The sequence below is a fragment of the Pelophylax lessonae genome (assembly GCF_965119305.1).
Source record: "Pelophylax lessonae genome assembly, chromosome: 9".
Taxonomy (NCBI): domain Eukaryota; kingdom Metazoa; phylum Chordata; class Amphibia; order Anura; family Ranidae; genus Pelophylax; species Pelophylax lessonae.
This window is the reverse complement of record NC_138776.1, coordinates 251,424,526-251,568,704: the sequence shown is the minus strand read 5'-3', so window position 1 is coordinate 251,568,704 and position 144,179 is coordinate 251,424,526. Positions and strand designations below refer to the sequence as shown.

Here is a 144,179-nt window from a genome sequence, read left to right as displayed (position 1 = left end):
ACAATCCTATAGTGAATACAGAGCCAACGTCAGCATCATGAAGGGTTTGGCTTGAAGAAAACGTGCCAACCCTACCGGTGCTCCCGTCTCCTCCAACAGTCCAGAAACATAAGGAATGGCTTTTAATCCAAGTACCCCTAGCAGGAGGGAGGGATGTATATATATATATATATATATATATACACATATATATACACACCTCTTCGATTGTAAGCTCTAACGAGCAGTGCCCTCTGATCCCTACTGTATTAAAATGTATTGCATTTGAACTGTCTACCCTCAAGTTGTAAAGCGCTGCGTAAAACGGTCGGCGCTATATAAATCCTTTATAACAATAATAATAATATATACGTTATATATAGTCCATGCATTAAAATGAAAGCGACTTGTTTTTTTCAGCAAACCCCCCCTGCGGTAGCCATATTACTGCTGCATCCTTTATAAATCCCAATCACCATCATACAACGCCCCACCATAAATCACACGCTCACCCGTCTCCTCTACACGGTTCATAAACTAACATCTATTATAGGAAAGACAGCATGTTACCTCCACAATGTGCTGCCTCCACTTATAAACACTAGAGGAGAAATGTGACAACTAGAGATGTCTCCCATGTGGACTACAAGAAAATGGTCGCCACCCTCACACAGCAAGCGTCATTATATAACACAGCTCCCAAATCAACTTTGTACAGAGAATATAGGAAATGGCTGTATCGCTATTGTTAGTCAGGACTGTTTTAATCAAGAAATATAAAGCTGATAAAGAGGAATAACGCATTGAGGCTACAATAAAATGGCAACTGCCCCTCCTGCACTGAGGACATTTTATTTAGTCTTAATATCTGCTATAGTTTCAATATTTTTCTAACAATAAAATTACATTTTAGCATTATGAAGGTCCATATTGGTTGCCCTTAGAAATCTTTCTAGTTTATTGTAGAACCTTAAAATGAATATTTGGACTACAGAAAAATGGCTGACACCTCTCCTGTACCGAGGACACTTCCTCATCTCAGAAGCAGAGAAGCTACCACTAGAGGTAGCTGTAGGTCAATAAGCAGTAAGGTTGGGTTCACACTAGCTGCGACTGCAGCTTGCAGCTCTCTGTTCTCTGTTTCAGGTGCGAATCGAGTCTGAATTCAGACCTGAAATGGAGCCAAAGACGCACAGGACCCTTTTTCAGTGTGGACCGCGGCCGCCCTGGAGCTGTGTGAACTGGCTCCCACTGAGAGTCGGTCACACTCTCCTGTCATGCTAATTGGATGCAGGGAAACTCGCATCCAATTTGCATAAGTGTGAACCCATCCCTAAGAGCCGGTTCACACTAATCCGACTCAAAGTCGCCCCGACTTTGGGCGACTTTGAAGTCGCCCGTGCAGCAAGAATTCATCGCGGCTTGCAAACGACTTCTAATAATAGAAGTCAATGCAAGTCTTTCCGACTTCACCCCAAAATAGTGCAGGAACCTTTTTCTAAGTCGGAGCGACTTGAGTCCCTCTGATTAGAATGGTTCTATTGCACAGCATGGAGGGCTACTTGTCAGACGACCAAGTTGCCTGACAAGTCGGATTAGTGTGAACCGGCTCTAAGGGTTTCTACAGGGGAATATACACTATATTGCCAAAAATATTGGGACACCTGCCTTACCTACACGCACATGAACTTTAATGGCATCCCAGTCTTAGTCCGTAGGGTTCAATATTGAGTTGGCCCTCCCTTTGCAGCTATAACAGCTTCAACTCATCTGAGAAGGCTGTCCACAAGGTTTAGGAGTGTGTCTATGTGAATGTGTGACCATTCTTCCAGAATAGCATTTGTGAGGTCAGGCACTGATGTTGGACAAGAAGGCCTGGCTCACAGTGTCTGCTTTAAATACGTGTACTTTGTGCACTGGTGCGCAGTCATGTTGGAACAGGAAGGAGCCAACCCCAAACTGTTCCCACAAAAATGGGAGCATGAAATTGTCCAAAATGTCTTTGCATGCTGATGCCTTAAGAGTTCCCTTCACTGGAACTAAAGGGCCAAGCCCAACCCCTGAGAAACAACCCCACAGTATAATCCCCCTCCAACAAATAATTTGGGCCAGTGCACAAAGCAAGGTCCATAAAGACATGGATGAGCGAGTTTGGGGTGTAGGCCTGCACCCGATAGAAAACCTTTGGGATGAATTTGAGCGGAGGCTGTGAGCTGACCTTCTCGTCCAACATCAGTGCCTGACCTCACAAATGCGCTTCTGGAAGAATGGTCAAACATTCCCATAGACACTCCTAAACCTTGTGGACAGCCTTCCCAGAAGAGTTGAAGCTGTTATAGCTGCAAAGGGTGGGCCAACTCAATATAAAACCCTATAGACCAAGACTGGGATGCCATTAAAGTGTATGCGTAAAGGCAGGCGTCCCAATACTTTTGACAATAAAGTTTATTTCTCTATGTGGCTACCTAGGCTCAGGATTGGCAAGACCAAATACATTTCAGCATATGGCGAGGGACTATCCGCACTTTTGGTGTGCCTGGCAGTTGAGTTTACCTCTCAACAGTCTCTGGTTCCACTGGTTTGTCCTAGGCTTTTAACAAAATCCTCGGGTCCTGCTTTTTTGCAAGCTGTCCTGACTGTGACCACCATAAAATATTAAAGATGAGGTTCAGTCTGTAAAATAAAAAAGAAAATTAAAACGGAGTTCCGGTGTTCTAAAATTTTATCGGACCCATGAAAATTCCGGACCTCGTCACTTCCGGCTGGTGCGAGCCCCGGTGCGCATGCGCACAAGGTCCGAGGAAATTCTAAGACTTAGAGAACAGCTGATTGAGAGGAGGAGGGGCTGAGGTGGGACGCACACACCGCCGCGGGAAAATTGCTGTCACGGGCGAACCATATGTGCTAGAGACCCCAAAATTGTATCGCAGGTAGCCAAGACGCTTCCCTACAGGTGTTAAAATTTTGGGGTCTCGGGGATGAAAGGGTGCGGAGCAGTGGTCCCCGGTTCTCGGGGTCACTGCTCCGCGCCCTTTCATCCCCGAGACCCACGGGGTCACTACTCCGCGCCCTTTCATCCCCGGGACCCCAAATTTCTATCAGCTATAGGGGAGCGTTTTGGCTACCTGCGATATAATTTTGGGGTCTCTAGCAGCTTTGGTTCGCCCGTGACAGCAATTTTCCCGCGGCGGTGTGTGCATCCCTCCTCAGCCCCTCCTCCTCTCAATCAGCTGTTCGCCAAGTCTTAGAATTTCCTCGGACCTTGTGCGCATGCGCACCAGGGCTCGCACCAGCCGGAAGTGACGAGGTCCGATTTTTTCACGGGTCCGACAAAATTTTACAACACCGGCCACAGAATCGTTTTTTTTATCAATACTTCCCAAACTGTCACCCCCCCCTTCATACATCAACTAATCTGTTTTTTTACAGTATAGTAATCGATTGGCAATTATAAAATCTTACTTTATAAAATGTGTCCTGAGCGCCGCCATCTTTGTCTGGGTTCCCCCGAAGCCGCTGTGTGTAAATGGATGCCCTGCTTCCTGGTTCGAGATGGAGGGGGGCCGGGGAATGCAGCGCGAAATCTCGCGCATGCCCAGTACTAGGCGATCGGCAATAGTATAGGGATGCCTATCATCGCGTTATTTCCTGTTTGCAAATAACGCGATGAGAGGAGCGGCCGGCCGCCTACGTCACTGCCCATTGCATCCTGGGAGTGTGAGTAAGAGCTCCCAGGACGCATTGCGGGACAGGAAGTGACGGCGCGGGCCGCGGCCGCAGAGGGAGGAAGTGGAAGGGAAGGGGAGTATATTTTCTTCAATAATAAGGTAAGAAAAAAAAAGAAATAAATCGTAACTACCCATTTGTTTTTCTGGTAACAAATAGCAAGCGGATGGCCCCAAAATCGATTAGGTTGATTTTGTGGCTGGAACTCCGCTTTAAAATCAGCACTCAGCAGCTACAAATCCTGTGTCCTGCACAGGGTTGTCAATCGTATGTAAAAATAGGCAGGCATTAGCAATAGAAGTCCTAGTCTCCAATTTTCTCCAGCAGTCTCCAGTACTCCCCCTATGGTGTAACCAGTTTTAGGCTTCATTCATATGGGCACTCTATTAGTTAATTGGGTTATTGAAGGAACCTTGCACTTTTTTGCATGTTTCGCACTACCGATGAACAGTAAAGACTGTTAACTTTCCTTCAAGAGCACGACTGGAAGGGAGAAGTTCATGACTTGGCTGTATTCCGAAGGCTGGTGTTCCGCAGAGTGACTACATCTCTCAGCATGTCCTGTCGGGTTCTCGTTCTTTATCCTGTTGACCCTCTGTGCTCTCGTGACCCAAACCTCTGCCTTTTATACAAGGTGTGTCTAAGGCCCCGTTCACACTGGGGCGATCCGACTTCCCGGGGTAGCGCGCCACGACCTCGGAGCGGCCGGCACGGACTTCATAACATTGAAGTCTATGACGGTCGCTCCGGGTCGCACCAAAGAAGCTCCGGACCCTTTTTCTAAGTCGGGGCGACTTGTGTCGCTCCTATTAGAACGGGTCCGCAGCTTCCCTATGGAAGGCGATCTACGGCAACCTGTGAGGCGACCAGGTCGCCTCACAGGTCGCCCTAGTGTGAACGGGGACTAAAAAGTTTGATGAATGGTATCGGAAAACAAACAAAACAGAAGATACAAACAAATGATCTTCATTGGCCTTTAAAACAATCGCCATCCTCCACAACATGCTTTTTGCAACGTTCGTAAAGCTTCTGGAAACTGTCAGCAATGGCTTCTGTAGGAATTGATCACAGTACCAATGTCATGCATTCTTGGATTGCCGCCATGACGCTCTTCAGATAGGGAAACAGAAAGAAGTCCGCCATGTGCATGAGCACACATCTGGCCCATTCCATTCCATCGATTGCCGCTTGGATTCCAGATGGAACTGGTAGTATCAGATTTCATCCCCTGTGATGATGGTTCGCAGAAAGGGTGGATCCTGGTTACGCAGGGTAATGAAATCTCCAGAGGTTTCCATCAGACTTTCATTCTGTTCACAGTGGCGGAGCTAGACTTTTAAAACAGGGGTGGCAAAGGGGTGGCAAGGTATTATTTTGGGGGGTCAATATACAAAGTGTTCAATTACACTAAAAATAAGTTATTTTCCACAAAATGTATATAGATTAAATTAAAGTTGTGCATTGAATACCCCCATTCAATGCAGAGTTACCACAGCGTGCCCCCATTCAATGCAAAGTTACCACAGCATGCCCCCATTCAATGCAGAGTTACCACAGCATGCCCCCATTCAATGCAGAGTTACCACAGCATGCCCCCCTTCAATGCAGTGACCAGCGTGCCGTGCCCCCTTCAATGCAATGACCAGCGTGCCGTGCCCCCTTCAATGCAATGACCAGCGTGCTGTGCCCCCATCAATGCAGTGACCAGCGTGCCGTGCCCCCATCAATGCAGTGACCAGCGTGCCGTGCCCCCTTCAATGCAATGACCAGCGTGCTGTGCCCCCATCAATGCAGTGACCAGCGTGCCGTGCCCCCATCAATGCAGTGACCAGCGTGCCGTGCCCCCCATCAATGCAGTGACCAGCGTGCCGTGCCCCCTTTAATGCAGTGACCAGCGTGCCGTGCCCCCATCAATGCAGTGACCAGCGTGCCGTGCCCCCATCAATGCAATGACCAGCGTGCCGTGCCCCCATCAATGCAGTGACCAGCGTGCCGTGCCCCCATCAATGCAGTGACCAGCGTGCCGTGCCCCCCATCAATGCAGTGACCAGCGTGCCGTGCCCCCTTTAATGCAGTGACCAGCATGCCGTGCCCCCATCAATGCAGTGACCAGCGTGCCATGCCCCCATCAATGCAGAGAGACTTACCTGCAGCCGCCGCTTCTCCTCAGTCCCCTGGCGTCTCCTCGAGTCCTCCCGCCTCCTCCTCGGCGGCTCGACCAATGGCATGCGTTCGCCTTTCGGCCAATCAGAAGCGGGTCTCAGACCGGCTTCCTGATTGGCCAGGAGGAGGATCCGTGTGACAATAGCGAATTTTCATTCGCTATTGTCACACAATGGGTGGGCTCGGGGCGCACTGCTCTGCGCCCCGGGTCCACCCTCTTCTGAAGCCTCTGGCTCTAATCAGGTGACAAAAAAAAAATCCCATTGAACTCCATGCGTCCGGCGCCCTGCATGCAGATTAGGGGGCCGGAAGCATGGATAGGGGGGGCAGCGCCCCTGCGCCCCCAACACACCGGCCGCCACTGTCAAACAGTGTAATGTTTTCAGCGGGGTGAGAACAGGGGTGGCAAGGGCTTCGTCTGGGGTGGCAATTGCCACCCCAGCTAGCCCTCTGGTTCCGCCACTGTCTGTTCGTCTGTCAGCTTGTGCGGCACAAACTGGGAAGAGATCTCCCGCTTACCCAAATCTTTGCAGACAATGATGCGCACCATGTCCTTGTTAATGTCCAATTCCTCCACCATCAATCGTGGAGTCAGTCGCCAAACTCGTGCCAGCATTTGACGCACTCTACCGTGTCTGATGTTCTGCTTGTCGACAGCTGACCCGAACCTGGCTCACCCTCAGTCATTTCCTTCCCATCGCAAAAGCTTTTGAACCAGTTGTAAACACATTTTCTGCTCACGGCTTCCAACCCATTACACCAACATTTCATGCGTCTCCGTCACCATTTTCCCCAATTTGTACCAGAACTTGATGTTCACTAATGGCTCCATTACACTGTGACCCTACCTCTCACACTGACTACGTTCGACTGCCCGCAACAGGTTTACCCTGACAGTCATGTGCACTCCACGCTAAGTGATGCTTCTCGACGTGCCTCTGGATAGCCATGTGCATGCGAGCACACCTGGCCCATGTTACCGTTGAGATATCGAACCATTCACCGAACTTTTCAGACACACCTCGTATATCACAGGACAGGAGGCTTGACCCCAAAAGCCCGTGATTGTGAGCAGGAAAGCGAAGCAGAGCTAGTCTGGCTAACACTGTAGGCAACCTGCCTAATTCTGTTACTGGAAGTGAGGTACCAGAGTTCATTGTGACAAAGTCCATAGATGGTGGCATCCTGGGGCTCTCGGTATAGAAGGAAGAAGAGTTGGTCTCTCTTGGAAATGGGAACATTAGCAGCACATCTTCAAACCAGAGTGTACAGGAATTCAGGGCCTCAGGGTCTCCCAGACCTCAGCTTTCCCCCAATTTATATCACAGGTAGGCATGCCAAAGCCCTAAAAAAGCCAACGCACCGGGAGCATTGAACCTAACTCCCTGTGGGTAGAGTTATGGGACAGCCCCTAACAGAGAAACTCAGCTTTATATCTACATGCAGTGTCAGTTTATCTCCAAGTTGGGAGACTACCTTAATGTTAGATTGTGCACATGACCAAAGTTCCTGCCTGGTCCTGTGCATTAGTGAGCACACCTTCAGCAAAAGTACCCTTAGCCCATGGGCACGGTAGGTCTCGACCACAACATGATGTAGTTGGACCTTTGTCAGTAAACCCAGTCATCCTACTGATGAGAACAGTTATGTAAAGTCTTGTGTATAAATTTACTTTGTATTATCACTTTATCCTTCTCCTACACAGACACAGGACACTTCGATGTGTGACTGGTATACAGTGGTGATCGAAAGTTTGGGCACACCAGGTAAAAATTTGTATTAATGTGCATAAAGAAGCCAAGGAAAGATGGAAAAATCTCCAAAAGGCATCAAATTACAGATTAGACATTCTTATAATATATCAACAAAAGTTAGATTTTATTTCCATCATTTACACTTTCAAAATTACAGAAAGCAAAAAAATGGTGTCTGCAAAAGTTTGGGCACCCTGCAGAGTTCATATCTTGTACTGCCCCCTTTGGCAAGTATCACAGCTTGTAAACACTTTTTGTAGCCAGCCAAGAGTCTTTCAATTCTTGTTTGAGATATCTTTGCCCATTCTTCCTTACAAAAGTCTTCCAGTTCTTTGAGATTTCTGGGCTGTCTGTCACGCACTGCTCTTTTAAAAGGTCTATCCATAGATTTTCAATTATGTTGAGGTCAGGAGATTGTGAAGGCCATGGCAAAACCTTCAGTTTACGCCTCTTGATGTAATCCCCCATGGATTTCGAGGTGTGTTTAGGATCATTATCCATTTGTAGAAGCCATCCTCTCTTTAACCAGCTTTTTCACAGATGGCATCAAGTTACCATCCAAAATTTGCTGAAATTTTATTGAATCCATTTTTCCTTCTACTCGTGAGATGTTCCCTGTGCCACTGGCTGCAATACAACCCCAAAGCATGATTGATCCACCCCCATGCTTAACAGCTGGACATCAATCATGGAAATAAAATCTAACTTTGGTTGACATATTATAAGAATGTCTAATCTGTAATTTCATGACTTTTAGAGATTTTTCCATCTTTCCTTGGCTTCTTTATGCACATTAATACAAATTTTTACCTGGGGTGCCCAAACTTTCGATCACCACTATACATAGGAAGTCATTGTACACTCTATTTATAAATTTGACTTTCGCCAGGGCAGAACACGTCATTTCACAACTTCTGCAATGCCATACTTGAGAACAGTAAGGGATCTGATGTTGCTGATCTTCTGGAAATCTTCTTGGTTATTATGCTGTCCCTTTGCCTTCCAAACTCTCGCTGAACCAGTACGCAGATTGGGAGTTTCAACTTCACTCAATTTCTGTTGGCTGATTGCTTCTCCCAGGTCTTTGACTCAGACAGCATCGAAACTAAAGTATCAATATCAGAGCCATAACTAGAACCTTCAGGGCCCAGGTGGAAGAAACAATGAAGGCCCCCCCCCCTTTTTTAATAAATGTATAAAACAGTAAAACTTTTGCTTCTGATTTCATCTTACCGTAATTGTTAACAGAGGTACTTTTAGGATAGGACATGGTCAGCCTAAGGAACAATGCTGGAATTACTGATGGCGGCAGGGCGGGAGTAGAGGAGCTGTTTAACACCTACTTCCCTGCTCCAGTCTTGAGACCCTTTCTATTGGTCCAGGGGCTTTTGCCACTGGTCCCGTGACCCTTTCCTCTGGTTTCTGGGCCCTTCCCTCTGAGCCTGGGGCTCTTCCCACTAACTCTGGGGCCCTTTATTATGGTCCCGCAGCGGGACCCTTTTACGTATTCTTTAGTGGGCTCCCTTCCCACGGTCTTGGGGCCCACACACGGTGGTGGAACTCCAGGGCCTTTGCGACCCTGGTAGTTTCCCCACTGATCAATATGAGAACCAGATTTTTGACATTTTCAGAAGGTAGCTTATTTTTCTCTCATGATGTTCTTCCCGTACAATAGCCAGGGCAAGTCTACACAAATGGTCCTTAATCCTTAGACAGCATTGAAACCAGAGGATTAATATGAGAACCATATGGTCAGGGCAAGACTACACAGTAGGTCCTTAATCCTTGGTCAGGGCATTGGTAAGGCACTCAAGAAGAGTCGAAAATCTCACCTGGGAGCCTGACCTCTCACCCAAATAATTAAAGTATATCATTCTGTAATGTAGATAGATAAATCACAAAAACATCTGCTCTCTCAAAATGTTTTATTTATTTACAGTTTAATGTAGCCAGTCACAGAGTTCATGAAAAACATGAAAAACCACATTGGATTCCTCCCATCTTCCTCCGTCACATCATGCTATTGGCTTCCAGTCGTTGTGTTCAGTCTTGTGGTAATTGAGGCAGCCCCTCCATGGGAAAGACTTTGCGCAATCTGAACATTCGAACACGGTCTCATCGCTAAGGTTGCTCTGGTGCCTCTGTAAAGTTTGCTTGTTCACAAAACATCTCCCGCAGGCTGAACACACATAAGGCGCCTCAGCCGCATGGAATCTTTGATGACTAAATAGGTCCAACTTGCGACTGAAACACTGCTCGCATTCAGAGCAGACATACAGCTTGAATTCTACCTCCGGATGCGTCTTCCAGTGCGATCGGAGGCATGATTTGTCCGCAAAGCTCTTGCCACACTCAGAGCATGCGAATGGCCGCTCCCCCGTGTGACTTCTCTGATGTCGGAGAAGAGAATACTTAGATACAAAGCATTTCCTGCACACCAAACAGGAAAAACGCTTCCTGTGTTGACGCAGGTGGACCGAAAGGTTACGCTTCTCTCCAAAGCATTTCCCACACGTGTGGCAAGTGTATGGCTTCTCCCCCGAGTGAACTAGTTGATGTTTAATGAGATTGGACTCCATTGAAAAACTCCTACCGCATTCCGAACAGGAAAAGACCTTCTTCCCGGTGTGCACCCTCTGATGCCGAAGAAGGTAGGATTCCTCTGTAAATATGTCCCCACATTCTGCACAAGATAACGTGTCCCCCGTGTGAACTTTCTGATGGCTGAGAAGATAGGACTGATCACTGAAACACAGGCCACACTGGGAGCAGGACAATGGCTTCCCCTCTTTGTGACTCATTTCGTGCACCATCAGCTTTGCTTTCTCGTTGAAACATCTTCCACATTCAGGACAAGGGTACTTCTTCTGCATTGTGTGACTTCTCACGTGTGAGATGAGCTCTGCTCTCTTGGTAAAACATTGGCTGCACTCGGTACAGGGAAATGTTTTGACTCCTTTGTGACATCCATCTGCAGGAAAGAAGAATCAGAGAAAAATAAGAAGAGTTAAATATAGAGCTCAGGGTTCCTACTTGGCATGGCAAGAGTACATGGCTCTCCCTGGAGAGATTTAGATTACATTAGCCGCCTGCCTTTCTCCCGGGGTAACAAACGAGCGCGAGTGCCCGGCGGACATCGGGCACACGTGCGGGGGGGTCCAAACGGGAGCGCGCGCGTGCTCCCTAGAGCCTCACAGGCTAGTGACGTAGACCTACGTCACTTTGCCTGTGAGGGACTGACCGCCGCAGTATATGTACTTGCAGCGGTCGTCAAGTGGTTATTTAGACATCTTCCTGACTGCCCAGATGCTAACATAGAGGACAAAGGAGGTGGTACACAGGCTGCCAAATGCAACCCATCCAAGTAAATGGACCCACGCTGCGACCACATGTAATGCATGCCATTGTGGTGCTGTGGGCCTTCTATTTGTAAAACAGGAATGCAGGAGGCAATATATTGCCTCCTAACCCCCCCCCCCCCCCAATTCAATATGGGGCTGTTGAAGTGACTGTACAAGAAGACTCTGGGACTCTTTTCTGGATTTAGTGTTTATTACTCACCTGTGCTGATCTCTGGAGGGGTTTCCCCTTCTTTAAACCTTCCATATCCTTCTTTCTCCTCCTCAGCTTTGATGTCTCTATGAGTTTTTCTGGTGTCTGTGAATAAAGATATGAGTGAGGCCCCCTGTACTGAGATGTATGAGAGACCCCAGAGAGTGTGTGTTGTAACCCCCAGCTCTGCTGATCCCCAAATCAGAAGTAATCCCCAGCTCTGCTGATCCCCCACTCAGTAGTAATCCCCAGCTCTGCTGATCCCCCACTCAGTAGTAACTCCCAGCTTTGCTGATACTCTGTTTTGACCCTCCTGGCCACGTCTTTTGGTTGGTAAGACACAGTGACATATTGTGAGGAGGAGAGCCGGAGTCTAATAGAGGTGTATGGCTCCTGACTCCCCAATGAGGCACATACTGTCTCCCCATTACTGTCTACTGGAGGTACTGACTCACCTGTGCTGATCTCTGGAGGAATTTCCTCCTGCTTACATGGCTCACCACCTTTCACATATGGCCCTTCTTCCTTCACTCCTGGATTAATCATAAATTTACCCTGAACAACATATAAGATACAAACAGTGTGATATCAATAAAAAAGCTTGAAGTAGATATATTTTTATTTCAATTAAGCAGCACAAATTATCTGCTTTAGTACATGAGACCTTCATTTCTATGTACCTGACCATACAGGATCTCCTGATGTTCCTGCGTGTGGCAATTGTATGGCTTCTTCCCCGAGTGAACTAGTTGATGTTTAATGAGATTGGACTCCATTGAAAAACTCCTCTCGCATTCCGAACAGGAAAAGACCTTCTTCCCGGTGTGCACCCTCTGATGCCGAAGAAGGTAGGATTCCTCTGTAAATATGTCCCCACATTCTGCACAAGATAACGTGTCCCCCGTGTGAATTTTCTGATGGCTGAGAAGATAGGACTGATCACTGAAACACAGGCCACACTGGGAGCAGGACAATGGCTTCCTCTCTTTGTGACTCATTTTGTGCACCATCAGCTTTGCTTTCTCGTTGAAACATCTTCCACATTCAGGACAAGGGTACTTCTTCTGCATTGTGTGACTTCTCACGTGTGAGATGAGCTCTGCTCTCTTGGTAAAACTTTGGCTGCACTCGGTACAGGGAAATGTTTTGACCCCTTTGTGACATCCATCTGCAGGAAAGAAGAATCAGAGAAAAATAAGAAGAGTTAAATCTAGAGTTTAGGGTTCCTACTTGGCATGGCAAAAGTACATGGCTCTCCCTGGAGAGATTTATACTATCTAAGGTCTCATTTACAGTTGTGGTTGGAAGGGGTGGAAAAAATAGTTGGTTGAGCCAAGGTTTTAAATCTTCCTGACTTTATGTCAAGGTAGACTCATGCACTGCTACAGGCGAACTATACAGTAAGTGTGTGCAATGGAACTACAGCAACCACCAAACAAGTATACTCAAACACTAATCTGACTAAATGACCCTGAGAAAGTAACGTAACCAGTGACGCAACACATCGGGCGGAGTCGGTGAAACCAGAAGTGTGGTAAAAAATTCTTGCCGTTTACCATAGAGACACACTGCTGAGTGATTTTATGTCATGTGAGTGCAATATTGGTCTAAATAAACGGCTAAACATTTTGCTTGTTGTGCTACGAGTGTATCCCTCCACTGCGAGTGGGGGCAGCAAGGTCTGGGCCCCTAAAGGGACTTAGAACAAGAAGTGGGTACTAACAGCCGGGAAGTGGAGCTGCAGGGATTTCATACCGAAGTGCATTTGACCTATATTTTCATAGGTCAACAATTGAGGTGAGCGAGCTTTACACCTAGTGGTGGAATGGTGGTGCATTGAGTACTTAGCACTGAAACACATCACTTCTTATTTGATCATTGGTAAAGATTTGTTCACTAAAAGTCATGAAGTTTGTTATGGACATTTGATTTCTGCCTAGAGAGGTTTGTTTAATTGGGTGGAGAGGAGCACATAGCACGTGTATCAGTGGTGGGATTCAGCCGGTTCGCACCGGTTCCATAGAACCGGTTGCTAACTTTCTGCAAGTTCGCAGAACCGGCTGAATCCCCCTGCGCCAATTGAATGTCCCGCGCTCGGGCAGACGTGGCGGCCAGGGGGCGGAGCAGTGCGCCCCGACCCGTCCATTCTGTGACAATAGCGAATGAGAATTCGCTATTGTCACACGGATCCTCCTCCTGGCCAATCAGGGAGCGGGTCCTCCCGCTTCCTGATTGGCCGAAAGGCAAACACCGTGCCATTGGAAGAGGAGGAGGCGCCGCGGGAAGACTGAGCACTCGGAGACGCTGGGACTGAAGAGAAGCTGCGACTGCGAGACCGTCCGTGATGAGGTAAGTGCATGGGTCTCGCGGGGGGAATCGCTGGCACTCTGCAATTGGGGGCAATGCTGTGGCTGGCACTCTGCAATTTGGGGCAATGCTGTGGCTGGCACTCTGCAATTTGGGGCAATGCTGTGGCTGGCACTCTGCAATTTGGGGCAATGCTGTGGCTGGCACTCTGCAATGATTGGGGGGGATTTTGATTTGAAGGAGCCACGTACCACTTCAGTACACGTTTCTTATTTAGACATCTTCCTGACTGCCCAGATGCTAACATAGAGGACGAAGGAGGTGGTACACAGGCTGCCAAATGCAACCCATCCAAGTAAATTGACACACGCTGTGACCACATGTAATGCATGCCATTGTGGTGCTGTGGGCCTTCAAGTGGTAAAACAGGAATGCAGGAGGCAATATATTGCCTCTTAACCCCCCCCCCCCCATTCAAAATGGGAAAATGGGGCTGTTGAAGTGACTGTACAAGAAGACTCTGGGACTCTTTTCTGGATTTAGTGTTTATTACTCACCTGTGCTGATCTCTGGAGGGGTTTCCTCTTCTTTAAACCTCCCATATCCTTCTTTCTCCTCCTCAGCTTTGATGTCTCTATGAGTGGTTCTTGTGTCTGTGAATAAAGATATGAGTGAGGCCCCCTGTACTGAGATGTATGAGAGACCCCAGAGAGTGTGTGTTGTAACCCCCAGCTCTGCTGATCCCCAACCCAGTAGCAATCCCCAGCTCTGCTGATCCCCCACTCAGTAGTAATCCCCAGCTCTGCTGATCCCCCACTCAGTAGTAATCCCCAGCTCTGCTGATCCCCCACTCAGTAGTAATCCCCAGCTCTTCTGATCCCCCACTCAGTAGTAATCCCCAGCTCTGCTGATCCCCCACTCAGTAGTAACTCCCAGCTTTGCTGATACTCTGTTTTGACCCTCCTGGCCACGTCTCTTGGCTGGTAAGACACAATGACATATTGTGAGGAGGAGAGCCGGAGTCTAATAGAGGTGGATGCCTCCTGACTCCCCAATGAGGCACATACTGTCTCCCCATTACTGTCTACTGGAGGTACTGACTCACCTGTGCTGATCTCTGGAGGGGTTTCCTCTTCTTTAAACCTCCCATATCCTTCTTTCTCCTCCTCAGCTTTGATGTCTCCATGAGTGGTTCTGGTGTCTGTGAATAAAGATATGAGTGAAGCCCCCTGTACTGAGATGCATGAGAGACCCCAGAGAGTGTGTGTTGTAACCCCCAGCTCTGCTGATCCCCAACTCAGTAGTAATCCCCAGTTCTGCTGATCCCCCACTCAGAAGAAACTCCCAGCTTTGCTGATACTCTGTTTTGATCCTCTTGGCCACGTCTCTTGGCTGGTAAGACACAATGACATATTGTGAGGAGGAGAGACGGAGTCTAATAGAGGTGGATGGCTCCTGACTCCCCAATGAGGCACATACTGTCTCCCCTTTACTGTCTACTGGAGGTACTGACTCACCTGTGCTGATCTCTGGAGGAATTTCCTCCTGCTTACATGGCTCACCACCTTTCACATATGGCCCTTCTTCCTTCACTCCTGGATTAATCATAAATTTACCCTGAACAACATATAAGATACAAACAGTGTGATATCAATAAAAAAGCTTGAAGTAGATATATTTTTATATCAATTAAGCAGCACAAATCATCTGCTTTAGTACATGAGACCTTCATTTCTATGTACCTGACCATACAGGATCTCTGGAGGATCTTCCTCATCCTTACACGGATCATCACCCATCACATAGGGTTCTTCTGGTTCCTCCTTCACTTCAACTTTTAGATTAATTGGATTTGTATTCTAACAGATACAAAACAAGAAATTACAGTTATTGCCATAGACCAACTAAGCCTTTGTTTATTGAGTCTTTGTAGAATATTTGGTTCCATCTACCTGATCCTCCTGAGGGATCTCCTGATGTTCCTGCGTGGAGTTCCAGGAATATAGAGGATAGGGAAATCTCTCTGGATTTTTTCGGTTATTGGATCCATCTGTGAACCACACATATAGGTAAGCAAGAGTAATAATTATATTTTTTATGTTTTTAAAAGCAGTCTATATAAATAAACAGCCTGTGTCCTCCAAGCAACCCATGGTGGTATTCCCTACCAAATATATTACTCACCTGTGCTGATCTCCATAGGAACCTCCTCCTTTTGAATCCTCACATGTTCTTCTTCCTCCTCCTCAGCTTTAATGGTTCTGGTGTCTCCGGGGTCTGTGAATAAAGATGAGAGTGAAGCCCCCTGTACTGAGATGTATGAGAGACCCCAGAGAGTGTGTTCATAACCCCCCAACTCTGCTGATCCCCCCGCTCAGTAGTAACCTCCAGTTCTGCTGATCCCCCTGTACTGAGATGTATGAGAGACTCCCCAGAGAGTGGGTTTGGGGGGAGACTGGTCACGTCTCTTGGCTGGTAACACAATGACATGATGTGAGGAGGAGAGCCGGAGTCTAATAGAGGCTGATGGCTCCTGACTCCCCCACTGGGCACATACTGTCTCCCCGATACTGTCTATACTCGCATGATTTCAAACCCGCATTTCAGTGGGGGCGATTTGAAAGACATCTGTGTGGGTTCATGCACAGATGTTTATTAGAGATGGCCTTGCGGTTCGCCCGGCGGTCGGTTCGAGGCAAATTTTGCTTGTTCGCTACCCGCCAAATTTGCAAACACATGGCGTCGTTCGCGACGGCCATATTAGTTTACATTGGGGAGAACTTAGACCCATGGCACAGCCGTCAGGTGGAACGGGACAGCCAATTGAAACATTCCTGCACATGGACAGTCCCCCTACCCTATAAATAGACCTGACCTGGTGGCCATTTCACATTCCGCTTTCTGCCAGTGTAGGGAGAGGTCTGCCGTGCTCATCAGGGGGAGTTTGCTAGACACAAATAGCGCTGTGAAGATCCACAAAAGTCCTTTTCAGGGCTGGTATTTCGGTATAGGAATTCTACAGTCTCTTTTCAGGTTAGGGAGAGGTATCCAGTCGGTGCTTTAGGGGCAGTTAGAGATCGGCTGCAGTGATACAAATCGCTATGTTAATGTCCACAAAAGTCCTTTTCAGGGTTGGTATATCGGTATAGGTCCAGTCTCTCTTCAGTATAGGGACAGGTTATCCAGTCTGTGTTGTAGGGGCAGTTAGAGATCGTCATCTGCAGTGACACAAATCACTCTGTTAATGTCCACAAAAGTCATTTAAAGTGCTCCAATGTCGTTATAGGGTCTATTACAGTCTCTTTAGTATAGGGAGAGGTATCCAGTGGTTGCTGTAGGGGCAGTTAGAGATTGTGACACAAATTGCTCTGTTAATGTCCACAAAAGACATTTAAGGGCTGCAAATTTTTTGGTATTGCTGTGCAGTGCACTAAAAAAGGGGGGGGGGGGGGTAATCCACGGTATAATATACTTTGTAGAAAGCATATTATAGTGGATTAGTAGTATTATTGTGCACTGTGCAGCATTGTGACAGGTGTGGTGGTGAGACTGAGCGTTTCTGCAGCAACACTACACACAGTGACAAAAGCACTTATAATGTATTATAACTGGTGTGATAGACCAATTGCCCCCCCCAATACCACATATTGAAGTGGGGTGGGTGTTATCTGAGTATACTTTTACAAGTATATTTGTGTCATGCAACAATATTGCTTCGTTTGCTGAGTGAAGTCTGGTACACACAGCGCCAAACTCACTGGCCAATTTTTGGAACTGGTGTGATACACCAATGGCCCCCCCAATACCACATATTGAAGTGGGGTGTTATTTAACAGTATAATTTTCTAAGATTGTATTTTAGTCCTGCAAAAATTTGGCCTCTTGCTGTGTAAACACACACAGTGACAACAGTTACTGGGCAATTATTTGTAGAACTGGCGGACTGACGGACTGGCAGATAGGGAGGAGAGGCAGGCAGAACTTGCATTGCACAAGAGGTACAAAGCAGACTGCATATGTATCAGGAGTGAGCCATCAACCATGTACAGTCACATCTGGTGCTCCCAGGACGCCGGCACATGGCTCCACAGTGTGGGCTTTTTTTAATGTGTCCGTTGCTGACACCAGTGTTGCCATCTGCAGCCTTTGCAGTCAACGCATAAGTCGCGGTAAGCCCAACACTCACCTAGGGACAACCGCCTTAAGAAGGCACCTATAATTCACCATCACCAAGCCCAGTGGGAGCAACACCATCAGAACCCACAAAGCCACACTCCAGGCTCTCACCGTCCAGCCTCTTCTCCTTCTCCTGTCTCCTCACAGTTGTCCAACACTCCACCTTCCATGATGCCGTTGTCACGTTGTTCTGGAAAAAGGCAGGCTTCTGTGGCTCAAATGTTGGAGCGTAAAAAAAGGTGTCCGACTACATCGGGTTAACGGCCGATGTGGACGCTCTGAGGAGTGATGAACCCATGGACTACTGGGTGGGCAGGCTTGACCTCTGGCCAGAGCTTGCACAATTTGCAATGGAACTGTTGGCTTGCCCCCCAGTCCAGTGTCCTGACCAAAAGGACCTTCAGCGCAGCAGGGGGGATCATGGCCGATAAGCGCACTCGCCTAGCTCATGAAAGTGTAGACTACCTCACATTTATAAAAATGAATGAGGCATGGATCTCTGAGGAATTCAACACATGTGACCAGTAGACTATGTTTCATTCAATTCCTCATCACAGACCACAAATATCTGCCAGACCGCCATCAACCCACAACAATTCCTGGTCCTTATCTTCGCTAAATACAGCGGCATAAAAGGCATTTCATGTCCATTGAATGGCTAATTTTTGCAGCCTATACAGGCCGACACTTACTTCTGTATACTGTGAATGCCTATTGTACCTCTAGCCATCAAATACTAAGTTCTTTGCTGTCAGTTCAACCCATCTGAGCTAATTTTTGGAGCCTATACAGGTCGCCACTTACTTGTGTATACTGTGAACGCCTACTGCACCTCTAGCCATCATATACTACGTTCTTTGCTGTCAGTTCAAACCATGTGAGCTAATTTTTGCCGCCTATACAGGCCAACACTTACTTCTGTATACTGTGAACGCCTACTGTACCTCTAGCTATCAAAAACTAAGTTCTTTGCTGTCAGTTTAACCCATGTGAGCTAATTTTTGCAGCCTATCCAGGCCGCCACTTACTTCTGTATACTGTGAACGCCTACTGTACCTCTAGCCATCATATACTACGTTCTTTGCTGTCAGTTCAACCCATATGAGCTAATTTTTGCAGCCTATACAGGCCGCCACTTACTTCTGTATCCTGTGAATGCCTACTGTACCTGTAGCCATCAAAAACGAAGTTCTTTGCTGTCAGTTCAACCCATGTGAGCTAATTTTTGCAGCCTATACAGGCCGTCACTTACTTCTGTATCCTGTGAACGCCTACTGTACCTCTAGCCATCAAAAACGAAGTTCTTTGCTGTCAGTTAAACCCATGTGGGCTAATTTTTGGGGCCTTTTATGGCCGACACTTACTTCTGTATCATGTGAACACCTAATGTACCTTCAGCCACAGAATACTATGTTCTTAGCTGTCTTGTAAACGCATGTGGGCTAATTTTTGGGGCCTGGAATGGCCGACACTTACTTCTGTTACCTGTGAATGCCTAATTTTTCAGACTGGAAATGAAAAACAATGGGTCTGTAAAGGTTACACCAAATTGTGGAATGGATGTGGACCCATTTTACAGATGTGTGAATGGACCCTATATGTATTAGACAATGTATTTACCGGCTGCTGTCAGTTCTGGCTGATTTATGAAAAAAATATATATATTTTTTGCTGTAAAAAAAAAAAAATTTAAAGGCAACTTTTTCAATTGCAATACTTCTGTTATGACATTGTCCATGTGCTGGGACTATTTGTGCACAGCTAGTACGTCTTTTGTGGCTGCAAATATGACCTAAAAAGGTTTTTAAAGTTCGCCTCCCACTAAATTCAATGGGGCCTGCCGGGAACTCGCGGTTCGCGGACTTTTGAGAAAATTTGCGGCTGGCTTCGCGAACCACCCCGGCCGATGTTCGTCCATCTCTAATGTTTATTACAATCGCCCCTGAAGTCGCCAAACGTAGTGCAGGAACTACTTTGAAAATTGGCGCGGCGCCGCAAAGTTGGCATCGCACTCATTGGGAAAGTGCCGTTGCAAGCAATAGGTTGCGATTTGGCATGCCAAATCGCGCCGATGTGAACGGGGGCTTACTGTTTATTACTCACCTGTGCTGATCTCTGGAGGATCTTCCTCATCCTTGCATGGATCATCACCCATCACATAGGGTTCTTCTGGTTCCTCCTTCACTTCAACTTTTAGATTAATTGGATTTGTATTCTAACAGATACAAAACAATAAAATTACAGTTATTGCCATTGACCAACTAAGCCTTTGTTTATTGAGTCTCTGTAGAATATTTGGTTCCATCTACCTGATCCTCCTGAGGGATCTCCTGATGTTTCTGTGTGGAGTCCCAGGAATACAGAGAATGGGGACATCTCTCTGGGGGATTTCTGTTATTGGATCCATCTGTGAACCACACATATAGGTAAGCAAGCGTAATAATTATATTTTTTAGGTTTTCAAAAGCAGTCTATATAAATAAACAGCCTGTGTCCTCCAAGCAACCCGTGGTGGTATTCCCTACCAAATATATTACTCACCTGTGCTGATCTCCATAGGAACTTCCTCCTTTTGAATCCTCACATGTTCTTCTTCCTCCTCCTCAGCTTTAACGGTTCTGGTGTCTCCGGGGTCTGTGAATAAAGATGAGAGTGAAGCCCCCTGTACTGAGATGTATGAGAGACCCCAGAGAGTGTGTTCATAACCCCCCAGCTCTGCTGATCCCCCCGCTCAGTATTAACCTCCAGTTCTGCTGATCCCCCTGTACTGAGATGTATGAGAGACCCCAGAGAGTGTGTGTGGGGGGAGACTGGTCACACACAATGACATGATGTGAGGAGGAGAGCCGGAGTCTAATAGAGGCTGATGGCTCCTGACTCCCCCACTGGGCACATACTGTCCCCCCATTACTGTCTACTGACAGAGGAGGGGGGGGGGGGAAATGATTGCAGTGCAATCTGGGACTCTTCTCTGGATTTAGGCCTCGCTCACATTGAACGCAGGTTTGTAATCATGCACAGATGTTTATTACAATCGCCCCCGAAGTCGCCAAAAGTAGTGCAGGAACTACTTTGAAAATCGCTGCAGCGCCGCAAAGTTGGCATCGCACTCATTGGGAAAGTGCCATTGCAAGCAATAGACTGCGATTTGGCATGCCAAACCGCGCCGATGTGAACGGGGGCTTAGTGTTTATTACTCACCTGTGCTGATCTCTGGAGGATCTTCCTCATCCTTGCACGGATCATCACCCGTCACATAGGGTTCTTCTGGTTCCTCCTTCACTTCAACTTTTATATTAATTGGATTTGTATTCTAACAGATACAAAACAAGAAATTACAGTTATGGCCATAGACCAACTAAGCCTTTGTTTATTGAGTCTTTGTAGAACATTTGTTTCCCATCTACCTGATCCTCCTGAGGGATCTCCTGATGTTCCTGTGTGGAGTTCCGGGAATACAGAGGACGGGGACATCTCTCTGGGGGATTTCTGGATCCATCTGTAGGAAACACACACACTGACTGAATACATTGCTTTATATCAGAGTATGTGTGTGTCTACAGGGCCGATCCTGGGCAGGTGCACTGATAAGGCTGCATTTGGTGGGCACTGGTAGGCTGCATTTGGTGAGCACTGGTAGGCTGCATTTGATGGGCACTGGTAAGGCTGCATTTGATGGGCACTGGTAAGGCTGCATTTGATGGGCACTGTTGAGGCTGCATCTGGGGGGCACTGTTGAGGCTGCATCTGGGGGGCACCAATAGGCTGCATTTGGTGGGCACCAATAGGCTGCATTTGGTGGGCACCAATAGGCTGCATTTGGTGGGCACCAATAGGCTGCATTTTGTGGGCACTGATAAGGCTGCATTTGATGTGCACTGGTAGGCTGCATTTTATGGGCACTGGTAGGCTGCATTTGATGGCCACTGATTAGGCTGCATTTGATGGCCACTGATTAGGCTGCATTTGATGGGCACTGATGAGGCTGCATCTGGGGGGCACTGGTGAGGCTGCATTCTAATGGGCACCAATAGGCTGCATTTGGTGGGCACGGGTAGGCTACATTTGATGGGCACTGATAAGGCTGCATTTGATGTGCACTGGTAGGCTGCATTTGGTTGGGACTAGTAGGCTGCATTTTATGGGCACTGGTAGGCTTCATTTGATGGGCACTGATGAGGCTGCATTTGATGGGCACTGGTGAGGCTGCATTTGGTGGGCACTGGTGAGGCTGCATTTGGTGGGCACTGGTGAGGCTGCATTGATCTCTTAAATAATATCCGCAGTCTCTGACCATCTCTTGTATCAGGTCCACAGTCTCTGGCCATCTCCCGTAGTATGTCTGCAGTCCCTTTCTAACAGACTCTCTAACAGAGGCCCTCTCTGTGTCCATTAGAGAGACTCCCCTCCAGGTTCCTTTAGCGTACTCTGCTTCTCTTCCTGTATTTTGTTTATTGTTAAGAGATCATGGGAGGATCCCAGGGTAGCGAAGACTCCTTAGGGAAGTATCTCTGTGTTTGAGCCGTTGCCATGGAAACTTGTAAAGGGGAGGGGTTAGTAAGATGACCACGCCCATGTGGGGGCGCCAGAAATATTTCTGCACCCAGGCTTCTGTGACCCTAGGATCGGCCCTGTGTATCTAGGTGAAGCCTCAGTATTATTCTCTCCTTTACAAGAAATGAAAGCCTCCTCTTACCCGGTGATGAGAGGGGCGGCCGCTTCTCCATCATGACGTTCTTGTACAAATCCTTGTAGGTAGTGAAAAGCTGGTTTGCACTGCTACAATACAGAAAAAAATGATTAAAATGAAATAAATATGATGCAAAGGGTAGCCTTCTAAAGCTTGTCCCTCAAAGAGAAGACCATGTCACGCTAACCAAATCAAATTCAAAAGCTGAAAGATGACAGTTGTAGAAGGACATTGTAAATTTGGTTGGTTGGGCTTGGACTGGACTTTGGATTTGCCATACACATTACAACCATCTGTTTGTACAATGTCTATTAGATCCAAGAGTTGATAATATTCCACCCTGGCTAATCGACTCAGCTTGATCCAATGCAATTGAAATAGAGTCTAAATTGATTAGAATGGAAGTTCTGGTTTGTTTGCGGGTTCGATAGTTTTGATCCAATTAACAAAAATTGAAGCATGTGTGGACACCAATCCAGAAGATCACAGGACCCAGAAGATTGCAGCTATCACTGTATTAGCACCAACTACTATGGTGATCGTCCGCTTCCCCTGTGGCCCATCAGGTACAAGATATGCTCAGGGCCGGCCTTTGGGGTGTGCGAGCTGTGCGGCTGCACAGGGCGCCATGGGGAACAGGGGCGCCGTGCGGCCATCACAGGTTGCACATGATCAGGCCACACAGCGGGAGGTAAGAGGGTTAACACAGGCTGCGGCCGCCGCTTACCCCCCCTGCTTCAACTCGGTCACCTATTGCTCCAGGGCTGAGCTGTGTATGTCTTACAGAGCTCAGCCTCCGATCCGCCGCCACTAACAGATCCCTCCTCTCCAGGGACACCAGAGGAGAGAGCGTCAGCTCCTCCTCCTCCCGCCCCTTCTCCTCCTCCCCCCGCCCCTTCTCCTCATGGTGAGCCTCCGTACTAAGGTAAGTCAGCTCTCTCCTGCATCAAATGTAATGGGGGCTCTGTGTGGGGGGTCTCTCATATAAGGGGGTCTCATGTAAGGGGGGGCTCTGTGTGGGGGGGGACTCTTATGTAAGGGGGGGCTCTGTGTGGGGGGTCTCTTATGTAAGGGGGGCTCTGTGTGGGGGGGGTCTCTTATGTAAGGGGGGGCTCTGTGTGGGGGGTCTCTTATGTAAAGGGGGGCTCTGTGTGGGGGGTCTCTTATGTAAAGGGGGGCTCTGTGTGGGGGGTCTCTGATGTAAGGGGGGCTCTGTGTGGGGGGTCTCTGATGTAAGGGGGGCTCTGTGTGGGGGAGGGTCTCTGATGTAAAGGGGGGTCTCTGATGTAAAGGAGGCTCTGATGTGGGGGTCTTTGATGTAAGGGGAGCTCTCTTTGGAGGGGCTCTGATGTAAGGGGGCTCTGTGGGGGTCTCTAATGTAAGGGGAGCTCTGTGGGGGGGGGGCTCTTATGTAAGGGGAGCTCTGTGTGGGGGGTCTCTGATGTAAAGGGGGCTCTGTGTGGGGGTCTCTGATGTACGGGGGGCTCTGTGTGGGGGGGTCTCTGATGTAAGGGGCGCGGTCTCTGATGTAAAGGGAGGTCTCTGATGTAAAGGAGGCTCTGATGTGGGGGGCTCTGTGGGGGGGTCTTTGATGTAAGGGGAGCTCTCTTTCGAAGGGCTCTGATGTAAGGGGGCTCTGTGGGGGGTCTCTAATGTAAGGGGAGCTCTGTGGGGGGGGCTCTGATGTAAGGGGAGCTCTGTGTGGGGGGGCTCTGATGTAAGGGGAGCTCTGTGTGGGGGGGGGGCTCTAATCTAAGGGGGGGCTTTGTGTGGGGGGGGGTGCTCTAATGTAAGGGGGGCTCCTTGAGGGTCTATGATGTAAGGGGGGCTCTGTGTGGGGGGGTCTCTGATATAAGGGGGGCTCTGTGTTGGGGGTCTATGATGTAAGGGGGGCTCTGATGTAAGGATGTCTTTGATGTAAGGGGGGGCTCTGTGGGGGGTCTTTGATGTAAGGAGGGCCTCTGTGGGGGGTTTCTGGTATAAGGGGGGCTCCGTGGGGGGGTCTCTGATGTAAGGGGGGTCTCTAATGTAAGGGGGGGCTAAGTTATTAGTGATCATAAAAAAGAAAAGTCAAATGAAGTGCAACAAAAGTGCAAGAAAATGTGCAGGGCGCTGGGGGGGTTGGCGCCACAGGATTAGCTCGCACAGTGCGCCTGAACACCTAAGGCCGGCCCTGGATCTGCTTACTTACATTGTATCAATCTGGACCCAGGTTTCACGAAAACTGATTGCCCGTCATCAGCAGCAGTACTCATGTCTCTCAAGTATCCACAGATATGATTGCGATATGAAGAACAAGGAATGAATGGCTACCTTTAGTCATGGGTGACTAGCATTACTTTTAACCAAAAACAAAACCTCTAAACAGACTAAACCCAATATTCCTTGACCATTACCTAATCCCTTCTACATTATACTTACCATATCCTGCACCACCAAAAACAGCTCAGCTACTTATACCGACCACATGACTACACCGCCCATCCAGTCCCTAGAGAGTGCCAGGACCCCCTTCTCTCATAATTCTCTTTATTGCCTTCTCCGAGCTCTCACTCTCCAGCTTAGCACCAAATCAGGAGGTCTCCTGGATTTAATACTCCCACCTTCTTATGGACTACAACAAAATGGCCCCCTCCTGCACTGAGGACACAAAAATAAATACTTAGAGTGACTTCAGTTTTTCTAAATGTTATCAAAAAGTTTTATCAAGGACTGCATGCTATTATTAAAAAGTAAAAATAACTTATATTTAGGCTTTCATATGGATATTCCCAGGGTGGACAGTTACCCACCCATAGTCAGCACTGCTATGTGTAAACAGAAAGTGACTGCAGCCATTTTCTTGTAGCCTGCCCATAGTGGACATTTTCTTGTAGCCCAGAAGTGATGGACATTGTCTTGTTGCTCAGAGGAGGAAGAAGGAGGAGCTTTTATAGGTCAGCTGCACTTCCTTGTGTTAGTCTGTAGCTGGAGTCCTGTGAGGAGGAGGTAATCATTTCTTTTTATTATAAGATTTTTACATATGAGCCTTTTTTTTTTTTTTTGTACTGGATTGAATTTAAAGGGGTTCTGGATAGGATTAAAAGACAAGTAATGCTGGTGATAATTGTGGGGTTGGAAGGTCTTTTCAATGTTCTGTAGCATAGAGCTCTCCCTAATGTGTCCTGTTCCTTTACCTAGAGCAGGGGCATCAAACTAAATTTTATCCTGGGCTGCATTAGCAGTATGGTAGACCTCAAAGGGCCGATTGTATCTGAGGTGCGCTATGTGCAGTGTTCAGGGGTGCGCTATGTGCAGAGTTTAGGGGTGTGCCTACGCACAGAGTGCAGAGTTCAAGGGTGCGCTGCATGCAGAGTTCAGGGGTGCGCTATGTACAGAGTGCAGAGTTCAGGGGTGCGCTATGTACAGAGTGCAGAGTTCAGGGGTGCGCTATGTACAGAGTGCAGAGTTCAGGGGTGCGCTATGTACAGAGTGCAGAGTTTGGGGGTGTGCCTACGTACAGAGTGCAGGGTCCAAGGGTGCGCTGTGTACAGAGTGCAGAGTTTAGGGTGCGCTACGTGCTTAATGCAGGGGTGTGCCTACGCACAGAGTTCAAGGGTGCGCTGCGTGCGGGGTTCAGGGGTGCGCTGCGTGCGGTTTCAGGGGTGCGCTGCGTGCGGGGTTCAGGGGTGTGCTGCGTGCAGGGTTCAGGGGTGCGCTGCGTGCGGGGTTCAGGGGTGCGCTGCGTGCGGGGTTCAGGGGTGCGCTATGTGCAGAGTTTAGGGGTGTGCCTACGCACAGAGTGCAGAGTTCAAGGGTGCGCTGCATGCAGAGTTCAGGGGTGCGCTATGTACAGAGTGCAGAGTTCAGGGGTGCGCTATGTGCAGAGTTCAGGGGTGCGCTATGTACAGAGTGCAGAGTTCAGGGGTGCGCTATGTACAGAGTGCAGAGTTTGGGGGTGTGCCTACGTACAGAGTGCAGGGTCCAAGGGTGCGCTGTGTACAGTGTGCAGAGTTTAGGGTGCGCCACGTGCTTGATGCAGGGGTGTGCCTACGCACAGAGTTCAAGGGTGCGCTGCGTGCCGAGTTCAGGGGTGCGCTGCGTGCGGGGTTCAGGGGTGCGCTGCGTGCGGGGTTCAGGGGTGCGCTGCGTGCGGGGTTCAGGGGTGCGCTGCGTGCAGGGTTCAGGGGTGCGCTGCGTGCAGGGTTCAGGGGTGCGCTATGTGCAGAGTTTAGGGGTGTGCCTACGCACAGAGTGCAGAGTTCAAGGGTGCGCTGCATGCAGAGTTCAGGGGTGCGCTACGTACAGAGTGCAGAGTTCAGGGTTGCACTACATGCAGATTGCAGAGCTCAAGGGTGCGCTATGTACAGAGTGCAGAGCTTCGGAGTACACGGGTTACAGAGTGTAGACTTCAAGAGTGCACTATGTAGAGCGTTCAGGGGTATATACACTTATATTTATATGTGTGTATGTGTATGTGTATGTGTGTATATATATATATATGCGGCAGGCGGTCCGGAAGTGGCTATAGAACTTTTATTGCTACAGGGCACAGGATCATGTATCAGGTGCTAGTGCGTGCCGCTGGCAGCTTGTACAATCACAGGGGATCCTGCGGACCCAATGTCTGCCGGCACCCACTGATCATTCGGTACACAGTACACTGTCAGTAAAGAAAGGCATGGATCCTGTGTTTCTGCAAAGCAGGAACACGGATCTATGCCTTTGCTTAGTAAAAGAACCTCTTCCACTACGCTGAAACATTAGCTAGACACAAATTTAAATACCTAAAGGCAAAACTTTTTTTTTATTTAGATAGAGTGGAGAGGGATTAGAACCCCTGTCAGTTTTTATTGCTGTCTGTACCCCCGTGAAGGAGACCCCCCCCCCCCTTCTCTATTTGTCCTGTTTACCATTATCATTGAAAGTGAAAGTAAGCCTCTCCACTGCCGCATAGAAAAGCACTGGATCTGGTGGAGGAGTTCTGTCCTCTTCTCTGCTGCCAACTGCTGAGACAAGGTGGGGACCAAGACAAGGAGGTGCTACAGGAGAAGTGCGAGGGCCACGTGAAATAGTCTGGCTGGAGGGCCGGATTCGGCCTACGGGCCTTGTGTTTGACATAGGTGCGTTAAGGGGTACCTTGTAAGAGCCTGCTTACTACCAGCCACAGCTGTCTGTAGAAAAACGAATTTAAGTGCATGCTTCGATTTTTTTTTTTTTTTTTTTTTTTTTTTCCCCAACATCAGTTTTTCAGGGTTTGGAGATCTTTCTGGCCTAACTAAACCTTACTGAGGTCTTCCAAAAAGTCAAGCTACTCGGTGAAGAGGCCTTATGCTGACCACATACAGTGTTTATCGGTATGATTGCTCAATGCAGTGTTTGTTTAGATTTTATTTAATTTTTTACCAATTTTTGAAACCTATTAATAGGTAAACATACATGAGGTTTTGTATTTCACATATTTGATTTTTTTTATCGCCAAATGCAATATCTTACCCTCTTGGTGCCGGCCGCATGCATATATGGTGGGTGGGCCGCAACGCGTACGTCCGCATATATGCGACCCTGGTAAAAACAACTTACCGCGCTGAGCACAGCACAGTAGCCGGCGGGGGTCGGTAAGCTCTTGATGCATACTTGCGTTTGGGACCTTTCTGATCACGTGACTGTGGTCACACGACCTGAATGCCCGCCTCCACCTTCTGGCTTTTAGCACTCCTAAAGGGCCGGGAGGCAGTTGGGGCGAAGGTGTTAACATTGAATCAAGAGCCTTTTATTTTTACATGATAGGATAGAACTGTGGAGTGGATCGATAGTGGCTTATTGGAGAAACCGGTCTACCATCTGTGCCTGATGTTTAATACACCGCTTGTATAGACCTTTGTAGAGAGGGTCTATATTATCTGGTAAGCGGCTGTGTGGTTGGGTGCTGGTGGTGGTTATTACACTGAAACAGAAGATCCCCACATTTCTTTCCACTGTGTCTTTATTTCTGGATATGGACTTTGTTCAATTTCAGCGCTGCACCATTTTGACATTGAATCAAGAGTTGCCTGTTTGCTAACTACCTTTTCTTCTTCCCATGTAAAGAGATGCTCCATGGAGGAGTGGGAGTATATAGAAGGACACAAGGATCTTTACAAGGACGTCATGATGGAGAAGCGGCCGCCCCTCACATCACCGGGTAACAGGAGACATTAATTTCTTGTATTGAGGATCCCCCTAGATCTCAGGTAGGGTTGGGCACCAGCTTGGTTGGAACTTGGGTTCAAGCCGAGTCCAAAAGCAAGCTGTCGCGCTCACCAAATCAACCCCCGAATCCCTGCCCTGGTAGATGCACGTAACAAAGGGGTGAGGACGTCATTGATATAATTTGGCCATATAAGGTCAATGATGTAATGAGCATTCCGACCCGGTTTGGCTGCAGAGTGGGGAATGCCCTAGTCGTGGCTTAGGTGCTGATTTGGCAGGAGTGACAGCTTGTTTCCCGGTTTGGACCGAATCTAAATTCGGATTAAACCTGTGCTCATCCCTAATTTTTGGTGACTGACCTGGCTCTTTGTCATCCGTGACATATTATCAGACTGGAAGTCAAGTATTGCAGTATATGTGAACTAAAAATTCATGCTTTTGTTATTGCAGTGTTTGCTAGAAAGGGTATATAGCAATGTGCAGAGGGTTCATCCACCCTGTGCAGAGGTTCTTGACTGCTGCAAATACTGTAGCTGCTGACTTTTAACCTCTTGACACCGACCGTTTCCTGGCCCTTAAGAGTTCCAAAAGCCGGGAGGTAAAGGCGGGCATTCAGGTCATGTAACCGCTGTGAATGGCTGTCACATGATCGTAAAGCTCCTGATCGCTAGAATGCATCTGGAGCTTTCTGGTACCCACTGGCTACTGTGCTGGGCGTGCATTTTGAGCACAGTAAGTTGTTTTACCAGGGCGGCATATAAGCGTGCAGCCGGCATCAAGGGGTTAATAAAAGAACACTTACTTGTCCAAGGATCCAGCGCAGTCCTCACCCAGGCCAGTTCTTCCCTGGTCTTTGGATCCCTGGTTCCAGAAGGTTAACTGTGGGCAGCCTCGTTGCAGCTTCACACTGCACAGCACTGCGCTTTGTGAATGGTCCCGCAACCCAGATCTTTGACGGGTCCCAGAAGGTTGCGGCCAGGGAGGGGGGAGAACTTCCGGTGGAATCACCTAGATCAGTGATGGCGAACCTCGGCGCCCCAGATGTTTTGGAACTACATTTCCCATGATGCTCATGCACTGTGCAGTGTAGTTGAGCATAATGGGAAATGTAGTTCCAAAACATCTGGGGGTGTCCAGGTTCACCATCACTGGCCTAGATCATCTGACTGGGGACTGAGAGTCAAAACCAGGTACCCTCACCCCAAAACAAAGTTCCAAAAGAAAGTGTGTGTGTGTGTGTGTGTGGGGGGGGGGGGGGTTGTGTTGGTGGTAAGGCATCAAGCCTAACTTCACCAATAGTGTAAAGTTTTGCTTTAGCACACCCCTTTAGCACCTGATGGATTATATAGACGTAGAAGCTTTTAGGATTTAAGCACAGATATATATTACTTCTATTGCATTGCAGGTCAGTGACCAGACCTGCAACTTGTAGCTCTCCCATAACTTGTGTCTATTTTCCCCATATTGGAACTATATCCACTGGAGCGTTTGCATTTTGCAGAGCAGAGTAGGGACTGGCCAGAGAGGGATTGCTTTGACGCAGTTGGCCAGCCTAAACATGTATTGCAATGCAAGTGAACTAAATATCCCTGTTTTTTATTGTAAGTTTGCTGGAAAGGGTGTATAGCAGTGTACCAAAAGTATCAATACTTGTACTCGCCGATAAAAAAAGGGTACTGGTCCAACCCTAGTTGAAAGACTGGGAACACTTTCTTACACTCTACACTGGGTCTTGCACTGATCAGGAGGTCAGAGAAGGTTTAGCACCATCCACGCATTAGAAGAACTGCTAAATGAACCATGGAGCCATGGTTTCTAGGGAAGGTTGTATGGGGGACAAATGTGGGAGCAGTGACTTTTAACCACTTAAGCCCCGGAAGATTTTACCCCCTTCCTGATCAGAGCCTATTTTGCGATTCGGCACTGCGTGACTTTAATGGACAATTGCGTGGTCGTGCGATGCTGTACCCAAATGAAATTGACGTCCTTTTTTTCCCACAAACCGAGCTTTCTTTTGGTGGTATTTGATCACCTGTGCGATTTTTTTTTTTTTTTTTTTGATCATGCGCTATAAACAAAAAAAGAGCGTCAATTTTGCAAAAATAACAATATTTTTCACATTTTTTATATGAAATTCCCCCCAAAAAAAATGTAAAAATCAAATTTTTTTTTACTTTTTCAGCCAATTTGTTTTATGCTACATATGTTTGGTAAAAAAAAATCGCAAAAAAAGTATTTTGATTGGTTTGCGCAAAAGTTATCGCGTTTACTAACAAAGGGAAAGATTTTTGTCATTTTTTTTTTTTAACGCGTAATGGCGGTGATCTGCAATTTTTTTTTTTTTGCGGTAATGCGACATTGCGGTGGACAGATCGGACCCTTGACTGACGTTTTTGACACTTTTGGGGTTACCAGTGACATTACTACAGTAATCAGTGCTATACATATGCACTGTTACTGTAAAATTACACTGGCAGTGAAGGGGTTAACTTTTTTTTGAGAGGGAGGGGTTATGTGTGTCCCTAGGGGCGTGATTCTAACTGTGATTGGCTGTGGCTTGAGGTGTAGGAGCAGTGATCAACGGTCCTACATAGTAGAACCGTATGATCACTGTTTCTACACAGGGGGGAATGACAGGTGGCTTGTTTACATCAGCCGCCTGCCTTTCTACCTCTGCACCGACGATCGCCGAGTGACCAACGGACATCGGGTCCGCCGGTCACACGCGCGGGGGGGTCCGGGAGCGCGTGGGAGCTCCCTAGACCCTCACAGGCTAGCGACGTAGTACTATGTCACTCTGCCTGTGAGGGGCTGACTGCCAACGTAAATAGTCGTGCGGCAGTCGGCAAGTGGTTAAAGGTGCTGCAATGGCAGTGATTTCTGGCAGTCTGTTGCAGCTTGTCCTCAGTTGTTGATGGTCTCCTGCAGCAGGTCTCCCTTTCTCAACTTCCCTACTCTGTTTCCCAACCAATCTCCTGTATGATGCCTACAGTCTCTGAACCACCTATTGCAGCATGTCCCCATTCCCTAGAACAGGGGTCTCCAAACTGCGGCCCATGGGCCAAATGTGGCCCTTTGCTTGCCTTTATCTGGCCGTTGGGGATTATTCCCTCCACTGAGAGAAGTTACTATTCCTACCACTGACACCAACAATGGAGTATTATTTATCCTATTGACACCAGAGACGGGGAACTAATTCTCCCCCTGACACCAATTATGGGGAACTATTCCTCCTACTGGCTCCAATTATGGGGCACTATTCCTCCTACTGACACCAATTATGGGGCACTATTCCTCCTACTGACACCAATTATGGGGCACTATTCCTCCTACTGACACCAATTATGGGGCACTATTCCTCCTACTGACACCAATTATGGGGCACTATTCCTCCTACTGACACCAATTATGGGGCACTATTCCTCCTACTGACACCAATTATGGGGCACTATTCCTCCTACTGACACCAATTATGGGGCACTATTCCTCCTACTGACACCAATTATGGGGCACTATTCCTCCTACTGACACCAATTATGGGGCACTATTCCTCCTACTGACACCAATTATGGGGCACTATTCCTCCTACTGACACCAATTATGGGGCACTATTCCTCCTACTGACACCAATTATGTAGTTTTTTTTTTTTTTTTTTCTACTGCCACTGACCACCAAGCCTTGGGCATTGTTTACTCCCACCGATGCCAGTGTATTTTATACTCTCACTGGCCTCAGTCCAGCCCCCCTAAAGCTTAAAGGGCAGTAAACTGTCCCTTTGTTTCAAACGTTTGGAGACCCCTGTTCTACAAAAAGTACATGTGAGGAGCTGGGCTCAGATCTTTTATTTGTCAATTAGAAGGTATTAGTTGGACTTGATGTCTTAATCTCAGTGGCTCTACTACAGAGCAGGGGCCCTCAAAGCTCAATGGCCTCCCCAGCTGTGCGATCCAAGACACAGCAACAAAAGAAGTACCATACCAGTTGTCCTAAGAGTCCATAATCATTTATTGCTGCTAAAAACATAACCGTAAGAATATTGAAAAAATCCAACGTGTTTCAGGGACCAACAATCCTCCTGCATCAAGGCTTGGATGAAAAGATTGCAAAGCTTCTTGTAGGTTTATCTACAAACTCCAGGAAAGTGTTTTTAAGGCCCTGCATGAGTATATCCAGCAGATGTCTTTTGTGACTATTATTGCTTCTTCTCTGACATAGAACCCTTTTTCCAGGAGTTTTAGATAGGACAAAGCTTCCTCTGGCATTCTATTTCATCCAAGCCCTTAACCACTTAAGCCCCGGAAGATTTTACCTCCTTTCTGACCAGGGGGTTTTTTGCGTTTTTTTTTTTTGACTGCCTGACTTTAACGGACAATTGCGCGGTCGTGCAACACTGTACCTAAACAAATTAAACAGAGCTTTCTTTTGGTGGTATTTGATCACCTGTGCAATTTTTTGATCATGCGCTATAAACAAAAAAAGAGCGTCAATTTTGCAAAAAATAACAATATTTTTCTCATTTTTTTTATATGAAATTCCCCCCCAAAAAAATGTAAAAATCAAAATTTTTTAACATTTCGGCCAATTTGTTTTATGCTACATATGTTTGGTAAAAAAAAATCGCAAAAAGCGTATTTTGATTGGTTTGCGCAAAAGTTATCGCGTTTACTAGCAAAGGGAAAGATTTTTGTTGTTTTTTTTAACGCGTAATGGCGGCGATCTGCGATTTTTTTTTTTGTTTTTTTTGCAGGTCTGCGACATTGCGGCGGACAGATCGGACCCTTGACTGACATTTTTGACACTTTTGGGGTTACCAGTGACCTTACTGCAGTAATCAGTGCTATACATATGCACTGTTACTGTAAAATGACACTGGTAGTGAAGGGGTTAACTGTATTGGAGAGGGAGGGGTTAAGTGTGTCCTAGGGGTCGTGCTTTTTACTGTGATTGGACATGGCTACTAGTGTAAAAACAGAGATCTATGGTCCTACATAGTAGAACCGTGTGATCTCCATTTTTACACAGGGGAGAATGACAGGCGGCTTGTTTACATTAGCCGCCTGCCTTTCTCCATTCCCGGCGAACGATCGCGAGTGACCGGCGGACATTGGGTCCTCCGGTCACACTTACTGACTTGTTAGGGAACGAGTCGGGGAAGCTCGCCCGCTATTGGCTCACAAGCGAGTGACAGGCTAGTGACGTACCGGTACGTCACTTTGCCTGGCCAGGGCTGACCGCCGCAGTATATGTACTTGCGGCTGTCGGCAAGTGGTTAAGAAGATGGAACAGTGGTTATATAAGTCAGCCTTTTTCAACCAGGGTGTCCAGGCACTTGTTAGGGAACGAGCCAGGGCGGGCGCGCGCTCGCCCGCTATTGGCTCACAAGCCAGTGACAGGCTAGTGACGTATATATACGTCACTTTGCCTTGCCGGGGCTGACCGCCGCAGTATATGTACTTGTGGCGGTCGGCAAGTGGTTAAAAGGGGGGAATGGTTGACCCCCGAAATGCATTGGTCACTTTTTATCTCTTTGTTGTCCCATTTTTATCAGCAATAAAAAACGAAGGACTCGTAAGACCGCCATCTGGTGCTTTTTTGTCAATTTCATTTGGATTTCCCAGTCTTTGACAACATTGCGTATGTCAGGGGCCACATTTGAGCCACCTGTCCTCTCAAGATATACATCCTGCGATATAAAGATAATGTATTCAGTCAGTGTGTGTGTTTCCTACAGATGGATCCAGTAACAGAAATCCCCCAGAGAGATCTCACCGTCCTCTGTATTCCCGGGACTCCACACAGGAACATCAGGAGATCCCTCAGGAGGATCAGGTAGATGGAACGGAAGAGTAATAATGATCTGTAGAAGAGTTTAAAAAAAGTGTTTCTGTGCCATTTATAGGTTTGTGTTATTCAGGATGAAAATGTTATTAAAGTTGAAGTGAAGGAGGAAGCAGAAGATCCATATGGGACGGGTGATGAGGAAGTTCCTCTAGAGATCAACAAAGGTAAGTCAATACATCCAACAGAGAGTAATGAGGAGACGGCATGTGTCCAATGGCGAAGTTAGGGGTCATGTTATCCCAGTATACTTCTGCTTTCCTGGCATCCTGTCATTCGTATGTTACCCAGCAGGATTCCCATCTTCATATGTAGATGCTGCACAGGGAGGTGTCAAAGAGGGGGAAGAAGGAAATTTGAAGATTAAGGAGGAGGAAATCCCTCAAGAGATCAGCACAAGTGAGTAACTTGGTACAATGCCACATATGGCACTTTTCCACTGCAAGTACCGGCTCGGCTCTACTCGGCCCTGCTTGGCCCGGTTTGCTTTTCCACTGCGGTGTTGGAACGGTTCAGTACGATACGGTATAGGTTTGCTTTCCCACTAAAGTAGTACTAAAGTTAAGTGGGTGGGATAACAACGGGGTGGGTGGGATTCTCTGACCAATCAGTGGCTAGTAGTGACTGCATGCAAAGGATTGTGGGATATGGTACCGGGTATGGTACCTCTTGTGGCACTTTTCCACTGCAAGCACCGGCTCGGCTCTACTTGGCCCTGCTTGGCCCGGTTTGCTTTTCCACTGCTGGTACCGCATGGTACGGTGATGGAACGGTTCGGTACGGTACGGTATAGATTTGCTTTTCCACTAAAGTAGTACTAAAGTTAAGTGGGTGGGATAACAATGGGGTGGGTGGGATTCTCTGACCAATCAGTGGCTAGTAATGACTACATGCAAAGAATTGTGGGATATGGTACCAGTTTGGTACCTGTTGGAACCACAATCGAGTAGGTACTGTTTTTTCAGAGCCGTACCGTTCGGTTCCATGCAGTGGAAAAGCGCCGCCGTACCGTACTGAACCGTTCCGACATTATACCATGCGGTACCAGCAGTGGAAAAGCACAAAAGCGTGCCGAACCGTTCGGTTCCATGCAGTAGAAAAGCGCCATTGGAACCACAATCGAGGTGGTACTGTTTTCGAGAGCCGTACCGTTCGGTTCCATGCAGTGGAAAAGCACCATTGGAACCACAATTGAGGTGGTACTGTTTTCGAGAGCCGTACCGTTCGGTTCCATGCAGTGGAAAAGCGCCGCCATACCGTACCGTACCGAACCGTTCTACACCGTACCATGCGGTACCAGCAGTGGAAAAGCACAAAAGCGAGCCGAACCGTTCGGTTCCATGGAGTGGAAAAGCGCCAATACAATCTGTGTTTTCATTGACTACAACTGGATAACCTAAGTTTCGAATAGATTTTACCAGCTTAGCGAGTTGTGAATTAAAACAAAAATTCATTATTAATTGTACAAATTAAACTAAAGATTCCTCTACAGATGGATCCAGTAACAGAAATCCCCCAGAGAGATGTCCCCGTCCTCTGTATTCCCGGGACTCCACACAGGAAGATCAGGAGATCCCTCAGGAGGATCAGGTAATTGGAACTGGTAGTAATAAAGCCCAACTCCAACCAGGACTCTTTTCTTTTTTGTTGGGATAGACAAGTGAAGGTTTTACCTGTTTCACTGCCAAATCATATGGACTTGACAGCAGGGGGTTTTACAAACACTCTCTATGGCTGCAGCCACCAGGAGTGTGTGTAAATCTGACAAGCCAACTTCTGGCTGTCAGATGAAAGCAGTCTGGTGGTGCCGGATTGCTTTCATACCCTTCGGTAATGGGCACCCCCCCCCCCCCACATGCTCGCCCTCGCCATGTTTCCCGGGCTCCATTTGCCCATCTGTGGGCCCTGGACAGGCATAGCGGGTGCCACCTGGTGAAGGAAAGGGAGCGGAGCTCTCCTCCCTTTTTTGTTGCTGACCCAGAAAAGACATGTAAAACATTATTTCCTTGTCCCCATGTCCGTTCCCTCCCCCCCGGCCGAAAAAGAATGTAATGCAGTACGATCCACATTATTTTTCATTCAGTGGAATACAAGGGTGGCATGCACGGTCTTTCAGAGCCTGGATATCTCATTTAAGAGAAACTCTCACCAAAAATCATCACAAAAGTAAAGTAAACATATATATTTTTTTTATTTTTTAACCACTTAAGCCCCGAAGATTTTACCCCCTTGCTGACCAGGCCCTATTTTGCGATTCGGCACTGCGTGACTTTAACGGACAATTGCGTGGTCGTGCGATGCTGTACCCCAATGACATTGACGTCCTTTTTTTTCCCACCAACAGAGCTTTCTTTTGGTGGTATTTGATCACCTGTGCGATTTTTTTTTTTTTGATCATGTGCTATAAACAAAAAAGAGCGACAATTTTGCAAAAAAACAATATTTTTCACGTTTTTTTATATGAAATTCCCGAAATAAAAATGTAGTAATCAAAATTTTTTAACATTTTAGGCCAATTTGTTTTCTGCTACATATTTTTGGTAAAAAAAAAAATTGCAAAAAGCGTATTTTGATTGGTTATTGCGTTTTACTAAGGGAAAGATTTTTGTCATTTTTATTGTTTTTTTTTTTAACGAGTAATGGCGGCGATCTGCGATTTTTTTTTTTTTTTTTTCTTTTTTTTGCGGGACTGCGACATTGTGGCAGACAGATCGGACCCTAGACTGACATTTTTGACGCTTTTGGGGGTACCAGTGACATTACTACAGTAATCAGTGCTATACATATGCACTGTTACTGTAAAAATTACACTGGCAGGGAAGGGGTTAACTTTATTGGAGAAGGAGGGGTTAAGTGTGTCCCTAGGGGCGTGCTTCTAACTGTGATTGGATGTGGCTTTTCATGTAACAGCAGAGATCTACAGTCCTACATAGCAGGACCGTATGATCTCTGCTGTTACACAAGGGAGAATGACAGGCGGCTTTGTTTACATTAGCTGCCTGCCTTTCTCCCGGTGTAACCGATGATCGCGAGTGAGCGGCGGACATCGGGTCCGCCGCTCACACGCGTGGGGGGGGTCGCGCTCGGTCCCTAGAGCCTCACAGGCTAGCGACATAGTACTACGTCACTTTGCCTGTGAGGGGCTGACTGCCGACGTAAATGGTCATTAGGCAGTCGGCAAGTGGTTAAATTGTAAAACATTTAAGAGACACCCAAGTATATAAACCACCCTCCCAAAACATTTTGATGTCCCCTAACCCCCACGTATACACGCGTATGAAGGTAAATGCATGCGTCAGGGGAGCCTATGCATGGAAATGTTGATTACAATACACATGTTGCATATCACTGCACACGCCAGAGTGAGAGCAATAATTCTAGCAACAGACGTCTGCCGTAACTCTAAACTGATGACTTATAGGTAGGGATGCACCGATCCGACTTTTTTGGTCCCGATCCTGATCTTTTGCTTTGTGAAATCGCCGATCCCGAATCCGATCCGGAAGTATTGTTTTGTGAGCTTATAACAAAATAATACTTCCGGATCAGTATTGGTATCGGCAGATACCTTATAACAATTGTGCATTCAAAATCTAAAATGTCATGGGTTTAGTCTTTAAGAGGTTAAACTTCCCTCCTCCGGCAGACAGAACGAAAAGATACATTGTAATCATTGTGTTTACTTAACTGGGAGAGTTGAAAGGCATTTGCAGGAGGCTCTTTTTTTTTTCTTTGACAGCTGTTCTCTGCTCCCTCACAAGCTATAAAGAGCAAAACCGGATCGGCCCGTGGATCTGTTAATTTTACCGATCCAGCTAGTTTGCCCAGATCGGATATCGGCCCCGATACGAATATCGGATCGGTGCATCCCTCCTTATAGGGGGCTTTTTAAAGTCTTGCCTATAGATAATATAGGGTACTGAAGTTGGTCACCATTTCATGGGCGCACGCAAATTTAGGGTTTGACATGTTGGGTATCTATTTACTCGGTGCAACCTCGTCTTTTATATTTTACTAAGCAACTAGGTAGTTTAATGTGTTTCTATGCCCTAATATTCACTTTAGTGTAGTTTTTACTGACATTTTGAATTTCCTAGACCTTTGCTGTAATATCTTGTGACATAAAAAAATTGGAACTACTGCTATTATTCTTATTATACGAATATTATTCACTAGGGCATCTGCTTTCAGAAAATATATCATGTTTTGGAGGTTTATGCAATATTCAGGCCTAAAATGAATTTCTAAAAATGTTTTCAAAAACGGCTCTGACAGTGAAATTTGTCATCCCATATTGCCCCAGCTTAGGAGATTTTTCTTATGCATTGTCAAAGTCAGAGACACAAGATGTCCTTAGGACAGAGGTGGTAGAACTCGTAACCTTTCACCAGTCTATCCAAACCAGTGGGCTGAATTTAGGTCTAACCATTGATGTCTAGGGTATAGTGAGTACCTTCACAAAAACAGAAGCGACTGGGGATGAACCAATACACCAAGGACAGTGTCTCTTAACTCATTGGTGGGGGGCAATGCCATCCATTCCTTTTAGCTTCACACTCAACGGTTTGGTTGGTCTTCTTGGATAGTGTGCTTGACAACAACCCCTGCAATGGCGCATCCTCCTGTATGACATCACCGGGACACTTAACCACTTAAGCCCCGGAAGATTTTACCCCCTTCCTGACCAGGGCCTATTTTGCGATTCGGCACTGCGTGACTTTAACAGACAATTGCGCGGTCCTGCAACGCTTTACCTAAACGAATTTGATGTCCTTTTTTTCCCACAAACAGAGCTTTCTTTTGGTGGTATTTGATCACCTGTGCGATTTTTTGATCATGCGCTATAAACAAAAAAAGAGCGTAAATTTTGCAAAAATAACAATATTTTTCACATTTTTTTATATGAAATTCCCCCAAAAAAAAATGTAAAAATCAAAATATTTTAACATTTTAGGCCAATTTTTGTTTTCTGCTACATATGTTTGGTAAAAAAAATTGATTGGTTTGCGCAAAAGTTATTGCGTTTACTAACTAAGGGAAAGATTTTTTTTTTTTGCGGGATTGCGGTGGACAGATCGGACCCTTGACTGACATTTTTGACACTTTTGGGGTTACCAGTGACATTACTACAGTAATCGGTGCTATACATATGCACTGTTACTGTAAAAAATGACACTGGCAGTGAAGGAGTTAACTTTATTGGAGAGGGAGGGGTTAAGTGTGTCCCTAGGGGCGTGTTTCTAACTGTGATTGGCTGTGGCTACTAGTGTAAGAACAGAGATCAACGATCCTACATAGTAGAACTGTTTGATCTCCATTCTTACACAGGGAAGAATGACCGGCAGCTTTTTAAACATTAGCCGCCTGCCTTTCTTTCGGTGTAACGGAAGATCGCGAGTGCCCAGCGGACATCGGGTTCACCGGGCACACGCGCGGGGGGGGGGGGGGTCCGTGATGGAGCGGGAGCGTGCCTGCTCCCTAGACCCTCACAGGCTAGTGACGTAGCCCTACGCCGCTTTGCCTGTGAGGGGCTGACTGCCGACGTAAATCGTCGTGCGGCGGTCGGCAAGCGGTTAAATTGTCCTTGGTAGCTGAACAGTGTTCCTTTAGCACTCAAGGAGCAAATCGAGAACTTTGATATTACAGGACCCACATTGGAATTTGGAGGAGGCTAAAAGTAGAAGACAGGACTATTTTTTTTTTTTAAAGAGGAGCTCCAGTATCCCCCCCAAAAATTTAATCCGGGCAACTACGAATAATGTAGCTGCTGACTTTTAATATAAGGACACTTACCTGTCCAGGGATCCAGCAATGTCCTCCCCCGAGCTGACCCTTCAATGGGCTTTGAGTCCAGGGTGCCGGCTTTGCTTTGTGAATGGTCCCGCAGTCTTTTGGGCCCTGTGATGTGAAGGTTGCAGACGAAGTGGGGGGGGAGTGAACTTCAGCTGTCATAACCAGGTACCTGCTTGCATCATCCCCCCCCCCCCCCCAAAAATAGTGCCAGTTGTTAAAGAGGAGGGGGTAAGGAGGCAAACAAGCGTAACGTTCCTCTTTTGGGTGAAGTTTTGCTTTAAGTTAAGAATACATATTTTTGAATATTTGAGAAATGCAACCAAACTGATAAGAGGCATGGAGGAGCTCAGCTATGAGGAAAGATTAGAGGAACTGAATTTATTCTCTCTTGAGAAGAGGAGATTAAGGAGGGATATGATCACCATGTATAAATATATAAGGGGTCCATATAGTGAACTTGGTGTTCACTTTAAGGTCATCACAGAGGACAAGGGGGCACTCTTTACTTCTGGAGGAAAAGAGATTTCATCTCCAAATACGGAAAGGTTTCTTCACCATAAGAGCTGTGAAAATGTGGAATAGCCTCCCTCCAGAGGTGGTTCTGGCCAACTCAGTAGATTGCTTTAAGAAAGGCCTGGATTCTTTCCTGGGTGTACATAATATAAATGGGTACTAATATTTATAGGTAAAGTTGATCCAGGGAATATCCGATTGCCTCTCGGGGGATCAGGAAGGAATTTTTTTCCCTGCTGTAGCAAATTGGATCATGCTTTGCTGGGGTTTTCGCCTTCCTCTGGATCAACTGCGGGTATAGGATTTTGTGTATACGGGATTGTATGGTTGAGTTTTCTTTACTGTTTTTTGTTTTTTAGCGGTTGGACCAGATGGACTTGTCTTATTCAACCTGACTTACTTTGTAGCTATGAATAGAATTTTAACCACTTTAATGGATAGCAGTCTTTCTCTTTTTCTTTTTCTCTTTCTTTCTTTCTTTCTCTTTTTCTCTTTTTCTCTCTTTCTCTTTTTCTCTTTCTCTGTTTCTCTTTTTCTCTTTCTCTTTTTCTCTTTCTCTGTTTCTCTTTTTCTCTCTCCTTTTCTCTTTTTCTCTCTTTCTCTTTTTCTCCTTCCTTTCTTCCTGTTCCTCTGGTTAGCTACTAGATCTTGTCTAGGAAGATGTAATATTTTTTTTCTTGTGTGATATTCAGGATGAAAAGCTGTTTAGTATTAAGGATGAAGCTACAGAGGAAGCAGAAGAGGTGTATGTGATGGGTGATGAGTCATGTAAGAAAGAAGAAACCCCTCCAGAGATCAGCACAGGTGAGTAATAAACAGTAAATCCAGAGAAGAGTCCCAGATTCTCCTTGTTCAGTCACTACAACAATCTCTTCTTCTCCCCCCTCCTCTGTCAGTAGACAGTAATGGGGGGCTTAGTATGTGCCCAGGGGGGGAATTAGGAGCAGGGCCAGGACACGCAGAGATGGGGGGGGGGGCGCCGGATGGATGGCTGCCCGGGCACAGTGATCTCATGCGAGAGAGTTGGGGGCGCTGTGTTCCCGCCTTGACTAAGCTTAGCATTCAAAGTGGAAAGCTAAATCTGGAGAGGATTTGTATTGGAAGAGGGGATTTTGGGGTGGGGGGTTCTACTGGAGGGGGGACTTGTTACTAGGTAAGGCGATTTGTGCTGGGAGGAGGATGGGAGGGAGTACACTGTTTTAGGACGCCTGCCTTTACACGCACATGAACTTAAATGGCATCCCAGTCTTAGTCCTTGGGCTCAATATTGAGTTGGCCCACCCTTTACAGCTATAACAGCTTCAACTCTTCTGGGAAGGCTGTCCACAAGGTTTAGGAGTGTGTCTATGGGAATGTTTGACCATTCTTCCAGAACCACATTTGTGAGGTCAGGCACTGAAGGTGTTCTATCGGGTTGAGGTCAGGACTTAAAGTTGGGAGCATGAAATGTCCAAAATGTCTTGGTATGCTGATGCCTTAAGAGTTCCCTTCACTGGAACAAAGGTGCCAAGCCCAACCCCTGAAGAACAACCCCACACCATAATCCCCCCCCTCCACCAAATGATTTGGACCAGTGCACAAAGCAAGGTCCATAAAGACATGGATGAGCGAGTTTGGGGTGGAGGCACTTGACTGGCCTGCACAAAGTCCTGACCTCAACCCGATAGAACACCTTTGGGATCAATTAGAGGGAAGACTGCAAGCCAGGTCTTCTCGTCCACATCAGTGCCTGGCCTCACAAATGCACTTCTGGAAGAATAGTCAGATGTTCGAATAGACACACTCCTAAACCTTGTGGACGGCCTTCCCAGAAGAGTTGAAGTTGTGATAGCTGCAGAGTGGGCCAACTCAATATTGAACCCTATGGACTAGGACGTCATTAAAGTTCATGTGCGCGTAAAGGCAGGCGTCCCAATACTTTTGACATAATAGTGTATTTGTGCTATAAGGCAACATTTGGGGCATGAGAAGATTTGTGCTAAGAAGGGGATGGCGGCGATTTGGGTCAGAGTGGGATTTTTGGGGGAGAGAGGGGTTGTGCTATGAGGGGCATTTGGGAGGGGGGAGGATCTGTGCTAGGAGGGGTGATTTTTTTTGGGGGGGGTGGATTTGTGCTAGGAGGGGGAGAGGATTTGAGTTAGGAGGGGGATGGGGAGGAGGGGAGACAAAAATTTGTGCCGAGAGGTGGATATGTACTCGAAAGAAGAGGACGTTTTTTGTGGGTAGAATTTTGGATTGCAAAGGGAATTTATGCTTAGGGTGGGGAGTCTGCAGATTAGTGCACGATTTTTTGGGGGAGGGATGGAGAGGATTTTTGCTCATAAGGGGGGATCCAGTTGGGCATCTTCGACCTGGAGCCTTGAGGACCTTATCCCAGCACTGGTAAGGAGCCACGAGCCTCTATTGGACTCCGGCTCTCCTCCTCACATCATGTCATTGTGTGTTACCAGCCAAGAGACGTGACCAGGAGGATCAGCAGAGCTGGGGGTTACTACTGAGCGGGGGATCAGCAGAGCTGGGGGTTACTACTGAGCAGGGGATCAGCAGAGGTGGGGGTTACGTGACCAGTCTCCCCCCACACACACTCTCTGTGGTCTCTCATACATCTCAGTACAGGGGGCTTCACTCTCATCTTTATTTACAGACCCGAGAGTCACCACTCTGAAAAACGTCAAAGCTGAGCAGGAGGAAGAAGGAGGACCTCGGAAGATTAAAGAGGAGGAAGAAGGACCTCGGAGGATTAAAGAGGAGGAGGAAGGAGGAGGACATGTGAGGATTAAGGAGGAGGAGGTTCCTATGGAAATCAGCACAGGTGAGGAAAGATTCTCATGCCCTACTCTACATATAATTCCAATCAAGATGCATTCCTTGTTTGTTGTACATACCTAGCCATTAACCAATTAAGCCCCGGAAGATTTTACCCCCATTCCGACCAGGGGGTATTTTGCGATTCGGCACTGCGTGATTTTAACGTACAATTGCGCGGTCGTGCGACGCTGTACCTAAACAAATTTGGCGTCCTTTTTTTCCCACAAATAGAGCTTTCTTTTGGTGGTATTTGATCACCTGTGCGATTTTTTGATCATGCGCTATAAACAAAAAAAGAGCGTCAATTTTGCAAAAATAGCAATATTTTTCACATTTTTTTATATGAAATTTCCCCAAAAAAAAAATGTAAAAATCAAAATTTTTTAACATTTTCGGCCAATTTGTTTTATGCTACCTATGTTTGGTAAAAAAAATCGCAAAAAGCGAATTTTGATTGGTTTGCGCAAAAGTTATCGCATTTACTAACAAAGGGAAAGATTTCTGTCATTTTTGGTGTTTTTTTTTTTTAACGAGTAATGGCGGCGATCTGCGATTTTTTTTTTTTTTTTTTTGCGGTACTGCGACATTGCGGCGGACAGATCGGACCTCTGACTGACATTTTTGACACTTTTGGGGGTACCAGTGACATTACTACAGTAATCAGTGCTATACATATGCACTGTTACTGTAAAAATGACACTGGCAGTGAAGGAGTTAACTTTATTGGAGAGGGAGGGGTTAAGTGTGTCCCTAGGGGCGTGTTTATAACTGTGATTGGCTGTGGCTACTAGTGTAAAAACAGAGATCAACGGTCCTACATAGTAGAACCGTGTGATCTCCATTCTTACACAGGGAAGAATGACAGGCGGCTTTGTTTACATTAGCCGCCTGCCTTTCTTCCGGTGTAACAGACGATCGCGAGTGCCCGGCGGACATCGGGTCCGCTGGGCACACGCGCGGGGGGATTCGTGACCGCGCCTCCAGTGGCGCACGCTCGCTCTACCTAGAGCCTCACAGGCTAGCGATGTAGCCCTACGCCGCTTTGCCTCTGAGGGGCTGACCGCCGCAGTAAATAGTCGTGCGGAGGTTGGCAAGCGGTTAAAGTGCTCCAAATGATTGAGTTTGGGTGTTTCCAGTGAGGGTTTTTCGGTAATAATACAGCATACGAATAAATATTAGACAATTGTGGCTTCCAGGGGTTTTGGAAAGACTATGTGGACAACAGGTGGATGAATTTAAATTGGGTACGTCTGCCCACGGTGCTGATGACATCAGTTAACCATTTCTCCCACCCTTCCTCTGTAAAGTTTGGAATCCACATAATAGTTGTAAACCCTTCCATATACCCGGTGTATTCACTGTCTTCAGGTGATACACAGAAATGAAAAAAATCCTCCTAGATAAGTTGTACCTGTTTATCTGCAGTCTTCTCTTTTCTACATCAGTTCAAAGTCCAGAATTTATACAGCTTGTCTGAACTATCCGAAAACAAAAAGGGGGGTTGAGAGCTGAAATTACACTCTTTAAAGCTCAGTGAGGAGAGCTGATTGGAGGGCAAGGGGCACGCCCCCCTCCACACAGCACACAGGAACAGAGCTGAGGCTCTCAATCATAGGCTGCATGCTTTTTTCTATTAGAGTCAAGGAAAACTTGTCAGAAGTGATTCATACTGATAGAAGAGCAACGAAACCGCAGACAGAATTCACACTTAGGGGTTGATTTACTAAAGGCAAATATTCTGTGCACTGCAAGTCAAGTCCACTTGCTCTACATCTGAAGGGAAAATGCAAGGAAAATAAAAAAACTGCATTTTTGCTTGCATAGGATTGGATTGTAAATCAGCAGGGCTTCCCCTTAGAAGTGGAGCAACTGCACTTGCTGTGTACTTGTAGTGCACAGTATATTTTGCCTTTAGTAAATCAACCTCTTAGTGCTCTGGATTGAGACCAGTACACACCATAGAACAGGGGTATCCAAACTACGGCCCCTCCAGCTGTTGCGGAACTACACGTCCCATGAGCCATTGTAAAACTCTGACATTCACAGAAATAACTAGGCATGATGGGAATTGTAGTTCCCGAACAGCTGGAGGGCCATAGTTTGGACACCCCTGCCATAGAAGGCTATGCTTTGTTCATATTTCATGGCTGAGGTTTACAACCACTTTAACCCAGAGTCCAGCTTATAGTGTAGCGTAGTAGGAGATTTGTCTTTTTCTTAACCACTTGCCGACCGCTGCAAGTACATATACTGCGGCGGTCAGCCCCGGCCAGGCAAAGTGACGTACTGGTACGTCACTAGCCTGTCACTGCCTTGTGAGCCAATAGGGGGCGAGCGCGCGCCCGCTGAGGCGCGTGCCCGCCCCGGCTCGTTCCCTAACAAGTCAGTGCGTGTGCGATCACTCGCGATCGTTCGCCGGGAAGGGAGAAAGGCAGGCGGCTAATGTAAACAAAGCCGCCTGTCATTCTCCCCTGTGTAAGAATGGAGATCATACGGTTCTACTATGGAGGACCGTTGATCTCTGTTTTTACAATATTAGCCATGTCCAATCACAGTTAGAAACACACCCCTAGGACACACTTAACCCCTCCCTCTCCAATACAGTTAACCCCTTCCCTGCCAGTGTCATTTTTACAGTAACAGTGCATATGTATAGCACTGATTACTGTAGTAATGTCACTGGTACCCCCAAAAGTGTCAGAAATGTCAGTCAAGGGTCCGATCTGTCCGCCGCAATGTCGCAGTCCCGCAAAAAAAATCGCAGATTGCCGCCATTACTCGTTAAAAAAAAAAACACCAAAAATGACAAAAATCTTTCCCTTTGTTAGTAAACGTGATAACTTTTGCGCAAACCAATCAAAATACGCTTTTTGCGATTTTTTTATTTATTTTTTTTTACCAAACATATGTAGCATAAAACAAATTGGCGGAAAATGTTAAAAAATTTTGATTTTTACATTTTTTTTTTTTGGGAATTTCATATAAAAAAATGTGAAAATATTGTTATTTTTGCAAAATTGACGCTCTTTTTTTGTTTATAGCGCATGATCAAAAAATCGCACAGGTGATCAAATACCACCAAAAGAAAGCTCTGTTTGTGGGAAAAAAAGAACGTCAAATTCATTTAGGTACAGCGTCGCACGACCGCGCAATTGTCCGTTAAAGTCACGCAGTAAAAAATCGCAAAAAAAACCCTGGTCAGGAAGGGGGTAAAATCTTCCGGAGCTTAAGTGGTTAAGAGCTTCGAAGGAAAGGAATGAACCATTGTCAAATAACTGTTAGATGCACACATCACCTCTGATGATCCACCAAGTGGAATCAGGATGTCCATAAAGTTCTTTAGGCTTAAGACTCTTCCATAGAGAAGTTCAAGGTGATATATGTGATTGTGAAGGCGATATAATAAATTCAGTTTTGATCCAGGCCCCAAGGATTCATCAAAGAGCTATTTAAGGTGGCAAGATGGATATCTTCATTGCTGCCATTAGGGAAGTCGAGGGACTGGAGTTGGTGGAATGTAACCCACCACAAAATAAGGTGATTTGGGAAACAATATGGTAAATTTATAGGTTGGGGGCAGCCAGACTTTCCTCTGTTTGAGTGGTCTTTACTGGGGACTTGGCTGGGAAATGCTCCAAATATATGAGGAGATAATGGATCTATACACTGAAACAAGTAATAGTAGAGGAATATTGGGGATTCCGGCTTAAAACCTACAAAAAACAACTGTTCAAACGCCTAGTACATTATCCACAGCACTTTATTAAAAGGTGAAAGATACAAATTTGACTCCCAAACCAAAATGGAATGGTAGCGTATCCTAAGTTCAGAAAACAGAAGTCCGGCCTCCAACCTCTTAAGGTCCAACAGGATGACAGAAAAGCTGACGAGTTTCGGAGGACCGGCCCCCTTCCTGAGAGCAAAGACAGTCTTTTCTCTGAGAAAGGGGGCCGGTCCCCCGAAACATATCAGCCAATTCTGTCATCCTGTCAACTAGATCAGTGGTCATCAACTCCGGTCCTCGGGGCCCACTAACAGGCCAGATTTTAAGTATTACCTTGGGGAGATGCAGACTAGAGTACTGCAATCACTGAGCAGCAAATTATATCACCTGGGATGTATTTCAGTTATCTTGCAAACCTGGCCTGTTAGTGGGCCCTGTAGGCCAGGGTTGAGGACCACTGAACTAGATGACAGAACCAGCTGAGGTGCTTCAAGGGACTGGTCCCATTCCTTAGAGCAAAGGAATCTCGCCCAAATTCCTTTAGGATATTCAAAGCTTTAAAAAAGCTCTGAACCATCAATGTACATCAAAACACCATCCACATAATCCAAAATTCACTCCTCCAGGGGGCCCCAGTGGGCACCATCAATGTATGAGTTCAATTTCATTTTTAAGAAATTGTCTGGAAATTAGTTTGCCAATCCCTATTACCCTCTGTTTCTCTTTCTCATTAGATGGACAATACAGAAGGTGCAACACCGATGGATGGTCTGCTACCTCTGCATGTGGGAAGACTGAAGATGATGATGTCACGTCTGATTCCTCTGTAGAAGGCTCAGCTACTCCAAAGGTCCCATCTAGACGGAGGGGTTGTTCTGTAGGTGGCTCGCATCCAGTTACCCATAATGCAGCTGGCAGAGAAGATGGATACTTTCCATGTTCTGAATGTAGTAAGACTTTTAGCAAGAGAGCAGAACTTCTCATCCACCAGAAGACTCACCTCATGGAGAAGAGGTATACCTGCCCAGAATGTGGGAAAACCTTCAACGAGAAAGCAAAACTCATGGTGCATCAAATCAACCACAAAATCGAAAAGCCAAATTCATGCTCCGAGTGCGGGAAATCTTTCCGTGACCAATCTGCCCTTCTGATTCATAAGAAGGTTCATGCAGAGCAGGTGTACGCATGTGCGGAGTGCGGCGGGACCTTCACAAAGGAATCCTACCTCCTTAGTCATCAGAGGGTGCACGTCGGTAAGAAGGTCTTCTCGTGTTCTGAATGTTGGAGGTGCTTCTCCCAGGAGTCCTACTTGCTCAAACATCAACAGACCCACTCCGGAGAGAAGCCATTTTCCTGTTCTGAATGTGGGAAAAGGTTTGCCGAGAAATGGAAATATATTGCCCACGTAAAGTACCACCAAGGGAAATCGTTTAAATGTTTAGAGTGCGGGAAAGAGTTCACACTGAAGAGGAGCCTTATTGACCATGAGAGAATTCACACGGGGGAACGTCCATTCATTTGCTCTGAGTGCGGGAGAGGTTTTAGACAGAAGGCAACTCTAAGGATACACTGGAAAACTCATCCAGGCGTAAACTTTAAGCCCTACCCATGTCCCAGTTGTGAACAATGCTTCGACCGTAAAACCGACCTTGTTAGTCACCAAAGATTTCACGTAGCGGAGAATCCTTATTCATGTACGGAGTGCGGGAGGTATTTTCCGAACAAGGGGAGTTTTGTGAGACACCAGTCTAACCAAACCAATGAGACGGCCTTCATATGTTCCGAATGTGGCAAGTCTTTTCCGTGGAGGGGCTGTCTCTTGTATCATAAGACCATACACAATGACTGGATGCCAACGTTGTAAAAGCACTAGGAGATGTTTGGATGTTCACTTTATGGCCAAAGGTGATCATTTTGACCAGGGATCTTCAAACTACGGCCCTCCAGTTGTTCAGGAACTACAATTCCCATCATGCCTAGTCATGTCTGTGACTGTCAGAGGTTTACAATGCCTCATGGGAGGTGTAGTTCTGCAACAGCTGGAGGGCCGTAGTTTGAGGATCCCTGATCTTGACCATTACATCGCCATCAGCTTGATAGTCACCCTATTCCAAAACCGTGGACTTTAACATGCTGATGTTAGATGAGAAGATCTGAATTCATCCCAATGGTTTTCCTGTAGAGGTCAAAGAAGCTCAAGTTCCTCTACACCAAACTTATCAAACCTTGTTTTTTATGGAGCTGGCAAGGACATGCTAGAACAAAAAAGGACCTTCCCCAAACTGTTGCCACAAGGTTGGAAGAGCACAGTTGTCTTTGTATGCTGTAGCATTACCAGTACCCTTCATGGGAAACCCCTAAACTCGACCATTTGGAGTCAATATACTTTTGTCCAGGGCTTTTTTTCTCACAAAATAGGTGCAGGTCCTTTCCAAGTCACCCGTTTTCTTGGACCCTACCCACCTCGAAGCACCATTCCATGGTTCTACCCCCTACCTACCTCCCAGTACTTAGAGAATACAGAACCAAGTATCATTTATGCCTCATTTCCACTGAGCGGAACGTTTCGGGTCAGTTCGGTACAGTACGCTAATAATGCCTTGTTTCCACTGAGCGGAACGGGTCGGTTCGGTACGGTACGCTAATAATGCTTCGTTTCCACTGAGCGGAACGGGTCGGTTTGGTACGGTACGCTAATAATGCCTCGTTTCCACTGAGCGGAACGGGTCGGTTCGGTACGGTACGCTAATAATGCCTCGTTTCCACTGAGCGGAACGGGTCGGTACGGTATGCTAATTTGAGTGTTTCCATTATGAAAGTGGCCCATACAACCGAACCAAACCGCACCATTCCTGGTCCTGCTTCAGATGTAGGGCCATAGGAAATTGTACGGTACGGTTAGGGCGGAGCTATTGGCGTCACACGATAGATTCCACTGATTGGCGGACAGGAAAACTTCAATGCTCACGTCAAATGAAAGAGCAAAACAAACACCTCATTTGGTGTAAACCCCGCATGGTCCCTGGTGGTCCGACTTGCAGTGGAAACGCTCACCTGAATAGAGCGGACCATTCTAACCCTTCCAAACTGTAACGACCCGAACCGTTCCACTCAGTGGAAACGAGGCATTAGTGGTGTAATGTAGGGCTGCAACTAACGATTAATTTGTCTGTCGACTAATCTATCGATTATTTTTACGATTAGTCGACTAATCTAACGATTATTAAAATTTTTTGTTTTTTTGCTTAATTTAGTGTTTTTTTGATTAGCTAATTAATCCTGTAATTAATACAGACCCCTCAGTAAGCCCCCCTCCCACTACAGACCCCTCAGTAAGCCCCCCTCCCAGTACAGACCCCCACAGTAAGCCCTCCCACCCAGTACAGACCACTTAGTAAGCCCCCTCCCAGTACAGACCCCTCAGTAAGCCCTCCCATCTAGTACAGACCACTTACTAAGCCCCCCCCCCTCCCAGTACAGACCCCTCAGTAAGCCCTCCCACCTAGTACAGACCCCTTAGTAAGCCCCCCCCCCAGTACAGACCCCTCAGTAAGCCCTCCCACCTAGTACAGTATGTACTGGGTGGGAGGGCTTACTGAGGGGTCTGCACTGGGAGGGGGGGCTTACTAAGGGGTCTGTACTAGGTGGGAGGGCTTACTGAGGGGTCTGTACTGGAAGGGGGGCTTACTAAGTGGTCTGTACTGTACAGACCACTTAGTAAGCCCCCCTCCCAGTACACTAGTACAGACCCCTCAGTAAGCCCTCCAACCTAGTACAGACCCCTTAGTAAGCCCCCCTCCCAGTACAGACACCCCAGTAAGCCCTCCCACCCAGTACAGACCCCTTAGTAAGCCCCCCTCCCAGTGCAGACCCCTCAGTAAGCCCTCCCACCTAGTACAGGGCTTACTGAGGGGTCTGCACTGGGAGGGGGGCTTACTAAGGGGTCTGTACTGGGTGGAAGGGCTTACTGAGGGGTCTGCACTGGGAGGGGGGGGCTTACTAAGTGGTCTGTACTGGGAGGGGGGGGGGCTTACTAAGTGGTATGTACTGGGTTGGAGGGCTTACTGAGGGGTCTGCACTGGAAGGGGGGTTTACTAAGTGGTCTGTACTGTACAGACCACTTAGTAAGCCCCCCTCCCAGTACACTAGTACAGACCCCTCAGTAAGCCCTCCAACCTAGTACAGACCCCTTAGTAAGCCCCCCTCCCAGTGCAGACCCCTCAGTAAGCCCTCCCACCTAGTACAGACCATTACAAGCCGGTGTAGCGCCGCAAATGTGACATGTCTAAGTAGCTGGGTGATCGGGGGAGGATGGCGAATGTGTGTTGCGGCAGAAGCTGTGGCAGTACAGGGAGTACAGGGGTGCTGGAGACGGTCAGCGCTCACCTCTCGTCTCCGACGGAGCCCGGCGGGGGAATTTCACCCGGCCGGCAATGCTTCAAGCGGCGCGGCGGCCGGCCGGGGGCGTGTGACGTCACGCGTTGACGCGTCGACGCATTTTCCGCACGTCGACGATTTTTTGTAGTCGACGAGTCGTGGCAGCCCTAGTGTAATGTAGTTTTATGGGAATATGGTAATGATAATAAGAAAAGCAGTAAAATAGATTCCCTGTAGGCAGCAACAACATAGCCTCTTGCCAGCAACAATAGATCTCTCTAACAACAATGGATCACCCACAACAAAATTTCCCCCCTAGCAACAATAGACTCCCGGCAGCAACAACAGATCTCTCCGCAGCCAGCAACAATAGATCCCTCCCTCAATAGTAGATCTCTCCCAGCAACAACTGACCTCCCCAGCAATATAAGACCCACCCCCAGCAACAGTAGGGGCCCCATCAGCAACCATAGACCTCCTCAGCAACAACAGACCCCCCTGCAGAAATAAATCGCCTCCAGCTGGAATAAATCCACTAGAAGACATCCAGAAGACAGCATTAAAAGACCCTGCAGCACACTCCAGCACCCCTTGCCATGGCATACAGTCAGTGCCAGAACTGCGTTCCCCCGCGTTCCCGCTGAAAAAAAAGCCCTGCTTTTGGCCATATAGTGTGGGTCATATTTTTTTTCTTTTTAATGTCTGCGCAAATTGGAGACGTCTTTTTTTTTTCCCCTTATATTTATTTTCTACTCAAGAAAAGCAGTAGGGTTAGGGTTGACATCAGACAAGTCACACCATCAAAGTATTGTAGGTAAATGTTAAAGAGCAGTAGAGTAATAAACAGGCGATGGAGAGTTCAACGCAAGAAGGCCATACAAGATTTAGTATTACCTCACTTCATGTGATGGTGATGTCATCCATGCTGGATGAGTTGAGTAGAGATGCTTACAGGTCTTAGATGGGCGCTGGGCTTCTCTGTATGTTCTAGTCTACAGAGTAGGGGGATGGAATGCCTGGGTCCCGGATCTTTGTCCTCCTAAAGTGGAACTTTACTCATACTTTACTCAAAAAAAAATGTTCTTTATCAAGGAACATACATTCCACATTAATAATTGTGCTTCCAAAATTAGTGTGTGCTGTAAATTGCCTCCAACATTGTAACAGTTTCTTCTTGCTGAAGGCTGCCATTTTGCTGAAGCCCAGAGCCCCTGAGCAGCGGTAAATCTTTAGGCTGTCAGAAGATCGGCCCTACATTTTCAGCACAGTGCCTAAAAATAGAGAGCAACTGAGCATGTGCAGAGCAGGGGGGAGACAGAGCATTACTGGATTTTAAACAGTATAGACATTTTATTTTACATAGCTATACCTGCATAAGGGGCCAGCCTGAATTGATCTAGAACTTAATCTGACTAATGTTCCACTTTAAGGGCACAATAAAGATTTGTCCGTATCCAGAAGTACCATGCAGCCATCACTAGGGTGTAGACATCCAGCCAAGAAGTGTCTACAGGAGATCAGCAGCAAAGATTGAAAAAGGTGAAAACTCCCATAGCCATTGTTTTTAGGATACACGGGGCTTTGTCATCTACTTAGGGTATAAATCTACGTTATCTCAGTAAATCGATGCTATGAAGGGTTTGCCTTAATTTTTGAAAACGTACACATTTGTATACAAGACCAAATAAAGCTTTGTATCCCATAAATCTCTTTTGTGTTTTCTTTGTCATTGAATTGTATCTGTAAGATGTCATTGCTGCAGACATTTTTTCCAGTTTTAGAGCCATGTTTCTTCCTTTTTTCAGTCGTGGTACCCTTTTAAAAGTATGCAAAATCCTGAGGCTCCCCAGTCTAAAATTGAGAAAAAAACATAAATGTTACTTATCATTGGGAAACCTGAGCCTGGGATGATCCACACAGCCACCGTGATTAAAAATGAACTTCACATCAGAAGCCCCCGTTCTCATCTGAGGTCCCCCCATCACATCAAAATCACCTCAGGTCCCCCTACATGTCAAAGTCTACCTATCACATCAACAACCCACCTATATATCAGAGGTCTCCCCCATCGCATCAGAGGCCCCCCACCACATCAGAGGCTCCCCTATCACATCAGAGGCCCCCTATCACATCAGAGGCCCCCCATCGCATCAGAGGCCCCCCATCGCATCAGAGGCCCGCTTATCACATCCGAGGTCCCCTATCACATCAGAGGTCCAACTATCACATCAGAAGTTCTCTCGTCACATCAAAGGTCCCCCCCCATCACATCAAAATCACTTCTTCACCTCAGGTTCCCCTACATGTCAAAGTCTCCCTATCACATCAACAGCCCACCTATACATTAGAGGTCTCCCCCCCCCCCCATTGCATCAGAGGTCTTCCCCCTATTGCATCAGAGGTCCCCCCCATCACATCAAAATCACCACTTCACCTCAGGTCCCCCTACATGTCAAAGTCTTCCTATCACATCAACAACCCACCCGACCTATCAGAGGTCTGCTTATCACATCAGAAGTTCTCTCATCACATCAAAGGTCCCCCCCCCCCATAACATCTGAGGTCCCCTCATCACATCAAAATCACTTCTTCACCTCAGGTCCCCCTACATGTTAAAGTCTCCCTATCACATCAACAACCCACCTATACATTAGAGGTCTCCCCCCATTGCATCAGAGGTCTCCCCCATCACATCAAAATCACCACTTCACCTCAGATCCTCCTACATGTCAAAGTCTCCCTATCACATCAACAACCCACCTATATATCAGAGATCCCCTATCACATCAAAGGTCCCCTCATTACAGCAGAGGTTCCTCCCCCCCCCCGTTTCATCAGAGGTCTCCCCATCCCATCAGAGGTCTCCCTTCCTTCACATCAGAGAACCCCCATCACATCAGAGATCTGCTTATCAGAAGCCCCCCATCACATCAGAGGTCCCCCTTCACATGAGAGGTTTCTCCATCACATCAGAGGTCCCCCCCCCATCACATCAGCGGGTCCCCCCCCATCACATCAGCGGGTCCCCCCCCATCACATCAGCGGGTCCCCACCCATCACATCAGAGACCCCCCCCCCCATCACATCAGCGGGTCCCCACCCATCACATCAGAGACCCCCCCCCATCACATCAGAGGTCCCCCTTCACATGAGAGGTTTCTCCATCACATCAGAGACCCCCCCCCATCACATCAGCGGGTCCCCACCCATCACATCAGAGACCCCCCCATCACATCAGCGGGTCCCCACCCATCACATCAGAGACCCCCCCCATCACATCAGAGGTCCCCCCCCCATCACATCAGTGGGTCCCCACCCATCACATCAGAGACCCCCCCCCCATCACATCAGCGGGTCCCCACCCATCACATCAGAGACCCCCCCCCATCACATCAGCGGGTCCCCACCCATCACATCAGAGACCCCCCCCCATCACATCAGAGGTCCCCCTTCACATGAGAGGTTTCTCCATCACATCAGAGGTCCCCCCCCACCCATCACATCAGAGACCCCCACCCATCACATCAGAGACCCCCACCCATCACATCAGAGACCCCCCCCCATCACATCAGCGGGTCCCCCCCATCACATCAGAGACCCCCCCATCACATCAGAGACCCCCCCATCACATCAGAGACCCCCCCCATCACATCAGCGGGTCCCCCCCATCACATCAGAGACCCCCCCATCACATCAGCGGGTCCCCACCCATCACATCAGAGACCCCCCCCATCACATCAGAGGTCCCCCTTCACATGAGAGGTTTCTCCATCACATCAGAGGTCCCCCCCCCATCACATCAGCGGGTCCCCACCCATCACATCAGAGACCCCCACCCATCACATCAGAGACCCCCCCCCCATCACATCAGAGACCCCCCCCCCATCACATCAGAGACCCCCCCCATCACATCAGCGGGTCCCCCCCATCACATCAGAGACCCCCCCATCACATCAGCGGGTCCCCACCCATCACATCAGAGACCCCCCCCATCACATCAGCGGGTCCCCACCCATCACATCAGAGACCCCCCCCCATCACATCAGAGGTCCCCCTTCACATGAGAGGTTTCTCCATCACATCAGAGGTCCCCCCCCCCCATCACATCAGCGGGTCCCCACCCATCACATCAGAGACCCCCCCCCCATCACATCAGCGGGTCCCCACCCATCACATCAGAGACCCCCCATCACATCAGCGGGTCCCCACCCATCACATCAGAGACCCCCCCCCCATCACATCAGCGAGTCCCCCCCATCACATCAGCGGGTCCCCACCCATCACATCAGCGGGTCCCCACCCATCACATCAGAGACCCCCCCCCCATCACATCAGAGACCCCCCCCTTCACATCAGAGACCCCCCCATCACATCAGAGACCCCCCCCCATCACATCAGCGGGTCCCCACCCATCACATCAGAGGTCCCCCTTCACATGAGAGGTTTCTCCATCACATCAGAGGTCCCCCCCCCATCACATCAGCGGGTCCCCACCCATCACATCAGAGACCCCCCAATCACATCAGCGGGTCCCCCCCATCACATCAGCGGGTCCCCACCCATCATATCAGAGACCCCCCCCCCATCACATCAGCGGATCCCCACCCATCACATCAGAGACCCCCCCCCCCATCACATCAGCGGGTCCCCACCCATCACATCAGAGACCCCCCCCCATCACATCAGAGGTCCCCCTTCACATGAGAGGTTTCTCCATCACATCAGAGGTCCCCCCCCCCATCACATCAGCGGGTCCCCACCCATCACATCAGAGACCCCCCCCCCATCACATCAGCGGGTCCCCACCCATCACATCAGAGACCCCCCCATCACATCAGCGAGTCCCCCCCATCACATCAGCGGGTCCCCACCCATCACATCAGAGACCCCCCCCCATCACATCAGCGAGTCCCCCCCATCACATCAGAGACCCCCCCCATCACATCAGAGACCCCCCCATCACATCAGAGACCCCCCCCCCATCACATCAGCGGGTCCCCCCCATCACATCAGAGACCCCCCCCCATCACATCAGAGACCCCCCCCATCACATCAGAGACCCCCCCCCATCACATCAGCGGGTCCCCCCCATCACATCAGAGACCCCCCCCCATCACATCAGAGACCCCCCCCATCACATCAGAGACCCCCCCCATCACATCAGCGGGTCCCCAATCACATCAAAGATCCCCATCTTATCAGAGGTTCCCTATCACATTAGAGGTCTCCCATCACATCAGAGGAAAAGATCCCGGTAATGTTCTCAGAAAAATGTGCCACATCCCTAATTAATGTAACTACAGAAGAACTTTCCCCTTAGCGTTTGGGACTTTGAAGTCACTAATGAAGTATGTTATAGTTTATAAAATGCTAATTTATTTAAACCTTCCGATAAAAACAAATCTAAACACAACAAGTGTCAGAAAAAGGCTTAAGCTGGATACACACTATCCATCTTTTGTGGTTAGATTTCCTTCAGATTTACCTTTTCTATGTAGTGCAAGAGCCTGCCAGATTGCATACAAATGGAAAGTGTTTAGGTTTGACCTCATATTATATGGTTTTGGTAAATCTAAAGGAAAAAGTCTTCAGAAAATCTTATAGTGTGTATGGCCCTTTAGGCATGAAGGTGTTAATAGTAGGAACATTATTATATTAGCCACAGGGCACAAGTCGTGTTTTTAAGGCTCTTCCGCTGTCCACCGCCGCACAGCTGCTTCGTTGTCGCTATGGTAACGCCCAGCGAATGCTGCTCTTCTCACGCTCTTGTCACTGATTCCCAATTCACCACTGTCACAGAGTCACCATTAGAGGGTAAAGAATGCAAAAAGGGCTGCGGCCATTTTGTCGTAGCCTGTTTTTTTTTTTTTTCCTCGCACATGCTTTTTACAAATCATTATTGATGTTTATTGATTTTTTTGATGATTATAAGTAAATATTTATGGAAAAGTGATACGAACATTTTGTTTGGCTTGCAGTAAGAACAAAGGAAGTGCTCTTTAATATACAAGGTGGTGTGGGAGGAGGGAGTGCGGCCATTTTCTTGTAGCCTAGGAGACCAGGTACAGGTAGCATGACATGTAGCTCACCTAAACTTTTAGTGTATCCCTCCCCAGGAATCCTGGATTGTTGTAATAGGAAGCTGCACAGTGTGGAGGTAAGGGATTGGATTAGCTATGTGTAAGGTGATGGATTGTACAGAGAAAGGGGGGGATCATCCCTTTAAGAGAATGATCATGTGACTTACATGGAGTATTACACAGGTAAGGCACTGAGTACATCTCAATAGCGCCATGCCAGCCTGGGCAAGAGGGCATCATATGGTAGTTTTTCATGGTGTGTGTGTATTTTCTATTATGAAATATATTATTATAATTTTTTTGTATCATGGAGAACTTTGTGCCCTGCATGAAAAGGGGGGAGGGGGGATACTTGGGCCCTGGGGGATACTTGGGCCCCTTTATATCAAAGGGGGCTTCCAATTTCCAAAAAAAGCTACACACCCCGCAGATCCCCCACATCCACTAGTACCCAACATCATGAGTAGAGATGGGTTCGGACGTGTTCGAGTGCCCACCAGGAAGCCAACACTGCACTCCGCTAATCACAGGTCCGAGACATTTCCCGATCTGTGCAGCTGTGGATCGGGAAATGTCTCGGTGCCCGTGATTAGCCATGTGCAATGTCGGCTTCCTGGCGAGAGCAGGCACATGGGAACTTGAACACGCCTGAGCCCGTCCCTAATCATGAGGACTAGATGCCCCTTGGTACGGTACCCTCCCTATGAAGGCATGTGGTTTGGGTTCGGGTTTGTTCGAGTGCCCACGTGCCCGATCCCATTAGGAAGCCGACACTGCGCTCCGCTAATCACAGGCACTGAGACCTTTCCTGATCTGTGCAGCTGCGGATCGGGAAATGTGCAATGTTGGCTTTCTGTCGGGATTGGGCACGTGGGCATTCGAACATGCCTGAACCCAAGCCACATGCCTTCATAGAGAGGGTACCGTACCAAGGGGCATCAAGTCCTCATGATTAGAGACGGGCTCAGGTGTGTTCGAGTTCCCATGTGCCCAATCTCGCCAGGAAGCTGACACTGTACTTTGCTAATCACAGGCACCGAGACATTTCCTGATCCACAGCTGCACAGATCGGGAAAGGTCTCAGTGCCTATGATTAGCGGAGTGCAGTGTCGGCTTCCTGGCGGGATCGGGCACGTGGGCACTCGAACACGGCCGAGCCCATCTCTAATCATGAGGAGTAGATGCCCCTTGGTACGGTACCCTCCCTATGAAGGTGTGTGGCTTGGGTTCGGGCGTGTTCGAGTGCCCATGTGCCCGATCGTGCCAGAAAGCCGACACTGCACTCCGCTAATCATAGGCACCGAGACCTTTCCCGATCTGTGCAGCTGCGGATCAGGACATTTCTCGGTGCCTGTGATTAGCAAAGTGCAGTGTCGGCTTACTGGCGGGATCGGGCACGTGGGAACTCGAACACGCCTGAGCCCGTCTCTAATCATGAGGACTTGATGCCACTTGGTACGGTACCCTCCCTATGAAGGCATGTGGCTTGGGTTCGGGCGTGTTCGATTGCCCACATGCCCGATCTCGCCAGGAAGCCGACACTGCACTCTGCTAATCACAGGCTCTGAGACATTTCTCGATCTGCGCAGCTGCGGGTCGGGAAATGTCTCGGTGCCTGTGATAAGCAAAGTGCAGTGTGGGCTTCCTGGCGAGATCGGGGCACGTGGGAACTCAAACACGCCCCGAGCCCATCTCTAATCATGAGGACTAGATGCTCCTTGGTACGGTACCCTCCCTTGAAGGCATGTGGCTTGGGTTCGGGCGTGTTTGAGTGCCCGCCAGGAAGCCAACACTGCACTCTGCTAATCAGAGGCACTGAGACTTTTCCCAATCTGTGCAGCTGCGGATCGGGAAATGTCTCGGTGCCTGTGATTAGCGGTGTGCAGTGTTGGCTTCTTGGCGGGATCAGGCACGGGGGCACTCGAACACGCCCAAGCCCAACAGTAATCATGAGGACTAGATGCCCCTTGGTATGGTACCATCCCTATGAAGGCGTGTGGCTTGGGTTCAAACGTGTTTGAGTTCCCACACGCCTGATCCCGACAGGAAGCCGACACTGCACTCCGCTAATCACAGGCACTGAGACATTTCCCGATCTGTGCAGCTGTGGATCGGGAAATGTCTCGGTGCCTGTGATTAGCAAAGTGCAGTGTCGGCTTCCTGGCGGGATCGGACACGTGGGAACTCAAACACACCCGAGCCCGTCTCTAATCATGAGGAATAGCTTCCCCTTGGTACCGTACCCTCCCTATGAAGACATGTGACATGGTATTGTTAAGGAAGCAGGAACCCCAGTCTTACTGTCCTTCCCTTTCCTCATTTGCTAGGCTGCATGCTCAGATAAGGGTCTGGTATAGATTTTGAGGGGCCCCAGACAACATAAAAAGGGAGTAGGGTCCTTTTCAAAATCCATGCCAGACCCGAGTGTGCAGCCTGGTTGGCAAGGAGGGGGCGGGCCAGGGTGCATGTCATACCAGGCAACACGTATTCAACATTGGAAGGGCTGTAACATTCCCTGGACCCAGAGAAAAGGAAAAGACAAGGTGAGTATAATGAGTTCTGTTGTACTTCTGTTTGTGCTTTCTGGCCGGTAACCTTTGACTTAAAGTTTGCAGTGCTGGCACATCTTGAGGTCCCTTGCTCCCTTCTGCAGGCAGCTTGGTGTTCTAGAAATCCCTATGAACTTCCATGGGGCTAAATACTTATTGTGTTTGGATATAGATGAGAGAAGAGGGGTGGCAGGGCAGCACAGACAAGGGTAGAGCCGATCCCTGTAGGTCAATAGATCTATTATTCTGTATTCTAAGTAATTCAACTATATTGATTTATTTTTATATGCAACAGAGGTTTCATCACGGTTGGTTCCCCCAAGAGAAGCAGACTCCATTCCTCATCTCATTGGTAAAGATGGAGAAGGAGTGGAGTTACACAACAGAGAGGATATTAAACCTCACCCTGGAGATCATCTACCTGCTGACCGGAGAGGTGAGGAGGATTCTGGGAGGTCACATGACATCACTCTCATCTCTATTAATAAAACACAGAGCTGACCGGAGAGGTGAGGAGGATTCTGGGAGGTCACATGACATCACTCTTATATCTATTAATAAAACACAGAGCTGACCGGAGAGGTGAGGAGGATTCTGGGAGGTCACATGACATCACTCTTATCTCTATTAATAAAACACAGAGCTGACCGGAGAGGTGAGGAGGATTCTGGGAGGTCACATGACATCACTCTTATCTCTATTAATAAAACACAGATAAGTGAATGGTATTATGGGACACGTAGCCATATTTCTACAATATATTTATTTCATTTTGTAGGATTATGGACCCATAAAGTCAGATGATCCTCCACCTCCCTCCCCAACACTTGACAGAAACAACGCAAAGATCCTAGAAGTCACCCAGAAGATCATTGAGCTGCTGACAGGAGAGGTGAGCGGTGCCGGGAATTCTGGGACATTATCCAGTAACAGACAAGGGATGTGTCTGGATGGTGACTGTATCATTGTGTGTGTCAGGTTCCTATAAGGTGTCAGGATGTCACTGTCTATTTCTCCATGGAGGAGTGGGAGTATATAGAAGGACACAAGGAACTCTACAAGGACGTCATGATGGAGAAGCGGCCGCCCCTCACATCACCAGGTAACAGGAGACATTAATTTCTTGTATTGAGGATCCCCCTAGATACACACATCCTCTGATATAAAGACATAGAAACAATGTATTCAGTCAGTGTGTGTGTTTCCTACAGATCGATCCAGTAACAGAAATCCCCCAGAGAGATGTCCCCGTCCTCTGTATTCCCAGGACTCCACACAGGAAGATCAGGAGATCCCTCAGGAGGATCAGGTAGATGGAAAGGTTCTCAGATCATGATGTAACAGTATCCTATTTTCTTGCAATCTGGAGATCAGAATTATTCAGAGCATGTTGTGTCTTATGCAGAGAGATGACTTCACTGTAATTAAAATTGAAGATGAAGAAGAGATGTCGGTCATGGGCGATGAGAGATGTAAGGTGGAAGAAATCCCTCCAGAGATCAGCACAGGTGAGCAGGGCCGGTGCTAGACTATTTTACGCCCTAGGCAAGACCAGCTACTTGCGCCCCCCCCCCCCCCAAAAAAAGGGAAGGGGTTAAAAACTCCTTTATGTCATACCCAGTGACCCTGATCCGATGGTTCCTCCATGTTATGCTTTCATACCCAGTGACCCCCCATATTCCTCCATGTCACACCCGGGGACCCTAATGTCCCTCCGTGTCACACCCAGGGACTTTGATGTTTTTCCATGTCACACCCTTGGACCCCAATATTCCTCCATGTCATGCTGTCATACCCACTGACCCTGATGTTCCTCCATGTCACACCCAGGGACCCCCGTGTTCCTCCATGTCATGCTGTCATACTCAGTGACCCCAATGTTCCTCTATGTCAGACCCTGATGTTTTTCCATGTCACAGTTGGGGACCCTGATGTTCCTCCATGTCACACCTGGGGACCCTGATGTTACTCTGTGTCACACTTGGGGACCCCAATCCCCCATGGCACACCCAGGGACCCCAATTCCTCATGGCACACCTGGTGACCCCGAACTTCTGTTACCCCCGGTGACCCCTATCCTCCATGTCACACCTGGTGACTCTGATTCCTCATGGCACACCTGGTGACCCCGATTCCCTTTCATACCAGGGATGCTCCATGTAACACCCAGGGACCCTGATCCCCTGTTCTGTGGACACTAACTGGGCGGTATGAAGAGAGTGGCCCCCACTCTGCCCTCCTTCACAGTGATCCTGCTGATTCCTTCTCCCAGGACGCTCCTCTCCTGGACCACAGTGCTCACCACAGCTCCAACCGGCTCCTGGTGGAGGGAAAAGCAGCAGTCAGAGAGCTCCGCATGTCCTTCATCACCAACCTCCTCAGACCATTCTGGTGCCTCGTTGCTTCTGCCCCAGTAAAGGTTCCGCCCTCCAGTGCCGAGCTCCGGCTCAGGTTCAGCTCTCCTCCGCTCCCTGCTTAATACCAACCCAGGGAAATGAACGGCTGCCTACCAGCTCAGTGCAGAGAGTCACTTCCTGCCTGGGGTTAAGGCTGTTAAGCCCCAGCTGAAGAGGATCATCATGCAGGCAGCACTCTGGTGGGCTCCATTCCTGCCTCTTGGGGCCCCTCCAACAGTGGTGGAAAGCCAAGGCCTGATAGTTCCGCCTTTGCCCAAGACACCTGGCATCTTTCTCTGTCCCTTCTTCCTCCCCTACCACCACCTCTCCCCTCAGCTCACAATAATCATTTGTGATGGAGAGAGAGTGCCGACTCCTGGCTGCGCCCCTAGGTGGCAATGAGCCCTAGGCGGCTGCCTAGTTTGCCTAGTGGAAGCACCAGCCCTGCAGGTGAGGAATAAACACTAAAGCCAGAGAAGAGTCCCAGATTCTCCTTGTTCAGTCACTACAACAATCTCTTCTTTTCCTTTCTATTCTGATAGACAGACATAGAAACAAGGCGGAATTAGCAAAGAGTGAGGCAAACATAAAGCTTGCACCACTCTTATAAACTAAGATCCCACTTCTTATTACTCCTTATTAGGAGTTTTTTTTTAACCTTTAGTGGAGCACAAAAACAAAACAACAAAAAAAGTGCTCTCGGTGTGTCTCTGGTCCACCTCCCGAAGAAGTAGGATCTTACCTAATCCTCTGGGGCACAAGGCTTCTGACAAGGGTAAAGCCTAGTACACACCATTAGTGTTTTTTTTTTTAACCGGCCGATTATGCCCGTGTGTACTAGGCTCAGGGCTCACACTTAAGCCCCATACACACGCACCGATTGTCGGCCGAACGATCGGCCGTCTTTTGTCCAGTGTTGTTTGTTGGTTGAAATGTGCTCTAGACTTGCACTGGACTTTTGTTGGCCGACAGAAACCAACTTCAGAAGTGATGTCATGTGATGGTTGACTTTCTGTGTGTTTTTTCTTCTCTGAGCATGCCCAGCCTTGCTCATCTGACTGTTGTCGGCCGAAATCTGTACTGACTGACGAACAATCGGCCGTTCTGGTGACGACCAACAAAAATTTTATAGCATGCACACCAGATTTTGTTTGGCCGAAAAGTCGCAGTCGGTTGTCGGAAGCATCATACTAACAAGCCGACAAACGGCCGATCGGACGTTGGGCGAATATTTACGGCCAACAATCGGTACGTGTGTACGGGCCATTAGTCCACCTAGCCAAAAGGCCTGGTGGATCCCTATCTTCATGGTCAGCTAAAGCTGATTATTGTGTACTAGAGAGACCTTCTGGTTCAGGTGAGGAATAAAGCTATTGGCCACACACCCTCCCCTAGACATCAGGGAAGGCCCGAGGACCCACACCCTTCATCCAAATGAAAAGAAAACTGACAAAAGTGCAAAGAGACAAAGACTTGGAGAGCAAAAATAGATTAACCGCTTGCCGAACGCCGCAAGTAGATTTACTGCGACGGTCAGCCCCTGCCAGGCAGAGTGACGTTAATTAACGTCACTAGCCTGGGAGGGTCTGGGGAGCGAGCGCGCGCCCGCGGAGGCGCGCTCCCGCGCGGTCACGGACCCCCCCCCCCCGCGCGTGTGACCAGCGGACCCGATGTCCGCCGGCCACTCGGCGATCGTCGGGGGAGAGGGAGAATGTCAGGCAGCTTGTGTAAACAAGCTGCCTGTCATTCTCCTCGCTGTAAAGACACTGATCACTCGGATCTAGTATGTAGATCCGTTGATCAGTGTCCTTACAGCTAGAGCCACAGCCAATCACAGTAGAAACCACGCCCCTAGGGACACACACAGCCCCTCCCTCCCAAATAAAGTTAACCCCTTCACTGCCAGTGTATTTTTACAGTAACAGTGCATATGTATAGCACTGATTACTGTAGAAATGTCACTGGTAACCCCAAAAGTGTCAAAAATGTCAGTCAAGGGTCCGATCTGTCCGCCGCAATGTCGCAGTACCGCAAAAAAAATCGCCGATCGCCGCCATTACGCGTTAAAAAAAAAAACAACAAAAATGACAAAAATCTTTCCCTTTGTTAGTAAACGCGATAACTTTTGCACAAACCAATCAAAATACGCTTTTTGCGATTTTTTTTTTTTTACCAAACATAGGTAGCATAAAACAAATTGGCCAAAAATTTTAAAAAATTTTGATTTTTACATTTTTTTTTTGGGGAATTTCATATAAAAAAATGTGAAACATATTGCTATTTTTGCAAAATTGTCGCTCTTTTTTTGTTTATAGCGCGTGATCAAAAAATCGCACAGGTGATCAAATACCACCAAAAGAAAGCTCTGTTTGTGGGAAAAAAAGGACGTCAAATTCGTTTAGGTACAGCGTCGCACGACCGCGCAATTGTCCGTTAAAGTCACGCAGTGCCGAATCGCAAAATACCCCCTGGTCTTTTAGCAGGAAAATCCTCCGGGGCTTAAGTGGTTAAATGAATAGTGCCAGTGCGAGTGCATTGGCGGCCTGGTAACAAAAATGTCCCTGAACTTAGCCTAAAGGCCTAGCCCAAGAGGCGCTGTGCAGAAAAAGAAATAGGTGACATGGCCTAGGGCATAGGGCAGGGGATATGGAGCAGCTTGGTTTTCTGCCCTCCCTCAACCCCAGCTCAGCCGAGAGCAGGAAAAAAATGATGTTTGCCAGGGTTAACAGCCCCTGCTTATATGCAGGTTCTGCACGTGTAGTGTGTTCACTGCACGGGCAGAGGAGGGAATGTTCACACAGTTGCCATCCCTTTTGGCGGGGATCTGCGAGAATATCTATATTGAAAACTGCTGCAATCCCTGTTTTTATTAGGTACAGAACCTGTGCTAGTATTGTAGTGGTGTGCCCCTTTATCCAGATGCAGGTGCAAGTCCCTTTAACTCAATTCCCCACAATCCTCTGGGCTCCCAGCATCCCCTGAGTTCCTGGACACGCCCAGGGAGTATAAATGCCAGCTCCGCCTAGCTTTCTGTGCTCAGAGAGATCCTGCCTGATTGGACAGCAGTGACTGGGCAAGTGAGCTGTCCCCAGGTGCTGGGTCCTCATCTGATCAGTCTGGTGTGTGAGCCACCAGCAGTAAGCAAAAGAGCACGCAGCATCTATCCAAGCACCAGTCACTGGAGAGGACTCTGTTACAGTCTATGTGGAGAAGCTGTCCAAGCAGTGGGGTGGTCCTATCTACGGCCCCCAGAGCCTCCTGACCAAAGTCAGCATCAGCAGTGCCAGTGTGAAGTCTGTGCCAGCAGAAAATCCCCTCAGCTCACAGTCTGCTGAATGAATGATTATCATCTTGGAACATGTGAGAAATCTTCAGCTCTCTATCCTATCAGTAAACTGAACTCAGAGCACTCTGCTGCCATCTAGTGGCCATTAGTAGAATTGCAATATACTTGTTTTCATATGTTTTATGACTGTTTCCCCCTTCCTCATTGCTGTTTTGTACTGCAAACCCCTGTTCACATGATCTCCTGTGTAATCTACATTGGTTTTCATTAAGTAAAGTAGAAATTGCACATTATCACTGGTCTGATCATTTGGCTGATACCGTTACATAACCGTATTTATTCCATCTCGAAATTCAAACTGGCAAGGTCTATCTGCTTTGTTAATGCGGTGCGCACCAGTCAAGCCAATTTCTGGCACCACACCTCTTGCACATGGGCCAAAATAGTGTTGCAGTTGTAATAATTGTCATTCCTGTCATTCTCCTCGCTGTAAAGACACTGATCACTCGGATCTAGTATGTAGATCCGTTGATCAGTGTCCTTACAGCTAGAGCCACAGCCAATCACAGTAGAAACCACGCCCCTAGGGACACACACAGCCCCTCCCTCCCAAATAAAGTTAACCCCTTCACTGCCAGTGTATTTTTACAGTAACAGTGCATATGTATAGCACTGATTACTGTAGAAATGTCACTGGTAACCCCAAAAGTGTCAAAAATGTCAGTCAAGGGTCCGATCTGTCCGCCGCAATGTCGCAGTACCGCAAAAAAAATCGCCGATCGCCGCCATTACGCGTTAAAAAAAAAAACAACAAAAATGACAAAAATCTTTCCCTTTGTTAGTAAACGCGATAACTTTTGCACAAACCAATCAAAATACGCTTTTTGCGATTTTTTTTTTTTTTACCAAACATAGGTAGCATAAAACAAATTGGCCAAAAATTTTAAAAAATTTTGATTTTTACATTTTTTTTTTGGGGAATTTCATATAAAAAAATGTGAAACATATTGCTATTTTTGCAAAATTGTCGCTCTTTTTTTGTTTATAGCGCGTGATCAAAAAATCGCACAGGTGATCAAATACCACCAAAAGAAAGCTCTGTTTGTGGGAAAAAAAGGACGTCAAATTCGTTTAGGTACAGCGTCGCACGACCGCGCAATTGTCCGTTAAAGTCACGCAGTGCCGAATCGCAAAATACCCCCTGGTCTTTTAGCAGGAAAATCCTCCGGGGCTTAAGTGGTTAAATGAATAGTGCCAGTGCGAGTGCATTGGCGGCCTGGTAACAAAAATGTCCCTGAACTTAGCCTAAAGGCCTAGCCCAAGAGGCGCTGTGCAGAAAAAGAAATAGGTGACATGGCCTAGGGCATAGGGCAGGGGATATGGAGCAGCTTGGTTTTCTGCCCTCCCTCAACCCCAGCTCAGCCGAGAGCAGGAAAAAAATGATGTTTGCCAGGGTTAACAGCCCCTGCTTATATGCAGGTTCTGCACGTGTAGTGTGTTCACTGCACGGGCAGAGGAGGGAATGTTCACACAGTTGCCATCCCTTTTGGCGGGGATCTGCGAGAATATCTATATTGAAAACTGCTGCAATCCCTGTTTTTATTAGGTACAGAACCTGTGCTAGTATTGTAGTGGTGTGCCCCTTTATCCAGATGCAGGTGCAAGTCCCTTTAACTCAATTCCCCACAATCCTCTGGGCTCCCAGCATCCCCTGAGTTCCTGGACACGCCCAGGGAGTATAAATGCCAGCTCCGCCTAGCTTTCTGTGCTCAGAGAGATCCTGCCTGATTGGACAGCAGTGACTGGGCAAGTGAGCTGTCCCCAGGTGCTGGGTCCTCATCTGATCAGTCTGGTGTGTGAGCCACCAGCAGTAAGCAAAAGAGCACGCAGCATCTATCCAAGCCCCAGTCTCTGGAGAGGACTCTGTTACAGTCCATGTGGAGAAGCTGTCCAAGCAGTGGGGTGGTCCTATCTACGGCCCCCAGAGCCTCCTGACCAAAGTCAGCATCAGCAGTGCCAGTGTGAAGTCTGTGCCAGCAGAAAATCCCCTCAGCTCACAGTCTGCTGAATGAATGATTATCATCTTGGAACATGTGAGAAATCTTCAGCTCTCTATCCTATCAGTAAACTGAACTCAGAGCACTCTGCTGCCATCTAGTGGCCATTAGTAGAATTGCAATATACTTGTTTTCATATGTTTTATGACTGTTTCCCCCTTCCTCATTGCTGTTTTGTACTGCAAACCCCTGTCCACATGATCTCCTGTGTAATCTACATTGGTTTTCATTAAGTAAAGTAGAAATTGCACATTATCACTGGTCTGATCATTTGGCTGATACCGTTACATAACCGTATTTATTCCATCTCGAAATTCAAACTGGCAAGGTCTATCTGCTTTGTTAATGCGGTGCGCACCAGTCAAGCCAATTTCTGGCACCACACCTCTTGCACATGGGCCAAAATAGTGTTGCAGTTGTAATAATTGTAGCTTTTTTTTTGTTTAAGGATCCATGCACACAACAATAAAGTAACCCATGTCAAAGTGTTTTTTCTTTGTTTTGTTTTTAAAGAATCTAAATTTAGATGAATTGTTTTCAATGGGGACATGCACATAGGTGCGTAAATATGTGCTGTGTTCAGATCCATAACCAAAAAATCTTTGCCTAAAGACAAGCATTTTATGTACAGTGTTTGGTAATTCTCCCCAATGTATTCAGTCCCCAATGTATTCAATGTATTCAGTGTGTGTGTTTCCTACAGATGGATCCAGTAACAGAAATCCCCCAGAGAGATGTCCCCGTCCTCTGTATTCCCGGGACTCCACACAGGAACATCAGGAGATCCCTCAGGAGGATCAGGTAGGTTGAACAAAGTGTCTCATATACAGTCATGAAGCAGCATCTTATTTTCTTGCAATCTGGAGATCCGAAGTTTTCAGAGACATTTTGTGTTGTATCCAGAGCGATGACTTCACTGTCATTACAGTTGAAGATGAAGAAGAGATGTCTATCTTGGGTAATGAGCCGTGTAAGGTGGAGGAAATTCTTCCAAAGATCAGCACAGGTGAGTAATAAACAGTAAATCCAGAGAAGAGTCCCAGATTCTCCTTGTTCAGTCACTACAACAATCTCTTCTTCTCCCCTCCTCTGTCAGTAGACAGTAATGGGGGGGACAGTATGTGCCCAGTGGGGGAGTCAGGAGCCATCAGCCTCTATTAGACTTTGGCTTTCCTCCTCCCATCATTGTGTGTTACCAGCCTAGAGACGTGACCGATCTCCCCCCATACACACTCTCTGGGGTCTCTCATACATCTCAGTACAGGGGGCTTCACTCTCATCTTTATTCACAGACCCCGGAGACACCAGAACCGCTCAAAGAGGCGTCAAAGCTGAGGAGGAGAAAGGAGGACGTGTGAGGATTAAAGAGGTTGAAGTTCCTCCAGAGATCAGCACAGGTGAGTAATAAACACAAAACACAGAAAAGACCCCAGATTCGCCTTGTTCAGTCACTACAACAATCTCTTCTTCTCCCCCCTCCTCTGTCAGTAGACCGTAATGGGGGGACAGTATGTGCCCAGTGGGGGAGTCAGGCACCATCAGCCTCTATTAGACTCCGGCTCTCCTCCTCACATCATGTCATTGTGTGTTATCAGCCAAGAGATGTGACCAGTCTCCCCCACACACACTCTCTGGGGTCTCTCATACATCTCAGTACAGGGGGCTTCACTCTCATCTTTATTCACAGACCTCAGAGACACCAGAACCCCTCAGAGAGGAGTCAAAGCTGAGGAGGAGGAAGGCGGACCTGTGAGGATTAAAGAGGTTGAAGTTCCTCCAGAGATCAGCACAGGTGAGTAATAAACACAGAAAAGACCCCAGATTCGCCTTGTTCAGTCATTACAAAAATCTCTTCTTTCTACCATTCCCATCATTCTAACCATTCCCCCCCCCCCCTTCATTTTTCTATTTTTCCAGATGGAACAAGCGAGAATAACTTGGCAAAATTCCCCGTGATCTCTCTAGACAGTGAGATGGAAGATACTGACGTCACATCTGATTCTTCGGATTATGACTCCATTACTCCAAAACGCCATTCGGTTCTTCCCAGTGCAGATCTTTCCTCCGATCCCTCTACTCACGGGGTTATTATTTCCGATCGGTCCCCTGCCATCAATAATCACACATCTTACGGCGAGGGTGACATTTTACAATGTTCCGCAGCAGGTGAAAATGTTACACAGGAAGGGAACTTTGTTGAAAAAGAGACCAATGATACCGGCCAGAAGAATCCTTTCTCTTGCCCCGAATGCGGAAAATGTTTTGCCCTGAGGTCGAGTCTCACTAGACATCGGAGAGCGCACACCGGGACAAAGCCATATGTGTGCTCGAAATGCGGGAAGCGTTTTCTACTCAGGTCGTATCTTACCAGCCATCAAAAAGTTCACTCGGGGGAGAAGCCCTATTCCTGCCCCGAGTGCGGCAAACGTTTTGCGGTAAAGTCAGGTTTCACCCGACACCAGAAAGTCCACAGTGCCGAGAGGCCTTTCTGTTGCCCGCAGTGCGGGAAGTGTTTCCAGTGGAAGTCATCCCTTGACTATCATAAGAAGACACATGATGTGGAAAAGCCATTTGCGTGTCAGCAGTGCGGGAAGTCATTTCAGTGGAGGACGTTTCTCGACTTTCACATGCATACGCACACCAATGAAAAGCCGCTTTCCTCCTGAGTGAGAAAGTGTATGTTTCCTTTTATCAAACTCCTTCCTTGCAGAAGGGTTGGTGCACTTTGGGATAAAAAAATAAAATACTACGTTGTTGTTCGTAGCTGCCTTTAATACTGTTGGAGGTCAGAGTGATAAAATGAGGATTTCCATACAGTACCTGCTTTTTAGTGCAGTGTCAAGAATTGCGTACAAAAAGAAGGTGTCCCGAAAAGGGCAGGTGCTGAGAAGCAGAAATCATGCCCATCTTCTCTTTTGCTGTGCTGTCTTTCAGATGCACCCTGCCCAACCATTCATAGCTAGCAGAAGGCACATCTAAGGCCTTATTTACCACAGGTGCTGAGGCCTGTAAACTGTAAAAGGGCCATCTGTTTATGCGTCTAGAGCAGGGATCCTCAAACTACGGCCCTCCAGCTGTTGCGGAACTACACATCCCATGAGGCATTGTAAAACTCTGACATACACAGACATGACTAGGCTTGATGGGAATTGTAGTTCCTGAACAACTGGAGGGCCATAGTTTGAAGACCCCTGGTCTAGAGCCTCCAGCTGCTGTGTACAGGCAGTCCATTTAAATGTGTGGGAATGTAGTGCCTACACAGCTGGTCATCCCAGTTTAAAGATTTTGAAGTTGATGATCGTCAATGTATTTATCTTAGTCATCAGGAGCATGAAAATGTTGACAGTGACATTGACGATTGTCAATGTATCCATCTTGGTCATTGTGAGCACGGAATCATTGAGAATGATGTTGATGTTGACTATTGTCTTTGTCATCCTGAGCACGAAAACGTTGAATGAAGTTGATGGTGACGATTGTCAATGTATTCATCTATGTCATTGTGAGCAAGAAAACATTAAGAATGATGTTGATTTTGATGATTGTCAATGTATCCATTTTTATCATCGTGAGCACAAAAAAAAGTTGAGAGTGACGTTGATGTTGACGATTGTCAATGTATTCATCTTCGTCATTGTCAACACGAAAACTTTGACAAACACGTTGACGATCGTCAATGTATCCATCTTCATCAATGTCAAAACATGTTCCTGTTTACAATGACCAAGATGGATACATTGACGATTGTCAACATTCTTGTCAATGTTTTTTTGTAAGATGAAGATGGATACATTGACGATCGTCAATGTCCGCATCTTCAAATTGGGCCGAGTGCCTGTTTCGGTTCACCTGCTGCTGCATCCCCATGCACTTACATTGGCTGTCAATGTATCCACCTTCGTCCACATGTTGACTTTGGTGAAGATGGATACACTGATGATTGTTATCATCAATGTCTTTGCCATTAAAGTTGTGTTAATGTTGATGAAGATATATTCATTGACACCCACCTCTGTGTGAATGACGACTAAAATAGAACCCTAGGTACTTTTCATGACACAACACTGTATAAAAATAGCCCAAAAAAGAGAAAAGTTTGAATGGGCAAGACCATGATAATCCTTGTGCACAAGGACTTTACACCACTGTTCCTGGGGTAGTTAATGAGCTGCGAGCATCACTGCTCTGTCTAAAACACCAGAAAATGTTCCCCGGGACAGAACTTAAGGAATCATCTCGCTAGTAGGAACACAGACCTGACAAAGATCACAACTTCTCCCCTCTATCACTAAAAATATATATACCCAATAGGAATTGTTTAAGTTTTAGGGCTAGACTTAGTCCCAATCGCAACCCGTTTGTCGCAACAACCATGCAAGTGATGAGATGGGAAAGAGGGACACCTATTAGCAAATGTTTGTAGGTATAGGAAGAAGGGCGAGACTTAGAGCCTGCAGTTCTTACATTTCCATAGCTCCCACCTCTGCCATATTTTATTCAAAACGTTATTACAAGGGTTCCTTTGTGTTGAAAATGTGGAGAAAGGCTGATCTTGCTCTTTCCTCCTCAGCCTGACTGTCCCTGAGCTGCCCCTTTCATTCATTGGATTTCAGTTCTTTGAATCATGGAGGCTCAGCATCACATGTGGGGGTTACCTAGGGTGGTCTGCATGAAAATACAGCCCCACTTCGGGTCACCCACCCCTTCACACTGACATCCACCCATTGAGGCAATTTATTATTTGCATAACCCCTCCCAAGGACCAACCCACTGCTTGCATATGGGGTGGGGGCTCCTGAGAGCAGTACTGAGGCAAGGGGCTGTGATGTTTTCAGGAAGCTATGTATAGCACCCTACCGGCCACTCCCACCAGCCATGATCTGCCTGCAGAGAGAAGCACAGAGACCCGGTAAAGACACCCCAGGGTCCAAAAAAATGAAAACGGAAAGGTTTAGAAAAAAATCTTTTATCATGTTGATGAGGGAGGAATAGGGAAGTCAAAATATAAGCAGATTAAACCTCAGCTTTAATAGTGGGGTCATTGTTCCCCATATGGATGTTGTTTCTAAGGGCTCATTAAGGGCCCAGAGGGTGGTAAAGCCAGATAGCTGAGCTGAGGTTCTACTGCCCCCTAAACCAGGGTATGCAGATGCCCAGGGCTGTACAAATGCCGCGGCAAAAATGAAACGACATGTTGCCTTCGGTGAGCACTATTGCCTCCAATTGGTCGCAACAACCATGCAGGTAATGAGATGGGAAAGAGGGACACCTATTAGCAAATGTTTGTAGGTATAGGACACACCCCCTGTCACGCCCCCTTAACGGAGAATTATACAAAAAAAATTATTAGTTAAACCCACAAGTGCTTTTTTTTTTTTAACCACTCCTATTCCTTTTATATTGGCTTTTAACATTTACAAAATGCTGCAATTTAGAAATTGGATGAAAGGTTTAGCACTGGGAAACACTTTTTGAAAAATAAAAAGTGCATTTTATGTACAACTATATAGATCAGTCTAAAATGAGGGACAAATGAGGAGGAAAGAGGGACAGTCCCTCCAAATCAGGGACAGTCCCTCCAAATATTTATATATAAGGATAGTGTAAAAATGAGAAAAAAAATAAATAAAATAATTAAGAAAAAAAAATGTAAAGCTCCCCGTCCCTCCGAGCTCGCGCGCAGCAGCGAACGCATACGCAAGTCGCGCCCGCATATGTAAACGGTGTTCAAACCACACATGCGAGGTATCGCCGCGATCGTTAGAGCGAGAGCAATAATTCTAGCCCTAGAACTCCTCTGTAACTCTAAACTGGTAAAAAATGTTAAAGCATCGCCTATGGTAATATATATATATATATATATATATATATATATATATATATATATATATATATATATATTAATAATAATATAAAATCCATAAAAATAATCCCAGAACCATAAAAAAAAAAAAACATCCCCAACTTCCGCCCTGTGGCTGCCAACTTCCGCTGTTTGCGTTCCACGGCCGCACAGCTACTTCCTGGTTACCATGGTGACGCCCAGCCGAGCGCTGGACACTCTTTCTAGAAGCCGATGTTCAGTAACAGAGAGCCGTTTATTGCAGCGTGGCGACCTCTACTGGTCAAAGCTGGATCAAACACGCCTGAGCGCAATGCTGATCAATCTGTCCTCGGTTCTAGACACTCGGCGGCCATTTTCTTGTAGCACACGCCGCTATACAGGTATTCAATTGGTTCATTATTTTAGTAGAAGAGAGCAATTTTGTGAAAGGAGATCTAGCGTCGTCCTACACTAGCCGTTCCGAAATACATTTTGAATAAAAAAACGCTGGAATGGTTCTTCTCACAGTCTGGGCTTGGCGGCCATTTTGTTGTAGCCCTATGGAGAAGACAAGGAGGAGCCTTAGTTGTGTTAGAATGCTCTTAGTGGGGATGTCAGCTTGGAGAAGGTAATAATATGCTGTCATAGGGGGTCCCAGCACTTCTTGTGGACAGGATTGGTTGATGGGGGCCACATGTCCTCTATACAGCACTCAGACAGGGATCAGAAGGCTCTGAAGTGGGGGAATTGGTCTTTATTGGTGGTACTGGGATCTATAATGAGATAAATATTTAAAAATCACCCTTAAAATGCATGTACCCTACTTGTGGCACTTATTATGACTAGTTAATAATACTATGACATATTATGACTAGTGCGATAGCTCCACCTACCCTTCACAACCAAAGGATTTGACCTAACTACACTTGGGGTCCCATGTTCAGCCTTTCCATGGCCAATAGCAGCATTCAAAGCACTGACAGTTGTGCCCTGCCAGGGCTACATCTAACTGAGTACCACCCCCTACTGGAGGAGGCAGGAACTGCTATGTGTTGACTGTTCATGCATTGCCACTTGACCGTTACAGATTGTCCACCAGAAGATCCAATGTCATGATGGAGAAGCGGCCGCCCCTCACATCACCGGGTAACAGGAGACATTAATTTCTTGTATTGAGGATCCCCCTAGATACACACATCCTCTGATATAAAGACATAGAAACAATGTATTCAGTCAGTGTGTGTGTTTCCTACAGATGGATCCAGTAAGAGAAACCCCCCAGAGAGATCTCCCCGTCCTCTGTATTCCCGGGACTCCACACAGGAACATCAGGAGATCCCTCAGGAGGATCAGGTAGATGGAACAAATGTTCTCAGATATAGTCCTCATGTAACCGATTCTACTTTTCCTGCAATGATGATGATCAGAAGTATTTAAAGCCGTCTGTGTCTTATTCAGAGTGACAGCCTGACTGTGGTAAAAGTTGAAGACGAAGAAGAGATGTCCATGATGGGTGATGACCCGTGTAAGGAGGAGGAAATCCCACCAGAGATCAGCACAGGTAAGTAGTAAACACTAAATCCAGAAACAAGGACATGGATTTATTGCATGGGGGGTGATCTATGCTGGACACTGCATCTTTAGTGCATGTTAAGCCGCTTGGCCGCACAGTTTCATTGGTTGCTATGATGCTATTGGCTCCACAGTGTCATTGGTTGCTATGATGCTGTCAGATCCATAGTGTCATTGGTTGTTCTAACGCTGTTGGCTCCACAGTGTCATTGGTTGCTATGATGCTGTCGGCTGCACAATGACACTGTGGAGCCAACAGCGTTAGAACAACCAATGACACTGTGGATCTGACAGCATCATAGCAACCAGTGACACTGTGCAGCCGAAAGCATCATAGCAACCAGTGACACTGTGCAGCCGAAAGCATCATAGCAACCAGTGACACTGTGCAGCCGACAGCATCATAACAACCAATGACACTGTGGAGCTGACAGCATCATAGAAACCAATGACACTGTGGAGCCAACAGCATTATAACAACCAATAACACTGTGGAGCTGACAGCATCATAGCAACCAATGACACTGTGGAGCCAACAGCATTATGACAACCAATGACACTGTGGAGCTGACAGCATCATAGCAACCAATGACACCGTTGAGTCAACATCGTTAAAACAACCAAAGACACTGTGGAGCTGAAAGCATCATAGCAACTAGTGACACTGTGCAGCCAACAGCACCATAGAAACCAATGACACTGTGGAGCCAACAGCGTTATAACAACCAATGACACTGTGGAACTGACAGCATCATAGCAACCAGTGGCACTGTGCAGCCAACAGCATCAAAGAAACTAATGACACTGTGGAGCAAACAGCGTCATAACAACCAATGACACTGTGAAGCCGACAGCATCATAGCAACCAGTGACACTGTGCAGCCAGCAGCATCATAGAAACCAATGACACTGTGGAGCTGACAGCGTCATAGCAACCAATGACACTGTGGAGCTGACAGCGTCATAGCAACTAGTGACACTGTACAGCCAACAACATCATAGCAACCATGACAATGCTGCTGAATTACCGGCCCTCTGGTCTGCATCTCTTAACCCCACAGAGCAGGGACATGTTCCCACCAGCACCCAAAGCTCTAAAGGCAGTGTTGGCCAGAAGAACATTCAGGCCCACCAGCCACATAGAAAGGGGATTGGGTTTGGAAGTATCAGAGCAATGGTGAAGCAATGTTAAACAGGTGGTTTACGGTGTAGCCCAGGCTTTCTCAAATTTTTCAGCACAGAGGAACCCTTGGAATGCTATTCCGGTCCCGGGGAACCCCTATCGCAAATGACTATATCTACAACTCATAATGCATTAGTGTGATGGTCAGTGGAAAGAATGTTCCTTACACCTGTGGTCATTGAGAAGAATTACCCCCTTTGTTGTTGTTCAGTCAATTATTCGTGTCCGACTCTTCGTGATCTCATGGACCATAGCACGCCAGGCTTTTCTTTCCTCCACTGCCTCCCGCAGCTTGCTTAACTTCATGTTCATTGATTCGATGATGCTCTCTATCCATCTTGTTTTCTGTCATCCTCTTCTTCATTTTCCTTTCATGTTTCCCAGCATCAGGGTCTTTTCTAATGAGTCCTCTCTTCGCATTAGGTGGCCAAAGTACAATAAATCCTTGGATTGCGAGCATAATTTGTTCTGGAAACATGCTTGTAATCCCAAGCACTCTTCCCCATGAGAAATAATGGAAACTCGAATGATTAATTCCACAACAACTCCTTCAGTTTATAGTCCATATAAAAAGATTATAGCAATGCGATAGGTTCTGTAACCATGAAATGTCCATCCACAAATGGCGCCTCCACAAAGGGAATTAGAAGCAAAATTCAGCAGGAGCTACAGAGTATAAAAGAGAAGAGAGGGCGCCTCTAAGTGTAGCAATATGGTTACATTTAATAAAGGTTCAACATTTAGCAATTCACATGGTTGATTATTAAAACAGGCGCATCTATGTAGGCAAGCATCCGTGGTAAAGCTGTCCACATAGACGGTCCTCCTCACCGCCGACTCCCACCGCCGGCTCTCACTGCTGTCAGTCTGCAATCGTGACCGGGAAGACTACCCATCAGTAGAGTGATCTGAAAGTGAGGCTTGAAGCGCTCGTGGAGCGCAGCGTGAAGTGATGGCGTAGATGGCAGTGCAGAGGATGGTCTATGTGGACAGCTTTACCTGTCCACATAGACCATCCTCTGTACCGATGCAGTGTGTGGCGTATGGTCTGAGCACTGACAGGCTGACCCCCCACCCCTACAACCTCTGCAGCAATGCTGGCAGCACTCATACATCTATTTCTCAAAGTCAACTTCTGGATATGACGCTGAGCACGTGCACTCAACTTCTTTGGTCGACCATGGCGAGGCCTGTTCTGAGTGGAACCTGTCCTGTTAAACGGCTGTATGATCTTGGCCACCATGCTGCAGCTCAGTTTCAGGGTCTTGGCAATCTTCTTATAGCCTAGGCCATCTTTATGTACAGCAACAATTCTTTTTTTTCAGATCCTCAGAGAGTTCTTTGCCATGAGGTAACTGAAATCCAATTGGGAAAAGACCGCTCCAGGTGGGCTGGGTATCGGGTGCCGGTCGGATCCGTCAATCCGGAATCACATGAAGCAAAAAAGAGATGACCGCACTCCGATATAAATCAAAAATTGGAGTAAAATTTATTCCACATCAAACAAATAGGCAAACTGGAACAACACACTGTGGATGCAGGACACAAAGGCAGACGCGTTTCACGACTTAGGGATGTCGCTTACTCATTGCCAGTGTGTTGTTCCAGTTTGCCTATTTGTTTGATGTGGAATAAATTTTACTCCAATTTTTGATTTATATCGGAGTGCGGTCATCTCTTTTTTGCTTCATATCTTTGCCATGAGGTGCCATGTTGAACTTCCAGTAACCAGTATGAGAGAGTGAGAGCGATAGCACCAAATTTGACACACCTGCCTGAGACCTTGTAACACTAACGAGTCACATGACACCTGGGAGGGAAAATGGCTAATTGGACCCAATTTGGACATTTTCACTTAGGGGTGTACTCACTTTTGTTGCCAGCGGTTTAGACATTAATTGCTGTGTTATTTGATGTATTTCGAGGGGACAGCAAATTTACACTGTTATACAAGCTGTACACTCACTACTTTACATTGTAGCAAAGTGTCATTTCTTCAGTGTTGTCACATGAAAAGATAGAATAAAATATTTACAAAAATGTGAAATGCTGTATATAAAAATATATGGGGTGTTTTGGGGCTAGAATGAAAGCCTAAAAGTGAAACATAGGTAGTGGCAAATTATATACCTGAGCTAATTAATGGATAAAAACATTTTTTTGGAAAATTAAACATTTCATTGCATCACACAGATACTAAATATAATCACAAAGACGCCCCCAGACCACCCCCAAATGGATAGGGATAACTAATAAATAATTGGACCAACTGTTAATTATTGCTTCAAAAGAGGTAAATACATATAAAAGCTAAGGTAACACCCATGACCGTTTCCTATGTAGATTCCATACATGTGGGGAGACCTAATGGTGTCCCCATGTGCATGCAATCCCGGGGGTACAAGTGTGACAACCTACAGAGCAGAGAGGCAAAAAACAGAAGGGGGAAGAGGGTAAAAGGATTATTTTATAGGATTGTACTGACATCCAATTCCTCATTGAGTCCCCAAAGAGAGAGGGTGTCCAGGATGAAAATCCAGTAGACCTCCCATTGCCAGAGCCACTGGAATCACTCTGCCTTGGGGAGAACTCTAGGCAATGCTTCAATGATCCACACTCGCAGACCCTCTGTAGACTTCCTCTTCAGCCCAGACATTCCATGACAGTGTTTCTCTAAACTCCACACCTTATATTCTCATCTACACCTGTACCTATGCCCCATAATAGCCATTTATAGCGAATGTGACCATTACAATTTATGTGAATATTGAGGACCCCCCTAGATACACACATCCTCTGATATAAAGACATAGAAACAATGTATTCAGTCAGTGTGTGTGTTTCCTACAGATGGATCAAGTAATGGGAACCCACCAGAGAGATGTCCTAGTCCTCTGTATTCCCGGGACTCCACACAGGAAGATCAGGAGATCTCTCAGGAAGATCAGGTAGATGGGTCTTCAGCTTTTATGTAATGCATTAACTCAAATTTAAAGGACCTCTGCTGAGTCTTCTGCAGTAACTATTGGTATTTTAAATCATAGGCAATTTTTTCTTCTTTAGGATGAAAATCTGCTTAATATTAAGGTTGAAGTGAAGGAGGAAGCAGAAGAACCCTATGTGGTGGATGATGATCCATGTAAGGAGGAGGAAAGTCCTCCAGAGATCAGCACAGGTGAGTAATAAACACTAAATCCAGAGTAGAGTGCCAGATTCTCCTTGTTCAGTCACTACAACAATCTCTTCTTCTCCCCCCTTCCCCAGATGGAAGATACAGAAGGTACAGCATGAAGGACCATCTTGTCACATCTCCAGACGGTGGGATTGAAGATGTTGACTCTACATCCGGCTCCTCAGAAGGAAGCCCCATCACTTCAGATCTCCATCCTTTACGGCACAGTATAGACCTATCATTTGATCGCTCTACACAAGGGGGGAGTTCTCCTGATTTCTCCGAGGCCACTGCCCATCAAATCATTGCTCGAGGGGGTGATGTGTTACCGTGTTCCGAGTGTGGGAAGTGTTTCAACAAGAGAGCAGATCTTAACGTACATCTTCGAATTCACACCGGAGAGAAGCCTTACTCTTGTTCTGAATGCAGGAAAAGCTTTTCCAGGAAACGTTACCTCATTGAACATCAGAAAACTCACACGGGCCAGGACCTTTACTCTTGTTCAGAGTGCGGGAAAAGTTTTACCCGGAGGCCGAACCTTATTTTGCACCATAAGACTCATACTGGGGAGAAACCGTATTCGTGTTCAGAATGCGGGAAGTCTTTTATATACAAGACTCATCTCGTTACCCACCAGCGGACTCATACGGGAGAGAAGCCCTATTCTTGCTCTGAGTGTGGAAAGTCCTTTAAAGACAGGTCGTATTTTATCAGTCACCAAAAGGTTCACACGGGGGAGAAGCCTTACCCCTGCACCGAGTGCGGGAAAAGCTTCAAGTGGAAATCGAACCTTGTGACCCACCAGAGAACGCACACGGGGGAGCGGCCTTACGCCTGCACAGAGTGTGGGAAGTGTTTTCCGGACAAAGCGTATCTCATCGCCCATCAAAAGCTTCACTCGGGGGAGAAGCCTTATCCTTGTCCCGATTGTGGCAAATGTTTTTCAGTCAAATCGAACCTTATTAAGCATAGGAAAATCCATGTTCAGAAACCCTTCCTGTGCCGCGAATGCAGAAGCTGCTTTGAGTCAAAGCCGTTGTTGGATTACCATAAAACCATGCATGGCCTAGAAAAGGAGGAGTCGTTCTGAGAACAATGTCCCTAATGCCATGTGCTAGGGCCAATTTATTACCAACGATATGAGAAGTCTTCTTCTTGCAAGATCTACCAATGGAAGGCGAAGGTGTACTTCTCCTGGTGTGCGTCCCAGGGATTCCACCCTAGGAGATGCTCCTTGGCTTCCAGGGTTTGCCAAGATGCTTCAAATGTCCAGATGCATCCTAAAAAAAATCAACCATGGCCTACTGTGAGATTACCAAAGACATTGAAGGGGAATATTCTGAGCAGCTGAGGAAAGGAAGGTCCAGTGGTCCTAGGTCCTAGCTCTGCTCTTGGGTGGCACTCAACCATGGATGAGCAGGATGTAGTCCTACCCAGAAGAAATAATGGCCTACTGAATCTGTATATTTTATAACAACCAGATTAAAGTGAACCTGTCCTCATTTTATCCCATGTGACATATAATGCAGTGTACTAGGAGCATCCAAACCTAAGCCCTCGGTTATGCAACAAGTAACTTCAGCTTCAGAGTCAGAGCTCTCCCATCCCCTCCCATGCCTCATTACTCCGCATAGTACGCTGTTTAATTCTTGGTTTGGGGGTTTGTGTGTCAAATACAAAACTACAAATGCAAGTCCAAAGACCAATATTGACCTTAAAGTGGTTGTAAACCCATACATATACCCAGTGAAGCATCTGACCTCAGGTGATAGACAGAGATGAAAAGAAATCCTCCTACATAAGTTGTACCTGGTTATCTGCAGTTTTGTCTTCTCTACATCTCTTTAAAGTCTAGAATGTATAAATTGGTTGCTTAGACCTACCCCAGGAGGTACAGTGCCTTGCAAAAGTATTCGGCCCCCTTGAATTTTTCGACCTTTTGTCACATTTCAGGCTTCAAACATAAAGATATAAAACTGTAATTTTTTGTGAAGAATCAACAACAAGTGGGACACAATCATGAAGTGGAACGAAATTTATTGGATATTTCAAACTTTTTTAACAAATAAAAAAACTGAAAAATTGAGCGTGCAAATTTATTCAGCCCCCTTAAGTTAATTCTTAAGGGGGCTGCGATTACAGCTGTAAGTCGCTTGGGGTATGTCTCGATCAGTTTTGCACATCGAGAGACTGAAATTTTTGCCCATTCCTCCTTGCAAAACAGCTCGAGCTCAGTGAGGTTGGATGGAGAGCATTTGTGAACAGCAGTTTTCAGTTCTTTCAACAGATTCTCGATTGGATTCAGGTCTGGACTTTGACTTGGCTATTCTAACACCTGGATATGTTTATTTGTGAACCATTCCATTGTAGATTTTGCTTTATGTTTTGGATCATTGTCTTGTTGAAAGACAAATCTCTGTCCCAGTCTCAGGTCTTTTGCAGACTCCATCAGGTTTTCTTCCATAATGGTCCTATATTTGGCTCCATCCGTCTTCCCATTAATTTTAACCATCTTCCCTGTCCCTGCTGAAGAAAAGCAGGACCAAACCATGATGCTGCCACCACCATGTTTGACAGTGGGGGTGGTGTGTTCAGGGTGATGAGCTGTGTTGCTTTTACGCCAAACATAACGTTTTGCATTGTTGCCAAAGAGCACCTTCTTCCACATGTTTGGTGTCTCCCAGGTGGCTTGTGGCAAACTTTAAACAACACTTTTTATGGATATCTTTAAGAAATGGCTTTCTTCTTGCCACACTTCCATAAAGGCCAGATTTGTGCAGTATACGACTGATTGTTGTCCTATGGACAGAGTCTCCCACCTCAGCTGTAGATCTCTGCAGTTCATCCAGAGTGATCATGGGCCTCTTGGCTGCATCTCTGATCAGTCTTCTTCTTGTATGAGCTGAAAGTTTAGAGGGACGGCCAGGTCTTCGTAGATTTGCATTGGTCTGATACTCCTTCCATTTCAATATTATTGCTTGCACAGTGCTCTTTGGGATATTTAAAGCTTGGGAAATCTCATTGTATCCAAATTCGGCTTTAAACTTCTCCACAACAGTATCTCGGACCTGCCTGGTGTGTTCCTTGTTCTTCATGATGCTCTCTGCACTTTAAACGGACCTCTGAGACTATCACAGTGCAGGTGCATTTATACGGAGACTTGATTACACACAGGTGGATTCTATTTATCATCATTAGTCATTTAGGTCAACATTGGATTATTCAGAGACCCTCACTGTACTTCTGGAGAGAGTTTGCTGCACTGAAAGTAAATGGGCTGAATAATTTTGCACGCCCAATTTTTCAGTTTTTTTATTTGTTAAAAAAGTTTAAAATATCCAATACATTTCATTCCACTTCATGATTGTGTCCCACTTGTTGTTGATTCTTCACAAAAAATTACAGTTTTATATCTTTATGTTTGAAGCCTGAAATGTGGCAAAAGTTCGAAAAGTTCAAGGGGGGCGAATACTTTCGCAAGGCACTGTACCTCATTCCTAGTAGAGAGTAGACAAAATAATATATGGAGTGGGACTTTCCATAGGTACCAAATAGCCATTAAAAATATTTTAAAAAGATTGATTGTACATACATCTCAATGTGTTTCAACTCATAAAGAGTCATCAAAATACTAGTGGTTAGACTCTGCCTGGGCCACATCCCTCATGAACTATACAAAATTGTTTGCCCTGAGTATTGGGACTTTTTAGGCACATTTATATTTGATCATACAAATAAAAAATGTTTATAAAAAATCATATATTTTATTAATACATGTTTAAAAACTGGTTATTACATATACAAAAAATACATAACAATGTTCACACGACGCAATGAGAAAGTGCAGAGAAGGGCAACCAAACTGATAAGAGGCATGGAGGAGCTCAGCTATGAGGAAAGATTAGAGGAAATTATTTTATTCTCTCTTGAGAAGAGGAGATTGAGGGGGGATATGATCACCATGTAAAAATACATAAGGGGTCCATATAGTGAACTTGGTGTTTGAAATATTTACTTTAAGGTCATCACAGAGGAGAAGGGGGCACTCTTTACGTCTAGAGGAAAACAGATTTTGTCTCCAAATACGGAAAGGTTTCTTCACAGTAAGAGCTGTGAAAATGTGGAATAGACTCCCTCCAGAGGTGGTTCTGGCCAACGCAGTAGATTGCTTTAAAAAAGGCCTGGATTCTTTCCTGGGTGTACATAATATAACTGGGTACTAATATTTATAGGTAGAGTTGACCCAGGGAATATCGGATTGCTTCTCGGGGGATCAGGAAGGAATTTTTTCCCCTGCTGTAGCAAATTGGATCATACTTTGCTGGGTTTTTTCGCCTTCCTCTGGATCACCTGTGGGTATATGATTATGTATTTGGGATTGTATGGTTGGGTTTTCTTTACTGTTTTTTTTTTTTTTTTTGTTTTTTATTGGTTGAGCCAGATGGGATATGTAACTATATTACGATGGACTTCGAATACACCAACTGTAAAGGATGCGATGATGAAGTTGTAACTTCCTCCACCCCACTCGTTTCAAAGAGCAAAAACTCTCCTTCATCATGGGTATGGGAGTTGTCACTTTGTCAGGGCCTAGATTCGAACCCAGGTCCTCAGTTGTTTCTGGCAGTGCTTCTTCTTGTTGATCTATCCAGCAGCTGATACTTATTCTTCCTTAATCTGTTTGGTGACCTAGACCTTGTCCAGTCTCCTGTCCAGTTCCTTACCCAGCCTCCTGTGAAATCTGAACCTTTGGCCACTCCTTTGAACTTCCTATTTATACCTGATCTGGAAACTTCCTGATGCCAGATTATTGTGCTTTTGCCCAGATCTAGCTTTGTGTGCTTCATCCTCCCGAATCTTCTACTTCTGTACCGACCTCCAGCTAGCTTCCAGAACTACGCCTCTGCCTGCTGCCATTTTGCTCTTCACTGCCTGTGTACCGATCTTCGGCTACGACTACGAATACTCTTCTGCTTGCTCCCTCAATCCGGCTGATCTCTTGTGTACCAGACCCTGCTTGTTGACCACGGTTGTGCTGCTGCTTTCTGCGACTGGACTCTGAGCCTGATCCAGTAATCGTGACACACTTAAAGTCAATCGCATGGCATTGCATGTAGAGACATTACATGTATCCTCTTAAAAACAAAATCTGAAGCTTCTGCTCGTCCACCCAGTTTTTGACACCCTATATGAGGCTTGTTCAAAGGAAAGCAATGGCGGGTAGTTGTACATTTTTAGAGTTTAAGAATTTTTTGTGGTAAAAGGTGTCACTGAGACCTGAAAGACTCCTTCCCTGAAACTCCAAGACTATAATGAATTTGCTCAGGTTGGATTCAAGTATTGAATTCCCTGGAAACTAGTAGTTATCTGGATGGTATGTAGTAAGGTGTCATCGGTTGGAAGCACACAACTTCATCATCGCACCCTTCACAGTTGGTGTATTCGCAGTCCATCATAAAATGTACACATTGTGTCGTGTGAACATTGTCATGTATTTTTTGTATATGTAATAACCAGTTTTTTAACATGCATTATTAAAATATATAATTTATTATACACATTTTTTCATTCGTATGATCAAACATAAAAGTGCCTAAAAAGTCCCAATATTCAGGGGAAAGAATTTTGTACAACTTGTAAAGAGTCTTCATCAGGAGGTAACAAGTGCATTATAAACTCAATGATGTATATGCTAAAAAGGGAAGATGCATGTCTACAGAGGCCCTCTCAAAAGGGTCAGATAAGATGCAAGTGATACAAGCCCAGCCAGGCCTCAAAAACAGTAAGGAAGGAAAACTCCAAGAAAGGTTACCTGGTATTGTATATGGGAAAGACCTACAAACCACAGGAGCCTCTAAGGATCTCAACTTGACAATGATGGGTAACAAAGCCAAGGGCTTACAGGAACGCCTTAATGGATCCAGAAAAGAGAACCCCTTGCATCTTATCTGAGCCCATTGATGGGGCTTCTGTAGACATGCATCTTCTCTTCTTAACATATATCATATTTGGTTTATAATGCACTTATTACTTTCTGATGAAGACTGTGAAATGCCCTGATGAAGACTGTGAAATGCGTTGAGGTTTTTCAGGCTGAATTTGGAGACATCTTCATTGATAAATGCTGTATTCATTGATGTATTTGTTTGCTATATGTCTCATGTATGGTTACATATTTTAAGCTCTGCTAATAAACAATACATCTTTTAAAGAAATATGTTAATGGTTATTTGGTACCTATACAAAAGTCCCACTCCATATATTTTTTGTCCCCCAAGAATTTATATTGCTTGTCTGAGCTTTCAGAAAAGAGGTGCAGAAAGCACATTGCAGAGCTCAGTGAGGAGAGCTCTGAGAGTTGATTGGAGGGAAGGGACACACGCCCCTGATGATGTCAAGTGTGACGAAACTCACCGGGTGGAGTTGAATCATGTGACGCAGACGCACTATCTGAGCTCAGCCATGGTACTGGTTTGAAACAAACCATTGCTATTGCTTCATCTTTGGTTCTGCCTGAGGTTTTTTGTGCACATTGTGAGTACCCTGTACATTTTTTATCTTGCCTTCAATAAATTTTATAAAGCGATGCCTGCTCAATGAATGCTTTTATTTTTTTGTACTTATATTGTTGGAACCTTTTTCCATGAGTCTTAAGGATCTGGACCCAGCGATTGTTTTGACCACACAAGCGAGATTAACTGTTGCTAACCCCCAGCAGTCATCGTTGTCTGGTGACAGTGTGTACTTTCATCTTGGTGGTGGATTCATTCTTTTTCACATACACTTTTACAGAACAGCGATTTGCCTTGTTTACATAGTCAGACTTCCGTTCTGCCTGTGTCCCTCTCCAAGATATGCAGGATCACGTGTATATATATATTCTTGATAGTGACAAGAACACTAGAGGGATATGCTTTGTTCATATTTCATATCTGAGGTTCACAACCACCATTTTTCTACAAATGGTACAATTGATCCCTAAACCAGGGAAGGATCCATCATTATGTTCATCATATAGACCTATCTCTCTATTAAATGTAGATGGGAAGATCCTTTCAAAGATTCTGGCCACTCGACTTAATAGTGTTATTATAGACTTGATCCACCCGGACCAAACTGGATTTATACCTGAACGGGGCACGGATATTAATATCCAGAGATTGTTTACACATATGGCCTTGGCGTCGGGGGAGGGAGCAGGTGTGGTCGCCTCCCTCGACGCCGAGAAAGCATTTGATTCTGTTGAGTGGCCATTTCTTTGGAAGAACCTAGCTGGTTTCGGCGTTGGCCCTAACTTTGTCTCATGGATTAAGCTTCTCTATGGGAATCCTACGGCTAGGGTCCGCACTAACTCATCCCTGTCGGATAAATTCCCTCTACTGAGGGGCACCAGACAGGGTTGTCCGTTATCCCCGACCTTGTTTGCCTTGGCCTTGGAGCCTCTCGCGATTATGTTGCGGGCGGATCCACAAGTACGGGGCATTAAGGTGGGGGTTATTGAAGAGAAGTTGTCCTTATATGCAGACGACACCTTGATCTATTTAGCCGATGCTTCCACTTCATTACATAGGGCCCTACAATTATTCGACATTTTTGGTCGTTTTTCAGGTATACGTATTAACTGGTCTAAGTCCGTCCTCTTCCCATTACACCCATCGATACCTTTAATAGACACTCAGACACCGTTGAAATGGGTACAGGATATGGTGTATTTAGGCATCAAAGTGGGTCCAACATTGGAGGTGTACCAGCAAAATAACATTGACCCTTTAGTTTTACAACTAAATAAAAGGTGTGCGTCATGGCGCATGCTTCCCTTGTCCCCAATTGGCAGAATAAACTTATTAAAAATGAGTTATCTTCCGAAATTTTTGTATTTTTTTCGTAACTCTCCCATTGATATGACTAGAACCTTTTTCTCGAGATTAGACAGTATGGTAACAACTTTTGTATGGGCCGGACGTATTCCACGAGTCGCAAGGCGTAAGTTATATCTTCCTCTTGCAAGAGGAGGTTTAGCGTTTCCTAACTTTAAGTTGTATTTTTGGGCGGCTGTACTAGTGACGGTCCGGTGGTGGTTCTCCCAGCCCAAAACTAACTCCGCAGTTACACTAGAAGCAGCACTGCTGGGTTCCTATGCGGCCCTTAGTAATCTGGTTTTCCGGGGTGAAAGGGCACATCCTCAAATAACCAGTCTGATGAAGACGGTGCTGCGGATATGGACTCGGGCGCGGGTGATATATAACGCACCTTTACATATATCTCCCCACACTCCGCTGTGGGGCAATCCTAATCTAATACATCTGTATCAACTTCCTGATCCCCAGGTATGGGCTGCCAGAGGGATAGTTACGATGAAACATGTTATTAGAGATGGAAAACTTCAAAGCTTTGAAGCTCTCCAGTCTACCCACTCATTGCCTCCCACTATGGGGTTTCGTTATCGCCAGCTTAGTCATGCTATGCGGGCTCAGTTCCAAGGCCCTGTTGTCTTGGAATCGGACCCTTTGGAGAAAATGCTAACTTTTAAGGTAATAGGGAAAACTCTCTCTGCTATATATTTAATACTCTCAACAGATCATAGTCAGTCCCTTGAGAAAACCTATAATAAATGGAAGGATGACATCCCAGATTTGACTGTTGAAGATTGGGAGAATTCGGTTAATAATTATATCCCATCAATGATAGCGGCTAAGGACAGATTCATACAACTCAAATTCTTACATAGAGCATACTACACGCCACAACGTCTTGCTAGGATATATCCCATGAAGGATCCTTCGTGCACTAGATGTGGGCATGAAATTGGTACTTTTTTACATGTTGTTTGGTCGTGTCCCGAGCTGGCAACCTTTTGGAAGGCAGTGACGGGTACTATTGGGGAAATTTTTGACATTATGATTCCTTTGGACCCAAAGGTAACTTTACTGAGTAACCTTACAGAAGTGGCTGGGGATAGATATACTAAAAAGTGCATTATGTATACCCTGTTTTATGCCAGGAGAGAAATCCTTCTGCGATGGAAGTTACCCGAACCTCCCACCCGATCAACCTGGATAGCTGCTGTTGCTAAGACACTTCCATTCTACCGTTTTACATACGGTAGTAGGAATTGCCCAAAAAAATTCGATAAAGTGTGGTCAGCCTGGATTGATGCTGTAGGTGTGCCAATGTCACCTGTTTCATAATGATAGAAGCAGGAACTTATTAATTAATTGATGATATATAAATTTTTTTTTTTTTTTTTTTTGATCCTAAAGCGGTTTATTGATAGTCCCCTTCCCTTCCTCTCCCAATTTTGTTTTTTTTTTTTTTGTTTTTTTGTGTGTTTGTATGTATGGATAATATTTTTCCTTGCTCAGAGTAATGTATTGTAGTTGTAAATATTGGTATTGTTTGTATGTTTAACAATAAAATAAAAATTTAATTGTAAAAAAACAAATGGTACAATTAGGCCCAGTTATTGGGCGAAACATGTCAGAGGGGGAAGCACTAAGTGTTTGCTTTTCTGGAACAATAAAGTTACACTTGTGTTGAATCTTAACAGTGTTGTCTGCTTTTTTTTCACTTAACTTTGGATTTGTGGGTGGTTTGGGGTATAAGATGAGTCCTCGCTTGGCTTCTGCGGATGACCCTTGTGGTCAGTGAATCTTTTTCCTTCTTAGTTTCTCTTCATCCCTCCTGGAGGTCCATTCTAAGTCAACTCTTCCTCCTTTTACAGGTAAATCGCACTGACTGTCTGACTTTACGACGGTTGCAGTGTTTCCTGGATTTTGTTAACTGCTCACAGACTTTTTTTACTAAGTTCATAAGGTAATAAAGGTGGTTACAAATGTCAGAAAAGTGTCTGGTCTGATTTGTTAGAAAAGTCATTGTGTCAGATGGTCCAAAGAAGGGGTCTCCAAACTATGGTCTGCAGGTCCACCTATGGTCTCGGTTTCTCTCCAGAAACCACAATTTCCCCCCTTTCTCTGGTCCCCAGTGCAGATGGGGACCATGTTGTAAGGGGAACTCTGATGTAAGGGGCTCTGATGGGGACACTGATGTAAGGAGGACTCGCTTTGGGACCCTTACATAAGGGAGGACACCGACGGGGACCCTAATATAAAGGGGAGTCTGTTAGGGAGCTTGACATAAGGGAGATCTTATTTGGGGACCTTGACATAAGGAGGGACTCTGATGGGGATCAGGGAGGATGGACAATGAATATTTGTTATTGTGATGTTTCCAACCCCAGCAATGGTGACCTTCTGTGTGAGATCTATGAGCTTAAAGCCTCGTACACACGCAATGAATTTCCGCCGACCGGTCGTCCGTCTTTTGTCCAGAGTGGTGTCTGTTGGTTGGAATGTGCTCTAGACTGCACACAAATTTTCCCGTACGACAGAATTCTACTTCAGAAGTGATGTCATGTGTTGGATTGCTTTCTTTGTGTTCTTTCATCTCTGAGCATGCCTAGTTTTGCTCATAAGATTTTTTCCCATCGAAATCTGTACTAATGAGACGAAAATCGGACGTGTTTTGATGGTCGACAAAAATTATATAGCCTGCACACCAGGATTTTTTCGGCCGAAAAGTCGGAGTCGGTTGTCGGAAGCACCATACTAACAAGCCGAAAATCGGCAGATCGGTCGTCGGACGAAATTTCCCGGCCGAATTTCTTCTCGTGTGTACGGGGCTTTACTTTTGAAAAAAGTGGACAGAAAGCTCTGAAATGCACTTCACTGGCTGGACTGACCGTCATGAAAGGCGCTACACTTGACATGAACTATATACAGCGGGTAAAATAAGTATTGAACACGTCATCATTTTTCTCGGTAAATATATTGCTAAAGGTGCTATTGACATGAAATTTTCACCACATGTCTGTAACGACCTGTGCAATCCATACATACAAAGCAACCAAAACATATAAGTTCAGAAATGAAGTTATGTGTAATAAAATGGAAGGCCACAGAGAAAAAGTAATGAACACGCTAACTAAAATTTATTTAGTTCTTGGCACAAAATCCATTGTTGGAAAGGAAAGCTTCAAGATGCCTCCTGAATAGAGAAACGAGTCGCCTGCATTGCTCAGGTGTGATTTTGGCCCGTTCTTCCATACAGTCTTCAAATCTTGAAGGTTCCAAAGGCCTCTTCTATGAATCTGATCTTTAGTTTTTTCCATTGAGTTTCTATTGGATTCAAATAAGGTGATTGGCTGGGCCATTCTAACAGCTATATTTTCTTTCTTTAAGACCAATTGAGAGTTTCCTTGGCTTGGTGTTTGGGATCATTGTCTTGCTGAAATGTCCTCCCTCATTCATCTTCATCATCACTGTTGGTATTGGGGTGTGTTGGAAGGCAACATGTTTTTCTTGTTTTAATATAAGATGTATGTGGATGGTTGAAACCTGATTACACCTGGCTTGGAATGCCAGCAGAGCAAGTTTGCCCAGCAGGGTGTTCGTGGCAAGAAGTAATAAATGGGAATTCATATTTTAACAGGATGTTCCCGCATAGGCCTCCTGTTTTGAGGTATGGTGGTAGAGGAGCATCAGATAAGACCTCCTGGGTAGGTTTTACCAACACCAAAGTCCAGCTGTTACTGAAAGATGACCTGGGTCAAAAACAGTGATTCATGGGCAAATGGCACCCCTAGTGTAGACTGCAACATGCTTCCTGGAAAGATGAGATACTTCCTGTTGATTAGGAAGGACGGCCTCTTATGGATTGTCATTTGACAAGCAGACAGTGGGTGTTTGTGTGGGTGGTGTCTGAGTGGACTTTAAAAGCAGTGGCCAGATAGAATTATTCCTCTTTGCTCTTTGTCCTGGAGCCCAACCACATACAGAATTTGAAGGAAGGACTTACGGTATTGTATCAACCCTGCTATATACAGTATCTCACAAAAGCGAGTACACCCCTCACATTTTCGTAAATATTTTATTATACCTTTTCATGTGACAACACTGAAGAAATGACACTTTTGCTACAATGTAAAGTAGTGAGTGTACAGCTTGTATAACAGTGTAAATTTGCTGTCCCCTCAAAATAACTCAACACACAGCCATTAATGTCTAAACCACTGGCAACAAAAGTGAGTACATCCCTAAGTGAAAATGTCCAAATTGGGCCTAATTCGCCATTTTCCCTCCCCGGTGTCATGTGACTTGTTAGTGTTACAAGGTCTCAGGTATGAATGGGGAACAAGTGTGTTAAATTTGATGTTATCGCTCTCACTCTCTCATCCTGGTCACTGGAAGTTCAACATGGCACCTCATGGCAAAGAACTCTCTGGGGATCTGAAAAAGAGAATTACTGCTCTACATAAAGATGGCCTAGGCTATAAGAAGATTGCCAAGACCCTGAAACTGAGCTGCAGCACAGTGGCCAAGACCATACATCGGTTTAACAGGATAGGTTCCACTCAGAACAGGCCTCACCATGGTCGACCAAAGAAGTTGAGTACACGTGCTCAGTGTCATATCCAGAGGTTGTCTTTGGGAAATAGACATATAAGTGCTGCCAGCATTGCTGCAGAGGTTGAATGGGTGGGGGTCAGCCTGTCAGTGCTCAGACCATACGCCGCACACTGCATCAACTTGGTCTGCATGGCTGTCGCCCCAGAAGGAAGCCTCTTCTATAGATGATGCACAAGAAAGCCCGCAAACAGTTTGCTGAAGACAAGCAGACTAAGGACATGGATTACTGGAACCATGCCCTGTAGTCTGATGAGACCAAGATAAACGTATTTGTTTCAGATGGTGTCAAGCGTGTGCGGCGGTAACCAGGTGAGGAGTACAAAGACAAGTTTGTCTTTCCTACAGTCAAGCATGGTGTTGTGAGTGTCAAAGTCTGGAGCTGCATGAGTGCTGCCGCCACTCTATGACCTTCAGAGCCCAGATGGTCCCCGATCATGTCTATGACCTTCGGAGCCCAGGCGCGACATTATGACGTCACATCCATCCTCAGCAGTTGTAAATATAGCCGTTGCCTCGGTTGGGAAGCCGAAATCATTTTTTTTTTATTTTATAAAAGCACTCACATTTGGTAAATGTGACATGGGCATAGCAAAGATCTGTCTGGAGTCTTCCTATCCGCTGTGCTGAGTTGTTGCAACGGGGACATCCTGTGATCCGCTTCCTGTAGATGCGTCATTTTGTCTGTGTCTCAGCCTGGTCGGCATGAGATTTCCTGAAGGCAGGGTGTGGACGCAGCGGCCGGTGTCCAATAGAGCAGGTGGTGGGCGGTTACATGTTTCGGAGCTCCGCTCCTTCGTCAGACCTCCCTCATGCCGACCAGGCTGAGACACAGACGAAAGGACGCATCTACAGGAAGCGGATCACCGGATGTCCTCATTGCAACCACTCAGCACGGCGGATAGGAAGACTCCAGACAGATCTTTGCTATGCCCATGTCACATTTACCAAATGTGAGTGCTTTTATACTTTTAACCTAATAAATACTCAGAGCCTACTGCACTTAGAGGCGCCTTGTCTTTTTATCCTAAGATCCTCAGAGAAATGGGTGTTGGTGCATGCGTTCACTTATCCTCCATTGACAGATATATTGCATAAAATACTAGAAAGCTGCATTCCTGACCTGACCACAATGTGAATAGCTGTATAAAATGGCAGCTCTCATTTGCAGGCCATGTCCCCTCCGATGAGTTTCACCCCCCATCGGGGCTTAGTCATAGAGACCACATGCCCCCTAGCAACAAAGTTAAGACTTTCCCCAATGAAAAGTGTCCCCAAATCTGTCAAAAGAAAATGCCTCTCTGGTAGTGCAGGATTTCTCCTGAACATAAAAACTTGACTGGTTATTGAAGCATTTCCCAAGAGATCGGTGATGTTTGTCCAGGTAGGTTTTCCGGGAGAAACACTTGCCGCATCCAGAACAGGAATACGGCTTCTCCCCTGTGTGAGTTCTCTTGTGAACAATAAGATGAGTCCTCTGGGAAAACCGCCTCCCGCATTCCGAACACGGATACGGCTTCTCCCCCGTGTGAACCCTTTCGTGCAAACTGAGGACCGACCTCCGGATAAAAGACTTTCCGCATTCGGAGCAGGAATGCGGCTTCACCCCGGTGTGAAGCTTTTCATGCGTAAGCAGAGACGACTTCTGGGAAAAACATTTCCCGCATTCGGAGCAGCAAAACGGTTTCTCTCCTGTGTGTGTCGTCTTGTGAGAACTGAGGTGTCCTCTTTGGGAAAAACTCTTCCCACATTCCGAACACGAGAACGGTTTTGCCCTCGCGTGAAATCTTTTGTGTTGCAGAGCGGCTGTTTTCTGTTTAAAACATTTCCCCGGTTCAGAAGAAGCCTCTCTGTCTGTGGCGTGGCTGGTCTGATGACGATGGAGAAGATATTTTTTGATAAAACATTTCCCACATTCGGGACACAGATAGGTTTTCTCTGTCCTGTGAAGTCTCTGCTCCATAAAAGGGTCACTGGAGGTATAACATTCGCTATTAACATAATGAGGAAACATTTCAGCTCCTGTAGGACACATGCCATGGATGACAGAATGAAGGTCATCAGAAAACTGGGTCTCGTTCCATGGATAAGATGAAAGTTCTGCATGTTCCAAAAGGAGATTTGGGGTAATGGGGTTTTCCTCTGGAAAATCTGGGGTTAGGTCATCGTCTCCTACTTCACCACCTGGAAACACAACGGGACTTTTATCTATGCTGTTGTTTGATCCACCTGGAAGGAATGGAAAATGGTGAATTAACTTCTCAGGAAAACTTCTGAAATATTGCAAAAAGAGGAACTTATCTTACCTTTTTCACTGGGTAAATCACAATGCCCAGCGATCTAGTGATGTTCTGAGGCACCTACTACCCCACTGCTGCACACCTAGTCATGCGCCCCCATTTTCAGCTGTGATGTCATTGGAGCTGTCTACCAGGGTCTTGCAGCTGGCCCCCTGATGACACAGTTCTTGCAGCATGTCATCAGGTGGTCAGCTGCAAGTACCAGAAAGAGACAGTTGGCTCCCTGATGATGAGCTATGATGTATGTACAGTAGCATACCCTGTGGCCTTCTGGGAATGCGTACAGGATACTGCAGCCAAAGTGACACGCCCAGCGATCCAGCAGTGTTCTATAGCAGGGGCCTCCAAACTTTCAAAACGTACTATCCTTTAGGCTTAAAGGAGGCCGCACTATGGCCAGTTGGAGTAGATGATGCCCTGGCGTCAGTGGAAGTAAATAATGCCCCATTATTGATTTTAGTGGGATTAATAATGCCCCACCATTGGTGACAGTGGGAGGAATAGTGCCCCATTATTGGTGTCATTGGGAGGAATAGTACCCCATCATTGGTGTCATTGGGAGGAATAGTACCCTATCATTGGTGCCAGTTGGAGGAATAGTGCCCCATCATTGGTATCAGTGGGAGGAATAGTGTCCCATCATTGGTGCCAGTGGGAGGAATAGTGCCCCATCATTGGTGCCAGTGGGAGGAATAGTGCCCCATCATTGGTGTCAGTGGGAGGAATAGTGTCCCATCATTGGTGCCAGTGGGAGGAATAGTGCCCCATCATTGATATCAGTGGGAGGAATAGTGTCCCATCATTGGTGTCAGTGGGAGGAATAGTGCCCCATCACTGGTGTCAGTGGGAGGAATAGTGCCCCATCATTGGTGTCATTGGGAAGAATAGTGCCCCATCATTGGTGTCAGTGGGAGGAATGGTACCCCATCAGTTGTCTCAGCGGGAGGAATAGTACCCCATCGTTGGTGCCAGTGGAAAGAATGGTGCCCTATTTTTGGTGCAAGTGGAAAAAATAGTGCCTCATCATTGGTGACAGTGGGAGGAATGGTGTCCCATCATTATTTGTATCTGGAGGAAAAATTGACCCAAGATCCCAATAAAAACAAAAAAGGGCTGCATCTGGGCCCTGGACCACACTTTGGCGACCACTGTTCTATAGGGATCCACTATGCTGCACACCGGGTCCTGCGCTGCCACTTTCTTTAGAAGCCAGCTGTCTCTTCTGGGTTCTTTCAGCCAGCCACCTGATGAAGCGCATGTGCCGTGTCATTAGTGGGGGCGGCATCAAGTGCCAGGAAGAGACTGCTGGCTCCCTAATGATGTGCCCGGCATAAGCATACCCTGAGGCCTCCGATGATGAATGCTGTGGTGATCCCTACAAGCTGACGGCAAGTGGCACGTCATTTTTGCCTAGGGGAGAATCTAGGAAGTGTGGAGAGAAATTCCCTGGGATGAGATGGTGGAAAGTGGCTGGGGAAGGTGAAAATCCTCTTTAAGGAGAAGCGTGTAACAAAGAGCTCCTTGCCCTCACCCTGAAAATGAAAGGGTACAAAGCTATCTAAAGGAAAGAACAAATCCTCCCAATAAGATCATTTTCTAATTTTGGTGTCACAGATGGACTTGCTTGTTTGCCTTCGTGACTTGTTTTTCAGGATGTAGATAAGCGGTCCTCAAGCTGTTGAGGATGTACAATGCCTCCATCAAGACTTCAATGATTGAGTGCTTGTGTCCTCTGATGTCGCCTCAACGTTTATTATAAACTGTGATGTTAAACACAAGAATTCTCCGTTTCTGTCGTAGAGGAACAATTCAATTCATATTTAAACCATTAATCTTGAACACTGGTCTCCAAACTGTCTAAGCAAGGGCCAATTTACTCTCCTTCAGGCTTTTTGGGGTGGGGTGGGGTGGGGGGCAGATTGTGGCTATCAGGAGTAAAAAGTATCCCAGCATCAGTCTGAGTAAACAATCCTCCATCACTGGTGCTATTGGGAGGAATTGTGCCCCATCATTGAAATCATTGGGAGGAACTGTGCCCCATGGTTGGTGTCATTGGGAGGAACTATGCCCCATCATTGGAATCATTGGGAGGAACTGTGCCCCATGGTTGGTGTCATTGGGAGGAACTGTACCCCATCGTTGGAGTCATTGGGAGGAACTGTGCCCCATGGTTGGTGTCATTGGGAGGAACTGTGCCCCATGGTTGGTGTCATTGGGAGGAACTGTACCCCATCGTTGGAGTCATTGGGAGGAACTGTGCTCCATGGTTGGTGTCATTGGGAGGAACTGTGCCACATCATTGGAATCATTGGGAGGAACTGTGCCCCATGGTTGGTGTCATTGGGAGGAACTGTGCCCCATCATTGGAATCATTGGGAGGAACTGTGCCCCATGGTTGGTGTCATTGGGAGGAACTGTACCCCATCGTTGGAGTCATTGGGAGGAACTGTGCCCCATGGTTGGTGTCATTGGGAGGAACTGTGCCCCATGGTTGGTGTCATTGGGAGGAACTGTGCCCCATGGTTGGTGTCATTGGGAGGAACTGTGCCCCATCGTTGTAATCATTGTGAGGAACTGTGCCCCATGGTTGGTGTCATTGGGAGGAACTGTGCCCCATCGTTGGAGTCATTGGGAGGAACTGTGCCCCATGGTTGGTGTCATTGGGAGGAACTGTGCCCCATGGTTAGTGTCATTGGGAGGAACTGTGCCCCATGGTTGGTGTCATTGGGAGGAACTGTGCCCCATCGTTGTAATAATTGTGAGGAACTGTGCCCCATGGTTGGTGTCATTGGGAGGAACTGTGCCCCATGGTTGGTGTCATTGGGAGGAACTGTGCCCCATCGTTGTAATCATTGTGAGGAACTGTGCCCCATGGTTGGTGTCATTGGGAGGAACTGTGCTCCATGGTTGGTGTCATTGGGAGGAACTGTGCCCCATGGTTGGTGTCTTTGGGAGGAATTGTGCCCCTCATTAGTGTCAGTGTATAAAATAGCACCTCAAGAGCAGATAAAAACAAGCAGAGGGCCACAGCTTGGAGATCATTGATCTAGAGTCTCTAGATGAATAAAAGGGTGATAGAGCCCTTGGGGGCAAGGATGTCCTTCACTCCTTCTCCTATTACACAGTACTGCCAAATAACCTAACTTCTACTTGAAAGAAATAGGACCCTCAATGAGACGTAGACGGCATTAAAATAGATCAGATCTAGACAAGGAGCACATAATCCTTGATTTAACTACCCCTCTCACCCCCTGTAATAACCTAATATGGTAATTTGGCTCTCAAAAAGTCTTACTACACAACTAAGCCTTCTCTGATGACCCCTGACTCCCCCACTGGGCACATACTGCCCCCCCCCCCATTACTGTCTACGGACAGAGGAGGGGGGAGAAGAAGAGATTGTTGTAGTGACTGAACAAGCAGAATCTGGGACTCTTCTCGGGATTGAGACTGCATTCACATCTGAGGGACGCAACGCGTTTGGCACCAAAGTATCTTATGCACCTGTTTTTGGCACTGAGTTTTTGCAGATTTTTTTGGGGATCCATTAGGTGCCATCAAAAAATAAAAGATTGTTATAGTGACTGAACAAGGAGAATCTGGGACTCTTCTCTGGATTTACTGTTTATTACACACCTGGGCTGATCTCTGGAGGACCTTCCTCCTCCTTACATGTCTCATCATCCATCACAAATGGATCTTCTGCTTCTTCGCCAACTTCAACTTTTATAGCAATCAGATGTTCACTCTGGACAATACCAAAAAAAACAAACTTAATAATATCCAAAACCAGTAAAGATCACCTATAATAGTCTCACTGTGTTATGAACGTCACAAACATTGGAAGTATAATGGACATACAGGTCCTCAGACATTTATACTGGCCACTGAATCCTTAAATACCAACATTCACACAAGCGTTTATGGAGATTCATGGGGTAAACATGCAGCAGGTGCCTCTTATACTGGCTTATCAGGAGGAAATGTAAGTGAACAGAGAAGGTTTTCCAGCCTTTATTTAACCGGTTGCCGACCGCCGCAAGTACATATACTGCGGCGGTCAGCCCCGGCCAGGCAAAGTGACGTATGGGTACGTCACTAGCCTGTCACTGGCTTGTGAGCCAATAGCGGGCGAGCGCGCGCCCGCCCCGGCTTGTTCCCTAAGAAGTCAGTGCGTGTGACCGGCGGATCCGATGTCCGCCGGTCACTCGCAATCGTTCGCCGGAAAGGGAAAAAGGCAGGCGGGTAATGTAAACAAAGCCGCCTGTCACTCTCCCCTGTGTAAAAATGGAGATCAAACGGTTCTACTATGTAGGACTGTTGATCTCTGTTCTTACACCAGTAGCCAATGACAGTTAGAAACACGCCCCTAGGACACACTTAACCCCTCCCTCTCCAATACAGTTAACCCCTTCCCTGCCAGTGTCATTTTTACAGTAACAGTGCATATTTATAGCACTGATTACTGTAGTAATGTCACTGGTAACCCCATAAGTGTCAAAAATGTCAGTCAAGGGTCCGATCTGTCCACCGCAATGTCGCAGTCCCGCAAAAAAAAATCGCAGATCGCCGCCATTACTCGTTAAAAAAAAAAAACAACAAAAATGACAAAAATCTTTCCCTTAATAAGTAAATGCAATAACTTTTGCGCAAACCAATCAAAATACGCTTATTGTGATTTTTTTTTACCAAGCATGTGTAGCATAAAACAAATTGGCCAAAAATGCTAAAAAAATTTGATTTTTACATTTTTTTGGGGGGGGAATTTCATATAAAAAAATGTGAAAAATATTGTTATTTTTGCAAAATTTTCGCTCTTTTTTTGTTTATAGCGCATGATCAAAAAAATCGCACAGGTGATCAAATACCACCAAAAGAAAGCTCTGTTTGTGGGAAAAAAAGGACGTCAAATTAGTTTAGGTACAGCGTTGCACGACCGCGCAATTGTCCGTTAAAGTCACGCAGTGCCGAATCGCAAAATACCCCCTGGTCAGGAAGGGGGTAAAATCTTCTGGGGCTTAAGTGGTTAAAACAACACTCAAGTTCTTCCTACCTGATCCTTCTGAGGGATCTCCTGATCTTCCTGTGTGGAGTCCCGGGAATACAGAGGACGGGGACATCTCTCTGGGGGATTTCTGTTACTGGATCCATCTGTAGGAAACACACACACTGACTGAATACATTGTTTCTATGTCTTTATATCAGAGGATGTGTGTATCTAGGGGGATCCTCAATACAAGAAATTAATGTCTCCTGTTACCCGGTGATGTGAGGGGCGGCCGATTCTCCATCATGACGTCCTTGTAGAGTTCCTTGTGTCCTTCTATATACTCCCACTCCTCCATGGAGAAATAGACAGTGACATCCTGACACCTTATAGGAACCTGACACACACAATGATACAGTCACCATCCAGACACATCCCTTGTCTGTTACTGGATAATGTCCCAGAATTCCCGGCACCGCTCACCTCTCCTGTCAGCAGCTCAATGATCTTCTGGGTGACTTCTAGGATCTTTGCATCTTTGTTTCTCTCATATGATGATGGAGGATCATCAAACCTCTTTATTACCGATCCATAATCCTACATAATGAGATGATAATAAATATCGCACCTCTCCGGTCAGCTCTGTGTTTTATTAATTAAGCCCCAGCCCTATTTCGAACACTTTTTGTTTTTCCTAGAAAACTACTTAGAACCCCCAAACATTATATATATATTTTTTTAGCAAAGACTCTGGAGAATAAAATGTCTGTCATTGCAATATTTTTTGTCACGCGGTATTTGCGCAGCGGTCTTTAAAACGCAATTACATTTTTTTGGAAAAATTTTAAAAAATCACATTCCACTGCATTTAAAAAATACTAAACAGTAAAGTTAGACCATTTTTTTTGTATATTGTGTCAAAATTTACACCGAGTAAATAGATACCCAACATGTTACGGTTTAAAATTGCGCCCCCCCCCCCCCCCCGTGGGATGGCGACAAACTACGGTCAATAGAGATCTCAATAGGCGACACTTTAAAGTTTTTTAACGGTTACCAGTTTAGAGTTAGAGTGTAGCTCTTTTTTTTTTAATTATTGCCCACGCTCTGGCGATCGCGGCGATACCTCACATGTGTGTTTTGAACAGCGATTTCATTCGCGGCTCGACTTCCATATACGTTTTTTTTGTGCGCGAGCTAACGGTGACGGGGGTGGCTAAAATGTTTTTTTTCCTATTTATTTATTTTTTTTTTTTTAACTTTATTACAGGTTTTTAAAAAAAAAAAAAAAAAAATCTGATCACTTTTATTGCTGTCACAACAATGTAAACATCCCTTGTGACAGCAATATGTAGTGACAGGTACTCTTTATGGAGGGATCGGGGGTCTAAAAGACTCCAAGCCCCTCCACTACACTTTCATGTATGCAAAACGCATTTTTGCATACAGCCGTTTCTTAAATTTGCAGCCTTTTGCAGCACAGTAACCCGGAAGTGACGTCATAGACACCGCCTCCGGGTTACGTCATCAGAGCCCCGATCGAAGCCGTTTCCGGCATTGATCGGGACTCCATCCAGCCGGCGGACGCGCCGGCTGGGTGCTCGGGTCTCCTGGTGGGACGGGAGCCCCGAGCAAAGCCACGGAAGGCGGCGGGAGGGGGGGGCACGTCCCCTCCTGCTCACCCGGGTAGCGATCGAGCGGCTCCCGAGCCGCATCGGTCGTTACCGACGGAAAGCCAACCGTCGGCTGTAAACCACGGTATCGGGGTGATGCCTCTAGCTAGGGGCATCATCCCGGTATAACCCCGCAAAGTTTGCCGACGTAGTCCTACGTCACTTTGCGGTAAGTGGTTAATAGAGATAAGAGTGATGTCATGTGACCTCCCAGAATCCTCCTCACCTCCCAGGTCAGGTCTGTGTTTTATTAATAGAGATAAGAGTGATGTCATGTGACCTCCCAGAATCCTCCTCACCTCTCCGGTCAGCTCTGTGTTTTATTAATAGAGATAAGAGTGATGTCATGTGACCTCCCAGAATCCTCCTCACCTCTCCGGTCAGCTCTGTGTTTTATTAATAGAGAAGAGTGATGTCATGTGACCTCCCAGAATCCTCCTCACCTCTCCGGTCAGCTCTGTGTATTATTTATAGAGATAAGAGTGATGTCATGTGACCTCCCAGAATCCTCCTCACCTCTCCAGTCAGCTCTGTGTTTTATTAATAGAGATAAGAGTGATGTCATGTGACCTCCCAGAATCCTCCTCACCTCTCCGGTCAGCAGATAGATGATCTCCAAGGTGAGCTGTAATAACCTTTCAGTCATGTGACTCCGCTCCTTCTCCATTTCCAATGAAAAGCCCAGAAACAGACTCTGCTCCTCGTGGGAGGGGCCTCTGTAAAGTTCAATATATAATAAATGAAAACAAAACCAGAGCCGTTCCTTTTTCTTTTAGTTTTGAATATACCCTGGAATGGTTAGAACCTGCTTTCACAGCTCCTACTGAGAAGATTTTCCCTTCACTTCCTGTCCCTCTGACACAACAGGAAGTAAGGGGAATCTCTGCAATGGGGACAAAGATGCATGCAATGACTAAGATGAAGGTACATAGAGGCAAGGAAGTGTAAGTTGTGAGTTGGGGGCTTCAGGACACCGGAATAAGAATGCGATGACAACTAGAGGGGGCCCAGCCACAGAAATTGGAGTGGAGGATGCTGGGAAAAAATTAGCAAACAAAAGCATGACAGTTCATCATAATATTTTTGTCTTCATATAACACCAGCACTTTCCTCCAGAGGGCATAAACTGCCCCCAGTGCTGCCCCCTGTAGGTATATAAAGCATAGAAACCTGCCTCCCATATGATCACATGATCCCAGTCCAGGGAACACACACAATACTGGGACCCTCTTCTCCCAAAATAAGAAGACAATATTACCTCTTCCACACTGGCTACACAATCTGCAGCCTGAACACCAGCAATCTTCTCACCCAGCAACAGCTTTGTCCTGTCCCCTGTTAGAGGCTACAATAAAATGGCCGCCACAATAAACAGCCCCGATGTCAAATTTTTTTTTTTACATTATTCAGTAGGAAACGATTCTTGAGGAGGATTTCTACACAGCTCTCCTTAATTTTTACTGAAACGATCTTTCTTTGGCGAAAGGGAGATTCGAGGTGCTACAAGAAAATGGCCGCCGTTCTCTCACAGTACGGACATGGTGTTTTTTTTTCCTAGCCTTGTGCGAGCTATTCTGAGAGAACAACCACCAATAGGAAAACAGTGCAATTTTCTCGCTTTGCGTCGCTATAGTAACCAGGAAGTGGCGTGGAACGCAAAAGCGGAAGCTGGGAGCCACTTGGCGGAAGTGGGAGGAGACTAGGGATGATAGAGGGGAGACAGGGATCTGCTCAGGATTGAAGGGGGGTTTCCATGTCTCCAGGCAGAGCTGGGCACATAATACTAATATTTATGTATTAATAAGGTGATTATCGGGCACACCCCATTATATCTGTCTGCAGAAGAGGGATTTCTGGGGTCACTCTGTTGGGGGGTCATTTATTAATTACTGTCTTGGCTTTTATACATTCCTGTGTGAGTTGTCGGATGGTTGATGGAAAAGAAAGTCAGCGTTCTATCGGACGAGAGGATCTCCAAAGTGTCTCTTCTCCTTTTTCTAATTACGTGTGTGTTTTATTTTTTATTCCATTTGGTTTTATACGTATTATTATTCACAGGAGTCTCTGTTGGTCCCTCCCCCGAGGAGCTTCTACAGCCAAAGATGGAGAAGAAGCGAGGTCAGATGACAGAGACAATATTAGACCTGACCCTGGAGATCATCTACCTGCTGACCGGAGAGGTGAGGAGGATTCTGGGAGGTCACATGACATCACTCTTATCTCTATTAATAAAACTCAGACCTGACCGGAGAGGTGAGGAGGATTCTGGGAGGTCACATGACATCACTCTCATCTCTATTAATAAAACACAGAGCTGACCGGAGAGGTGAGGTGGATTCTGGGAGGTCACATGACATCGCTCTTATCTCTATTAATAAAACACAGACCTGACCGGAGAGGTGAGGAGGATTCTGGGAGGTCACATGACATCACTCTTATCTCTATTAATAAAACACAGACCTGACCGGGGAGGTGAGGAGGATTCTGGGAGGTCACATGACATCACACTTATCTCTATTAATAAAACAGAGCTGACCGGAGAGGTGAGGAGGATTCTGGGAGGTCACATGACATCACTCTTATCTCTATTAATAAAACACAGATCTGACCGGAGAGGTGAGGAGGATTCTGGGAGGTCACATGACATCACTCTTATCTCTATTAATAAAACACAGAGCTGACCGGAGAGGTGAGGAGGATTCTGGGAGGTCACATGACATCACTCTTATCTCTATTAATAAAACTCAGACCTGACCGGAGAGGTGAGGAGGATTCTGGGAGGTCACATGACATCACTCTCATCTCTATTAATAAAACACAGAGCTGACCGGAGAGGTGAGGTGGATTCTGGGAGGTCACATGACATCGCTCTTATCTCTATTAATAAAACACAGACCTGACCGGAGAGGTGAGGAGGATTCTGGGAGGTCACATGACATCACTCTTATCTCTATTAATAAAACACAGACCTGACCGGGGAGGTGAGGAGGATTCTGGGAGGTCACATGACATCACACTTATCTCTATTAATAAAACAGAGCTGACTGGAGAGGTGAGGAGGATTCTGGGAGGTCACATGACATCACTCTTATCTCTATTAATAAAACACAGATCTGACCGGAGAGGTGAGGAGGATTCTGGGAGGTCACATGACATCACTCTTATCTCTATTAATAAAACACAGAGCTGACCGGAGAGGTGAGGAGGATTCTGGGAGGTCACATGACATCACTCTTATCTCTATTAATAAAACACAGACCTGACCGGGGAGGTGAGGAGGATTCTGGGAGGTCACATGACATCACTCTTATCTCTATTAATAAAACACAGACCTGACCGGGGAGGTGAGGAGGATTCTGGGAGGTCACATGACATCATTCTTATCTCTATTAATAAAACACAGACCTGACCGGAGGGGTGAGGAAGATTCTGGGACAGGTAGCTTTGCTTCTATTTGATATTTCTTTGTTTTTTCCTTATTTAGGATTATGGGCCCATAAAGAAGGTGAGTGATCCTCGGAGGCCCTCATCCATGATTTTTAAGAAGGAGAGCGAAAAGAAGATTCTAGAAGTCACCCAGAAGATCATTGAGCTGCTGACAGGAGAGGTGAGCGGTGCCGGGAATTCTGGGACATTATCCAGTAACAGACAAGGGATGTGTCTGGATGGTGATCATGCAGTCAGTCCCCCCCCCCTCAGGCCCGGCTGCGCGATGAAATCCTGGACTCTGACTTCTCCTTTGGGCTCCACATCCAATCAGTGTTCAAATCTTGCCTCCTTCAAATTGGGAACATCGCCCCTTCTACTTGCCAACCGACCGCCGCAGATATACTGCGGTAGGCTGGCTAAGCTGCGCGAATCGCTGTACCTGTTCGCGGAAGCGCTCTTGGGGGTGCACGCGCGCCACCAGAGATGCCCTCAACGTCCCCATTAGCCGACGGGGATGCCGATGCATGGAATTGCCACCGGGCACCCGCAATCACACCCCGTGACGAGAGAACAGCGGTCTGCTGTTGTAAAAACAGCAAACTGTTGTTCTCTCAGGAATCAACAGAAAGAAGGGGGGGAAGGTTGGGACTTTGAATGAGACCCACGGTGGGATATGCCGTGCGTCTCCATCCCTATTCAATTGAATAAATTAGGAGGGCCGGGACTTTAACCACTTTACCAACGGAGGATTTTGCTGTCTTACGTCTGGGCCACTTTTTGCGATTCGGCGCTGTGCGACTTTAACGGACAATTGCGCGGTCGTGCGACGCCGTACCCAAACTAAATTTACGTCCTTTTTTCCCCACAAACAGAGCTTTCTTTTGGTGGTATTTGATCACCTGTGCGATTTTTACTTTTTGCGCTATAAACAAAAAAAGAGCGTAAATTTTGAAAAAACAACACTATTTTTCACATTTTTTTTATATGAAATTCCACCAAAAAAAATGTAAAAATCAAAATTTTTTTAAATGTTTGGCCAATTTGTTTTCTGCTACCTATGTTTGGTAAAAAAATTCACAATAAGCGTATTTTGATTGGTTTGCGCAAAACTTATTGCGTTTACTAACAAAGGGAAAGATTTCTGTCATTTTTGGTGTTTTTTTTTTTTTAACGAGTAATGGCGGCGATCTGCGATTTTTCTTTTTTTTTTGGCGGGACTGCGACATTGCGGCGGACAGATCGGACCCTTGACTGACATTTTTGACACTTTTGGGGTTACCAGTGACATTACTGCAGTAATCAGTGCTATATATATGCACTGTTACTGTAAAAATGACACTGGCAGGGAAGGGGTTAATTTTATTGGAGAGGGAGGGGTTAATGTATGCCTGGTGCTTACTGACGTGTGTGGGGGGAGGTGACTGAGTGACACAAGGACAGATCCAGGGTTCAGCTATGCTGAACCCTGCAATCTGACCCTGCCTGTCACTGAGGAGATCCGCCCGCTTGTGTTTACACAAGCAGGCGGATCTCCACACTAGATCCCCGACGATCGGGGAAGAGCAGCGGCAATCGCCGCTGCTCCTCCCCTGGCCCGACTCCCGCTGTGACTGAATACGCGCGCCGCCGAGAAAGGGGAGTGTCTGACGACGTAGTACTACGTCGTCAGACGATAACGAGCCACTCTGCCGCAGTAATATTACTGCAGGCAGACGTAAAGTGGTTAAATGAAAGACATGACTAGGCTATCAGGATAAAAAAAATACATTTAATGTGGACAACAAATAATAAACATTGTCATAGAAAATATACAGAGTAATACAACAAATTTTCTTCAAGGTATTGCAAACACTGATAAATTGGTCCTCAGATCCAGTATTCATAAAACCAATAAGTATTGGACAAGAATAGTAAAATGGTTGTATAAAATCACAACGATATTGAACTCAAAATTGCAAAAAATGGTAAAATGGTGTGACATCAATAGACTCGACGCGTATCGTGGGGCAATTGTACCACTTCATCAGGAGTAGAGGTCTGGATGTCCGGTGTCCAGTTTTCAATCAATATCATTGTTGTCATTTCCTTAAACAAATATAATTCTATACTTTGTAGATATGAACCAGACCTCTACTCCTGATGAAGTGGTACAATTGCCCCACGATACGCGTCGAGTCTATTGATGTCCTGATCTTGTCACACCATTTTACCATTTTTGCAATTTTGAGTTCAATATCGTTGTGATTTTATACAACCATTTTACTATTCTTGTCCAATACTTATTGGTTTTATGAATACTGGATCTGAGGACCAATTTATCAGTGTTTGCAATACCTTGAAGAAAATTTGTTGTATTAATCTGTATATTTTCTATGACAATGTTTATTATCTGTTGTCCACATTAAATGTATTTATTTGATCCTGAAAGCCATTTCATTTAAAGTCCCGACCCTCCTCATTTATTCTCAGGAATCAACACAGAGCTCCTGTGTTCCTCCTATTTAGGAACACAGCTCTCTGTGTTGATTCCACAAGCCCATCCCCCTCACAGTTAGAAAACACCCCCTAGGCTCCCATTTAACCCTTTGATCACCCCTGGGTTCCCTGCCAGTGTCATTATTACAGTAACAGTGCATATTTTTAGCACTGATTACTGTAGTAATGTCACTGATCCCCCCCCAAAAGTGTAAAAAATGTCAGTTAGGGGTCTGATCTGTCCGCCGCAATGTCGCAGTCCCACTAAAAATCGCTGATCGCCGCCATTACTAGTAAAAAAAAAACAAAAATGACATAAATCTATCGCATTGCATACTAGCTGATTATGAAATACTTACCTTAAAACGAAGCCCCCGCAGTGCCGCCCGCTCAGCGACAGGACGGCCGACATGTCCGGCCGTCCTGCTTCCTGGTTCACGTCCTCTGGCCATCTGATTGGATTTGTGCCACTTAGGTGCCACAGCCTGACGGGCCAAGAATAGTGTCTCCATTAACATAATTCTAGTATGCTTCGGCCACTGCTCTTCATCCAAAACCCCCAACAAACAAATCAATGGGGTGCAATATACATAAATATAATGTTCTAAGTCATTTTCTAGCAAAAAAAAAATAAAGATTTTTACTTGTAAACAACATATGTCGGAAAAGGCCTGTTCTTCAAGTGGATAATAATATTAAAATGTTGCTTGTATCATTGTGTGTGTCAGGTTCCTATAAGGTGTCAGGATGTCACTGTCTATTTCTCCATGGAGGAGTGGGAGTATATAGAAGGACACAAGGATCTCTACAAGGACGTCATGATGGAGAAGCGGCCGCCCCTCACATCACCGGGTAACAGGAGACATTAATTTCTTGTATTGAGGATCCCCCTAGATACACACATCCTCTGATATAAAGACATAGAAACAATGTATTCAGTCAGTGTGTGTGTTTCCTACAGATGGATCCAGTAACAGAAATCCCCCAGAGAGATGTCCCCGTCCTCTGTATTCCCGAGACTCCACACAGGAACATCAAGTGATCCCTCAGGAGGATGAGGTAGATGGAAAGGTTTAGTTCTAGTGTTCAGATCATGTGCCTGGAGCTGGATAATATATATCATTTTTTATTTGTTTTTTTGTTTTGTGGGTTAGGAAGAAAACCTGAGTGAATCCAGGATTGAAGGTGGAGAAGAAGAGATGTCAATGAGAGATGATGAGCGTAGTGTTGAGGAGAAAATTCCTTCAGATACACAAGGCCGATGTTCTTCTCCTCTCTACTCTGGAGATTTAGAGGATGACTGCAAGATTCTTCAGGACTATCATGTGGGTCAAACATTAAATTAGGAATGCTGATTGAGGGAGTGGTCAGTCAGAGTAAAGGCAGATAGAACAGAGAAAGGGCATTGGTGAAAACCTATTGGGGATCCATTGGGTGGTGGAAAGGCAGGGAGCTGGATGGATCATATGGACCAGGGAAAACCAGGATGGCTTGATGGCAGCGAGAAGGGCAGGTTAACCACCTAATGCCAGCCGATGTACCGGTACATCCCCGGATTTTGAGTGGCTATACCGGGATCCTGCTATATTGCTCCAATGCTGAGCACGACATGTGACATTGCTTGTTTGACCTGCTCCTATCCCCAGCTCTGCTGATCCTCTGCAGCTCAGTCCTATCTCTCCGGTCCCCTATCACCTATAGCTTTCCCAACGTGTGCCCTCTGCTATTTGCTCCTCTTTAGTCTAGACCCCACTTACCTTCCTACTGCACATCAGATGTGACGTCTGCACCAGACACTCCCGGAATATATACACATGAACCGGAAGTGACTGCTGATGATGTCTTTCTGGTTCACTTGTTGGTTTTCCCAGTGCATCCTGGGATATCTCATACCTGCAATACTTTCAAAACAAACAGAAGCTAAAGCTGAATAAAAGCCTCTCAAAAGCTGCAGGTGCTGTTAGCGAGCGTTGTCAGACTTCTATGGAGGCTTTGGAGATGCTTCAAAACACCAAGAAAGCGACATGGTTAATCATTTTTGAAGCAAAGCAAACACAATGTGTGAACAGGACTGTAAGATAACCATTTTATTTAGCGAAAAGGGATTTGATTGTGTGGTCACATTCGCCTCTGTTCCATGTTCTTCAATGTAGGAGACAGAGAGTCTGTTACTGGTGGTCTGCTGCTATTGTCTGTGTATTAGGGTTTGATGTGTTTACACTTATAATAATGTGTATTGTACTTAATGAGCTCGATGACGGCAAGTCTGCTAGGTAATAAAAGTGTGTCCAATGCTACATTTTGAAGCAAGTGTAAACAAGTCCTAAGGCAATAGAAAGCACTTTTGGGGGGCTGGGGGCGACCAGTCCTTACAGGCTCAAAAATGGCTAAAATACATCAAAATGCGCTTAAAAGCACTCTTTTTTAGGGCATTCTATTGAAGTTTATGGGGCCAATAATGCCCATATCTGCCTTAAAGTAGCTCATTTACGTTTTGGAGCTTTAGGCTTCAAGCTAGAAGCGTTTGAGCGCTCCTATGTGAACAGTCGTAATTGTAATACATGGGATTCTGGATGTTGAGCGTTTTGGAGTTTCAAGCTACAAAACGCTCAGGTATGAATGGGGCCTACTAGTTTGTTATTTTTATGATTTCATACTGATTTTAGTAGCTCAAAAGTAACACAAATATATACATTTTATGTGTGCAGATTATATAATGTATCTATTGAATTATCTAGGGTGAAACTTTCATGGATATTAAAGTGGTAGTTAAAGAGGAAGACGAAGAGCTGCATGTGAGGGGTAATGAGCCCTATAAAGAAAAGGAAATCCCTCCAGAGATCATCACAGGTGAGTAATCTTCTCCCCCCCCCCCCACAGTAACGGGGAGACAGTATGTGCCCAATGGGGGAATGGGGAGACAGTATGTGCCCAATGGGGGAGTCAGGAACCATCAGCCCCTATTAGGACTGTGACGTGAGTCACTTTGGTTGGGGGGCCCGTGGAGCCCAGCTTACCTTAGAGAGATTGGGAAATCCTTCTCTCAGCTCCCTAGGCCTCTCTTATGTGTAAGTCCTTCTGTGTCTATTAGGGACACAGGGTGACCAAGGAAATGATGGACAGCTACTTAATGGACACTGAGAATATGGTTTGGATTACTTCAAATGGGACAGTAATATTTATCAACCATAAATCTCCCAAGAAATATATGAAGACTATTCCTGGTTTGTTTGGTTCTGAACATGTTCATTTGAAAGAGCTGGTCACATTGGCCTCTGTTGCATGTTCTTCAATGTCTGAGATGGACAGTCTGTTACTGGTGGTCTCTTCCTATTGTCTGTGTATTAAGGTGTGATGTGTTTACACTTATAATAATGTGTATTGTACTTCATGAGCTCGATGACGACAAGTCTTCTAGTTAATTAGCTCAAGTTAATTAAAGCGGAGTTCCACGGAGTTCCAGCCCCCCTACAAAAATGTAAAAGTCAGCAGCTGCACATACTGTAGCTGCTGACTTTTAATATTAGGACACTTACCTGTCCTGGAGTCCAGCGATGTCGGCACCGCAGACAATGTTTCCATTGGCTGTTGGGTGCTGTCGCCGCCATTGCCGGTAAGGAAACCCGGCAGTGAAGCCTTGCTGCTTCACAGGCGGGTCCCTACTGCATATGTGCGAAGCACATTCCTATTGGCTCGGCGGCGGGAGAAGGAGGAGGGTGCCAAACATCCGAGGAACGGCACAGTGGCGCCAAATACCGGAAGTGGGGAAGGGTACCTGTCAAAAACAGGTAACCCTTCCCCCCTAAAAGGTGCCAAATGTGGCACCGGAGGGGGGAGGAAACAAATGAGCGGAAGTTCCACTTTTGGGTGGAACTCCGCTTTAAATCACTGTCATCTATTAGTTGCTAGTGGGAAAGTAGAATACTGTTTGTGTTGGTTGTTCCTTAGATATGTTAATTATATTTCTGTATACAATTTCATCTGCATATGATAATGTAATCAGACACCTGACCTGGTGTGGTATATATTCGGTGTGAGTTTGTTCAATAAATGTTCCAGAAGCTTTTCTCGGCTAGTTTTCTATGGGGGGCGGCTAGAATATCTGATATCTATATTCAAGACTGAAGGAAGCGGTATTCTGACGGAAGCACATTGTGGGGTCGGGGTTCCGTTACAGGGACTTCCTCATGGAAGCAGGAAATCACTGTAGTAAGCACTGCTACAACAGTAGTCGCAGCAGGATTGTCAGCGTGACATTTAGAGAGCACTTTGCATTTTCTCAAGGTGGAGATTGTGACATTATCACCCCGCCTATTTACCTCATCCAATCAGACAAGGCTTTACATTAATTGAAAGAATGCAAAGTGTTCTCTGAATGGCTTCCATGCTGGACCAATGTAAGTGTTGGAAAATATTAGTACTGTACAGGAGTCCAAGGGATGGGACCTGGAAGCCAGATAGGTGTCCCCATTATTTGGCTTGTGGTCCCTTTTAAGGGGGTCGAAAAGCATCAAAATTGGAGTACTCAGGGATTGTAATCCATATGGGGTGATCTGATACAGAGGGCTGATTTGCTTATGAGACCTGGAAACTAGAGGCTTGGAGATTGCTACTGAACAAATTGCCGGCTATAAGGTTCAAACTCTCCTAAGCTGGCAAGTACTTGCACTGAACAAAATAGAAACCGCGGTGTACATGCCCATGCACCAGTGACCAATAAGAGAGAGAAAAATGTCACCTTTATTAACCACTTCAGCCCCTGAAGGTCTACCCCCTTTCATGACCAGGCCATTTTTTGCAATACAGCACTGGGTTATTTTAACTGACAATTGCACGGTCGTGCGACGCTGTACCTAAATAAATTTGATGTCCTTTTTTCCCCCCAAATAGAGCTTTCTTTTGGTGGTATTTGATTACCTCTGAGATTTTTATTTTTTGCGCTAGATACACACATCCTCTGATATAAAGACATAGAAACAATGTATTCAGTCAGTGTGTGTGTTTCCTACAGATGGATCCAGTAAGAGAAATCCCCCAGAGAGATGTCCCCGTCCTCTGTATTCCCGGGACTCCACACAGGAACATCAGGAGATCCCTCTGGAGGATCAGGTAGGAGGAAACATCTATCCATTGTGTTATGCTCAGGAGCCTGGAGATATCTAATGATTTTATTGCTTTGTGGGTTTTGTAGGAAGAAAACCTGAGTGAATCCAGGATTGAAGGTGGAGAAGAAGGGACGTATATGAGGGATGATGAGCAGATTGAAGAGGAGGACATTTTTCCAGCTACACAGGACAGATGTACTTCTCCTCTCTACTCTGGTGATTTACAGGTAGATCAAGCAGCAAATAACCACCTTACTTCCACCATACGTCTTTAACCACTTCCCGCCCAGCCTGTTGTCAATTGACGACTGAGCGGGACATTCATCATTCTGGGTGGACGTCATATGACGTCCTCCGGGGCCGTGCTGCGGCATGAAATCTGATCAGTGTACCGGCTTGCTGTCCATACCATGTGATCGCTGTTACCAATCACAGCAGATCACATGACAATTGTAAACAATGGATGGCTTCCTTTCATGCCATCCATTGTGTACAATTGTGTTGCTAGCTGTGATTGGTCACAGTGATCACATAGTACAGATAGGGCCAATCACAGCCCATCTATACCATGTGATAAGCTGTGGCCAATCACAGCTAATCACAGCATTATCATACATTATCATACAATATCACTATGGTAATATTGTATTACTCTGGTAACAGTGTGTTAAAAAAAAAAAAATCATAAAAAAAAGGAAAAAAAAATGTAATAAACTCTTAAAAAACATCATATAACTGGTGTGGTGATCAGGGACACTGACAGGTGACAGTATGTAAAAAAAAAAACCCATAAAAAAAAAAATATATATATTTTGTTATTTTATTTATATATATATATATATATATATATATATATATATATATATATATATATATATATATATATATATATATATATATATATATATATAATTTTTTTTTTTTTTTTTTTTTTTTTTACATACTGTCACCAGTCAGTGTCCCTGATCACCACACCAGTTATATAATGAGGATGTACTGCACTAGTGAGAGTATAAAAAATATATATATAATGTATATATAAAATTTCAAAAAACTATATATATTTTTTTTAATTTCTTCAATTTCCAAAAAATTTACAATCTTTATAAAAATCGCCATGCCTCTTACTGAATACCTTGAACTGTCTACTTTCCAAAAAAGGTCATTTGGGGGATATCTGTGCTGTGTTGACATTATTGGGCCTCAAGAAACAAGGTATATATATATATCATAGTTTGTGGACTCTATAACTTCCCTACAGACTAAATAATATACACTGATTTGGGCTATTCTCACCAAAGAATTGTAGTAGAATACAGTTTGACCTAAATGTATGAAGAAAGATTATTTGCAGACTTTTATAACAGAAATTAGGAAAAACACGTTTTTTTTCAAAATTTTCAGTCTTTTTTTGTTTACTTAAGAAAAAAAAAACCCAGTGGTGATTAAATACCACCAAAAGAAAGCTCTATTTGTGTAAAAAAAAATGTTAAAAATGTCATGAGTACAGTTAAGGCTGTATGATTAATCGTTAAAAAATCGGGATCTCGATTCAACCCCCCTCATGATCCTAATCCTGCATTTCCATGATTCATGTAACAGGTGCAGAGCCGTTCTCTGCTCAGAGCAGTCAAAAAAAAAAAAAAAAAAAACAGCTGGCAAATGTTTATCAAAATTGCTCAGCAGCTGAAATAAAATGAAACATTGTATCATTTGGTTCTATTGGATCAAAAGGATGAACTTCTGTCTTTAATTGAGGGCAGTTTAACCACTTAAAGGCTAAGCCCTTTTCTGACACTTGTTGCTAACAAGCTAGAAAATTACTTAGAACCCCCAAACATTATATACAATTTTTTTTAGCAGAGACCCTTGAGAATAAAATGGCGGTCTTTGCAATATTTTATGTCACACAGTATTTGTGCAGCCGTCTTACAAATGCAATTTTTTGGGAAATCCAAGCAAAAGGAAAGCAAAAGGAAAGAGAGAAAGAGGGAAGTAAATGAATGATTCCATTATGGGTTCTAGATGACAGGCAGCAGATATTTATTGATTGTAGGATAATTTTTACCTCTTTACCCCATCCTATTCATCTCTTGGATCACACAGCTTGAGTTACTTGAGTAGCTTTGATTATGATCCTCTAAGCTTGCTGTATAAACGGTATGGGTCATACTGGTTCTGGTAGCCACAGAATAGTTTTTCTATGGATTATATAATGTATGTCTTGTGTTGCCTAGGTTGAAAATGTAATTGGTATTAAAGTGAAAATTAAAGAGGAAGAAGAAGAGCTGTATGGTAGTGGTGATGAGCCATGTAAGGAGTATGGAATCCCTCCAGAGATCAGCACAGGTGAGTCATAAACAATTAATTCGATTGTAAGTGTGACGGGATCGAAGCACAAGGTGCAAGGTGTATTCGGCTTCCTCCAGTCTTGAACATAGGTATCAGATATTATAGCCGCCTATTGCAACCAAGAACTAGGCAGCACTCGTTTTAGCTGCAAACTCTGAAACTCATTTATTGAACAAGAATACAAACTTTGTATACACTTGAAAAGTATGTCAGGGACCACCCCAATATTTACCCAAAATATCACACAATGGTTTAGATAATGAGGTAGGGCTGATTCATTGCTAATCCCCCTCTAGCAACTACTTTATCTGACAAAGATATCATTAACATTCTAATTAACCACTTCTGGACTGGGCCTTTTTCTGACACTTGTTGTTTACAAGTTAAAACTTTACTTGTAAAAATTACTTAGAACCCCCAAACATCATATATATTTTTTTAAGCAGAGACCCTGGAGAATAAAATGGAGATCGTTGCAATATTTTGTTATCACACAGTATTTGCGCAGCGGTCTTACAAACGCAATTGTTTTGGGGAAAATTCACTTTTTTTTAATTAAAAAATAAGAAAACAGTAAAGTTAGCCCATTTTTTTTCCGTAATGTGTGGTTATGAGTAAGCGATTATCTATATTATGAAACGCGTCAACCTGACATGTCTGTCTGTGTGAATTTGTCTATGAGGAATAAAGGATTTTATTGATTACAACACCCGCCTTGAGTGCGGTCCTACTTTTGGATGTTCTTCAAAGATAATGTTACACCGAGTAAATAGGTACCCAACATGTCATGCTTCCAAATTGCGCATGCTTGTGGAATGGCAACAAACATTGGTACTTAAAAATCTCCATAGGCAACATTTTAAAAATTTCTACAGGTTACCAGTTTAGAGTTACAGAGGAGGTCTAGGGCTCAAATGATTGCTCTCCTCTAACGATCGCGGCGATACCTCACATGTGTGGTTTGAACACCGTTTACATATGTGGGCGGGACTTGCTTCTGCGTGCAAGCTAACAGGACGGGGCGCTTTCATTTTTATTTCAAAAAATAAAAGATAAAATAAATAGGCGAAAAAAAAAAAAAAGGTAGAAAGAACCAGTGTGAAGTGCAAGCTTCCCCATTGCAGTGACTACGCGTTTCGCGTTCATGTCAACGCATGCGCTCATGTGAACGCATGCGTGGGAAACGTGTAGTCACGGCAACGGGGACGCTTGCGCTCCACACTGTTTTTTTCGCGGATGAGTGGCTTATCCATCCTGCTGAGTCTGGCGTGGCTCTCCTCAAGCTACCATTCCTGTGAGCCTCGGCATCTGGCCTTCTTGGCACCTTCCATCTGACACCCCTATTTCCATCACTGCTCTTGCCCTCTCCGGGACCCGGTGTGGTAATGTGCATTCATGTTCCTGGTTTATCCAAATAAACGATTTTATCGTTTGTTGATTTTGGATCCTCCTCTGGTAATCCTAAGTGTCAGTTCCCGTGGGCTGTCAATTATTGTTGTGCATTATTGGAGAGCTGACTGTCGGCTCTCCAGTAATCTCTCCGGTACAACCAGTTGAAGTCAAATGAGGTACAGGTACGTGATTTGGCGGCAAGTAGGTAAGCTATATACACACGAGACAATTATGGGCTGAAATCGGCTGGTTCAGCAGTAATTTTTGGGGTTGTATTCAATATGTGCAAAGAGAGATCACACAAATACTTAGAACATTCAATTAGGTAATGACAGATACAGATAATACAAAATCTAATGAGAATATGTAACTAAGGCCTCTTTCACACTTGTGCAACTTGCCCTGCAACTTGGAACTGCAAAGTCGCATGACAAGTCGTACCCCATGATTTCCATTATTTACTGTTCATATCTGTGCGACTTCAAGTCAACACGACTTCAAAGTAGTCCCTGCACTACTTTGGTCTAACTTTGATGCAACTTGAGGTCCATAGATCTCAAGATTACACAGGAGTTACTTCAAGTCGCGGCAAAGTCGCGTGGCAAAGTTGCACGACTTTCAGTTTGCACAAGTGTGAAAGGGGTCTAAAGCTGCTGTTTTACCATGGAATCCCACCCACTTATGCGGCGTGGCACAGGTGATCACAGATGCATGCATGATAGCAAGCTCTGAAGACTAGATTAAATGTTCCAATATATATATATATATATATATATTATAACTGTAGTATATAAAATAAATCCAAAGACAATTCCCAGCTCAACTTACCAACCAGCCTGCAAACAACCAAATTATCCTGTCTAACAGTTTGCGTTAAAGGGGTTTCGTGTGCACACATTTGCAAATACAAATGCGCGAGCTGCAGAGCCACTTCATGGCACCCCAGTATTATCTGCAGTCCTAACTCTAGGACCCCAGGAGTTACATGCATAATAATGGATAAGTAGAGGGCAGGTGAGCCTGGAGAGGGTCCATCCATGCTTAACCACTTAAGGACCGCAGCCCCTCATGCGTGAACCGACGTAGCCCTACGTCGGTCGCGCACCTGCTGCTAGGGCGTGAGCGCCCTCCGCTGGCGGTGTGCTCCCGCCCCCACTCGGGACTCTGATGCACAGGACCAGCAGCTCTGATTGCCGCCGGCCACCCGGGATGACTTCCCACTGAGAGAGAAGAACGGTCAGCTGTTGTAAACACAGCTGACCGTTATTCTCTCTGGAATGATCACAGCCCCCCTGTGATTCTTCTATATAGGATCACATGTCTCTATGGTCATTTCAAAAGTCCCGCCCCCATACAGTTAGAAACACTCCCCTAGGCTTACACTTAACCCCTTGATCACCCACTGTGTTAACCCCTTCCCTGCCAGTGTCATTATTACAGTAACAGTGCATATGTATAGCACTGATTACTGTAGTAATGTCACTGGTCCCCCCAAAAGTGTTGAAAATGTCAGTGGTACAATCTGTGTGCCGCAATGTCGCAGTCCCGCTAAAAATCTCAGATCACCGCCATTACTAGTAAAAAAAACAATAAAAATGACCTAAATCTTTCCCGTAGTTAGTAGACGCAATAACTCTTGCGCAAACGAATCAAAATACGCTTATTGCGATTTTTTTTTTTTTTTTTTTTTTTTTTTTATCAAACATATTTAGCTGAAAACATATTGGCCTAAAATGATAAAAAATTTGATTTTGAAATTTTTTTTTGGGAATGTCATATAGCAGAATGTAAAAAATGTATATATATTTTTTTTTTCAGAATTGTCTCTCTTTTTTTGTTTATAGCGCAAAAAATAAAAAATCGCAGAGGTGATCAAATACCACCAAAAGAAAGCTCTATTTGTGGGGGAAAAAAAGGAAATTTTCCCACTAAAGTAACGCAGTGTCGAATCGCAAAAGATGGCCTGGTCATTAAGGGGGCAAATCCTTCAGGTCCAGAAGTGGTTAAAGGCACCGGGGCACACTGAACACCCAGCACAATGGCAGCAAAGGTGCCCAATGTGCCCCCTCACCAGTATTCCGACAGTACACACAAATTGAGGATTTTTTTTTTTTACCAAAAATATGTAGCAGAATACAAATTGGCCTAAAATGATAAAAAAAATAGATTTTTAATTTTTGTTTTTATTGGGAATCCTATATAGCAGAAAGTAAAAAATATTGTTTCTCTTACGTCCTCCAACAGTCGCCGCCACCTCTAAGTCATCACTATTGGGTATTGACTTCCGCTCCGCAGGAGTAGCTAGGCATAAGACTTAGTCAAAAGAACAAAAGCATTTAGCATAGACACACCCATGGGGGCTGTCCCACTGGTCAATACCCCCCTGCAGTGATCCCTCCCAACTCAGTTTGTTTCTGCCTAGCGTCAGGAGTAGTTAGGCTTCCCTGTGCTGGGGCTACAGTCTCAGCCTTTCTAATCTTTTTTCTTTGATTTTATTTGAAAATGTCAGTTTTTCCTTTCTTTTACTAGCTGTTTATTTTGTCAGCTTTAGTTTTTTTAGTCGGATCCTCGGATGAAGACGGATTCTTGCGGAGCTGGGAATCGCACTGACCGCCCTGGTTCTCCAGAGCAGAGGGTCAGAGGGACCCCCAGCCCGCCATCGAGCGTTCAGCCATGTGTTCGTCCTGGCCTTATGAACGACCCATCCCTGCTCCCAGCAGGGATGCAGCCTGTGAGGTGGCTACCTCACTGGACACATCTGCGGTGCTGCAATGTCCTGTCCTTGGCTAACGGCATTCCCTGTCAGATGAGGACAGCGGCTTTCCGTTCATAGAGGCACCCCACGCCATCATCCGGTACAGGTAAGTACTTTCTGTGTGGGGCCTCTGTCTGGGGTGGCAGTCCTGTGTTGCTGTGTGTCCCCCATGTCTGTGCCTGTGTGGGGCTCCCTGATGCGATCCCTGCAGAGGTCTCCTTGTTACATGCTCTGCGGTGCTGTGTGGTTTTGGGGGCCCCTTCCCCTGTGTCACTGCGGTGTTTTGGGGGGTGCAGACTGTGTGTGTGGCGGCCGCAGCGGGTAAAAAACGTGCGGTCCGCCATCTTAGGTATGGGCAAGCATGTCTGGCTTCACTGTGGGCTTAACTACATGCTGTTTTGGCGCCATCTTGTGTGTGGCAGAACGATCGTTCCGAGCACATGTTCGGCGGCCATCTTGCCGAAGCCTTCCATTCAGTTCTATGGGCAGCCATTTTCCCTGAGTCTTGCAGCTTATAGTTCAGCCTCTGATGACCTCACTTCCTTTTCCTCTGAAGCAGCGATCGATGTGGTAACACTCTGTGGGGGCTCTGCAGACTGTCTCTTCCATAGCTCCTTGTTTTGTCCTTCCTGGCTCAGTTTGGTCTCCTTTTGGGGGTCTTTGTTCACTGTGCATATAGCGGTGGGCTGCGCACTCTGCGGCGATCTTAAAGGGCCAGTACCTCTTCTTGTACTTTGTTACTGTAACTTGGGCAATGGAATCTCAGGACAGCAAATTCCCTCCAGCCCTGGTGGGGGACCCCAGTCCTGCTGTACCCCCTGTTATACCTGATTTGGCCGCCGTAGTGGCGTCTTTAGTGTCCAAAATGGAGGTGCTGATGGCTGAACATGCTGCTAGGAAAAGGCCTAGATTATCTTTCTCCTCTGATTCAGATGGTGATGTGGCTGCTGTGGCGGGCGTGCCCTTTTCAGGGTCTCGCTCATCCCTGGACCCTCCGGGGCCTGAGGGGGAGGTGGAGGGGGTTGATGATTCTCCCCCAGGGTCACCTGAAGAACACGCAACTATGGATGAGTTAATCTCTTCTGTGAAAGAGACTCTACATTTGGAGGATGAGCCCACTCCTGTGGGCATTGTGTCATCGTTTGGTACACATAGGACCCGCAAGTTGGCGCAGGTTTTTCCCTGCCCCGCTGAATTTCATTACACTGTGAATGAACTGTGGCGCACTTTAAAACGTCCATTCGCGGTACCTAGTCGGTTTAAACTGCTTTATCCCTTTGCGCCGGCTACGGAAACGCGCTGGTGTGTGCCCCCACAGGTGGATCACACTGTGGCCGTCTTAAACAAGGCTACTCTGGTTCCCACTGAGGACACCCCGGTGTTCCCGGGATCCCACGGACAGGAGGTTGGAGTCTCTTGCCCGCCATTGCTACACGGTGGCGGGTTCCTTGCTCAAACCTATTTTCGCGTCCGTCCTGGTGGCTCAGGCGGTGGCGGATTGGACTAAGGTGCTTAGACGCAACCTTGCGTCTGATTCTGCCCCACCTGCCACGCTGGCTATGGTGGATCAAATTCACCAAGGAGTCATGTATTTGTGTGATGCGGCCTTGAATGAGGCCCCTCTGGCCGCACGCCTGTCGAGTGTCACGGTGCTTAACCGTCGACTGATCTGGCTGAAGAGCTGGTCGGCTTACCAGACATCACGGAAGACAGTTGCTGATTTTCCTTATGCAGGTTCTCGCCTTTTTGACGAGGCGTTGGACACCTTGGTAAAAGGCGTCACGGGGGGCAAGAGCACGATGCTGCCCCAGAACCCCAAAAACAAGTCCTTTCGTGGCAAGCGGGGTTCCGCCTCTCGACCCAATCAAGGTTCCTTTCGTGCCTTTAGGAATAAAACCAAGGGCAAGCCCTTCAAGGGCCAAGGTAGCCAGAAGAAGCCCTGGGCGGGCAAGCAGAAGTCCGGCAATGCCGGTGCGGCGGGTCAATCCGCTTCTGCCTGAAGGGGCGCCCTCACCCATTTCTGGGGTGGGGGGACGTTTGCGTGGTTTTCTTCAACCTTGGCTGCTCCGCATTCCGGACAGGTGGGTTCAGGAAATCATTCGATCAGGGTACAAGATCGAATTCCTTTCTCGGCCGGCGGACAGATTTTTTGCCTCAAATCTTCATTTAACCCCAGGGCGCCTGCAGGACCTGCATCAAGCGGTGCAGGACCTCCTTGCTCAGGGGGGGATTTTCCCGGTGCCTCATCGGAACAGGTTTCGGGGGGATTTTCCCGGTGCCTCATCGGGACAGGTTTCGGGGGTTTTATTCCAATCTGTTTACTGTGCCCAGAAAGGAGGGCAAGGTGCATCCTATTCTGGACCTGAAAGCGCTGAACCGCTTCGTGCGCGTGCGGAAGTTCCGTATGGAATCTCTCCGCTCGGTGGTGGCCTCTCTGAGCCCAGGGGAATTCCTGGCCTCTATAGACCTGAAGGATGCTTACCTACTCATTCCTATTTTCGAGGGTCACCAGAGGTACCTTCGTTTCACTATCGTGGAGGACCACTATCAGTTTGTGGCGTTACCTTTCGGTCTCGCTTCGGCTCCAAGGGTCTTTACCAAAGTGCTGGTGCCTGCTAAGGGCACAGGGCATTGCGGTCTTGGGGTATCTGGACGATCTCCTCTTAAGATCGAGTGTCAGCCAGAACCTACTGCGCGATCTGTCCACCACGGTACAGACGCTCCAGGAGTTCGGATGGACCATCAACGTACAGAAGTCGTCCTTGTCTCCTTCGGTTCGTCTTCTCTATCTGGGAATGATCCTGGACTCTGCTCAGGCAAAGGTGTTCTTGCCGGAGGACAAGCTCCGGACCTTGCAGGACGAGATCAGGTCCCTCAGGGACAAACCATCCTCCTCACTCAGGACCTGCATGAGATCCCTGGGGTTTATGGTATCGGCCTTCGAGGCGATACCCTTCGCTCAGTTTCACACAAGGTCTCTTCAAGCGGAGATCCTGGCCAGGTGGGACCTACCTCAGTCTGGCTACCTCAGTCCTTGGATCTGAGTGTCTCTTTGAGTCGCTGGACCAGAATGGATCTTCTGTGGTGGCTCCAGTCCCCGGCTGTGTCAGAAGGGCAATCCTTCCGTCCGTTACTGTGGAAGGTGCTTACCACGGATGCCAGCCTGTCGGGCTGGGGTGGAGTCCTGGGCAACCTGTCTGCCCAGGGCACTTGGTCAGGGGAGGAATCCTCCCTTCTGATCAACATTTTGGAATTAAGAGCGATCAAACTCTGTCTCTTCCAGTGGTCGGACCGCCTTCGGGGCCGTCCTGTTCGGGTACAGATGGACAATGCTACCGTGGTGGCCTACATCAACCACCAAGGGGGCACCAGGAGTGCCCGAGCGCCCCGGGAGGTGACCGACATTCTGTCTTGGGCCGAGACTCAAGTCCCGGCGATTTCAGCAGTTCACATTCCGGGTGCTGACTATCTGAGCCGCCAGACCCTGAACCAGGGGGAATGGTCCCTGCACCCGGAGGTCTTCCAAATGCTGTGTGCGAAGTGGGGATTCCGGACGTGGATCTGTTCGCGTCCCAGCTAAACCACAAGGTGGAAAGGTTCGTGGCAAGAACGCGCGATCCTCTGGCAGACGCCTCGGATGCGTTGGTGGCCCCTTGGCATCAGTATCGTCTGATGTATGCCTTTCCTCCGATTCAGTTGTTGTCCAGGTTCCTTCGCAGGCTAGCCTCGGAACCGCACTTGGTGATTCTGGTAGCGCCGGTCCTGGTACGCCAACGTTGTTCACCTGGCAGTGGCGCCTCCTTGGCGGCTGCCAATAAGGGAAGATCTACTGTCTCAGGGACTGATCTTCCATCCTGCTTTACAGTCTCTGGCTTTAACGGCCTGGCTGTTGAGACCCAGGTCCTGAGAGACAGGGGTCTCTCTTCAGAGGTCATTCCTACTCTAATCAAGGCTATGAAATCCTCTTCTGGTAAAATCTATTACCGTACCTGGAAAGCTTATTTCGCCTGGTGTGAGTCCAGGGGGTTCTCCCCTCGCTCGTACTCGGTGTCGAGAGTGTTGGCTTTTCTCCAGACTGGTGTGGACCAGCACTTGGCGCTGGCCACGATAAAGGGCCAGGTTTATGCGCTGGCTATTCTTTTCCAACGCCCTGTGGCATCTCATTCCTTGATTCGCACCTTTATTCAAGGTGTGCGACATTTGGCCCCTCCCCGGAGGGAGCCTTTACCTCCATGGGACTTGAACTTAGTTCTGTCCGCGTTACAGCGTTCTCCCTTTGAAAAAATCCGGGAGATATCGTTAACTTTGCTGTCTAAGAAAGTTGCCTTTTTAGTGGCGATCACTTCGGCTCGCAGGGTGTCGGAGCTGGCGGCGTTGTCTTGCCGTTCTCCTTACTTGGTGATTCACAAGGATAAGATGGTCTTATGACCTCATTCCTCTTTTCTCCCTAAGGTGGTCTCTGATTTCCACCTTAATGAGGACATTGTTTTGCCTTCGCTCTGTGTGAAGCCGAAGCATCCTAAGGAGGTTGCATTGCATTCCTTGGATGTTGTCCCGGCGATCAGGGTTTACCTGTCGTCCACTGAATCCTTTCGGAAATCGGATTCCCTCTTTGTCCTTCATTTGGGTACAGCGTCGCACGACCGCTCAATTGTCCGTTAAAGTCACGCAGTGCCGAATCGCAAAATAGGGCATGGTCTTTGAGCAGCCAAATCCTCCGGGGCTTAAGTGGTTAAGGGGGCAAATCCTTCTGGTCCAGAATTGGTTACAAAATTGACTATAATAGAAATATATATTAAAATTTATATATTTTTTTAAAAACTGTAATTTTCCTGCCAAGTGCATCCTGAAGTTTCAGTTTTGGTTTCGGCACCAAAATTTAGGTGCACCTCCTAGTTTTTTTTTTTGTAATTTTGGAAAACATTCCTGAAAATTGGCTTAACTGTTTACATTGTATTTCTTCCAGGTGGACCTCAAAGCAGAAATTATGAGAACAGACGTTACATTTTTGCTCCGTATGGTAATACAGCTGATGACCTCATGGAAGATTCTTCAGGAAGAAACTCAATGTCCTTGTATCTCTATCCAGGACCTCGCATGACAGACCTTTCCTTGGACAAGGGGAACTTTCCTGGTCGCTCACTCCCCATTACTCATCGCACAGGGGGAGACATGTTCCCATTTTCCGAACATGGGGAGCGTTTTGTCAAGGAGGAAGAACTTATTACAGACCCCTCAAGTCATAGCCTGACAGGGACCTATTCACACTCAAATTATGAAAATAGTTTTATTCAAAATTGCTTTCTCCAAAGACACCAATCTAACCATGGCTGGGGACTCCCTTATTCGTGTACTGAGTGCGGGAAAGGCTTTAAGCTGAAATCGGCCTTTATAAGACATAAAAGGACCCACACGGAAGAGAGGCCGTTTTCATGCACCGAGTGTGGGAAAAGCTTCTCTCAGAGGGCCCATCTGGTTTCCCATGAAAGGATTCATACGGGGGTGAAACCATATTGCTGCTCCGAATGTGGCAAATGTTTCTCCCACAAAATCTCTCTGCTCACGCACGAATCGTTTCACACCGGGGTGAAGCCCTTCTTCTGTACCGAGTGCGGGAAACAATTTTCCCGAAAGTCGGTCCTCATCCTTCACGAAAGGGTTCACACGGGGGAGAAGCCGTATCCGTGCCCGGAGTGCGGGAAGTGTTTCTCCCAGAGGACTCATCTGAACACGCACAGGAGGAGCCACACGTCGGAGAGGCCTTTCTCCTGCTCAGAGTGCGGGAAGACCTATTCCCGGAAATCGTACCTCGTCGACCATCTCAGGACTCACACGGGGGTGAAGCCGTACTCGTGCTCTGTGTGCGGGAAGTGTTTCTCCTGCAAGTCGAATTTAATTACTCACCAGACGATCCACAGCAGCAAGAAGCCTTTCTCGTGTACCCAGTGTGGGAAGTCTTTTCAGACGAGGTCGGCCTTCACGTATCATAAGAAGTTGCACGCCGCGGATAAGCTTCCTTTGTGCTGAGAAGATGGGGGTGCATTTTGCATGGGAAAGAGCTGCCATACTCATAGTATGAATGCAGGAAACCAAAATTATAAAGGGTGAAGTGTACCTTTACACAGACCTGTGTCTGTGTCCGGTTGGGGAAATTTACCCTCAAGTCCTGTCCAGAGTCACAACAGGAAGTGACAGGAAATATCTTCAAAGGGTTCTCACTAGAATTGAGGTCCCCACTGGATGTTTGGACTGGATATTGTATATTTTAAGATGCATTGTGGCCTGTTTCAGTCAGTGGTGGGACAATATAACTTGAAGCCAAAGTCCAGTTGGCTTTGGAGTGCCCCCCTTTCCACAGCCAAACTCAAAGCAAAAACCATGTTCTCAGGATCCGAGCTACAGTGAGGGGAAAAAGTATTTGATCCCCTCTGATTTTGTACGTTTGCCCACTGACAAAGAAATGGTCAATCTATAATTTTAATGGTCGGTTTATTTAACAGTGAGAGGCAGAATAACAACAAAAAAATCCAGAGAAACTCATTTCAAAAAAGTTATAAATTGATTTGCATTTAATGAGTGAAAAAAGTATTTGACCCCTTTGCAAAACATCACTTAGTACTTGGTGGCAAAACTTGAACAATCACAGAGGTCAGACGTTTCTTGTAGTTGGCCTCCAGGTTTGCACACATCTCTGGAGGGATTTTGTCCTGCTCCTCTTTGCAGATCCTCTTCAAGCCATTAGGGTTTCGAGGCTGACGTTTGGTAACTTGAACCTTCAGCTCCCTCCGCATATTATCTATGGGATTAAGATAGATTCATAAATGATCTAGAGGAAGGGATATCTACTACAATCTCAGTATTTGCGGATGATACTAAACTAAGCATGCCAATATCTTCTGTACAGGATGTGGAAACCTTACAAGTGGACCTGAACAAAATTATGGGGTGGGCAACTACATGGCAGATGAGGTTCAATGTTGATAAATGTAAAATAATGCACCTGGGTGCCAGAAACCAGAAAGCAAGCTACTCACTAGGGGGGGGAACCTCTGGGTGAGTCTAGGATGGAAAGGGACCTGGGGGTACTGGTAGACAACAGGCTTGGCAGTGGCATGCAATGCCAAGCCGCTGCAAGCAAAGCCAACAGGAATACTGGGATGTATAAAAAAGGGGATTCACTCCAGAAATAAAGAGATTATTCTCCCGCTCTACAAGACTCTGGTCCGGCCACATCTGCAGTATGCTGTCCAGTTCTGGGCACCGGTCCTCAGGAAGGATGTGCTGGAATTGGAAAGAGTCCAGAGAAGGGCAACAAAAATAATTAGGGGAATGGAGGACATCAGCTATGAGGAAAGACTACAAGCACTGAACTTATTCTCTCTGGAGAAGAGACGATTGAGAGGGGATATGATATCAATGTACAAATACTGTACTGGTGACCCTAGCATAAGGAACAAACTATTCAGAGTAAGGGAATACAATAAGACACGTGGCCACTCACTAAAACTAGAGGAAAGGCGGTTTAACCTTAAAGTGCGTAAGGGGTTCTTCACTGTGAGAGCAGTAAGGATGTGGAATTCTCTTCCACAAGCAGTCGTATCAGCAGGGAGCATCGATAGTTTCAAAAAACTATTAGATGGGCACCTTAAAGACCACAACATACAGGGGTATACAATGTGTGGTTAACAGTAGACACACACATCATAGGTTGAACTGGATGGACTGATGTCTTTTTTCAACCTCACTAACTATGTAACTATGTAAAAAGATCTTGAAACTCCAGAACCTTAATGTGCTTCTTCTTAAGCCTCTCCTGCCTTGGCCGTGTGCTTTGGGTCATTGTCATGCTGGAATACCTGTCCACGACCCATTTTTTAATGCCCTGGCTAAAGGAAGGAAGTTCTCACCCAAGATTTGATGGTACATGGCCCCGTCCATTTTCCCTTTGATGCGGTGAAGTTGTCCTGTCCTGTTAGCAGAAAAACACCCCCAAAGCATAATGTTTCCATTTCCATGTTTGACGGTGTTCTTGGGGTCATAGGCAGCATTCCTCCTCCAAACATGGCGAGTTGAGTTGATGCCAAAGAGCTTGATTTTAGTCTCCTCTGACCACAACACTTTTACCCAGTTCTCCTCTGAATCATTCAGATGTTCATTAGCAGGCTTCAGACGGCCTGTACATGTGCTTTCTTGAGCAGGGGGACCTTGCGGGCGCTGCAGGATTTTAGTTCTTCACAGCGTAGTGTGTTACCAATTGTTTTCTTGGTGACTATGGTCCCAGCTGCCTTGAGATCATTGACAAGATTCTCCTGTGTAGTTCTTAGCTGATTCCTCACCATTCTGATGCTCATGATTGAAACTCCATGAAGTGAGATCCTGCATGGAGCCCCAGATCAAGGAAGATTGACAGTTATTTTGTGTCTCTTCCATTTGTGAATAGTTACATAGTTACATAGTTAGTCAGGTTGAAAAAAAAGTCCAACCGGTTCAACCAAAAAAAAAAACAGTATTGAAAACCCAACCATACAATCCCATATACACAATGCTATACCCGCTGTTGATCCAGAGGAAGGCCGAAATAAACCCCAGCAAAGCATGATCCAATTCGCACCAACTGTTGTCACCCTCTCATCAAGCTGCTTGCCGATGGTCTTGTAGACCATTCCAGCATTGTGTTGGTCTACAATCTTGTCCCTGACATCTTTGGACAGCTCTTTTGTCTTGGCCATGGTGGAGACAATTAAACATAAATAGTAAGGCGTTAATACTTGGGAATCTACTGATAAAGCTGGGAATTACATAGATATAAATGGTCCCTATAAATGTCCATGTGAGGATGAAGATAAGTTCACTACACAGGGCTGGCCTTCAAGAGAGGGGGAAGTGGAAGCTGCTTCCCCAAGCTTGTAAAGAAAATAAAAGAAAAAAGGTGCCTCTGAGTGTAGACTGTAAAACGAGGTTTATTCCGAATTAAGAATAAAACTCACATTAAGGTGCATATAACCAGCATTTAGGTGTTTTATATCCAGGAGGTGTCCTGAGGAATGGGGGCTGTGATGCCTGTGCTGGTGCTGTGTCTCTGCTGTTTGCACTGGCTCTGGCCGACAATCAGGGTGAAATAAAGTACAGCTGAGACCGAGGGCTGAGACGCACGCTGGAATGCAGCGTTGATCCTCTGACGTCACTAGTCCGCAACGCATTTCGGAGCATGCGCAGTAGATGTAAACTGATAATGCACGCTCCTTTGTCAAGCTCTGGTGGAGAGATTGGAATCTGATGGATTGATTGCTTCTGTGGACAAGTGTCTCTTATGAGGTAACAAGCCGAGATTAGGAGCACTCCCTTTAAGATAGTGCTCCTAATCTCAGCTTGTTACCTGTATAGAGACACCTGGAAGCCAGAAATCTTGCTGATTGATAGGGGATTAAATACTTATTTCATTAATTTAAAATGCAAATCAATTTATAACTTTTTTGAAATGCGTTTTTCTGGATATTTTTGTTGTTGTTCTGTCTTTCACTGTTAAAATAAACCTACATTTCTTTGTCAGTGGGCAAACATACAAAATCAGCAGGGGATCAAATACAGGCATATCCCGTTTTAAGTACACTCACTTTACGTACACTTGCGAGTACGGACACAGCCTGGTCAGCTTGGCATTGCACTACTCCCGATTTTTAACATTGGCATCTATGGGAAATCTTGGTCAGCTTGACATGGCACTGCTCCCAAACCATAAGTGACAGGGATACCAAACTTAGGGAGCAGGGGAGGGGACCCAGGACTACAACATATCTTATTTGTAGTCCTGGATCCCCTTAACATGCTCCCCAAGCTTTGTGTCCTTGTCACTTATGGTTTGGGAGCAGTGCCATGTCAAGCTGACCAAGATTTCCTATGGAGCTAGTGTATTTACATGCATTGAGAAATGAAGAAAGGTATTGCTTCATTTTAAGTACATTTTCGTTTTACATACATGCTCTGGTCCCATTGTGTACATAAAAGTGGGGTATGCCTGTACTTTTTTCCCTCACTGTATATCCCCCACCTGTATGTCCTTTATTATCCTTAAAGATGGAAGCCTCCTGTGTACAGCCAAAGCCCAGCTACCTGTTTTGTGAAAAAGAATGTCTGCTGTACAGCCTAGCCTCCGCTCTAAAGCCTCGTACACACGCAACGAATTTCCGCCGACCGGTCGTCCGTCTTTTGTCCAGAGTGGTGTCTGTTGGTTGGAATGTGCTTTAGACTGCACACAAATTTTCCCGCACGACAGAATTCTACTTCAGAAGTGATGTCATGTGTTGGATTGCTTTGTATGTGTTCTTTCATCTCTGAGCATGCCCAGTCTTGCTCATAAGATTTTTCCCCATCGAAATCTGTACTAATGAGATGAAAATCGGACGTGCTTTGACGGTCAACAAAAATGATTTAGCCTGCACACCAGGATTTTTTTCGGCCGAAAAGTTGGAGTCGGTTGTTGGAAGCACCATACTAACAAGCCGAAAATCGGCAGATCGGTCGTCGGATGAAATTTCCCGTCCGAATTTCTACTCGTGTGTACGGGGCTTTAGCCTGAAGTTTGGACAATGAAGGAGCAGAATCACATTTATGAGGTTGTCTCTGTAAGCATCATGACAGGGTTGGCCTGACAATGCTGAACACAGTAATACAGCCATTATATACTCAGTGCTGCCCCCCCCCCCTCCCAGCTTCCTATACAGGAAGCTAATGTGAATATAGATTCAGGTATTTATACTGGCTGTGTTGTGACATTACATATAACGAATACATAACTGGATTGAAGGGTGCATTTTTAATTGCTGTGTGGAGGTGTGCTTTAAAATAACGTTTAACTCATCTGTTAAAAAAAAAAACGATACCACATTCTAGTGCATTTTTAACCAATGTTATATTTTACGGCAAGGCAAAAAGTGAAATAATAATAAATAGTATTTATTACCTATGTTGCTTTGGCTGTACATACCCTTCAAATTTTTTATGTTGCACAGTGGTAAAAGGTGTGCTCTTGATGCATTTTATTGCCATTACTATATCCAGGTCAATTAAGCAAGTCTCCAAATACATTAACTTTTTTTCCTTGCTCCTGCTATCCCCCCCCGGAAGTTCTGCTGGAATCCTTGGCCAGCCTGTTTAAAATGGTTCTAAAGGGTGGTTTTGAAGGTTTCTTTTTTTTTTTACCTTAAAGTGATTGTAAACCATCACCTTGTAAGACACAGGTGTCAAACACAAGGCCCGCGGGCCGAATGCGGCCCCCCAGGCCATTTCACGTGGCCCTCACACCTCTCCTGCAGCTGGGGCACCCCCCTTGTCTCTGCCCCCACCTTGTCTCCGTAGTCAGCAGCAGAGAGGACAGAACTCCTTTGCCAGATCCTGCACTCCTCTGTGCAGCTTAAGGAAGGCTTGTCTTTGCCCCCCCCCGCTTCCCAGCAGTCTGCAGCAGAGAGGAGGGCAGAACTCCTCCTACAGATTCTGCACCTCTCTGTGCAGCCGCAACACTCCCTTGCCTCTGCCTCCCCTGGTCTCAGCATTTAGCAGACTCTGGAAGCTCACTCCAGCCCTCCTCTTGTTCTCCTCCAGACCCTGCACTTTCTTCTTCCCAGATCCACCCGCATCTTCTTCCTGGCAGCAGCAGAAGGTAAGTGTGATGTAAGGAAGGGAGGGTGATTCTTGACTTCTGATGATGGGGGGGCTCTTGAAATCTCATGTAAGGGTGTAAGGGGGCGTGGGGTGCTCTGGACATCTAATATTACAGATAAAATCATATTGTAAAGCGCCAACTGCTGGCGCTATATAAATCCTGTAAAATAATAATAATAACCGGCCCTTTGAGGGCAACCATAATGCTGATGCGGCCCACGATGAAATTAAGTTTGACAAATGTAAGACAACCCATTCAGTTTCACCACTTGCCTACTGGGCACTTTCATCGCCTTCCTGCCCAGGCCAATTTACAGCTTTCAGCGCTGTCACACTTTGAATGACAATTGCGCGGTCATGCAACACTGTACCCATATGAAATTTTTATCATTTATCATATGAAATTTTTATCATTTTTTTTTTTACACAGAGCTTTTTTTTGGTGGTATTTCAACACCATTGGGTTTTTTATTTCTTGCTAAACAAACAAAAAAAATACCAAAAAGTTTGAAAAAAACCCCAAATAAAACGTATTTCATAGTTTCTGTTATAAAATTTTTCAAACAGGTTATTTTTCTTCTTTATTGATGTGCGCAGATGAGGCTGGACTGATGGGGCGGCACTGGTGGGCACTAATGAGGAGGCACTAATTGGCATCATTGATAGGAGGCACTAATATGCGGGACTGATAGGCATCATTGATAGAAGGCACTGATAGGCGGTACTGATAGGCAGCACTGGTGGGCTCTAATGAGGAGGCACTAATAGGCATCATTGGTTGGAGGCACTAATAGGCAGCACTGATGGGCACTCATAGGGAGCAATGATGGGCAGTGTTGGGACTCCACTGATAATCAGTGCCCTGATTATTAGTGTAGATGTCCCCTTTCACACATATACAAAGAACTGAATTTTTTTTTTTATGGGACTTTAAGTCTTTAACCACTTCTGAACCTGGAAGGTTTTCCCCCTTGATGACCAGGGCATTTTTTTTGCGAATCGGCACTGCGTTACTTTAACTGACAATTGCGCGGTCGTGCAACACTGTACTTAAATAAAATTGAGGTCCTTTTTTCCCACAAATAGAGGTTTTTTTGATGGTATTTGATCACCTGTGCGATTTTTATTTTTTACGCTATAAACAAAAAAAAGAGCGACAATTTTGAAAAAAATGAATGTTTGCAGCGCTAAAACCTTTAGCGCTGCAACCTTATTATTCATTTACAGTTGGTGTTTGTATATATACACTGTTTGCATCGTGCTGATTTTTAAAGAGGCATTGACATACATATTTTTATTCAATTTCGAAAAAAAAAAAAAAAAAAAAAACAATATTTTTTACTTTCTGCTATACACGGTATCTCACAAAAGTGCACATCTCACATTTTTGTAAATATTTTATTCTATCTTTTCATGTGACAACACTGAAGAAATGACACTTTGCTACAATGTAAAGTAGTGAGTGTACAGCTTGTATAACAGTGTAAATTTGCTGTCCCCTCAAAATAACTCAACACACAGCCATTAATGTCTAAACTGCTGGCAACAAAAGTGAGTACAGCCCTAAGTAGAAATGTCCAAATTGGTCACAAGTGTCAATATTTTGTGTGGCCACCATTATTTTCCACCATTGTCTTAACCCTCTTGGGCATGGAGTTCACCAGAGCTTCACAGGTTGCCAATGGAGTCCTCTTCCACTCCTCCATGATGACATCACAGAACTGGTGGATGTTAGAGACCTTGCGCTCCTCCACCTTCCGTTTGAGGATGCCCCACAGATGCTCAATAGGGTTTAGGTCTGGACACATGCTTGGCCAGTCCATCACCATTACCCTCAGCTTCTTGAGAAGGCAGTGGTCATCTTGGAGGTGTGTTTGGGGTGGTTGTCATGTTGGAATACTGCCCTGTGGCCCAGTCTCTGAAGGGAGGGGATCATGCTCTGCTTCAATATGTCACAGTACATGTTGGCAATCATGGTTCTCTCAATGAACTGTAGCTCCCCAGTGCTAGTAGCACTCATTCAACCCCAGACCATGACACTCCCACCACCATGCTTATCTGTAGGCAAGACACACTTGTCTTTGTACTCCTCACTTGGTTGCCTCCACACATGCTTGACACCATCTGAACCAAATAAGTTTATCTTGGTTCCAGTAATTCATGTACTTGGTCTGCTTGTCTTCAGCAAACTGTTTGCGGATTTTCTTGTGCATCATCTTTAGAAGAGGCTTCCTTCTGGGATGACAGCCATACAGACCAATTTGAGGCAATGTGCGACATATGGTCTGAGCACTGACAGGCTGACCCCCCATCCTTTCAACCTCTGCAGCAATGCTGGCAGCACTAATACGTCTATTTCCCAAAGACAACCTCTGGATATGAAGCTGAGCACGTGCACTCAACTTCTTTGGTCGACCATGGCGAGGGCTGTTCTGAGTGGAACCTGTCCTGTTAAACCACTGTATGGTCTTGGCCACTGTGCTGCAGCTCAGTTTCAGGGTCTTGGCAATCTTCTTATAGCCTAGGCCATCTTTATGTAGAGCAACAATTATTTTTTTCAGATCCTCAGAGAGTTCTTTGCCATGAGGCGCCATGTTGAACTTCCAGTGACCAGTATGAGAGAGTGAGAGCGATAACACCAAACTTAACACACCTGCTCCCCATTCACACCTGAGACCTTGTAACACTAACGAGTCACATGACACCGGGGAGGGAAAATGGCTAATTGGGCCCAATTTGGACATTTTCACTTAGGGGTGCACTCACTTTTGTTGCCAGCGGTTTAGACATTAATGGCTGCGTGTTGAGTTATTTTGAGAGGAGAGCAAATTTACACTGTTATACAAGCTGTACACTCACTACTTTACATTGTAGCAAAGTGTAATTTCTTCAGTTTTGTCACATGAAAAGATATAAAATATTTACAAAAAATGTGAAGGGTGTACTCACTTTGTGAGATACTGTATGAATAATACCTGTTTTTATAAAATTTATTCTCTATATATTATTGTTATTGAAGTGCCTTAAAAATCCCACCGTTTGGGGAATTCTCGCATTTTGTATTAAATCCTAGGGATGTGGCACATAGCCGAGTTTAATAACCTACATTTAATGTCTGTTCAGCTCTGGCACAGGGCTTTTCTGACCTGGCCATGCACTAAATTGCACAGACTTCCACTGATCCATTCGGTATACCTACTCCTATCCCTGTGAACAAGCTCATTTGTGTGAAATGCGCCTGGAGAATGTGAACAGATGTCATGCCAATGTGAAATTGCTGTAGGAAAATCAACCTGGACCAACTCATGCAATCTTCTGAAACATACAATAACTTATAACTAAACACTTGGTCACAAACTATGGACATTTTTTTAAAATAGTAAAAAAAAACTAGAAAAAATTGGAATACGCACATGCATGAACGACCCTGGATTTTTACCCGCAAGCGACAGGTGCTTTTTTTTTTTTTTAGCTTAAAACCAATTGAACACAGCCCACAAAGCAAACAGCAATTACTGTGAATTACATCTGTTATCAATGTCAAGGAAACTAGCAAGATTCATGGTCTTTGGTCTTGACTTACAGCTGTCCGGTAAAGAGACTGTTGTAATCCAAGGGAATTAAGCACTGTTGAGTGGTGGCAATATTGTGTGGAACATCTGCCAATCTCCATACCATGCTGAGAAGCCCTCCTCCCAGCGGGGCACTTAGAAAATCACCTAACAGGACCACATGTCTCTCTAGTCCATACATATCTATCTCCCCAAGGGCAGAGAATATTTGTCCAAAACATAGAAAAAAAAAATCACTCCAAAAAATGGAGCTCAAAGCAAATATAATAATAAAGGATAATAGGTATTGCTGTTTCCCAAAATACTAAAAAAAAAAAAAAAAAAAAAAAAAAATATATATATATATATCTATATTTGGTTGTGAGCTGTCCTTTATCTGTTTTGTTTACTGTGACATCAAGAAAATTCACTTCTTGTTCATGATAGCTCATAGTAAAGAATAGATAAAAATTACTATTCATTATCTCTAAACACTTGATTAACTGAGGCAAGGGTCCATCTCAGGCAAAAAATATGTCATCAATGTACCTATGACAGATTATGATCTGGTTAGTGTAAACCGAAAGACTTTCATCTGACAGGAATCCCTGCTCCCACTCCCCTAGGTACAGGTTTGCGTAGGAAGGGGCACAACAGGTCCCCATGGCCACGCCTGTACCTGGATTTGTGGGAACCCTGGAACTGAAAAACATTGTGGCACAAAATGTAATTCAACATTGCCAAGATAAACTCATTAAACCTCCATTCAGACTTATTACATTGTAACAATAAATGTCTGATTGCTGCTAGACCCTTTGTGTGCGGAATGTTGTTATACAACAATTCCACATCAATCGTGACCAAATATGCACTATTTGGAATAGTTACATTTCCAATCAATTGTAGGAATTGCAGCGTATCTTTGACATTTGAAGGTAAGCTAGTTACTGTACATGTAGTATCAGGTGTTTGTCTATTAATTGACTAGGAATTTCCTGAGATTGAGCCTTTTACAAGATGATCGGTCTCCCTGGTGGATTACTGGCATTTTTATGAATCTTTGGAAGCTAGTAGAAGGTAAGGACTTTAGGGCGTTTTAATACCACATGATATTCTGCTAGCAAGATCCATCATAAAAGGTCATAGAAACAAAAAACACATAAATAAAAAATTGAATGAATGTCTGTGGCTAGCATCGTGTCACCCCAGTCGACCAATATTTTGTGCAACTTTCCTCCCCCCCACTTTTTTTTTTCCTTACCTTTCCTATCTCTCCTTCTTTCTACTCCCCTCTCCCTTATGGTGATAATTTTGTACAACGTTCATATGATGTAATTCATTGTAACCTGCGGCCTCTGAAGGGCTCTTTTTCTTGTTTAGAATCTGTATACTTTTGATGTTGGTTACATTTTAATTCCATGCCCTTCTTTTATTCTGTACCCACAGATGTTTTGCTACATCGACTTATATGCAAAAATTTCTAAAAAAAATATTTAGCCTAAAAAATTTGAATGAAGTAAACCAAATGATTTAGCTAGTGGAAACCAAATATATCATAGCAAAAAGTTTAATACAAACCTACAAAGTCCATTGTAACAAAAAATTGTACTCATATCCCCAACCCCCCGTACCCTCGACAGGATAATTGTCAGGGTAAAAGATGAAATACTAGTCTCCTAGAACTGCACATGTACGTGGTTCTATATCAGCGTTTCTCAACCTTTTTTCAGTCAAGGCGCCCTTTAAAAATTATAGACAGTCTTGAGGCACCCCATTCCAAAAATTAAAAACCGTTCTAATAGTTTTGCGTAACACAGCAACATCCACACAAGTAGGACACCCAACGTTAGAGGTGATGTATTTTTCCAAAGCAAATACACTTTTGCAAACGTATTCTGACTAATATTCCAATGTTTCTCTTCTCCCTCAATTTTTTCCATCACTCAGCTAAGGTGCACTCAAGAAGGTTGTAATGGTGCGCAATGAAAACCTGTGGCTTTGTGTAACTAAAAGGCAGCTTTATCTACATGCCAGCTTGTATACAATTTGGGGGCAATTTTTTGGCATTCTGCCAAGGCACCTGAAGAAACCTCAAGGCACCTCAGGGTTCCTGGGCACCCTGATTGAAAACGCTGCTCTATAAAATGGAAGAGCATTGTTAACTATCAATTTCCTTTTAGCGAGAGTTGGGGTAGGTGATTTCCAGTAAAGAACAGTTGCTTTGCAGGCGTAAAAAGGTAAAATACCAAGCAATCTTCTGGTCACTCCCAGCAACCAAAGAGTCAACAAGGCCCAACAAACAATAACTAATCTCCTGGGGCACCCTGACTGCTGTGACCATATAAATGGAGCACAGGATATGCGTCAAATATTCATAAATGTCTGCATTGAGAGCAGAAAATATCCAACATTCCGTAGACTGAGTAGCCCAGAACCTCCCCATCCTGGCTTGAGTAAGGTAATACCGATGAAAGATTTTAACCTGGATAAGTCAATCTCTGGTCAAAATTAAAAGAATAGAATAGATCGTCACAGATATCATCCCAGTCGTCATTTTTCAAGGTGGGGAGGTCCAGGGTCTATTTTTCTCTACTAGTGGACCAGTTTAAAGACTGTTATCCTTAAGAATCCCAGAGTAAGCACCCAGGATAGGAAAATACTAACTACTCACTGCTGGATATACATTAAGTACCCTCAAATCTCAGGTTGGGCACAGGGATATGAGGGTGGAGCTCTAAGCCTCTTTTTATATTTTTCCAGTTGCCCATTAGAAGCCTGTTTCTGAAGCGAAGTAGCTCAGGTTGAATGTAACACAAACCCGAATGAGTTAGAGGAGAGACTCTTCCCTCCTCCTTCCTACAGCTGTGTCATAGGATATACAGTATATGTGATATGTGACCACCATTTAGTGCAGTAGTAGTGAGCCCAGCCAATGACGTTTCTTTAGAGGGAGGGTCTATGACCGTTTGCGTTCAAAGGAAGTGGGTTGAATGGCGTTGGTTGTCATTCATCCTAGAAGACTGGTGGCAGCTATTGACTGAGGGTATTACTATGGGGGACAGAAGGACACTAAAGCATCTGTTTTTTAACTAAAATGATCCTCAGAGACCAAAATAGCACTGCCGGCCCTAGGAGGCCGAAAATGGTTTGGAGAACAAAATCGCAATCCCAGCCCTGGGAGGTTGAAAATGGCCTTTGAAGACCAAAATCACACTCCCAGTCCTGGGAGGCTAAAAGTGGTTTTCGGAGACCAAAATCGCACTCCCAGCTCTGGGAGGCCGAAAATGGGCTTGAAAGACCAACAACGTACTGCTGGGTCCAGGGAGGCCGTAAATATGTTTCAGAGACCAAAATCGTACTCCTGGGCCTGAGAGGCTGAAAATGGTTTTCGGAGACCAAAATCGCATTCTCGGCTCTGGGGACAGTAAATGGTCCCCGGGAGATCAAAAACAAACTTCCTTCCCTGGGAGGATGAAAATAGTCTTGGGAGACCAAAATCCCACTCCCAGTCCTGAGAGGCTGAAAATTGTCCTGGGAGACAAAACATGCATTCAGGGTCCTGGGAGGACGAAAATAGTCTTCGGAGACCAAAATCCCACTCCTGGTCTTGGGAGGCTGAAACCTGTCCTGAGAGACCAAAAACACAAACCCAGCCCTGAGAGGTCGTACATGGTCTGCAGAGACCAAAAACACACTCCTGGTCCTGGTAGGCTGAAATGGCCCCGGGAGACCAAAAGTACAATCCCGACCCTGGGAGGCCGAAAATGGTCTTGGGAGACCAAACACGCACTCCTGGCCCTGGGAGGCTGAAAATGGTTCTCGGAGACCAAAATCACACTCTCGACCCTGGGAGGCCAAAAATCGTCCTCGGAGACCAAAAACGCAATGCCGGCCCTGGAAAGTAGAAAATGTTCCTCGGAGACAAAAATCCCACTCCCAGTCCTGGGTGGCTTAAAATAGTCCTGGGAGACCAAAAGTGCACTCCCGGTCCTGGGAGGCCCAAAATGGTTATCCAAGATCAAAATCATAATCCTGGCCCTGGGAGGCCCGAAAATGGTCCTGGGAGACAAAAATCGCACTTCCAGCCCTGGGAGGCCGAAAATGTTGCCGGGAGACCAAAAATTAACTTCCCGACCTGGGTTGCCGAAAATGGCCCGGGAGACCAAAAATGCACTCCTGGGCCTGGGAGGCCGAAAATGGTCCCGAGAGACCCAATACGCACTCCCGGCCCTGTGAGGCTAAAAATGGTCTTTGAAGACCAAAAACACACTTCCGGTCCTGGGAGACCGAAAATGGTCCTCAGGGACCAAAAATGCACTTCAGGCCCTGGGAGGCCGGAAATGGTCCTCAGAGATGCTCTCCTGTCACTGGGAGACTGAAAATTGTCCCCGGAGAACAGGAACGCACTCCCGGCACTAGGAGGCCGAAAATGGTCGTGGGAGACCAAAAACCCACTGCCAGCCCTTGGACGCCTGAAAATGTCTCCACAGTAAAAGTAGACACCCCCCTCCTTTACAAAAATATACCCCCAGCAACAAAAGATCTCCTAGCAGCTAGCATCAGTAGACCCCTTCCTCAACAGTAGATCGCTCCTAGAAACTGAGCCCCAGCAACATATGACCCCCTCCCCCCAACAACAACAACAGATGCCCCACCAGCAACACTAGGCCTCCAAAGCAACAATAGACCCCCCCCCCCCCACAATAATAAATCCTCCAGCAGCCAGCATCAATAAACCCTCATGCACTCCCTGGCATTAAATACATTTAGTGCTGGAGGTGCTGGAACTGCGTAGCCCCATGTTCCCACTGAAAAAAAGCCCTGGTTAAGTGTATGGGGATGAGGTGGTTTAGTAGGGATTGTATAAATGCAGATCATAGGACCCCATAGCAAAATTTTGGTGGGGCCCCCAGTGACCTCCCTACTCCTGTCACTGATCTTAATATAAGGTACACTATTTTACCAAAAGTATTGGGACATGCACATGAACTTTCCCAGTCTTCGTCCGTAGGGTTCAATATTGAGTTGGCCCACCCTTTGCAGCTATAAAAGTTTCAACTCTTCTGGGAGGGCTCTCCACAAGGTTTAGAAGTATGTCTTTGGCAATGTTTGACCCTTCTTCCATAAGTGCATTTGTGAGGTCAGGCGGTGATGTGGACGAGAAGGCCTGGCTCGCAGTCTATGCTCTAATTCATCCCAAAGGCATTCTATCGGGTAGAGGTCAGGACTCTGTGCAGGCCAAGTTCCTCCACCCCAAACTCACTCATCCATGTCTTTACGGACCTTCCTTTGTGCACTGGTGTGATGTTGGAACAGGAAGGGGCCATCCCAAACTGTTCCCACAAAGTTAGGAGCCTGAAATGGTCCAAAATATCTTGGTATGCTGATACCTTAAAAGTTCCCTTCGCTGGAACTAGGGGGCCAAGCCCAACCCTTGAAAAACAATCCCACACCATAATCCCCTCTACGCCAAATGATTTGGACCAGTGCACAAAGCAAGGTCCATAAAGACATGGATGAGTAAGTTTGGTATGAAGGAACTTGACTGGCCTGCACTTCAATCCAACAGAACACCTTTGGGATGAATTCGAGCGGAGACTCGAGCCAGGCCTTCTTGTCCACATCAGTGTCTGACCTCACTAATGTGCTTCTGGAAGAATGGTCAAACGTTGCCATAGACACACTCCTAAACCCTTCCCAGAAGAGTTAAAGCTGTTAAAGCTGTAAAGGAGTTGGGCCAACTCAATATTGAACCTTACGGACTAAACCTGGGATGCCATTAAAGTTAAAGTGGAGTTCCATCCTAATTTTACACTTTTTTTTTGGGGTCCACTATCTTATTTTCAGAGGATAGTTTGCTCCTTCTCCCCCCTCTGTGGCCGCAGCCCCGGGGCGTCACTTCCAGCTTTGCATTGCGTCCTGGGAGATGTGGGTCATCAATCCCAGGAGGCAATGGGCATGGTCGGCCGCTCCATCTGATCGCAATCTACAGCGCATGCGTGAGATTGTGATCGGCATTCTGGGTAGCCAGAAACCAGGAAGAGGGGACACAGCGGCTTCAGACGCCCACACCGGAGATGGCCACGCTCTGCAATCAATTTTAAAGGTAAGAATTTATCTACAAATACTGTACTGTAATCTGTGAATAGTGTTAATGTAATTGGCGAGATGTTAGGATTAAAGGGGTATTTTTATCTTAAAAAAGTATTTTCGGCCAGAACTCCGCTTTAAGTGCATGTAAAGGCAGGGGTCCCAATACTTTTAACAATAAAGTGTATCTTGGAAGTCCTCCAATGTATACAACACCAATAAATCTGGCCAGGAAAACAGATAGCAATGCAAGCAAACTCCTAAGTACCTCAAGGAGCACTGTTACTAAATGGAAGGGTTACAAACCAACGATTCTACGTTTTTCCAGGAACATCTTTTTAAAAAGAAAAACGACTTCCATCCAGGAGTTTCAGAAATGTAAAAAACAACTGGAAGAAGATGGAGAGACGCACTCAATTAAAGACAGACTCCGGGACTGTATAGACAGGTCTTTTATTTACAAAGAAACATCTGTTTGGGAAAACCATCTATTTAACCCTGGTCTACAAGTCCGGTTGTGTAAAGAGTTTACAGCCATTATACCCACCACCTCCACTCGCCACAGATGAAATATAACATTTATATAAAGCGTGTGCAACTTTCCAATAATAACAAAATTAATAATACTAATACATTTTCCTAGTTTCTTATATGCCAGTTACCAATATTAGAAGTTCTGAGCCATTTTTGAGCGCCTGACCTTTGAGAGTATCTAGAATGTTTTCGATCTTGTACATTGGGGAAAGCAAAAATGAAAAGAAAAATACCTTTTTGTTGCTGCACACTCTTCACCTACCTTGAAAACTTAACGTTGACATGTGGTGTGAACGAGCCTTTAGAATAGACTCCCCTTTGAACTCCTTCTACATAAAAAATACTTCTTCATAGAAGAAACCACAGAATTCTACCCTAGGCCACTCATGTGACCACATATTTAGGCTTTTGGCAACGGGTTCACTGCTACATAGTTACATAGTAGGTGAGGTTGAATAAAGACCATAGTCCATCCAGATCAAACTGTGTAGGTGTGTGTGGCCGTAATCAGCTCTCATACCCCTGAATGTTCTGATCCTTGAGATGTACGACTAAAGCCCCGTACACACGAGTAGAAATTCGGCCGGGAGATTTCGTCCGATGACCGATCTGCCGATTTTCGGCTTGTTAGTATGGTGCTTCCGACAACCGACTCCGACTTTTCGGCCGAAAAAATCCTGGTGTGCAGGCTATATAATTTTTGTCGACCATCAAAACACATCCGATTTTCGTCTCATTAGTACAGATTTCGATGGGGAAAAATCTTATGAGCAAGACTAGGCATGCTCAGAGATGAAAGAACACATAGAAAGCAATCCAACACATGACATCACTTCTGAAGTAGAATTTTGTCGTGCGGGAAAATTCGTGTGCAGTCTAGGCACATTCCAACCAACAAAACACCACTCTGGACAAAAGATGGACGACCGGTCGGCGGAAATTTGTTGCGTGTGTACGAGGCTTAAGGGTCTTTTGAAAGCCACCATACTTCCCGCAGAAACCACATCTTGTGGTAGAGAATTCCACAATCTTGTAGCCCTAACAGTAAAGAACCCCCCACGTTGCCTGAGGTTAAAGGTAGGAACAGCTGGTCTTCGAGAGACAGTAGTTTGATTACGGTGAACCGTTTCATAGTGTTTGAACATGGGTCATAACTGAGATACTGCAGCCTTCATTTTTTGTGACACCCATTTTTGCTACTACATTGGAGATTTGTCCTGCATGTCCCATGTTTTTTTAGGTTTGGGTTATTTCAATAACTAAATATTAATCATTTAAAATGGCGCAAACGTATTCAATGCCCTGGCTAGTGTGAATTGTAAAAACTGAAATTTCTCAAGAGTTTACAATTTGAAGACATTTCAGAACTACCGATCAACTTCTGCCCTCCAGCTCTTTCCCTGAACCCTGACCTTTCCTCTCCCATTTTCCAATCACCCCTCATGTTTTGAGTTTACGGTCTTGTCTGTTTTCCCCTTTCTCCTCAGATACAGGAAACTGGAAAAAAAAAACACCAACCATTTCCAGCTGAAAAAAGGTTTTATAAAGTTAGGGCTCTTTCACACGGACGTCCCGTATGTCCGTAAATCACCCCATCCTTTGCGGATAATATACGGACATAATGAATGTCTATGGGATTGCGGATGTCAGCGGATAACCATCCGCTGACATCCGATTTTCGTCCTTTCAGTTCTGTTCCGTTTTCTGGAACGGAACAGAACCATATTTTTGTTCCGTTTAAAAAACGGAATGGACGCAATGCCCATAGACATACATTATGTCCGTATATCATCTGCAAACGGATGGGATGATATGCGAACATACGGACCGGATGACACAAGTGTCATCCGTGTCCGTGAAAAAAAAATAAATAAAAAGTGCCGGAGCGGATCTCAATAAGGTCCGCTACGTGTGAAAGAGCCCTGAATGTCCATTGTTCTCTCTCTGCACTACCCTTTTAACAGCCACCAATGGTTAGGTTCAATTATGAATAATAATAAAAAAATGAAAAGCCCCTTTCACTTACAGTATCTCACAAAAGTGAATATACCGCTCACATTTTTGTAAATATTTTATTATATCTTTTCACGTGACAACAATGAAGAAATGACACTTTGCTACAATGTAAAGTAGTGAGTGTACAGCTTGTATAACAGTGTAAATTTGCTGTCCCCTTAAAATAACGCAACACACAGCCATTAATGTCTAAACCGCTGGCAAAAAAAGTGAGTACACCCCTAAGTGGAAATATCCAAATTGGGCCCAAAGTGTAAATATTTTGTGTGGCCACCATTATTTTACAGCACTGCCTTAACCCTCTTGGGCATGGAGTTCACCAGAGCTTCACAGGTCGCCACTGGAGTCCTCTTCCACTCCTCCATGATGTAATGACAGAGCTGGTGGATGTTAGAGTTTGCACTCCTCCACCTTACGTTTCAGGATGCCCCACAGATGCTCAATAGGGTTTAGGTCTGGAGACATGCTTGGCCAGTCCATCACCTTTACCCTCAGCTTCTTTAGCAAGGCAGTGGTCGTCTTGGAGGTGTGTTTGGGGTCGTTATCATGTTGGAATACTGCCTTGCGGCCCAGTTGCCGAAGGGAGGGGGATCATGCTCTGCTTCTGTACGTCACACTACATGTTGGCATTCTTGGTTCCCTCAATGAACTGTAGCTCCCCAGTGCCGGCAGCACTCATGCAGCCCCAGACCATGACACTCCCACCACCATACTTGACTGTAGGCAAGACACACTTGTCTTTGTACTCCTCACCTGGTTGCCGCTACACATGCTTGACACCATTTGAAACAAATAAGTTTATCTTGGTCTCATCAGACCCCAGGACATGGTTCCAGTAATCCATGTCCTTAGTCTGCTTGTCTTCAGCAAACTGTTTGTGGGCTTTCTTGTGCATCATCTTTAGAAGAGGCTTCCTTCTGGGACGACAGCCATGCAGACCAATTTGATGTAGTGTGAGGTGTATGGTCTGAGCAGTGACAGGCTGACCCCCCCACCCCTTCAACCTCTGCAGCAATGCTGGCAGCACTCATACGCCTATTTCCCAAAGACAACCTCTGGATATGACGCTGAGCACATGCACTCAACTTCTTTCGTCGACTATGGCGAGGCCTGTTCTGAGTGTAACCTGTCCTGTTCAACGGCTGTATGGTCTTGGCCACTGTGCTGCAGCTCAGTTTCAGGGTCTTGGCAATCTTCTTATAGCCTAGGCCATTTTTATGTTAAGCAACAATTCTTTTTTTTAGATCCTCAGAGTTCTTTGCCATAAGGTGCCATATTGAACTTCCAGTGCCCAGTATGAGATAGTGAGAGTGTTAACCCCAAATTCAACACACCTGCTCCTCATTCACACCTGAGACCTTGTAACACTAACGAGTCACATGACACCGGGGAGGGAAAATGGCTAATTGGGCCCAATTTGGACATTTTAACTTATGGATGTACTCACTTTTGTTGCCAGCGGTTTAGACATTATTGGCTGTGTGTCGAGTTGTTTTGAGGGGACAGAAAATTTACACTTTTATACAAGCTGTACACTCACTACTTTAGCCATATGGCAGAGAGATCTTATTGCTGGTGCATTAGGAATATGACAATCCAATAGATTAACAACCTATAAATGGAGGCACAACCCCAGACTCACAATGGGATGTCACATGTGTAAGCTGAAGGGAAATAAGAGCTTGTCTCCTTGAAAAACACTTCCCACAC

The 144,179-nt window shown here is 45.9% G+C and overlaps 5 protein-coding genes across 5 annotated transcripts in view; 2 read left to right on the top strand and 3 right to left on the bottom strand.

Annotated features, from left to right (window-relative positions):
- LOC309564365 (uncharacterized protein) overlaps window positions 1-528 on the bottom strand; it is a 175,290-nt gene extending 174,762 nt beyond the window's left edge. Inside the window, exon 1 of the mRNA XM_082268992.1 lies at window positions 492-528. Coding sequence (XP_082125118.1) covers window positions 492-513 — 22 coding nt within the window. The 5' untranslated portion in view covers window positions 514-528. The remainder of the gene's footprint in view (window positions 1-491) is intronic.
- A 9,109-nt stretch (window positions 529-9,637) lies between these two features.
- LOC309564364 (uncharacterized protein) lies at window positions 9,638-22,579 on the bottom strand (the record flags this gene model as incomplete). The annotated part of the gene is made up of 15 exons (XM_082268991.1): window positions 9,638-10,593; window positions 11,184-11,279; window positions 11,630-11,729; window positions 11,855-12,342; window positions 14,039-14,134; window positions 14,587-14,682; window positions 14,999-15,098; window positions 15,224-15,340; window positions 15,434-15,531; window positions 15,666-15,758; window positions 19,761-19,872; window positions 19,967-20,064; window positions 20,199-20,291; window positions 20,859-20,970; window positions 22,535-22,579. The coding sequence occupies 15 exons, from the start codon at window positions 22,577-22,579 to the stop codon at window positions 9,638-9,640; spliced, it is 2,700 nt and encodes an 899-aa protein (XP_082125117.1).
- Window positions 22,580-38,607: 16,028 nt separating this feature from the next.
- Window positions 38,608-49,110, top strand: LOC309564363 (uncharacterized protein; the record flags this gene model as incomplete). The annotated part of the gene is made up of 4 exons (XM_082268990.1): window positions 38,608-38,733; window positions 41,356-41,467; window positions 43,308-43,475; window positions 47,930-49,110. The coding sequence occupies 4 exons, from the start codon at window positions 38,608-38,610 to the stop codon at window positions 49,057-49,059; spliced, it is 1,536 nt and encodes a 511-aa protein (XP_082125116.1). The 3' UTR covers window positions 49,060-49,110.
- An 8,533-nt stretch (window positions 49,111-57,643) lies between these two features.
- On the top strand, window positions 57,644-124,651 carry LOC309564362 (uncharacterized protein). Its single transcript, XM_082268989.1, has 23 exons — window positions 57,644-57,835; window positions 60,497-60,637; window positions 60,980-61,093; window positions 61,180-61,303; window positions 68,644-68,741; window positions 68,844-68,946; window positions 69,233-69,337; window positions 69,858-70,599; window positions 74,804-74,910; window positions 75,020-75,117; window positions 75,223-75,325; window positions 79,370-79,467; window positions 79,583-79,694; window positions 79,784-80,780; window positions 89,357-89,412; window positions 103,171-103,230; window positions 104,597-104,617; window positions 106,657-106,688; window positions 108,171-108,341; window positions 109,755-109,866; window positions 112,212-112,348; window positions 114,359-114,470; window positions 123,587-124,651. Exons 2-23 carry the CDS (start codon window positions 60,560-60,562, stop codon window positions 124,645-124,647), a joined length of 4,641 nt encoding a protein of 1,546 aa, XP_082125115.1. The 5' UTR covers window positions 57,644-57,835; window positions 60,497-60,559; the 3' UTR covers window positions 124,648-124,651.
- On the bottom strand, window positions 93,399-98,187 carry LOC309562822 (uncharacterized protein; the record flags this gene model as incomplete). The annotated part of the gene is made up of 2 exons (XM_082267136.1): window positions 98,089-98,187; window positions 93,399-94,381 (listed from the first exon to the last, which is right to left on the bottom strand). The coding sequence occupies exons 1-2, from the start codon at window positions 98,138-98,140 to the stop codon at window positions 93,399-93,401; spliced, it is 1,035 nt and encodes a 344-aa protein (XP_082123262.1). The 5' UTR covers window positions 98,141-98,187.
- Window positions 124,652-144,179: the final 19,528 nt, after the last annotated feature.

Coding starts and splice junctions, on each gene's coding strand:
- LOC309564362 (XM_082268989.1), top strand. CDS start 60,560: ATGGAGAAGGAGTGGAGTTACACAACAGAGAGGATATTAAACCTCACC. Junction 75,118..75,222: donor AGATCCCTCAGGAGGATCAG/GTAGATGGAACA, acceptor TGTCTTATTCAG/AGTGACAGCCTGACTGTGGT. Junction 114,471..123,586: donor CCCTCCAGAGATCAGCACAG/GTGAGTCATAAA, acceptor TATTTCTTCCAG/GTGGACCTCAAAGCAGAAAT.